The 121,896-nt window shown below is 44.3% G+C and overlaps 2 protein-coding genes across 2 annotated transcripts; one reads left to right on the forward strand and one right to left on the reverse strand.

Moving 5' to 3' along the window:
* The first annotated feature begins 26,185 nt into the window (after positions 1–26,185).
* Positions 26,186–32,450, forward strand: RFXAP (regulatory factor X associated protein). The gene is made up of 3 exons (XM_077810337.1): positions 26,186–26,827; positions 28,649–28,756; positions 30,532–32,450. The coding sequence occupies exons 1-3, from the start codon at positions 26,372–26,374 to the stop codon at positions 30,640–30,642; spliced, it is 675 nt and encodes a 224-aa protein (XP_077666463.1). The 5' UTR covers positions 26,186–26,371; the 3' UTR covers positions 30,643–32,450.
* A 14,671-nt stretch (positions 32,451–47,121) lies between these two features.
* On the reverse strand, positions 47,122–109,858 carry SMAD9 (SMAD family member 9). Its single transcript, XM_077810322.1, has 7 exons — positions 109,828–109,858; positions 88,445–89,074; positions 77,355–77,612; positions 71,392–71,499; positions 62,785–63,006; positions 53,120–53,376; positions 47,122–48,370 (listed from the first exon to the last, which is right to left on the reverse strand). Exons 2-7 carry the CDS (start codon positions 88,854–88,856, stop codon positions 48,227–48,229), a joined length of 1,401 nt encoding a protein of 466 aa, XP_077666448.1. The 5' UTR covers positions 88,857–89,074; positions 109,828–109,858; the 3' UTR covers positions 47,122–48,226.
* Positions 109,859–121,896: the final 12,038 nt, after the last annotated feature.

The raw sequence follows: 121,896 nt of genomic DNA on the forward strand, positions 1-121,896 counted from the left end.
GAGATGCACAGAGAATTGCAAAGTAGTGGGGAAATAAATATCGTGTGATTTTCCCCAACCTCCCCCTCTTCTTTCTGATTAGTGTAATATGGAATTAAAAACTTTAGTTTTAGAAATGATTAATGCCAGGTAAGTGAAATGAACCAACATCTCAAGCTGTCTCGATGCTATGTAAATAAAGATCCAGAATGAAACCCATTTGTCATAATGAAACGTGGTTTGGTGACTCACTGTGGAGATTAGAAACAGAAGAGAAGCATCCAGTTTAGGTTCTGAATGAACTTTCTCGCTGATTAATAACTGTTAAATTGTTGTCTGAGGTATTTGTACTGTGCCTTGAATGAAAATAAGATTAGGCTATTGCAGGGTGCGTGCGTGTGTGTGTGTGTGCACAAGCACTGCAACACAATCACAACCTCATTATTTTATTAATGCCTTAACATAAGGCTATGGACATCCAGAGTGAGTCAGTTAGACAGCTCGATTCTCCACTGAATGTAGACCAAATGTGACAGATAATTTTGTTGGATCAAACAGCAAGAGGTATATGAATGTCTGATCTTCAGTATCTGACCTTTTCTACCAATTTATAATGTGTGCACTGCTTTCCACACAGAAGATCGCTCAGGAAAAAATACTTGGTATACTTCTGTCTCTCTCTAATACTACAGCATGTGCCCCTACTTTGGAGCTCATCTCAAATTGCTGTGCCGTGTGAACAAACTACCTCAGTGCACAGGGTCTGAAATGTCCACTGTGACAGTTGTACAGCGAAACTTTTAAAACATGCTGACTTTTTAAGGCTGTGCATAAAGGGAACTGGAAGGTTTAGGGGACTGGTTATGGGTCATGTTCCTCTGCTGCCTTGTGTAGTTATTGATACTTGTGCAAAGTGGGTGTAAAGCACTGTAGGCCCAGTTCTCATTTCCACTAAGGCCACTTTACATCCCTCTGGCAAGGTAAAGTGGCTTTAGAACATAGGAATGGCCTTACTGGGTCAGACCAATGGTCCATCTAGCCCAGTATCCTGTCTTCCAACAGTAGCCAATGCCAGGTGCGTCAGAGGGAATAAACAGAACATGTAATCATCAAGTGATCCATCCCCAGTTGTCCACTCCCAACTTCTGGCAGTCAGAGACTAGGAACACGCAAAGCATGGGGTTGCATCCATCACTATCTTGGCTAATAGCCATTGATGGACCTATTCTCCAGCAATTTACCTAATTCTGTTTTGAACCCAGTTATACTTTTGGCCTTCACAATATCCCTTGGCAACAAGTTCTATAGGTTGACTGTGTGTTGTGTGAAGAAGCACTTCCTTTTGTTTGTTTTAAACCTGCTGCCTATTAATTTCGTTGGGTGACCCCTGGTTCTTATGTCATGGGAAGGGGGAAATAACACTTCCTTATTCACTTTCTCCACACCATTCATGATTATGTAGGCATCTATCATATCCTCTCTTAGTCATCTCTTTTCCAAGCTGAAAAGTCCCAGTTTTATTAATCTCTCCTCATATTGAAGCTGTTCCATATTCTTAATCATTTTTGTGGCCCTTCCCTGTAGCTTTTCCAACCCTAATGTATCTTTTTTGAGATTTAGTGATCAGAACTATATATAGTATTCAAGGTGTGGGTGTATCACAGATTTAGACAGTGGCATTATGATAGTTTCTGTTTTATTATCTATCCCTTTCCTAATGGTTGCTAACATTCTGTTCGCTTTTTTTGACTGCTGCTGCACATTGAGCTGACATTTTCAAAGAAGTATCCACAATAACGCCAAGACCTTTTTCTTGAGAGGTAACAGCTAATTTGACCCCATCATTTTATATGTATAGCTGGGATTATGTTTTCCAATGTACATTACTTTGCATTTATAAACATTGAATTTCATCTGCAATTTTGTTGACCAGTCACCAGTTTTGTTCAATCCCTTTGTAACTCTTTGCGGTCTGCTTTGGACTTAACTATCTTGACAAATTTTGTAATCTGCAAATTTTGTCACCTCTCTGCTTACTCCTTTTTCCAAGATCATTTATGAATATGTTGAACAGCACTGGACCCAGAACAGATACCTGAGGGACACCACTATTTACCTCTCTCTATTCTGAAAACTGACCATTTATTCCTATCCTTTGTTTCCTGTCTTTTAACCAGTTACTGCTCCATGAGAGGACCTTCCCTCTTATCCCATGACTAAGGCTACGATTTAATCACATTTTTAGTAAAAGTCATGGGCAGGTCAAGGGCAAGAAACAAAAAATCATGGCCCATGTCCTGTCCATGACTTATATCATAAATAGCCCTGATTGAATCCTGGGGGGGGGGAGGGGGGCTGTTGCAGGGGTAGGAGCTCTGGGGGGCCTGCGGTACCAGCTGCTGGGGATGGGGAGAGTCCCGTGGGCCCACTGCCAGGAGGTAGCCCCACGGGACCTGCTGCTGCGGGGGGAAAGCCCTGGGGGGCCAGCAGCTACTCCGGCTGCCACCATGGGAGGAGCCTTGCGGGGGCCAGAGGTGGCTCCGGCCACCCAGGGACCACTGCCGGGAGCCACCAAACTGCAGCAGCGGCCGCTGCTCGGGCGGTCCCCGAGCCAGCTTCCCGGGGCCACCAGAGGAGCGGCTGCTGTGGCTGGTCCCGGGTCCAAGGCCACTCCAGCAGCCGCTGGTGTGGCTGGCTGCGGGGCTGCTCCAGCAGTGGCTGGTGTGGCTATCACCAGGGCCAGCTGATCAGGTGGCCCTGGGGTCAGCCACACCGGCAGCTGCAGAAGTCACGGAGGTCACAGGAAGTCATGCAATCCGGGATTTCCGCACTCTCCGTGACAAACATGGAGCCCTACCCATGACTGCTTACTTTGCTTTACAGTTCCAATAAGTGGATTTATAAATCCTGGGACAAAGTCAAGTTGGTGATGCCTGCATCTGAGACCAAGCTAACTTCAAGGTTCAGATGAAGACATGCAGCATAGCAACACACCAGCCAGCTCTCTTACTTTTCATTTTCTGTAGCTAATACTGTAAATTTAATACTGTAAAAAGTTTTTGATTGTCTACTTTTGAATACGAAATAGCCTTATTTAGAGCAAATCTCTGACAGGAGTTCTTTCATTACTAAGCTGATTAGAAATCCAGGAGCAACACAGCTGCGCTCTATTATAAGCTATCAGTAACAATCACTACTGGGAATTACTATGTACTCCTGAAAGAGCAAACCCCATTTGAAGTCAGAATGAGAGATGTGGGAGAGTCAAAGAAGCTAGGGAGATGACTGTGTAACGTTATCGGTTAATAGATTTTAAAAACATTGATTTCTCAAAGCTGTACTTACTAATGTACTGTAAAACCAGGCCCTCTGGAACTCTCCATCTCCTCAGGGCCAACCTGGGTAGCAAAGGAAGAAAATTATGATGTAAATCGGTTCCAGTTGGTGTCCTGATTGACTTGACTTTTTGAAATTCCATAACCATCAAATCTACCTGAACTTTTCAGAGCACTTAATCACACAAAAGACATCCCCAAAAAGAGTTCTTGTAAGATGGCATGGACATGCATTAGAGTTCATCATGAAAAACTGCTGAACTACAAAACCCTCAACGTGAATGAAAGCCTCAGAGGCTGTATTCAGTTGACAAAGATGTCATTGAAGTTGAAGGATAGCTTGCTCTCTCTTCCCACTAATGTCTGACATCACCATTGTAATTCATGTCCAATGCAGGCTAATTATGCACCACTGCATCAGCATGCAAGCTAACAGCATGCATGCTACTGTCACACACCGAAGTGTAGGCAGTGTGGTCTAGTGGTTGGAGCAGAATCAGAGAGCAGAGCCTGAGGTATGGTCAGGAGGTAAGCCAGTGGTTGGAGCCAGGACCCAGAACAGAGCCAAAGGGCAGAGCAGGAGTCATAGTTAGGAGACAAGCCAGTGGGCAGAGCCAGGAATCAGGGGGGTTCAAAGGAAGCCAGGGACTAGGGCTGGAGCAGAGCAGGGGCTGGACAGGAAGTAGGTTTGGCACAGTTGCAGGCATGAAACACATTGAGCAGACTCTGTGCTGCTCTCGCTACCAGGTTTAAACAGGGATCTGTTGGCCCTTCTGTCCAATCAGGGAGCGCAGTTCCTTAGTGAGGGTTTATTGGGCCCAGCCAAGCTTATTGGGTTGCTAGGAGACCATGCCCAGAGCCATCTTGAGTTCCTGACAGCTGCCAGTCTCGGTACAGAAGAAATCACAAGAGTCTTGGCTGATTTCTGTCTTTTCTGGATATGACGTGGTTATGCACAACAGTACTCCAGAACACTGTGACGCAATGGCCCATGTGGTGATGTAAGCCTTACACAGCGTTTGCACTGATTTCACAACACAGTCATATTGATGTATAGAAGACTACGCAGAAATAACAAAAATACCAATCTGTAATAGCCTCTGCGGGCAAACAGGGTGGGTTTGAGCAGGATAAGGATATTCCTTGTATATAAGAACAGCAATAAGGGAATGCAATGCTCCTGAAAGCAGGCAGTAGAATGAGTGGCCTGCAATGACACAAGCAGAGGCAGTGCAAGCTTGTCCAAGTTCCCCCTCTGATGTACTTCACCATGAACTTGGAGAGGTCACTTACATTAGCAGGTCTATATCCACAGTCAGTTCTCAGTATTTCTGTTGACATGGCCAACAAGCTTGACAATTAGAACAGAGCAGCGTTTCTTCAGCGTTTCCTGGGGGTCCACGAGGATACTCCAGGGGGTCCACAAGTCATATCTGGGGCCGCCGGCCCCACTGATCAACTCCTCCCCCTCCCTCCCAGTGCCTCCTGCATGCCACAGAACAGCTGTTCAGTGGCATGCAGGAGGCTCTGGGAGGGAGGAGATGTGGGGACGGGACACACTTAGGGGAGGGGCAGAAAGAGGTTGGGAAGAAGAGGGGCAGGGGTGGAGTGGGGTGAGGGTGGGGCCTTGGATGGAGTGGGGGCGGGCCCTGGGGCTGAGCGGGGAACTTGGGGGTCCATGAAAAATTTTAAATCAAAATGGGGGTCCTTGGGTTGCTAAAGTTTGAGAACCGCGGGTATTGCGCTCAGAATATTTATATAGTAGAAACAGGGCTGAGACAATTCACTCATTTCACATAGACCATCAAAGAGCCTTCACACTGTAACAACTTTTAGTTACTCACAACCTGGGCTAGATTTAACCTGGTGACCTAGTGTGTGATTTTCAAAAGTATCTAAGTGACTTAGGAACAACAATCCCATTGGCTAACACTAGGCCAGCTATATAGGAAAGTACTCGCATACACAGCCCTCTGGCTGCATGGTGTGGATGAGATCTGCTCACCTGAACCAGTGTGGGCAATAGTGGAAAATCTTTTGAAAATGTCCCTTACAGTAGATGATTCATGTCAGATTCTGCATAAAACTTCCCAGCCTTAAATTATCCCACCCTCAACTTGTGGCTTTTTTGTTGTTATTATTCCAAATATTGAGTATGCTTTGGTCTGTTAAATTGGGTTGTCCACCTTTTTTCTGACTGCACTGAGAGTCATAAAAACCTCCCTTTCAAACGGTGTTTACACTAGGGATATTAGAAAGAAATCTGTACCAGTGTTACTACTTGTGCAGTTAAACCACTGTTAAGGGTGGGAGGGATGTCTCCCCTCGAAAAAGTCCCTAATGTAGACATGGCATTCAACATAAGGGTGCAAATGTTGGCTGCTAACTGCCTACTTTTACTGTTCTTATTTAAGGCCTTTCAAGCACTGGAGTGTTAACCTGTCAGTGAGCTGATGTATCTGCAGTGGCTCTTTGCAAAAAGAGACAGGCAAGGTATGAGAGTGTTGAAAGGCAGTGAGTATGTATCCAGTGCAACTGTATGACCTTTATCAGCTAGAGGTTACCAATCAGTCTTCTATGCATTCATATACTAGCCCCCACAACTAGATATTTATTACATGGACAAAACAATAGTAAGGGAGACAAAAGGATGACCCAACAGACTACACAAATACAGTACTGTTATTTGCATTCATCTCATGTTGGTTTTCACTAAACCATTCCGACTCAATCCTTCAGAGAGAGGACCAAATTCTCTGATTTCTGTGGAGTTATGCCAGCAGCATATTTGGCCCAGAGATTTATTTTCGTGTTGTCAGTTGTCAGCCTTATATTTGGAACCAAAAGGAGCAGATGGCAGCAATTCTAGTAACAACTGGGTCCTTGTAGTGTGCTTCAATGGAACAAAAAATTACAAATAAGTCTTTTCCATCTGTAATTGTATGTCAGCTATGATCTTCAGAAGAGCAGTAGTACTGGTTGGCAATAAGCCAGTTGATTTTTAATTCTCATTCATTTAGGGCTCTGTAAGCAACCGCAATACAATTTTACAGTACCAGTTTCAGGATGATTAGAGCATAAACTATTTATTCCTCCAGCTTCTGAGGTGTAGATATGTAGCGTCAGATATCCCATGATTTTTGGTGGCAATATCAATGAAATATTGCTATTATAACTGTTAGGACCAATAATTATTTTAATATTTATGCAGAATCATTGGTGTGATTGAGATATTTGCCTCAGAGACCTCACCTGCACTACGAAAATTACCTCCTGCTGACATTGGGTCTCCCTGAACTAGTGCTGGAAGAGTTTAACCACAAGTGAGAATGGGACATGATCATTTTCAGTGCTGTTACAGGTACTGTTCTTGAGACTTAGTTGGGGCAGCTCAAAGGGACATATGCTGACAACAACTGTCAGCAATGGGTCAATTTCCTAATGTTGATGAAGTCTCTGAGGCAAAGCAAGTCTCATGACATTAATATCAGTAAAGAGCCAGTCACACCAATGGTGCTATATAAATAACAACATAACCATTGGCAGTAATAATTAATGCTAATATTTCACTGAAATAACAAGAAGAGATCATGGACTATCCCATGGCACCAGTTGTGCATGAACAGAAGCGTATTCTACTCAATCTTCATACACAGCACAGTAGTAACAAAGCAGTTAAATGTATAAGGATAAGGCAGTCACTCACTGCACTTTTATAGTTCAGATTGCAAGAACCATGGAAAGGTAATTTCCTTCTAGTAAACTCTAAGGAATTGGGTTTTTTAACAAAAGTGATCATGCTTTTATTAACCTTGTTTTTTTTTCTTCTTATATGTAGGCAGTGCTCAGTGCTCTGAAAAAGCTTTGCAACATTTCAAAGGTCATGATTTGAAGGGCATTTCATAATTTACTGAGCCAGAAGGAGAGCAAGATCCAGACTTTATGGTTCTCAGCTTGGGACAGCTTTCTAAGGAGCTTTAATTACCTGGCACAAAAGCTGGGCCATGTGTTGGGACCACATTCTGCCATTGTTAGTCAGAGGAATGCTCCTCCAGCAATTACAATTTTTCATCTGTGAGAAAGTACTTTGATGAATCAGTCAGGTGGTAGTTTAATTACAGAGCTCAAGCATGATCTCATTTTGATTCAGGAAAAGGCTTTTGAATACTAAAATCATTCCATTAGCTCAATGTTTTCCATACAGATTTGGTGGGAGTCAATAAAGACACATGGTACTATTAGGCAGGATGAGGGGCAATGAGGAGGGAGACTTTTTTTGTGAGATTCCTCAGACTGGGTGTGTGATTAGGCTTTGTGTTTTGAGTCCTGACCAGCAGAATTTTAATCAGGAAAAACAAGAGAATGCAAGTGTCTTAGGAAAATCACAGGGAAATATATTAATATCAAATGAATCAGATGGCAAAAATAGGACTGCACTATTAGTGTTCTACACTTATTTGAGGGGACATAGGTGGCGACTCTGTGGGTGCTCCGGGGCTGGAGCTATCAATATACATAGCTCATGGAGCTCATCGCCTTAATAGATGGCTGCATGCTGTACTTGTGGATGATCCTCAGTGGGTAGACAATCACAGGGAACTACTCTGGGGTCTTGTACGTGACCACAGAATAGTGAGGCAGAGTTGTATTCATGACATGGAATAAGCAGCAATAGCTGCAAAACTTTAGAATGGGGAAGCAGACTTTCCTGAGTGTCGTGGGGTGAGCCAGCCCCAACATTACAGTACCAGACCGAAAGGATGAGAACTCCCTTCCTCATGAGACAGAGTGGTGTGAACACCCCGTGGATAATCACTGGTCAGTTGGCACCAGTTTGGAGGTGGGAGCTGGGGTGCTGGAACAATTTTTATAGTGGGGGTTCTGAGAGCCATTGAACCAAACTGTAAATCCAGTATATAATGGAACCACTTCAAGCCAAGGAGTGCAGCAGCACCCTGAGCAGCCCTAGTTCCAGCACCTATGGTGTATGATGGGGGAGGCTTCAGTGGGGGAGATTTTCAGGGCAATCCATAGTGTGCTGCAGGGGAGGAGATCTAGGTGGCCAACATTCCAGAGATGACTGAGAGAATTAAGAAGTTGGGGTACTTGAACTGTGCAGATTTCACTGAGATAACCCACGTGCCACAAAATCCCAGGAGTACAGTAACAGAAAGAGGCACGGTCAACAGTGATTCAGGCTTTGAGGTTCATTGTGGAAGATTCATGGATGTGTCAATAGGATGCCAGGCAGACTGCATCATGCTAGAATTTTCACAAATCTAGACTTTTGAAGATTGGACAAAGAGGAACTCTACACCTGCTGAACAACACTGACATTAATGGTGTTTCTGTCCCAACTGTGATTCTGGGTGACCTGCTTACTCACTTTCACCATAGCTCATTTCCTGACTCCACAAACTCTGCAGGAGCAGGATGTTATGGTCCCTTCATATTCTCCATTTTATTTTTTAGTGATTCTTTTATTCTGTCTTCTCCAATGTTGGTCTTCCCTCAGAAGCATTTAAAGAAACATTTCGTAACACCTCTAAAATATTTTGGCTTATTTTTCTTATCATGATGGCACCTAGGAATGCCAGTCCAAGATCAGGGCCTCTTTTTTGCAAGATGCTATGCAGACAAATAACAAAGAAAACAGACCCTGCACCAGAGGGATTACAGTCTAGGTGTCAAATAGGATGCTACAGGTGGACAAAACACACAGAAGGTATATGGGAAGACCAGGCAGCAAAGATAACAGAGTTTAGCAAAAACCCTAAAACCTTTTCTCAAGATATTTTTTTCTCATTGTTTTCCTTTCTCCTCTTCTCTGTCTAACTTCAGGGTATTTTCTTTTCTTCCACTCTCTTCTCCCATTCTCTCCCTCCATTCTTTCCCCATAACTACTCTATCCACTCTTGGTCCTCTCACTCTGTTACTCTCTCCTCACTCTTCTCCTTGAGCCTGTTATTATGGAGGGTATAGAGTATGTCCTACTCATATTTCAGATATGGCTGGATAAGCATTTTGAGGACGAGTGGGCAAGAGGAATTTGCAGGCATTTCCCTCTAGCAGCCTTATCCAGAGATTCCCAATTGACATCAGTGGACTTTGGATCAGGCCCCAAATATAGGTGAGTTGATAGGTTTGCTCTGCAGTCTCCTGTCCAGTCTTCCTCAGCTAGAATATTGGGGGCTGCAACGCAGGGCATCAAGAGTAAAAGTGAAGTGCAAAATAAAGGAAAATGGAGAAGGTTTAGAGTTCTGATGGGGACGTGGAAAAACTCTCCAGAAACAAACACAGTGAACATTAGGCCAAGTGATTCAAGGCCTAAACGATTTTACAGTGGTATTGCTCTTTATTAAGCCCTAACATTGTTACAGGAAAAAGCCTATAGCCGTCCAGGCTGCACTTAGGTTTAATCGCCAGTATAGCACATTAGCTGGAATTACATTTACTCCATGTGCTAGCTAGACTCAAAGTTAAATTAACCCTTGGGAAATATATAAAACCATTTGAAGGGTGGTTGGCAAGGTAGGAGTTTTTATTGCTATTCTAGAGGCTGGATTATGCAGTGTAACTCCCATGCTGCTTCAATAAATATATATTAAATTGAAAAATGCCCCTTTAAAAATTCTCTTTTGGAAATTTGAAGGCTAGCTGTATAATATGTTCTGCAGTAACTGCTGAACTTCTGCAAAAGGACACATTACATTCCTCTTGTAGTAGATAAGAGCTTTGGCCCAAGGAGAGGCTAATTCCTAAAGACTCTTTTTTTGATGCTGTCACATATGACATTCTCAAAAGTGAACTTGGGAAATACAGTCTGATGAAATTACAAGTGACCAAATAGTTGAAAAAACCATTCTGAAAGAGCAATTATCAATGGTTCACTGTCAAACTGGAAGGATGTATGTAGTGGGAGGTGGGGTCTGTCCTGGGGTCAGGTGCTATTTAATATTTTAATTAATGACTTGGATAATGCAGTGGAGAGTGTGCTTATAAAATTTGTAGATGACACCAAACTGGGAAGGTTTGCAAGCACTTTGGAGGATAAGTTTAGAATTCAAAACAACCTTGACAAATTGGAGAACTGGTCTGAAATCAACAAGATTAAATTTATTAAAGACAAGTACAAATATATTTAAGAAGCAAAAATCAAATGCAGAACTACAAAATGGGGAATAACTGGCTAGGTGGTAAGACCACTGAAAAGCATCGGGAGGTTATAATGGATCACAAATTGAATATGAGCCAACAATGTGATGCAGTTTCAAAAAAAGCGAATGTCATTCTGGGATATATTAACAAGTATATTATGTAAGACACGGGAGGTAATTGTCCTGTTCTATTGGTACTAATAAGACCTCAGTTGAAATACTATGTCTAGCTTTGGGCACCACACTTTAAGAAAGGTGTGGACAAATTGGAGAGAATCCATAAGAGAGCAACAAAAATGATAAAAGGTTTAGAAAATCTGACCTATGAGAAAAGGTTAAAAAAACCCTGAGCATGTTTAGTCTTGAGAAAAGGGAGGACCTGATAACAGTCTTCAAACATGTTAAAGGCTGCAGACATTATTTTATCATCCAACTTCAACCCAGAAGACACCTGGCAATGGGCAGGCTCTGATGTAAACAACAAGCACCTCATAGATGATTCCCACCATCTGGTCTCTTGCTCTGCTGAAGACAGTGGCCAACCATCAACGATATTAGGATGTTGCACACACCTGATGCACAAATGGGGGATCAAGGATTTGCCACAGCGTTAATGTGGAGATCTCCAAACCATCAAACACATTGTGAACAAGTGCTCCCATCTTTTCATTTCCAGGAGGTATACCAAAGGCGCACTTGGCATCTCCTGAAGCCTCAAATGGATTACAACCTTTCTGTTAACTTGTAAATGTTGCTATTTCCATACAAAAGAAGAGCTGTGATAAAGAGGACAGTGATCAATTGTTCTCCATGTCCACTGAAGGTAAGGCAAGAAGTAATCTGTAGGTTAGATATTTGGAAACATGTTCTAACTATAAAGATAGCTAAGCACTGGAATAGGTTATCTAGGGAGGCTGTGGAATTCCCATCATTGTAGGTTTTTAAGAACAGGTTAGACAAACACTTGTCAGGGATAGTCTCGATATACTTGGTCCTGCCTCAGTGGAGGGATGGACTAGATGACCTCTTGGGGTCCCTTCCAGCCCTACGTTTATTTGATTCTATGATTCTGTATAATCTGCTGGTGACACAAACTACAGCATTTGAAAGTAGCCTCAGCTGGTTTTATTTTAATAGGTGAGAGCTCTTGGAAGACTTCTCTATGACAAATTATAAGGAATTTACAAATAAAGATGTATGAGCAAGTCAAATCAGTAGGAATTTTTAAAATGATGATGATGATGATTGCATAGCACCAAGAATGTACATGGAGCCATACAGTGGAAAATCTGTGTCAAACAGGTTGCTACTCCCTTAGCCCAGAAAACCTTTGAATCTAATGGCCCCAGCAAAGACAAACCTTGCAAACAAGACAGAAAGAGTGGGATTACAAGCAGACTTTAAGATGAGAGGTGCAGAGCCTAACTTTTAAGCACACTGCCACCAAGTGCAATTCACAGCCCCAAGTTGGGTGGCTAGGCTCCCTGTACAATTCCTGGTACTAGACACATTCTTGGTTTTCATCTAAAGACTCAATGGATTTAAACATGACTGTTGAAACACAAATTAACAGTATGCTTTACCACTGCAGAATTAAAACATACATGCTCAGAAAGAGCTAGTCTCTTTAGCTGGGAGCTATGCACTAGAAAATTAAGAGCAAGAGATAAAAGGGATGGAGCAAAGAGAGAACTGGGAGTTATAAAGCAAAACGTACATATTTTCTTATAGCATGGAATACTGACATTACAAGTGAGATTAATGCATGCAGCAGCTTACAAGCATTTCACAGAGTCTAAACACTAAATACATTCTTATCAGACTAACAGCTATTTTGAGCAAAACTAACATACAGATGAATTGGTCTGGACTCCTTTAGTAAGTCTTTTGATACTGCCTCACATGACCGTCTCATAAACAAACTAGGGAACTACAGCCTAGATGGAGCTACTATAAGGTAGGTGCAAAACTGTTTGGAAAATCATTCCCAGAGAGTAGTTATCAGTGGTTCACTGTCATCCTGGAAGGGCATAATGAGTGGGGTCCAGCAGGGATCGATTCTGGGTCTGGTTCTGTTCAATATCTTCATCAATGATTTAGATAATGGCATAGAGAGTACACTTATAAAGTTTACGCATGATACCAAGCTGGGAGGGGTTGCAAGTGCTTTGGAGGATAGGATTAAAATTCAAAATGATCTGGACAAACTGGAGAAATGATCTGAAGTAAATAGGATGAAATTCAATAAAGACAAATGCAAAGTACTCCACTTAGGAAGGAACAGTCAGTTGCACACATACAAAATGGAAAATGACTGGGAAATGTCTAGGAAGAAGTACTGAGGAAATGGATCTGGGGGTCATAGTGGATCATAAGCTAAATATGAGTCAACAGTGTAACACTGTTGCAAAAAATGCAAACATCATTCTGGGAGTAGTAGGAGTACAGTAAGCAAACATGAGAAGTAATTCTTCTGCTCTACTCCACACTGATTAGGCCTCAACTGGAGTATTGTGTCCAGTTCTGGGCGCCACATTTCAGGAAAGATGTGGACAAATTGGAGAAAGTCCAGAGAAAAGCAACAAAAATGATTAAAGATCTAGAAAACATGACCTATAAAGGAAGATAGAAAAAATTTGTTTGTTTAGTCTGGAGAAGAGAAGACTGAGAGGGGACATGATAACAGTTTTCAAGTACATAAAAGGTTGTTACAAGGAGGAGGGAGAAAAATTGTTCTTCTTAACCTCTGAGGATAGGACAAGAAGCAATGGACTTAAATTGCAGCAAGGGCGGTTTAGGTTGGACATTAGGAAAAAGTTCCTAACTGTCAGAGTGGTTAAGCACTGCAATAAATTGCCTAGGGAGGCTGTGGAATCTCCATCATTGGGGATTTTTAAGAGCAGGTTAGACAAACACCTGTCAGGGATGGTCTAGGTAATACTTAGTCCTGCCTTGAGTGCAGGGGACTGGACTAGATGATCTTCCGAGGTCCCTTCCAGTTCTATGATTCTACGATTTACGAACAAGGAAAAGAGCATAGGGTTTAGATAGCAGTAAGAGCAAGGAGCCTGGGGGGTCAGGGAGCAAGGTGGCTCCTGGATATGGACAGCCAAGTAGGGAGCGTGAGGTTCAGATTATCTCTGTCTCTTCTGTGGGAGCACAGCTGCCTTTTCCACAAGCATCTCACACATTCACAGCCAGAACTGTAGCAGTCATCACTCTAGAAATTTATACAGCTAATTTTTAATTTCTTAGATTAATTTCTCATATGAAACCTTATCAGTGGGACAAATGCAATACTGGTGACAGAGTAGACTAGAAAGGAATTTGCATTTATATAACACCTTTAATAGACAAGTTAACACAAAGTGTTTTTCGAAGTGATGACTCCAACCCTTCTGTTGCCTTCCCTTGGCACAGAGGGGAGGAGAAAGTTCTCAAAGTCATAGAAGATGGCCGTCAGGGACTGAGAAATGTGGTGTGCTCCTCTCACATTACTTAGCTGGTGGCAGTCCTTCTGTGAACTACTCAGAACCCTTTTTGGGTTAGGACCCCTACAGTTACAATACTGTGAAATTTCAGATTTAACTAGCTGAAATCATGAAATTTACAATTTTTTAAATCCTATGACCATGAAATTTACCAAAATGGATGTGAATTTGGTAGGGCCCTAATTATAAACCTTCATGGATATGAAAGGGGTAAAAATTAGCTTAGCCTTTCTGCTGCTGGGCTTTTTCCAAAAGCAAGATGGATCAGCCAGTTACTGTAGGGATAACTAAACGTATCATGATCTTCTTGATGTAAGGACTTGATTTATAAAACAAAACATTGCCTCTTTCCCCCAATTCATCAAGTAAATGATGCTTAGTGTCAAATTCTGCCCTGACATAATGTAATTGTACAGGATGTAAGTCAGGGCAGAATTTGTCCCTTAGCATTTATATATATAAAGAGGAAGTATACATATATATATATAATAGAAAACAGGCATATTTGTACATAATATCACTATCTGAGATCTTTATATACATTGTTTTCAAAAGTGAAAACAGAAAACAGCACAGGAAAACTTTGTAACAACACACAAGCAGATTAATATGGCTTAAGACTGGCATTTATGAAAATAATGTCTGCCCACAGTAGATGAGGTAGCTGATCAGAACTACTAGGTACTTTCCTCCAAAAGACCTTTTGTGACAAAAGCTGAAGCATACTGAGCTAAACTTCAACTTGTCATTATTTTTACTTTCCAGAGCTCAGCCTTTGCACTACTCCTTCCCCACCAATAGAATCACAAATCCACACCATCTCCGCTTCCTACATTCACCCAGTTCAAATCCCATTGACCAGCACTCCAGCAGTGGCTTTATCCTCTGAGTACTGCACTGTTGTTTTCAACCCTTAACTACGCGTACACTAAATGTCTTTTACCAAATGTTTACAGCCAGATGCTACCTTCCTTACAATGACTCCTTACAGAGGAAGTTATTAAGCAGAGTGAGTAATGGCAGGAGAATTTGGCCCACAATAAGTGACAGTGACAGAAGAAGCAAAAGACTAACATGGTTTGAATCATGTGCTTTCAGATTTTTAGAAAATACCCCGATACCTTATAATAACTGCAGAAAAGCAGAATGAGATAAAGTTTATGACCTGACTATTAATTAGCTCCTTAGTCAAATTTGTAATATTACTTGGCGTACAATATGCTTGGTTTCAGCTCATGTAATAGAAATGACTTATAAATGGGAAAAGAATCAATGCTACAGTAACTAAGTTCTTTTTTGTACAGTTGTAATATGTGCAATTGTAATGTGACAAGGCACTTTGAAGCTGGTGATGCCTTCAAGGGGAGAGGAAGTATGCTACCATCCCCACCTTACTGTCATTTCTGTGAGGAGAAAAGCAGACTTGTTGATGTTCTGAGCATTTGCAAGATGCGTTTTTAAAGTATTCCCAACTCCAAGATTTTAGTGTGCAACAATTTAGAGCCAAATGCTTCCCTCTATTGGGCACTTGCAGAAAACTGGTTTGAAAATTGAGGTTGGAGGGGAAAGCAGCCTAAGCAGTGTGTTTTTCCCTCCCTCCCAGTTGCCTCTCTACACAAACACAGCACATTTGAAGATCAACAGGGTCTGATGAGATATGATTGCCAAGATAGAAGGCACAGTCAGAGAGCAGCTGCAGGGACATAGTACATACATATATTAGTCTGTTTCTCCTTCCATCAGCCATTTCTGCGTGTTTTGACAGAAAACTCATCATGTAGCATCAACCAGAGACAAAACCAGGGGAGAAGCACACAGCTGCTTCAGCACTGATGTGTTACATTCTCAGGATCATTCAGTGATTCAGTCCTTTGAATAGTGTGAACCTTTCTCTCCCCTGGGGGAGCTCTTTCCTTCTGAGATGCTCTGAATCTGATCTAACTGAAGTCAATAGAAGCTTTTGCTATTCATGACAGCAGGCTCTTGACCAGCTAATGGCAAAGAGAGTTAAAGCCCAGAGAGCAGCTGGCAGGCAAAACACATTAATGAAGAACTTATAAATCTTAATTAGTGAGAGGAATATGGTCTTAATCAGTGACTGCATAAGCCAACAACTCTCAATCTTTTCCATATCAGGACCACCCTTCCTCCCTATACCCCCTTTCATCTATTTGGTGTCAAGCTGAGACAATCTCCATCCCGACTAGCAGTCTGTGATCCCCTGATATCCATCATGACAATCAATTTAATAATAATAAAAAAGCAGTTTCCTAAGGACAAACTAGTAACTGAAACATCTGTACCTGCAGATAAGAATTTGCAGAATTGCTATTTCACAGCTTGAACGAGGCAGTAGGAAGAGGTGAAGAAATATAATTGCAGTCCAAGAAAAGAACTTTCTGTACATAACATGAAACAATTCTCACTCATGGAGGTGACTCATGAGTGCTACCAAAAAAAAAATCATGAAAATCAGAAAAATTGGATGATTTTTAAAACACCTATATGTGAGAAATTCTTTGCATAAGACCAGGAAGACAAAATAAAATATAGATGCTGAGCTAAATATGCAAGCAGAAAGAAGTTTTAAAACTTTGCAAGAAGTAGCTGCATGGTTGAACTGTCACAGAATGTCCATGTATGTACTGTGCAAGTCTCACAGACAACATCTTGCTGGTTGACTAAAGTGAAGGTGATAGGTCTATGTAGGGCGAAACTTGTTTGTAGCTGGCTTGAGACTCTAATGAAATATGAATGGCTCCATAATCAGTGCATGAAGGAAGTTAAGTAGTAGAGCCAAAAAAGGTGACTCCCTGGCCCAACTATTATTACGAGTTAGAGAACGTAAACAACTGAAATTCCCCAAGGCCATAGATGTTAGAAGTGGAAAGACTTGCTGGACTTCATAGATCATCTGGTCCATGTCCCTGACAACACAGGATTGCTTCTTTGCTAACACTTTCTAGTGCTTTGTTCAGTCTAGTTTTAAATGTCCAAAGCAACTGGGCTTTTATCACTTCTACTGGAAGAATGTTTTACATCCTAATGGACCTCACCGATTTTCCTGATATTCAACCTCATTTTTTTTCATTTCTTCATTTCATTGCATTACTTAGCCTTACCACTTCATCAAGCACAGTAGTTATGCCTACTTTTACTATACATGATCATTTTTCTCTCTATTTGGTGCTCACACGCTTTGGGCTGCAAACATTGAAATCTTCTGCATTGTCAGTGTAAAGTGGAAATGGATTAAATGTTTTAGAAAAATTACAGTCAACCAATGTAACAATAGTCATTAGAATCAGGGATATTGACCCTTGCCAAAGTAACCGCTATGTTATCTACATCAAAGTCATATGCTATACCCACTCTAAAGGAACAGAAGACATCTAATCACAATCAAGAAGGACACTAGCTCTGCATTTGTTGAGGACATCCAAAATGCTACTGATAGTGTACCTGTGCTAAAAGAAGTAACATATGCCCACCCAGTCACAGACAATGAAAAATGCAATAGCAGCAAACATGGGATCCAGATATCAAATCCACTCCAGCTGCTGAAAAGGCTATCACAGAAGGCTTTGTGTTGAGAACACGAAGTGGCCAAGTAACCAAAAAGCAGCTGAGGTTCAGCGATAGTAGTTCAGGACAGGTGTCTGCTAAGAGGCGAAATAATCCCCTTTTCTCTCCAGGAGATTGAGATCATCTTCCCTGACCTCCTTCCCTGGCCTGCACATTTCTATTTATGTTTTTTTAATTAATTTTAATCAGATATCATTTTATTTTCATTTAATATAAAATAAATAAATGAAGGGGAGGAGGCAGATATAACAGTAACCATTAGAATCAGTGGATGTGCCCTGCCATGGGACAGAAATACCCCTGAGAAATGTCATGTGCCTGAGACCAAGAAATAAAAACTAGCCTTTTACCAGCACTCTGACATGTCACGCTTTTAGTACAACCTGAACCTTTTTCCACAACTCAGACCAAACTGATCCCAAACTTTTTTCTGAGTTTGACATACCAGGGCACAATCTAGACTAGTCCTGTAACCTGGGGTGCCCTTTACACTGCTTTGCTGATGTAGCGTCCAGTCTGGACTGGTCATAAACAGCCTCCAAGTTACTCCCAGCTATGTCTGTGCATGTGCTGCAGCCAGCCAGCCATCCACACCTTGGCTTTTACCAGTCTGGTTTATGCTGTTGGGTGACCCCAACACACCCCCAGTCCCAGATTTTCCCACAGAAATGTATGTCCTGTACTGCCTGGCCCGCTCCTGGACAGTTTAACATATTAAATTTGTTATTCCTTTAGGGGAATAATATGCCAGCTTATTATCTTAAATAGTTATCCAGACAATTCAATTTAAACACATTGGATTAGATAAAATAGTAAAGCAATTTTATTAACTACAAAGAGAGAGATTTTAAGTAAGTGCAAGTAATGGCATACAAGTAAAGGCATACAAGTCATAAAAATAAAGATATAACATTTACTAGTGCCTAACTTAACAAAGTATATTAGATTCAAGCAAAATTTCTCACCACATGCTTTCAGCAAGGTTACTGACCAAACTCTTCAGGTGAGGATCCCTCCCACAAAGTCCAGCGGCAGTTCCTTCTGTCTTCTGAGGTGCAGAGAATATGCTGGGCAGGGAGAGAAAGGGAAGGGTGTCTTGGGATGTCTGTCACTTTTTTAATAGTCTCTTCCCCGCTTTCAGAAGCATTTCCAGCTGGGAGCAAGGCAGCAGGCAATCTAGTGAAGAAAGAAAACTCCATGCTGTTTCTTTGCTAAAATGTAGATTTTTGTCCCTGCCCAGTTCCTTGCCAAAGAATGGCCACTTAGCAGGTAATGGTCCATCAGCCTTGGTCACACCCGGCTGAGGCACCAGAGCTTGCCTTTGTCTCTGAGAAACTGCTTTAGCCACACCCCAGACTTATCTAGGAAACACAGTTCAGTCATGATTTCAGCTTATGTTCATAACTTTACATATAATGTTGCTCTGTGCATTTTGTCATGATATTCTTGATGAGCAAGTTATTTAAATAATACCTCACAAGGCAGACCTTGTACAAACATTATTACAGTAATGTGTAGGGTGAACACAGGTGTATACTCTGTCACACTGAGGTTTGCAAAAATGTAGTCAATTTTTATTTTTGAAAGGCTATGTCCTTCTGCATGTTGTCTGGAAAACCGAAACACTTCAGTACTGTGAGAAAGGCTGTTTATAGTATTTGATAATATAAGCATCAAAACTTTGGTTATCAAAACCAAAACTTAAGAAGTTCACCACTGGCAGTCTAATGCAGTTTGCATTGTCATTAATGATGAGGGTTCAACATTCATTGCTTTCAAGGAATTAATATTCATAAGGCACATTTCACCATTTTGTTTGTTTTGTCTTTTTTGATTGTATGAGGTTTTCCTATTACCAGGCTTTAGAATCTCCTCATGGTTTTCTGACTGGGTTTTATGACTCAATATGGATGGTGTTAAGCGGTAATATGAGCAACAGAACTAAAGAACAAGAAGCCATTTTTTCTGCTACCAACTTTTGAATCCTTTTCAAAAAGAAATGTCTTTGTTAAGAGATGGGCTTTAAATGAGATTAATTCTCAGTTTAGGATTGGCAACCCTCCAGGAATTAAAGATTAATCTTTAATTAAAGATTATGTTATATGTGATGAAATCTTCAGGAATACGTCCAACCAAAAGTGGCAACCCTATCACAGCTTTACTCAGAAGGCTCTATTTCCTTGTATTATTCATGTATCTTTCAAAGCTGTGTTTTAAAATCTCAGGCACTCTCCTTAGCTTGACGTTTTCATTTTATAATGGTGTAATAAGGTTACAAGATAATTTGCATTTATTTTATGGTTTCTCTGTAGGGCTACCTTAACATTGGATATATGAATTTCATCATTTCATTTTCCACTGAAGTTCTTAATATTTCATGAGATACACACATTAAAAAATAACAGCAAAAGCACTTTGTGTGCAAAACACTCTTAAACAACAATAAGCAAACAGACCTCATACCCTCTGTCCTCATAAAAGGGAAAATTTTGCTGCAGCTGCAAGTATACACATCAGTGCCATCTTATGCCAGAACTAGGGCAGCTCAAGTGGCCTAATCACTTCATATGGATAGTGAAAGACAGGTTGATGTGCTAATACTGAGTTCACACCCTTATATTAATATTTGGAAAAAAAATCACTGCCTGTCAATATATTCTTAGTGTATTCCAATCGATAATGGCTTCCCCAGTTCCTCAATTATGACCTAATAACTCTAATTTATCACCAGTCTGTACATATGTACAAAATGAAAAGTGGTGGTAGTAATGCTAACAATATACTTTGGGAATTTTACCTCTGCTGGGAAATTATAGTATATGAAGCCATGGAGGATACAAGCCCCTCAAATCTTACATCAAAGAGAAAAAGATTCTCCAGAAACTTTGAAAAATGTGTTATTTGTCAAGAAAATCAAAACAATGCAAAACTGTCAAAAGCCACCAGTGGTGGGTGGTATTCTGTGCTGCTGGCAGCAGAAGCCAGGAGAGATTAATTGTATTGGTGGCTACTGGATGAGTTTACTAGTTTAGATGATGTGCCATCAATACTCTCACCATCATCAATATTCTCACAATCTTCTTGAGTTCTGTCCCCAATGACTGCTTTTCTAATGAGTACTTCTCACCAGGATAGTTACTGAGGACTAGGTACTAAAAAATTGGCACAAAAGCTCTGGCACATCAAAATGAACCACTTTATGAGCGCTAATGTAGATCAGAAATGTACAGACTCTATTCAAACCACGAGTAGGCAGCCTGCACACAGATGAATATCTATGATTTAAGCATGCAGTTTTTGGCATCCGATGTTAGACAAACCTGGGAAGGCCAAAGACTGTGTATCTGTTCCCAGCTGGGCAGCTGGGACATGGAGATTAAGGACCACATTGTCAAAACATGGCCTTAATTCCCCAAAATCAAGGCTGGTACAAACGGTATATGGCATATAGCATTTGTTTTTTGCATTTGAACGTTTCTTTCTCAACATTTTCTACAGTCTCTCCTAGGCACATCAGGAACAAAACAATATTTTATTGCAATTTTTAACCCATAATATTCCATGAGTTCAAAGTTAGGCTAAATTGATTAGCTATCCATTCCTTTTCCACTTCTGTTTCTTCTTACGCACAAACGTTCCAAATCATTCAAAAAGCAACCTTCTGGTTAACACAAAGTAGAAACATCATAATATTATAATATTTTGCTTTGCATTCTAAAGTGCCTTTCACCAAAGGATATCAAAGTATTTTGCAAACTAATTAAACCTTACAACATCCCTGTGAGATCCATCAATGGCGATTAGCCAAGATAGTTAGGGACACAATCCCATGCTCTGGGTATCCCTAAATCTCCAACTGCCAGAAGTTGGGACTGGATCACAAGGGATTGATCACTGAAAAATTGCCCTGTTCTGTTCATCACCTCATAAACATCTGGCACCGGCCACTGTCAGAAGAAAGGATACTGGGTTGGATGGACCATTGGTCTGACCCACGGCAAGCCTACACTCAAAACACTACATGGGTGCAACTGCATAACTGTGGCACTTTAATGAAGATGCTCTAAACTGATGGGAAAGAGCTCTCCTGTCGGTGTTGTTAATCCACCTTCCCAAGAGCTATGTAGATATGTCAGTGGGAGAAGGTCTCCTGCTGATATCCCACTGTCTACACGGTGGGTTAGGTCGGTATGACTATGAATTTTTCACACCCCTGAGCAACGCAGGCATACCAATATAGATCTATACTGTAGACCAAACCTCAATATGCCCATTCTTGTTATCTTCATTTTTTTCAGGTGTAGAAATTGAGGAACAATTATACTAACTAAGGGCCAAATTGTGCCTTTAAAGCACAGCCCTCCAGTAAGAACTCCAGTGCTGCAACTGAGATCAGAGAAAGTGCCTGAGATACCGTCTCCTCAGGTGAAAAGAGAGGGAGCTGCCAACAGGGTGGTCTTTGCAAAGACCTCTCAATTTTGGACATAATCCTCCACTTTGGTCTGAAATAGCCCATGCCTGTTGGCTTTCCTGGCATGTTGCAAAACCCATCTGTCAGACAGGACTCTTAGGGAGGGCTGGGGTATTTTGTAAGGAGTTTTGTCTTTGCTTGTTGGGCATTGTTAGGGGGCTTATTCCTTCACCCACTTACTTCCCTGGTCCTTCTCGCATGAACAGAGAGCAACAATACCCGAAGTCCAAAGGTGCAAACAATTCGATGTTTATTGGGGTGAACTTCCAGCAAGCATGATTCCAGTTTCCTTCCTTAGTATCCTCCTTCCCAGCTCTGACACCACAGAGCCTTACACCTGTGTCCCTGTTCCCATTCCTACCCTTAGCCAAACATGATTCCAACTTCCTTACTCCCATTCCTTGTTCCCATTTCCCCCTTTAGCAAAACATGATTCCAATTTTCTTACCCCCATTCCCTGTTCCCATTTCCCCCTTTAGCAAAACATGATTCCAATTTTCTTACCCCCATTCCCTGTTCCCATCTCCCTTACCCACATGCCCATGCCCACACCCACCCACACCCACACCCCCTCACTTCCTCATTGACTACAGATTATATAGTAAAACTTGAGTTCCGCTTAGCTATACCTTAACCAATCATTTTCCTGAAATTTAACTAACCAATCCTAACATATTGTAACATGATTATGTAACCAATTATATCCCACCACCTTAATTAGTTTACACCCAGCAAAATTAATTATACAGCAGACAGGAACAATCACAGAACCAGACAGAGATTATACAGACAAACAATAGCAAAGTGGGAACTATAATGACAAGACAATACAGAAGTGAGGATTTCACATCCCAGCTATTGATAAGTGAGTTCTTGCCAGACAGGATGCTATCAAACTAAGTTTCCTTGTACATTTTCTAGGCACTTCCCTTTCTCTGGAGGTGATAGGAACTATCAGGACAGGATTGTATTCCTAACAGCCGAATAGCACCTTATTTCAGTGTGACTAGTTTGGAATGTGAGGATGTGACTGTTCACTTCCCAGCTTATGGCTGCCTCTGCTGCTTAGCCAAAGGCCTTAGCCTAAGAACAGGGCCTCAGACTGTCACAGTAAGAGAAGGCCCTTACACCAGCAGACAGTGATTTTGATTCTTTCTTTTATACCTCTATAATTAGCCAAGTGATAAGAATACACCTAAATTCTTAGAGTATAGGCCTTTACAGACAGGGCTGAATATCTATATCCTAACAGGCATGTGAAGGGGTCTGATGTATAAAACATGTTCCAACTAATTATTATATGGTTTTGTGGAGAAGGGGGGAGCAATGTGGTAGTATTCAGGTTTTGTCATTATTTTTGTACTGTGTTTTTAATTAATCAGAAGGACATCTATAGTTTCAGACAGGCATTCTGTCTAGTTGCATTTAAATCAAAACAAATAAAATTAATTGACTTCAGCAGAACTACTCAAGTTCACCATTGAGTAAAAGGGTTCTGAGAATAACCCTAATTGTCTGAGGTGTATATTATTATTCTCATTACTATTGCTACATATTTGCAGTAGTGCCCGCTATGTGCTAGGCACTTTCCAAAAACCTATGAACAATCCCTGCACCACAAAGATCACAATCGAAAGACAGAGATCAGGGGATGGGGAAAAAATAATATGCAACTTCTATACAATTTATATATACATCAACACGATTCACTCTAGGTACCAGTTCAGAGCTGGTTCTTTCAGAGGGCTACAAATTTGGCGAGATTCTTGTTGCATGCATGCAAGAAGGCACATCAGTGCTTTTCAAAAATGGAAGGTGTTGGTGCTGTTGATACGTGTTGTGGTTCTTTCCACTGCATCCTAGATAGAGCTGGGTAACAATGGGGCAGGGAACAGGCAAGACTCTGCCCAGCCCTAGATGCGGGGCTACATACAGGCTGATTCGTGGGGCAGATGAGCAGCACAGTTCCCTGGATCACCATGTGGCTTGGTTTTTTTGCTGGGCTGCGTGGGAGAGTGGGAGCCTAGAGGGGCTGTCCGTAAGTTACATAGCACATTTCTGGTCATTTTCACCCCCTCCTCCTTGTCACTCTTTGCAACAGTGTAACAAACACGCAGTATTAAGGGCCTGTGCCAGACTGTACTCCTTTAGTCACCCCTTGCATACTAATTGTAATAATCTTTGTACAAAGTAAACCTCATGAGGTATCATTTGAAAATTCATAATTTCACTTGTCCTGGTAACATATGTGGCAACAATGTATGTAAAACTATAACAATCCACTGTATGGTGTTACTAAAACATGTTTCAAGCCTGGGGAGTGACCAAACCAGTTCCTCAAAGATATAGGGCAAGCTGACATCTCAGCCAGGTGTAAACAAGGTCATTGGGTCATTACCTGCTAACTGGCTATTCACTGGCAAGAAAAAGGGCATGGGCAAAAATAATAATTTTATTAAGATGATGTTGAAGTAAAAAGAAAACGGTACAGAGTTTAAGCATAGAAGTTTCTTGTTATCAGGGAATAAGGTACAGATTATCAAGGGGTGCAAAATTCGGTTTAGGAGCAGGTGGCGTAAGGAATACATAATCTGCAATCTCCCTGATTGGGGGTAAAAGTTTAATGGGTCTAAGTACAGACATTGAGATATGGGGGTATATCTACATTTTAGCAAAGAAACAGAATGGGGTTCCTGTCCACAGAGTCTGCCTGTCACCATACTCCCAGCTGGAAATGCTTCTCAAAGGGAAGACAGGACTATAAAAAGAAAGGGAAAACACCCCAAGGCACCCCTTTTCCTTGCTCTCTCTCTGTTGATTCACTGCACCAGAAGGAACAAAGGAAGCAGCCAGTAAAACAGAAGGAGGGGTCCTGCCCTAAAAAGTTTGGCCAGGAAGTTTGTGGAGAGCATGTGGTGAGAAAACTTTGAGTTTAACACAGTTTAAGTTAGGCACTAGTTGCATTTTATCTTAATTTTTATTGTAAGCATTTCTGATTTTTACGTCTCATTACCTGTATTCACTTAAAATCTTCCTCTCTGTAGTTAATATCCTTGTTTTATTGTTTGATCTAATCCAATGTATTTGAATGTAAGTGCTTGGCAAACTCCATTTGCAACAACACAATCTGTGCATATAATTTATATTAATAAAATGAGGGCCTTCATATAAGCTTGCATTGCCCAGGAGTGGGCTGGGCAATACACTATGCACACTTGTGCATGCGGGAAATCCAGGACTGGTGAGGGAGGAGCTGCTCTGGGGGTCACCGCACAGTAAGACGGAGGCTGGAGAGAGCCAGAGTGTAAGCTAAGTGTGGGTGGCAGCTGCACAGACACTCAAGGGGTGGCCTGCATGCTGGGAACTCCTTTAGCAGGGCACTGCGAGGCATCCGAGGTTGCAGGGCAGGTGTGACATACTCATCAGCGTGGGTTGTACCCGAAGTCCGGGTAGCCCCAGCAGGGCCTGGCGCCCCGTGCCACAGCTCTCTGGCACAACAACGCATGTGGGAGTGGGGCTGCCCTGCTTGGCACGCGGCACACGCACGGACCTCCGCAGACAAGGCGTCTCCGTTGTCAAATGACCACCCCAGCTACCCTGGGTGCTTAAGGGCGCCGCAGGCCCCCACTCCTCATCTCATCTTGGGGGGGAGGGATAGCTCAGTAGTTTGAGCATTGGCCTGCTAAACCCAGGGTTGTGAGTTCAATCCTTGAGGGGGCCATTTAAGAATCTGGGGCAAAAATTGGGGATTGGTCCTGCTTTGAGCAGGGGGTTGGAGCAGGTGATCTCCTGCCGTCCCTTCCAACCCTGCTATACTATGATTCACGCCTCGCCTCTTCGCCCATGTAAGGTTTGCGCACGCGCAGTAAATTGCGTCTTGGGGTCGCGACAGAACGACCGCCCCGCACGCCGACTTGACGCCCTGGTGTGGCACTTCCCTAAGTGCCAAGTTAGTTTTCCACAATGCGCATGCGTGCTCACTCCACACTCCCCTCAACAGTTGCCGCCGTAAAGCGGGCCCAGTCGCGCGCCTGCCACTGCCCCCAAGGCGCATGAGTTCCCGGGCCCACACGCATGCGCAGTAGGCACCCGGGAGGTGGCTGGTGTACCCCCGCACGCGCGCTAGGTCTCAGTGCTGGCAGGTAGCGTGTTCGTTTGGTCGCCGGTCAGGGCCGCCGCGCCTGCGCAGTCACTGCTCTGTGGCGGCCGGTCCAGAGCCGCCCGGAGCGCCTGTCAGAGGCGCTGGCTGGGTGGGAGAGCGGGACGGAGGGTCTGGGCGGCGGCAGCAGCAGGGCCCTGCGGGCCGGTCCCGCCGCCGCTTCCTCCTCGTCCCCGCAGCTGACGCTGCTGGTGATGCAGCCGTGCAGCGGCGACGAGGAGGCGGCGGGGGGCATCGTGCGGCCTCAAGGCCCCGCGCAGGCCCCGGGGACCTCCGGCGGCCTCGTGTTCCTGTGCGAGCTGGGCCCCAGCGAGGGCGAAGGGGACGCGGCCGAGGAGGGCGAGCCGGCGGGCGGCGAGAGCACGGCCAGCCCGGAGGAGCTGGAGGACGAGGAGGCGGCGGCGGCCTCGGGCGGGGAGGCCCCCCCGGGGGGCGGGGGCTGCAAGAGCTGCACGTACCAGGGCTGCAGCGAGACCACCACGCAGGTGGCCAAGCAGCGCAAGCCCTGGATGTGCAAGCGCCACCGCAATAAGATGTACAAGGACAAGTACAAGCGCAAGAAGAGCGACCAGGCCCTGGGCGGCGGCGGGGCTGGGGCGCCCCCAGCGCAAGGCGGGGCTGCCGCCCCGGGGGCCAGCGCGCGGGCCGAGGTGAGGGGTTTGTGCCCGGCTCACCGCTGTGCCACGCTGCCGCGGTATCAGGGCAGAGATGTGCGGAGGTGGGGGGCAGCCGAGGCTACACATCAGCACCCCCCCCCCCACCCCCACCGCTGTGTGCAAGGGTGGCTTGCTGTGCAGCGACCAGTTAGCAACACACCGAATCACTTGAGCGAAGGGAGAGTTGCAGGTAATCAAGTTTTCGGCGGGCTCCCCCATTGGAGGGGGGAAACCTAGCCTGCCACTATGTGCTGCTGTTACAGGTGTCTGGGAACGGCACCTCCCCCACTGTAGAGCCACATAACTCTCCTAGTTCTCTTCTCCACTAAGGTACAGATTCAGTGCAGAATGGCACTAGTTATTTACATCACCTGCCTAGCTTTTTGGCTGCCCCTACTCCCCACACAAAGTGAGTTCTTTCTAACGAGCCTGTCAGCCTGGTATGATTTCCTGTCCTGTCGAGTTCCAATGATCTAAGCATGTTTGTGGTGGCCCAGGTGGTTCCAATAATAGCAATTCTCCTGTACCAGAAGGAAATCCACACCCCTCTTATAGACTGAGGCCACCGTGCCAGGGAAAGCCTTGCAGAGAATAACTTTTTGGCCATCCGCTTTCCTGCTCCCCCCTCCCTGCCCCTTGTCTGTTACACTTATGAAACCCTGTAAGCATGCTTAGTCCTTGTATAATACTTTAAACATTCAGAGCTATATGGAGTCTCACAACATCTTCATAAACTGAAAAACAGAGGCACAGGGATCACACAGTAAATCAGTGGTGAAACTGGTATTAGCAGTTTTGGCTCTCAATCCCAAACTCTATACAATGTAGTCTCTGATAGTTGCCATAATTTTTATAAAGAGTTTTCAAGCATATTTTGCGTTTTGTGCATGTATTGTATCTTGGAATAGTATTTGGAAGGGGGAAACCACATTTCTTCTACTGAGTTTAAAAAAATGGTGATGGAGGCGGTTTGTACTGAGGGGATGGTTTTGGAAGGGGCCGGATTTTCCTTTTCCACAACTATGTAGTGTCTACACTAGGCTTTGAAGATTAGTGAGACTCAAGATTGAATATCCATATATGCATCTAATAAAGGCTGAGTCTTTTGACATTTAAAAAGAGATTATATGCTTTCAAGCACTGTAGACAATCTTGTTCATCTAATAGGTCTCTTTCATTTTTTTTCTTTTTCTTCAACAGTGTTGAAGTAGCAGATGCTAGGATAGGTATTTGCCTGACCCCTTTCAGTTGGAAGAATAGTTAACAAACTTTACAGGGTGGGATGCCTCAGGCCAGAGAGAAACCAGTGTGAGGAATCTGCAGGATATTGTGAAGTTAGCATCTTATCTGTGATAAAATGTGGATAGAACTGCTGCAGCTGTGAGTATAGCCTGACCTGGCCTCCAACCTCAGATTCTCTAGACACACATTACTTTCACGGAAATATGGTTAAAAAGTGTGGAGGGAACAATTGGACTGTTTCAAATTACTTAATTTTTGATCAAATAGATTAAAATTTTATTAGCTAGCTATGGTAACTTGGTTAGGAGTCTAATTTAGAAGTCTAATTCACCAGTTTTTGGAGTCGTGCTCACTGTGGCGAGTGGAGACTAGAAGCTGTATGGAGGGAAAGGAGAAAAACAGAACATTGTGTGGATTCTTTTCCTCTCTGGCACACCTTATTTCCTTCCACAGGTTAGGAAAGGGAAGCAGGCCCTTTTATTCTGAAATCTTTCCCCTGTAGAAATGAAAATGCGTTGTAATGACTGAACGTATAACATGTCTTTCCTCTTGTATTTTGTGTCTCATGTCCAGGATTGCGTTGAAGGTTCAGTTTCTGTAACAAAACAAAGAACAGGGTCTATTGGAGATCGCCCAGCAAGACCTACTCTTTTAGAACAAGTATTGAATCAGAAAAGGCTGGTAAGTACCATGGCTTCACAAGGCTGAAGATAGTAGGGTTGCATTTTGAGAACCAATTTTTGAAAAATTCTGTTGCTCACTCCTTTTCATATAGAATATGTATTGAAAGTTATTGGTGCCCCTCTGGAAACTTGGAAGTCAGTAGATTGCTGTTGTGCATTACATAGTTATACAAACACGTTTTAAAAACTGAAATATCAGAGTAGACATGAAAGATGCACATTTCAACATCTGCTCAGAACACAAATATGAATAATCATGAGTATATGAATCACAATTACATTAGCTGCACGTGGACATTTCTGTACTATTAGAGAAATGTGCAGTTCTTTCTTTGGGCAGATATCATTCGTAATGTATATAGGATGTTTTAATCTGTTAACCTAACTTTGCTGTAAAGTCTCCAGTAAAACAGTAAGATGTGCACTTTAAATGGTTCCAGTGCAAGCTTTAGTCATGGCAGTGTAAGAAATAAAGTTAGTAGAATTCTTAGACTCACTACCTCACTTACTATGATATTGTATACACCAGTGGTTCTCAACCTGGGGCCCAATCAGCACTGAGCTGCAGCCCATGTGACATCCTCAGGGCCGTACAGGTAATATTGGATGTGGCCCACAATGGTAAGTAGTTTGAGAACCACTAACACTAACATCTGTTTTACATTCTAGTCAACACAAGATCATTTTTGTGGCTCCTTTAACTGCCTTCCCTGAAGGTCACTTACATGGAGGAGAGAACGTAATATATTTGGTGGTTTTGGCTTTTATTGTGACTGTTTAAAAGCAATGGTGAAGGTACAGTAGAATCTCCTTCCATCAAAAGAGAAAACTGCTCTTCTACTACCTTCATTAACAATGAAAAGCAGCATAACCTGCCCTGATTATTGTGCTGGAGGTCTCTTTCGCCACCTACGTGCATGATTAAAATGGAGGACTCCAGGTCCCAGATATTGTGAAGATGAAAGTCTTTAAAGAAAAGACCTCAGAATCCTAGGTTTACAGCAAAATAACCTTATTTTTGTCTCTCCTCTCCCAGTGATATACAATATATAGAAGAAGCACCTATTTAAAGTCTAGAAATAAACTTTGGAATAGTGTTCAGGAAGAGGAAGTTATTTTCTCTAATTCTTTAAAGTATCCTGCAGAAAAATTGGAGTCACAAAGCAACCCTTTGGCTGCTCTGAGTCTTGCTATTGTATTGCAGTTCTTTGGCTCCCTTGCCTGACTGACAGTACCTTCACAGCTCTTAGCTGCACTTGACAAGGTCCTTTTAGTAATGGAAACTGAAAACACTTTTATGATTTCCCTAGAAATATAGCAACCAGATGATCTTGGGAAAAGTAAATATTTCTTTGAAAGGCCTTTGCGCAAGATTGAAGCTCTTTCATTCATGGTTCTGCCCACCAAACAGAAAAAGCAAGGCACAGGTCCTCCTTGAACTGTGTTGCTGTCTTCTTCAGTGCTTTGCCCCTTTTTCTCATTCAGCAATATTTCTTTAGGAAAGATCCCTTTGTTTTTAATATAGCCCACCTGGGGCAAAGTATGTGGGAAGGAGGAGGACATGATCTCATAAACCATAAGGGTATTTTTAAATGGAATGTTATTGTATACATCTTGAAGTTTTCCAGAAAGCCAGTTCTTTTTCCAAGTGGCACAAGGATGAAAACATTTCCTGATACAGTAGATAATGTTTAGCACTTTTATGGCACCTTTTATTCAAGGATCTTAAATATTTTGGTGTCAATTTAAAATATCCTCTTTTCTTTCTTTAAGTCATTATTAAGAAGTCCGGAGGTGGTACAGTTTCTGCAGAAACAGCAGCAACTGCTAAGTCAACAGGCTTTGGAACAAAGGCAGCAACAGTTTCCAGGAGCACCCGTGTAATGGGGACAAAGATCTGCAGCAGAATCTCTTGCTGAAGTGGTGGAGGGATATGTATCTGACATAAGTGAAAAAAGTCGTGTTAAATATTAAGATGGAAGACTAAAATTGTTGCTGCTGCATTATACCTGTATTGTTTTGTGGTTGCACTTTTGGGGTTCTGAGCTGCGTGGATGTCCACAAATTTGTGAGCAAATCAGGAGGAATCTGGTTCCCCATTCTGTTTCAGAAATGTAACTTATTCATAATTTTTTTATATAAACGTCATTGTATCAGTAATCCTTACATAAGTCCCCACCCCTAGCAAAGTCTTCCATTATAAACTAAACACTTTGCTATGAGAAAGATTTCATAGCTTCAGTGTAGTCACTCTTTGATGATAATCATTGAAGAAATAGAGGCAATTACTTTCTGTGGAAGTTGTGAAATAAAAAAAGTACTGACTTTGAGCCAGCCCAGTAAGATGACATAGTAGCATATTGCTCAGGGATCTAAGAGACTTGGAGGCATTAGATGCTGTTGCACTAACAGTTATAGGCAAAATAATGCCATGCAGTAGCTGCACTAATGGCTAAGAGTGTAAGTCATTGGTTGATCCTGTTGGTCTGTGTCCATAATTCACAAGTCTAGCTGGATTGGAGTGTTTAACTGTTCTCTCTAAAAGAAGTGCTACAGGGCTGTAACCAGCGTAATGGGTAGTTTTGAAGGAATTGATGTGGAAAATAGTCCCAGAATGAATAGAAAGGAGAAATTGCCATTTAAAGGAAGAACTAAAGTGCAAAAAAGAAAATAACCTAAGGTTTTTCCATTGTTTACATGACCTTCCACTATCCAGTGTTCATGAACTTTACAAAAAGTAATATTCAAAGAATTGGCGGTCAGTAGTGGTGGACCGTAGCTTGCTGAGTGATAAAGTGACCTCATGGATGAACCAGTTTAAGAATGATATTAATTATTATTAATTTGTCTTGGATTTGAAAACCGTGAGTGACTTTCATTCCTCTCTGTAAGTGAATAAAATGAAATATTTAGAGTTAAAGTTGTTGAATTTAGTTATAACATCTGTGTGAAAAGAGTAAAACTAAATCCATATCACTTGTTCCTTATCCGTAATCTTCCTCCTACAAAAACAAACCTTTTAAAAGAGCTAATACAAAAGAAATATAATCTAATCCACTCAGGATTCTAGTTAATTAAAATTGTTCATTGTAACAACTGGTTTACCTGTTTAAGAATTGAAACGTTATATCACAAAATAATGAATCCTGAGTTTTTCTTAGTATTAAAACTAATTTTCTAGCAGAGGGTTTTTAAGTAATAGTATAAGTACTTATTAAGCTGTGACTTTGGTACAAACTCTTAAGGTCCACTAATAAGTATCAATTCAATAATATTTGTTACTCTTGTATGGGTGTTGTGTAAGATGTATTTATTTACAGAAATTGTTCAGATAGGAATCTATTAAACAGCAATTGTGTGTCTGGAATTGTGCAGGTGGTTCTCATTTCAAACATGTTTTAAGAAATTTTGTATAAAAAATTTTGGACCAATAAGTGTTCTTTGAGCAACTTTTTTGTAAAAACTTGTGTTCCTTATATTTCTTATTTGAACGTATTGTACATTCATTTTTATATTCTGTGTCTGTATTCAAATGGCTAGCTCTGGTTAGGTAGCCTTACACTGTGCTGCATTTCCAAACTGCTTGTGTTCAGAGAGAGACCACACATTTAAAAAGATAAAATCAGATAAAGTGTTTTCAGGGTGTAAATGGTTGTTATATGAAAAGAAAAAATAAATACTAATTTTATAGATTTTTATTCTGATATTTATATATAGAAGAAAGTAGTGGGAGTTTTTGGGGGTGGGGGTTGTGAAAACATTTTGGGCGAGACAACTTGCAATTCAGTTACTTTAAAAAAAAAAAAAAAGTTACAGTATTCTTTGCTACTATAGGTTTCAGAGTAGCAGCCGTGTTAGTCTCTAAGGTGCCACAAGTACTCCTGTTCATTTTGCGGATACAGACTAACAAATTTATTTGAGCATAAGCTTTTGTGGGCTACAGCCCACTTCATCATATGCAGAGAATGGAACATATAGTAAGAGGATATATATACATAAGAAAATATGAAAAGGTGGAAGTTGCCAAACTAACTCTAAGAGGCTAATTAATTAAGATGAACTATTATCAGCAGGAGAAAAAAACTTTAGGTACTATACTTGCCCCAGAGCTCCCATGCCAATTATTGTGGGGTTTTGTTTTTTTTTACAATCTCATTTTCTTATTTTTAAAGTTTTCTGGCCTGTTAACAATTTGCTGAGCCCATACATAAGAACATCTATACTGCGTCAGACCAGTGGTCCATCCAGCCCAGTATCCTGTCTTCTGACAGTGGCCAATGCCAGAAGCTTCAGAGGGGATGAACCGAACCCGACAATTATCAAGTGCTCCATCTCTGTTGTGCACTCCCAGTTTCTTGTAGTGAGAGGGTTAGGACGCCCAGAACATGGGGTTGCATCACTGGTCATCTTGGCTAATTGTCATTGACGAACTTATCTGAATCTTTTTGAACCATTAGTTTTGGTCTTCACAACATCCCCTGGCAATGAGTTGCACAAGTTGACTGCATTGTGTGAAGTACTTTTTTTGTTTTAAACCTGCTTCCTGTTAATTTCATTAGGTGACCCCTGGTTCTTGTGTGATATGAAGGGGTAAAGAATGTTTTTTCTCCACACCATTCATGATTTTATAGGCCTCTATTATATCCCTCCACACCCTCATAGTCAGTTTTTCAAGCTGAAAAGTCCCAATCTGTTAAATCGCTCCTCACATGGAAGCTGTTCCATACCCCTAATCATTTTTGTTGCCCTTCTCTGTACCTTTTCCAATTCTAATATCTTTTTTTGAGATGGGGCAACCAGAAGAAACTGGTCTACAAAGAGTAGATCTGGAAATGGACTATACAAAGTGCTGTCAAATGCAAAAGTAAATTAGAAATTTTTCTTTTAATCTTTTAATAATAGTTAACATGACTGCTAATTGTTACAATAATACATAATTATCAGAATTTGATTTGTTAATGGTGGGTCTTTCTGAAATGTCACTCAAAATACTCATTCTGTCTAAATTATGTTTGTGAATGTTTAAATTGAAGGTCTGATTCAGCAAATCCTCCATTTACGCAGCTACTAATAACTTTCAGCATTTGGATATTGTGAAGCAGGAATATATCACACTTGTCTAATGATTTCAATCTATTAAAAACAATCTGACATTAATTTACTAAGTGATAACTCAGGAAGTAGTTTGCTGTTTGTGATTTACTGAGCTTGTAAAGCATGTTAGGAGCCGTACAATTTAAAGATGTGACATAAAATGACTTAAGTTAGAAGAACTATGCTTCAAGAACTAGGCTGATCTCACTCAGAACATAAAGAATAAAATGTATGGGATGAAAATAAAATATAAAAAAAGGAAAGCAGAATCAAGTCATGTTGGGACTAGCAACTTCTTTGTGAGGCTTATCATCCTTATATTGATAACTTGTTATTCTGTTGTCCTAGTACATAGACATAACAGCTGGTGATTAGATTTCACTCTGATTGCCCTTGACAGTCTAACAAGGAAGCTAAATTTTTCATATGCCTTCCTTAAACTGTGAGATATTGGCATCTGAAAATTAGAATTTTGCATGCAGTGGCTGAACAGGCTACTTCCTTGCATAATAATTTATACAAGTCCATTTTACAAGCACATCATATAACTCAAATATCTACCATATTGCAAGCTGACTGAACTCAGAAATACATGATCTGTGCTATTTTAGTATCTGTTAGCTTAATTTTCTCAAGTATGATATCTATTTGGGGCAGAGTGTCTTTCTTGAGTGTTTCATAAATCCTTCTCAGAGTTTAACATATTAAATAAGTATATTTGATATATCTAGCTTACCTAAAGGCACAAATTTTTGACAGTGAGGGTGATGAATCATTGGAACAAGCTACAAAAGGACATGGTGTATTCTCCATCTCTTGAAGTCTTCAGACCAGACTGGATGCCTTGCTGGAAGATTTGGTCAAACAAGTTAGTGGGCTTTTATTCCCAGTAACTGAGTGGTTAGAACACTCGCCTGGGATGTTGGAGACAGAGATTCAAATCCCTATTTTGCCTGATTTGGAACAGAAACTTCAAGTCTATATTCAAGTCCCATCTATATGCCCTAGCCACTGGGCTATGGGATATTCTATTGTGGTTTTATCTCAGTATCTTCTGTTGAAGCTCTTCCATTTTGAATAAAATAATTAAATAGTCATTGGAACCCAGGTCTCCAGTGTTTGTGCCAACCATGGGGCTAGAGTCATTCTCTCTCAATATTTAAGTTTTTTTTTTTTTAATATACAAAGCTGCTATGGTAGAGATAGAGAGGGCCCCACCCCAGAATATGATTTAGCTCAGTAGCCAGGGCTCTTGTCTGAGAGGGAAGATCTGGGTACAAGTGCGTGCCCCAAAACAGGCAGAGTGGGGATTAGAACCCTAGTGTTCTACATTCTGGCTGACTTCTCTAACCATGAGATGATATACAGAATGGGGGGGAATGTGACATGCCAAGCATTCAAATGTATACACCACTTCCCCAATGTATGCAGGAGTCTTCGCTACCCCTCCAAGTCAGGGACCAGATTGGGAAAAACTGGCACTCCTGCTCCACCAACAATTTACTCATGCTGTTAAAATGAAAACAGATTCACAATGGGTCATGTTGATCTATGTCCAACTCCCACTTCTTTTCTACAATGTTTGCATGTTGTGACACTGGCTGATCATCATCCACACAGAAGCCATTATTTGATGCAATTTCGTAGATCAAATGTTCTGCCAGATAGCCTATCAAGGCTCACAAACATCTGTTCAGGCTTTATAGTTATTGAGTGAATGGAGTGACCTGGATACAGAGTATTGTTTATGGTACAGAAGCTGTCACATTCATCCGTGAGAGAAGATGATCAGGTTACTATTGCAGTTTTCAGTCTTCTCATGCCAGGCACTACACTGCCTCCATAGTCCTTGAAAGGGGATGAGCTCTTGTAGTGATCTATTCAATTTATGTTAAACTTTCTACAGAGGCTTCCTATTCCTCTATCACTTTAGTTTGTTTGTCCACATTAGCAGGCTAGGTATTTGCCTGGTCACAGCAGTAGTAAATGCAGGCAGTGATCTAAGAAGAAATTCTTTGAGCAGACACCGGATGACCTTTTATTCTGTTGGCCAGTGCGACGACCAGCTGCATAGATTTGCAGAATGGCCTGGGCCATTCAATGTAGAAGGCAAGCGCTCTTCTGACATCTAGGAAATGCAGCTGATGCTCCTCCGACTTATGGGGCTTTGGAAAAAAGATGGGCAGATAAATCTCCTGGCCCTATGAAACTGGGCAGGAAGGCTGGGTGTGGACACAGTTGGACCTTGTCCTTGTAAAAGACTGTATAGGGCGGTTCTGTGATAAGTGCCCTAATTTTAGAGACACTGCAGGCCAAAGTTATTACAACCAAGAATGTGACCTTCCAAGAAAGGAGGAGAGACTAGGAAGCCAGCGGCTCAAAGGATGCGTATGTGCCATGAGCCTGGATAACATGAGATTTAGGTCCCACGGAGGGACTGGGTCCATGACGTGTGGATAGAGGTGCTCAAGGCCATTGAGGAACCTAGCAGTCATGCTGTGGGCGAAAGCCGACTTGCCCTCTAGTGGCGGATGGAAAGCCGAAATAGCAGCCAGATGGACCTTAATGGATGACAAGGCCTTGGAGCCTGAGGTGCAGAAGTATTAGGATTAATGCAGCAAAGCCTGCTCGGGCCAAATGCCTTTATTGGAGAACCAGTACATAAAACGTGTCCACTTGGCTGTGTAGGTTGCTCTAATGGAGGGCTTTCGGTTGTCCAGCAAGACTTGATGGACTCTGGTTGAGCACTCCTACTCTTCTGTATTTAGCCATGCAGCAGCCAAGCAGTTAGGTGCAATGCTGCAAGGTTCGGGTGCAGAAGGGCATCGTGGCTTTGTGAGAGAAAATCTGACCAGAGCGGTAGCTTAAATGGAGCCACCATCAAGAGGTCCAGCAGCGTGCCGAACCAGTGCTGGTGTGGCCAAGCTGGCACTAGGAGGATCACTTTTATTTTGTCCTGCTTAATCTTCATGGGGACTCTGTGGATCAATGGAACTGGGGGAAAGGTGTACATTAGAGTCTCTAATCAGGGGAGCAGAAAAGTATCCAACAGAGAGCCTCTGTCGGACCCTCGAAAGGAGCAGAAGACGTGGCATTTCTTGCTGTGTCTGGACGCAAACAGTTTCACTCAGAGAGTACACCACCTATGGAAGATGATGCTGACCATCTCCAGATGGAGAGACCACTCACGGTGAGATGAGAAAGTCTTGCTGAAGCAATCCGCCAAAGAGTTTCTGGTACTGGGGAGGTGCATGGCTATGAGATGGAAGTCGTACTGCACACGGAAGTCCCATAGCCTGAGAGCTTCCTGGCAAAGGGCAGATGACCTGGCTCCGCCTTGCTTGTTGATATAGAACACAGTCACTGTATTGTCTATCAGGACCTGAACCATTCAGTTTTATCAGGTGAGGTAGGAAGGTATGGCAGGCCAAGTGGACCACTTTGAGCTTCCTGATATTGATTTGTAGTGAACAATCGAGGCGGGACCAAATGGGGTCAAGCACCCAATGGTACGAGATCAGCCACAACCAGGGTGAACGAAGGGGGGTAGACGGTCGAGGAAAAAGCAGGGGGGTGGATCCTGGGAAATGGCTGGGGCGCCATTCTTGGGTGCATCCTCAAAATGCCTGCTTCTGGCTGCCCTGATCTCGAAAGGGGCCAAGCTGGGCAAAGGAGCGGGAAGACAAAGGTTGCTGTCGCTTAAACCCCTTGTCTTTCTCCTTTTGTGTAGGAGTTGGACCGGCACACACCCCACAATCTTGATGGAGGTGGGAGAGGCGGCGGCTGGAATGGCTTTCTAGCCTGTTGAGGGGTGTGCAGGCCCAAGGACTGGAGGGTGGCATAGGAGTCTTTAAGGCCGTGGAGCCATATATTGGTCATCTCCGAGAAGAGCCCTGCTCCTCAAATGGGAGATCTTGGAGGGTAGTTTGTATCTCCTGGGACTGCTTGGAGGACTGTAGCCAGGAGCTGTGCCTCATGACCACTGCGGAGGCAACCACCCTGGCTACCGAGTCTGTATTGTCCCAGGCCATCTTGAGGGCGCCTCTTGCCACTGCTTTGCCCTCAGCCACTAAAGTGGAAAACTCCTGGGCTTGGTCCTGTGGAAGGCCCTCCTTGAATGTGCTGATGGAGTCCCACAAGTTGAAATTGTATCTGCCAAGGAGGGCCTGATGGTTAGGCACCTGAAATTGTGGGAGTCAAAGATGGATCCCTGGCTGGGCTAAGGGGTCTGACCACAGCGGTACCCCTGTGTAGCTCCAGGGGAGGCACACGTGATAACACAGGTCCTTTGCCCAAAACCCCCTTGTCTTGCAGTGCCGATGGGCCCTTGGGCTTCAGCTTCTTGGGGAACGGTGCCGGGCGGGTTTTGGTGCCAGTGGTGCGCTGCACACCGACGCCGAAGTACTAGGCATGCAGTTTGACTGGGAGGGCTCTGAGGCAAGACCAAGCACAGGCTCCATGAGGAGGGCCCTCAGCTACCCTGCTCCTTCTGGGTTCTAGGGCGAAAGTTCTTGCAGATTGTTCTTGCACTTGTCTTTTCAATGTGATTCCCCCAGACACCTCAAACAGCTGTTGTGGGGATCACTAATGGCCATTTGCTGAGTACATGATGAACATGGCTTAAAGGCTGGGGGCATGCCGCGCTCCGCAGCGAAGTCCCAGCTGGGACTCTTAACTACTAAGACTAAGTACCTAATAACTAACTACAAAGGAGACAGAACAATGGGCTGAAAGACCCGATAACGTTATTGCAATGCAAGACAAGGCACACCGACTAACCGTCACGGATGGTAAGAAGGAACTGAGAGGGTGCAGGGCTGGTGATGCCTGATATACCAATGCATGAGCACAGCACTCAAGGGGACGGAAGAATCCCATGCACCGCTACAGACTAGGGACCGAATGGCTCGGCAGCAGTTCTGCAGAAAAGGACCTAGGGGTTACAGTGGACGAGAAGCTGGATATGAGTTAACAGCGTGCCCTTGTTGCCAAGAAGGCCAATGGCATTTTGGGATGTATTAAGTAGGGGCATTGCCAGCAGATCGAGGGACGTGATCGTTCCCCTCTATTCGACATTGGTGAGGCCTCATCTGGAGTACTGTGTCCAGTTTTGGGCCCCACACTTCAAGAAGGATGTGGAAAAATTGGAAAGAGTCCAGCGGAGGGCAACAAAAATGATTAGGGGACTGGAACACATGACTTATGAGGAGAAGTTGAGGGAACTGGGATTGTTTAGTCTGCGGAAGAGAAGACTGAGGGTGGATTTGATAGCTGCTCTCAACTACCTGAAAGGGGGTTCCGAAGAGGATGGATCTAGACTGTTCTCAGTGGTAGCAGATGACAGAACGAGGAGTAATGGTCTCAAGTTGCAGTGGGGGAGGTTTAGGTTGGATATTAGGAAAAACTTTTTCACTAGGAGGGTGGTGAAGCACTGGAATGCGTTACCTAGGGAGGTGGTGGAATCTCCTTCCTTAGAAGTTTTTAAGGTCAGGCTTGACAAAGCCCTGGCTGGGATGATTTAGTTGGGGATTGGTCCTGCTTTGAGCAGGGGGTTGGACTAGATGACCTCCTGAGGTCCCTTCCAACCCTGATATTCTATGACGTCGCAGCCAACCCTACAGATACTGCTATGGCAGAAGTCGCCATCGACACTGCACATGGGCGTGCACATACCTAGAATGGAATCGACTTGAGCAAGCACTTGAAGAATCAGATTTCAGTGGTTCTTCATTTGTGTAGTTTACTCATCTGATTGAGTATTTTCTAAGGGGCATGCTCCTGCGCCTGTAGTGAATGGGAGCAGGACTGGGCCCTAGACCCTTATCAAGGTTTAATTTGTAAATCTCAGCCACACAGAAAAATGCAAGCCGAAAAACTGCTCTCAGTTTGGAAGTAACTTTATTAACAGTAAGCACAAGACATGTATTACACTAGGATAATTCTAGCCAAAAGAAATGTAAGTTTGATTTAAGAAGTGTGTTATTCAAACATCAGACTAAGTACATTGTTTTCAGGCAGCCCCAGTGCTGCTATGGGTTTATTTTTGCATTGTAGATGTACCCTAAATCCCTTTTTTCTGGACGATGAAGAAGTTTTGCTCAGGCTGTGACAGTGGGAGGAAGAAATGGCAGAAATCAACCAGAGAGAGAACTCATGTAGTTTACTCTTGTATATTTAGGCTGGGCAGAAATTTGTTGTTTGAAATAATTTTGACAGATAATGTTTAATTTTAAGCATTTTTTTCAATTTTTATTTATTTAAACTTTCACAATTGCACAAAATTATGGGTTTTAAGCATTTTTTTATTTCTATCCATTTAAATTTTCACAGTTGAAGGAAATTATGGGGTGAGGTGTCAGACAATAATTATTTAATGACAGCAGACATTGAGATCCAAAAAATTAAAGCTTTCTAACCATTAGAACACACATTTTCAGCATCACATATGAAAATATACAAAGTAAATATTCTCTCATAGGTTCTCAAGCTGCATTTTTCTTACTTCACCTATTTGTAAATTATTACAGATGGATACTTTCCCCACTGGTTTATGTGTACAGTGAAATTGATGTTTACTGACATTCAACAATAAAAATCTAATCCTTCCAAGCCTTTGTACATTTATATATTCCATTTGTACTGGGTTTTTCCCTCAAGTAGAGTGTGATAACTAATACATACCAATAAACAGCAGAGAACCTCTCAAATCCATAGTTTGGCCCCTCACATGCATACATTTTTGGAGGATTAGAGCCTTCATTACTATACACACTTTATAATCCACACACAAAGGGGTTAATCTTCCCATTTATCAGTAAAATTTAAATAGCAGAGGCAGTGCTGTAATGAGATCTTGAATTACTAATGAGTTATCTTTACAAAATATGCTATGGTAAATTTATTTGTATTTTAGAAAGAATTATAAATAATTAAAACAGAACTAAAAGTGCCAAAATAAGTGAAGAAAATGTAGCGATGAGTTATCCCTGCTCTTTGTTAAATTTGCTCCCGTGCTCGTTAATCTGCAGTGTCTCACAGGCATGAGTGTGAATTAATGAGATTCTACCACACATTGTAATATCAGAAACATTTTGATACAGATGACATGATAATGTATTTGAAAGTGCAAGAGGTTAGGATTAACCAAACTTCCAAGGATTTCAATTTATGATGAATTATGTATTTGAAATTAACTGGTTGGTCTAGTTTTCCTGTGCTATTATTATGCACGACCATTTTAGGATTAACTCAGAATACAAAATAGCAGTATACATGTGTAACAAAAAGACTGCACATCAGAAAACAGTTCACAATTTGCCAGTGTGAATATTTCCAGCTATAATGGAAGTGCAACTGACTCTAAAGGACTCACTGTGTAATTTAAAACAGAATTAAACCAGCCAAACCCAAAATGGTTATTAACCAAGACGGCAACCCCATGCTCTGGCTGTCCCTAAGTCTCTCTGACTGCCAGAAGCTGGGACTGGATGGCAGGGCATGGATCACTCAATAATTGCCCTCTTCTGTTGATTCCCCCTGAAGCACCTGGCATTGACCACTGTCGGAAGAAAGGATACTGGGTTAGATGGACCATTAGTCTGATCCAGTATGGCTGTTCTTATGTTCTAACCCAGGGAATCAATTTAAGGAGGAAGTATTTGATCTACTTTGCACAAGCAGTTGATTGTAAAATAAAAGCTGTATGTTGTCTTGTCTTGTGCAGGTGCTCTGGGGCAAAGTGGGTGTTTGACAGGAGTATAAGCTGACCCCCTTCTAAACCAAGGTTTAACTACCACTCAGCCTCTCTTCACCTGGCAGAGGTGCTCAAAGGAAAGGGCTCTGAGAGTGGTTGTTCTGGGAGGAGGATGCCATTAAGAAGGTAGCGCTCGCTCTACACCAGGAGTCATGGCATTATGCTGAAGCCCCCAAGCTGCGGAGATTTTTTGTTCATGTGAACTTATTTTGATTTCTTGTTATAAAGGTTATTCCTTAAGAAACAGGCCTTGCTGACTGTGACTCTCCTTTTTTTCCCTGTCGAGTCATTCCAGCAGCTTACTGGGTGAAAGAGGGTACAGGGATTCTCTCCTCTATCCAGGAGCCAGGCAGAACACTGCCTGACAACTCCCTAACAGCGTGGGGGCAGCCAGCCCCAGTCCATAGTTCCTGATATGTAGTGCCCAGCCAGACTGGGACTATGGCTAGGCACTTTTGCCCCATGCACAGACTCAGAAGGAAGGATAGGGAAGAATGCATAGCTGCACATTTCTGCTGCACACATAAGTACACTGTCCAGCATGCTCCCTACCATCACACCTTTCCTGGGGGCATTCTGCTCATAAGCTCATCTCCACTCTCCCTGGTCCCTCAGTGAAGCAGAATTTAGTCCTAAAATCTTTAGAAACCTGCAGCCCTGCATGGACCCTTCTCAGCTCTTTCACTAAAGCTCCCCATTGTACCTGCTGATTATTCTGACTAGCTGCCTGTCCCAACTCAAAAGCAGGAGACACCCAGGATAAAACCAGCTTTCCTGGCAATGGCATAATCTGTATTATGAGCAACATGTCTCGGCTTTGAAAATGACACTTTAATGAGTGTTCTATTCTGAGTTTACTCCATTGTTCCCCAACCTTTATTTACCGCATCTGCTTCTAGTTTTCCTGGAATCAATAATGAAAGAGAGAGATTAATAGGAAGATGGATGAAATGCTTGTCCATGGTTTTGACTTCCATCACAAAATGCCTTGCACTGCTAGGGATGATATCACACATTACATTTCAAATGGTCTATAGATCTCCCCCCCGATTTATCAGATAGAATTTAAGTATTCTTAAAGTTGCACATGAAAGAAAAAGTCCCTAATGAGCCAAGAACACTGGCTTTCCCTTTGAGATCCATTCCAAGAACAAGTAAATTCAGCCACGCTTCTTTATTAATGATTCTATTCAACCGAAAGAAACAGATGCAGTTTCTCCCATAGTAGTCACTATAAATCTAAGGGACTGTACAGCTCTCTAAGCAGCAAGTGGTGAGTGATGCTTCCTGATTCTCATAGCTTTGCAAGCAGATAATAAATGCTGTCAGCCATGAAAGAGCAGGGTCAAATCAGACAAAGCTAGACACAGATGCCTCTCCCTCAATCCTGAAGCTGAGGGGGCCCACTGATGTTCATGCTTCAGTGCCACAAGGTGTGGAGTACGAGTTGCCCCTCCTTAGCAGAGCTCTCCTGTGATAATGTTGCAACCACCATCTTGGTCACTACCAGGAATGAACCTGCAGAGCTAATGTATGGGCCACTTCACTACAGTTTGACTTAGACTATAATCCTGACTGAACACCCATTGGACAGACGTACTGATTTCTGTGGGTGTTGGATTGGGCTCTAGATTCCCTAGCTGGCAGCTGTGTCACAATCATATCCTCTGTGGAGCAGGGACAACAGGACCTTGGGCCCTAAGGGGAATGAGGATGTCTTCCCCTTTATTGCAGTCATAACTACTGCACTGCAAGGCCTTCTGTGCTCCTGTTTAACAGGAAACCTCTTAACTCTCTCCACAAACACATGCACTCACCAGGTCTGGACACTCTATATACCTGCCCATCTGGTGTGGGGTAAATGGGGGATTAAGGATGGGAAAAAGAAGAAGGGGCCAACTGATGGCTTCATGGGAGATGCCAAGTTTGCTTGAACGGGCTCTGAAAAAAGGCGATATATTAATACTGCTATTTCTGAAATACTGGCAGAAATTAATCAACCCACAACAATTTTCTCACACAGATTTCTTAATAGGAAAATAAGCAGTCTGAGCACCATGATGAATGTTCTTTGTGCCACCAGCAGCTCAAACCTCATAACTCTCTTGATACATTGGCCTTCTCTGTAAGAACCTTAAACATGGTTTGAATTGTTGATACCCAGAAGCTTTAAAAAAAAAAAAACATTAAAAAACTTGTCTTTGCTAAGTAGTTTTCCTCTAAGTGGCTTTTAAATCTCTCTGGCAGCCTCTCTAAAAAGCTGGAGTATTTACGAGTTCATTTAAAGGTTTTTAATTGAATACTAGCTGACAGCTTCATGAAGACCTTTGAGCAGAAAATATCACTGTTTACAATGGGGAAACATTGCAGTGAAATACAGAATTACCTTGCCATCAGTTATGGGAAATTTATGCCAAGTTTCAGACAACGTGGACCTGTCATTCAGAAGAGGCTGAGCACCCAGCTAAAATCAATCAGGGCTGCAGACACTGAGGACCTTTGAAATTCAGGCCCAAGGGCCCAGATCCCCAAAGATGTTTAGTCCCTTAGGTGCTTACTGCCACTGATGGGAACTAAGTATCTTTAAGGATCTGGTATAAGGTGGCTGAAGCTGGGCACTGCAAACCAATCGCTGCTTTTGTAAAATTTGGACTGACTGTAATTTAGGGTTTTGCCAAGTCTGCTGTGAGCGCTTTAAAACCTGATGACATACCTTAACAAGGCAAGTGGGGTTTACACACTAGGAACTTGGTACTGCAGCCCTTACTCAGGGGTGTAGTCTTACTTAAGTTAATGGGGCTATTTTTATAAGGATTACTCCCAGGATGGTGGAATGCAGGAGGGAAAAAGCCAATCTGAGGTGACTGGTGTTTTAAACACACAAATCACATGGGTTATTACTGTGCAAATGCCATTGCTTTCCAGCAGTAAAACCCCCTACGAACCGCAAATATTTTAGAAAAGAGACTGGTGCAGCTGGTTCTGCTGCACTATCAGCAGGAGACAACTGGATTCTAAAGCTGACAAAGACCAGGTGCACCTTGGAAGGGACATGTTCACTCTCCGAGTAGAAGAGGAAGGTGCTGAGAATGTCTATATTCAAGTCCATTCTATACAGGCATTAACAGGGGATTGAGGAGGAGGAGGAGAAGGAGGTTGCACCTTCTGCCCTCTGGGCTGGAGGGAGTCAATTGTCTTTTACTGAAAAGGGCAGCGCAAACGTAGGATACAGAATGGGGGAAAGTAACTAGCTGCTGGAATGGAGCAAGTGGGTTTTCTCCATTCTCAATTGCTAAAAATGGAGGGGGAGCTGCAGTCAGAAAAGCACAGAAAAATTGGTGGAGAAACTGAGCAATGAGTATTTTGAAAACACAGTTCAAAGACCCCAGTAGGGTGACATTGCTGATGCAGAGGATGCTGTGTAGAGAAGATTAGAGGGCTGATGAAAAAGTCTTTTCCGACTAATTTTCGTCAACTCTGCTAAGCAGTAAATGGCATGCCTAGAGTTGCTCTGTATCGATATTACTTGATTTCATTGCTGTGGGAGATTATAAAGGAAGCTTCTCCTGTCAGATAATGATGCTGCTGATATCAAGTGGTGACAGAATGGGGCTTTTCACCAATATACATTTCCCATGAAAACTTGCTATCTTGCACAGAATTTAACGATAACTTATTATTCTGTGCAATAACACTGTTGGAAATGCTTGAAGCTGTATTCAAAGAAAGTAACCCTGTTGGTTTATTAAAAATTCTTGTGCTATATTCATAATTATCACCTTATAATAGATATTACACAACTTCTAGAAGTTGTGAGAAATCTTTTCAACAGATGTTGTTTGACTTTCATACAACATATACCTAAAGGTTTCAGAAATCCTCTTCTTACAATTGGACAGTGCAATGCTTAGTTCTAGATATTGTGCAAGGAGAAAAGAAAAATCATTCTGTTCAATAAAAGTTTCAGGGTAACTCTTCTGTTTAGTAAAAAGCGGGATCTATGAAGTTACTGGAGTTTCTGTCCCTTACAGCAACCTGGTTCCTGGCAGCTAGCTAAGCTGGCCTGCCTAGGCATAATCAAATATTCACCCACCCCTTTCACATGTTGTTGGTGATCATGAAAAAGGATTGGTGCCCTTCAGAAAAGGTTACGTGCCCTGGGCGAGTGGAGTTTTGCCAGTCTGGTTCCATTCACCAGAGTGTAGACAACAGCTTGTCCAACTTGCAGAGGGAATGTGGACTGGAAGCTTATAAAACACTTTTGCCCACTGCTTTGCTCTGGACTTTCTGTTCCCCCTGCAGCCCTGGCCATTCCCTGCAACATGGCCAAAACCACTGTGCAAATGCCAAGGCCTATGGCTAAGATGGTAAACAGCCTATTCCAGCAACTGTAGGGATGAGTACTGTATCCTTTGCCCCCTGAGACTGCCTGAGAGCATCACCTGCTGAGTCCCTGAATAATCAGGGGCCCAGAGTCAGTCCCCAAAGCAAGGCACCATCAATACAGTAAACGTATCCGACTCAATCCCACTCCCACCTCCCACTCTTGTATGTTTGCTGCTCCCAACTCTGCCATGTACCCAGTACACAGGCTCTCCCACAGGGAATAAGCTAGTTATGTAATTTCACAATTTACACTTTACTTCCCTTTTGTGACTCAGATTCCAAGTCCCTTTCAGACGTACCATGGATAGCACCACAATAGTCTAACTACAGATAGTTCTAATTTAAAAACAAAATACATCAATACTGCTCAGTGGAATTACATGCCAGATAAGTATTTAATTTATTTATTTATCTATCTATCTTGCAAAAAGCAGTAGAAGTTAACTCAATTTATATATATATATATATGCATAGATTTTGGTTTTGTTTAAATGAAATTGTTCTTGTTTTTCAGTGCAACAGTACCATACACTACTGTGTCAACAGTATCTGACTACTGCGGTTAGGCCAGGATGCTCTGACAAGGAAGAGCTGAACGCCTCCTGTGAGCCAGCAGCTCCCACTGAAATCAACGGTACATGTGGAAAACTAAGCTTCTCATAGGACTTGGCCCGTAATGCTTTGCCATAGTGTGACAGACTGTACTTTATGAAACTATGATAAATCTTGTACAAAGTATGCCTTGTGAGATATTGTTTGAAAACTCTTAACTCGCTGATCATTATTGTCCTGGCATAATATGTCTGGCAACATTGTATGTAAAGTTAGTAACATCATAGAATCTTATAAGGCATATTCCAATTCTGGGGAAGCAGCCCAAACCAGTTCCTCAGAGACAAAAGGAAAATGGATGTCTCTGCCAGGTGTCAACAAAATCAATTGGACAATCACCTGAGTAAGCGGCCATTCTTTGGCAGGAAGAAAGGTGTGAGCGATAAATTTGTATCTTGGCAGACAGACTTGCTGTCACCTGAATCCCAGTTGGAGATGATTCTCTAAGAGGAGGAAAAGATATAAAAATGAGGAACAGAGGACCCAAATCACCTCTCTCCTCCCTTTCCAGCTGCTCACAGCATTAACAACCCCTAAAGAAACACCGAACTGGGGGAGGGGGCCTGCCTGAAGGAGTTCAGCCAGTAAAAGCATGTGGTGAGAAAAACCTTTGCTTTGAATTCACTTCGTTTGATAAGTTATTACTTTGCATTTTACCTTTTATTTCTTTGTAACCAATTCTGACTTTTATACCTCATTACTTGTAATCACTTAAAATCTATCTTTCTGTAGTTAATAAACTTGTTTTATCTAAACTAGTGTGTTTGGACTGAAGTGTTTGGGAACCTCCATTTGAGATAACAAGGCATGTGCATATCATTTTCTATTAATGAAGTGACGGACTTTCTATGAACTTGTATTGTCCAGGAAGGTGCTGGGCAGTACAAGACGCACATTTCTGGGGACAAGTTTGAGACTGAGAATTTGCTGGTGTCACTCTGTAATATAATTCAGGAGAGACTGGCTAGAACACTCAGATCTTTCAGCTGGGAGTGATTTTGCATGCTAGAGGCTGTGTTTGAACAGGCCAGGAGTGGTTATTCTCACAACAAAGCAGTGTAAAAGGCAACCCCAGGTTGCGAAAAGAAGGGACACAGCTGTTCAACAGTCCATATTGTTCCCTGCAGAATGTCACAAATAGGGAGACAGACTGGAACTGCTGTTTATTCCTTTAACTCACCAGCTGAAATTCACCCTATGAACAAATCCTGCGGGCCACTTTGGTCCTGCTTAAGTCCTCAGAATTTAAAATGGATTTATGTGGTGCACAGCTGTGGTGTTGGTTCTCTACAGCCAGGGGTTCTTAATCCATATGGCATGCTGAGAATTCTCACCTCTCAAAGACTTGGGTGGGAAGTGAAGATGCTCACAGGAAATGTTTAGCTCTTTGCAGGGATCTGGTTTATTTCATATAAGAGAACAGATGTGCTAACCCTGAATTTATCACCTTGTCATACTAGCATCATGTTAACGAGAAACAACAAAACATATCATGAAAAAAATAGGGATAGTAGACTATGTATATATATTTACATCTACATATAGAAACTTCTTTTAATTGGAGATTCTATAAGCCACTGCCTGCAATAGCATCCATCCTATAGGTAATATTAGAGATGATTCTTAAGAGACTGAGGAGATGGGGTTATGAGGTGAGCCCATCTGTGTGAGCACCTTATCCAGCCATTGCAATGGTCCATGCAGATGAATCTCAATCCAGCAGGGAGTGCTTGTCACGTCCTGGCGATGATACTCTGCTCCCCAGCCCTACAGAAATATCAAAGGATCAAAAGGTGAGGTTTTTTCATTGTAATTCCACCACTAAAGGCCCAGCTTCATTGCAGCCAGTGGGAAAGTGGCCAGCGACGTCAACTAAGTTGCCAGCATTTAATACATTTTCCTAGGACCAACTTCTCCAGTAAGTGGGGAGTCTCAAGGGCCAGAGCTGTCTATCCATTTCAGTGAATTTAAGATTGTTGGTGACATGATTATCTAAAAGTCTGTGGTTCACACAGATGTTTGAATACTAAAGACTCCTACAAGGCCCCATGAGCCTCTTCTAATTTACACTTAGTTTATTTATAGGTTTTTCCATCCTCCATCAACCCTCTTCCTCTTCTGGAGATTCTGACCCGCAACTGTCCCTTGTGGGGAGGCTTCAGAGCTTTCTCATTCTGGGTTCTTGAGTACATGGGTTTCTCTCCCACTGCCTTTCTTCTAATGGAGGAGGAGGGGGTTCTTCCTCTCTTGAATTCTCCTCTAGGGTGGGGAACATTTTGGGCTTCACCCATTTGTGTATGTTCCCTTTCCCTATATCATCATTCCCTCATCTCCTGCTCTGCCATTCTCACTTTGGGTCTCCAATCTTCCCATGTCCCTCACTTCCTATTTCCCTCTGTCTCCTCCAACAACTACACCCTCACCTTAAGATAAGGTAAATGGGGCATACACACACTTGCTCTCTGTTCCTCTCTGTGCCTGGCTCTCACAGACCCCACCACAGGGAGATGGGATATACAAGAAGCCTTCGGCTTCTCAACAGTTCTCTATAGTGGATCCTTGTAGCAGGAGGCCACTCTGCCAGCTGCCCAGGACTCTTACTGGGGTTTGAGAGACCCCAGGAGAGTATGATGGGGTTAATAATGCATTGGAGTCCTGGAGCACCAGGACAACCAACAAGTCTGTTTCAATGGGTGCAGAACTGAATTCTTACTGTGCAACTAACTGCATAAAATAAACCACAACATTCAGTATGAAACCTAGTGGAGCGACTATGCCCAATTTCAGCCCAAACACAGAAGGCCCAATTCTACCACACCTAATGGGGCTACGTAGTACCTTACTCAGTGAAATCAGCATGGTAAAGTGGCTTAAGAGATTACAAGACTAGCTCAAAGTTACACTTCTGGGCAATGTCAGAGCCCGGAACAGAACTCCGAAGTCAACAGGACGAAGCACAAAGACAGACACTAGTCAGCATGAGTGGAGTTGGCAGGAGCAGGCACTTTTAATGGGTCGCTAAGCAAAGATGCTGAGGGTTATCTATCTTGCTCCTGATCTGGAGGGCTAATAGGTTTGCCATCACCAAAGAGACATTTACTTTAATACGGTGTAATTTTTACAGGGAGAAGAGTAAGCTTTGGGACCTGTCGAACAGGCTCCTTTTAATCAATTAGTGTCATTCTGGGCTGCAGTGAAGTCAGTTTACATTAAAGTTCTGGAAAAGTTTTCATAAAAACTCTTTTCTTTACATTGGCCCCAGTTTATGTACCAGACCTCCTGGATCTGTAATACTGGTGTGTTCTGTACTCTTTTTTCATCAGAAAGTGCATAGAGAGTAGGACAAATGTCAGAAGTGCCTAAGCCCCTCACTTTATTGGCGGTACTGCCAATCTGAGGGGAAAAAAAATCAAAGTTTGTGCACACCTGACTAGTTTGGTGCATGGAACAATGACTTACATTGCGGCAAGCCAAATGTCCAATCCATCTTGTTTAGGTGGCTGGACAGCTCCCTCTTGTGGCTGCTTGAACACGTTCTCAGGCTCTTTAATGCTCAAATAAATTGGTTAGTCTCCAATGTGCCACAAGTCCTCCTTTTCTTTTTGCGAATACAGACTAACACGGCTGCTACTCTGAAACCTGTCTTTAATGGGTTTGTTACGCTGCATGCTGCACACTCAAACCCACCGGGACTAAAATGGCAAGGAACTGTGACTTCTGCTTGTGTCTCTATCAAAGAAAATTACTCCAACTCCACTGCTGCTTATGAACAGCCTGCCCTGGGCTGCAGCTGGAGTTCTTGGCTCCCAGTACTAAAATGAAGCTGGAAGCTTAAGCAGATGGAGGAGCTCTCTGAAGTGATTAGAAAGGGAGTGCAATCAAAACTACGGGCAAAATCCTAACCTTGTTGTCTTGTGCCATATGATTGCGATGGGGATGGCAGTGACTAAGTGGAGGGTCCAAGAGCCTGCTTGCCAGCATAGAGCAAATGGCTCAGAGGTTTGGAGGCAATGAACTCAGCAGAAGTCCACACTGGCGGTTCCAAGTAGGAGAAGCACAGGCCCCTCCTGGCAGGTTCTGTCAACAGCAGCCTACATGCAGGGAGCCTGGGGGTTGGCCATGCCCTAGATGAACAAGCTATGCAGTCCCTTCAAGCTGCGGAGCACCACGGTAAGTGTTTTCCAGGTCCTCTCTTTAGCACTGCGACCTCAGGCAGTGTAGTCCAAGAGGAAGTGAACCAAACTGGGAGTCAGAAGACTGGGTTCTGTTCCTGATACTGACAAGCTGTGTGATTGTGGATGTCTCATTTAACCTCTCCGTGCCTCAGTTTCCCCATCTGCAACAGGGAAAATGATACCCATCTTTGTAAAGAACATCACAATCTATAGATGAAAAGCGTTCTATATGTTCTTAGTATTATTACAGTTAACAGCACTCAAGGATGCACAACGTTGTAATCCTAACCAGCTGCTGCATGGGTGCACTGGGGGAAGAAGGGACAGAAAGCAGTTGCTTGCACCCTCTGTCCCCAGTGGAGGAGAGGACAAGGTTTTGCGACAAAAATGACCATACGAGGACTCCCAAAGCAGTTTTCCAAGGAACAAATAAAAAGGAGCAATGAAGTTTGAAAAGATTAGAAATGGACTTCTCACACATTGAGGATAGGGAGCCAAAAGAGTGATAATGTTTACAATTGTTTCAACAAAGCAAGATGATAACATGGGAGCAGTCTGGTTCAGCATGAAAACACAACAGCATTCCCTGCCACTCGGGTTTGATTCCAGATAACACATCAAAGAGAGAGCCAGTGAGTTACTGAGATAATGAAGGTGTTGCATGCACTTCCTGAACAAACATGCCCATTCATGTCTTCCAACAAAGAGCACTGTTTTCGCTACTAATGCTTGAGTTGTACAAGACTTCAATTCCTTCCGAAACTGGAACACAGCATAACAGTGCAGATCATGGCTTGGGAGACTTTGGCTTGCACGCTTAGGAAAAAAGTGCCAGGGGATTTTTAATGTCCACAAAATGCAGACAGGACTTTGGTCCTTAAGGTTTTGTAGGAAAGGTCTGCACTTAGGAAGCTCTTCAGACACTTTTCGGGGGGGGAGAGGGGGGGTTTGAGCCTGCTGATATTCATTCTAAGCAGATCAGTCCTGATTCTTGGCCCAAAAGCCCTGTCCCCTCTGACATAAATACACTCAGCTTACTGCAGTCATTTGGACAGCATCACTTCTTTATAAAGCTGCAAAGACCTGTCAGTTATTACAAACAAGATCAACTAGACTGAGGGAGTCTTCCAGAGCTGAAGAAGTGAAGAGAAAAAACTTTCAGTCCTCTGTGGTTAGCTTTTTCCCAGAACTGCAATCATAAGCTCTAGAAGCACTGGGAGAGGTTTGTTCAACCACCTGAAAGTTACCAGGCTCCTCTTACGCTATGTCTACACTAGCAATTAAAAGACAAAACTTTTGTCGTTCAGCAATGTTAAACTTTAACAGAGATGTTAAAGATTTTGTTGGCAAAAGAGCTGACAAACAGCAGCTACACTGCCAAACTTTTAGAGATACGGCTGCGTCAACATAGCCGTGTCGTTAAATCCTGCATAATGTAGACATGGCCTTCGTCAGGACAAACTAATGGGAGATGGATGGGCCTGTGAGGTTATAAACTGTAATTGTAAATGAGAGGACAAGCTGCCGGCAGAGCTCAAAAGGTTCTGTATTCTATCCCTTGCTCCTAAGCTTTTCCATTTTTCACTTAGGTCGATATTTCCAAACCTGGGTGCCTAAAGTCAGGCTTCCAACTCTGTACCTTAACAGCAATGGGCTGGCTTTCAGAGATGCTGAGCAACCCCAACTTCAAATGATTTTGAATGGGAATGACGGGCACTCTGAAAATCATCCCATCTTTATCTAGGCGCCTAAATGCGGATTATGGAGTCTGACTTTGGGGACCTAGATGTGAAAATCTGGCCCTAGTCTCCTCTTGCTGGGAAAGGGCATTGAGAAGATAGTAGAAAAAAGTCAACTCTAGCAGAATCTGATACATTCCAAGTTTCTGGAGAGCAGTTAGTCTGGCTTTAGACCAGACCATGGCCCAAAAAAGCAATAGTTTCAGTGGTCAACAGTCTCAAGTCAGTGGGCAATGGGCAGTTATCTTCAATACTATTGATCATAAGGAGATACTAACTCACTAGCTGAACACGGCTGGGATGGATGAACAGCTTTGAAGAGATTCTCTTCATTCCTTGCAGTGAGAGATCAGAAATGTGTGGACCACCATCAATTCCTATCAAGTTCAATGAAAACTGAAGGTGTTCAGCACCTCACAGCTAGGCCCCATCACTTTCATTCTACAGCAACTACAGACTGTGAATTGTTTAGGAGCATTAATACATTTTTTTATGTTAGTGGCTAGACAAAAAACTCTATTGTAAAATATCAACACAGTTAACTGATCCCAGGGATTTCCCTTTTCTTTCCAGAAAGGCAACAGAAGAAAAGGAATCCTTACTTTAACAAAGCTCATTCGGATAGTGCACATCTTGGTCAGCTCATACACCACCTCAAAGCCATGGTTGACTGACTGGGCGAGCAACTGGGCAAAGAGCTGGTTGTTGAAAATCTTGAGGCTGCAGCCGCTGGGAATCTTGCAGACAGTGGCTGGGTGGAAGCCATGCTGATAGTTACAGTTGCGGCTCTGTACAAAAATGCTGCTGTCACTCACGCATTCTGCATACACCTCGCCACCAACATAATACAGATGGACACCTTGAAAGAACAAAACCCACGAGTTATTTCTCTGTAATCCTTGACATATATTATATCAGGGCTTTACACTTTGGCTACTTTACTTCTGTACAGTGTAGCCAGGGGGCGTGGTCTCCCTCAGAGACTGATTGGAAGGAACCCCCGTCCACACCTTGGTGGGCGGAGCCAGGACACCCACGCCCACCCTGCCAAAAGCAGAGGGGTAGGACAGGAAGTATAAAGGGCAGGCCAGGAAGTATGAAGCTCAGTTCGGCTAGAGCCACCAAAGGAGACAGATGCGTCCCACCTGCTGCTCGAATGGGAGCCTGAAGAGGACCTCAACCGCGCTAACTCGGCAGGATTGCCAGAGCTGCCAGCCAACCAGGATGAACCGAGGAGGAGCTGCTGCTGGTGACATATTCTGGGGGTATGGAGGACAACCCCAAGACACAGGTACACAGCAAAGGGAGCATAGGAAGTAGCCCAGGGACAGCTGACTACAGTCCAGTTGTGTTGTTACCTGAACCCAGGTCAGCGTATTTCAGCTGGATCACCGCTGACCCATTGGCGGAACCATCTGCCAATGTTAAGGCCCTTGGCTGGAACCCAGTGGAGTAGGGTGGGCCTGGGTCCCCCCTACTGCTAACCCCACCCTAGGGTGGCAGCCTCCCCACTTTAGGCCAAGAGGCCTGCATTTGTCTGCCATTTGCCAGAGCTAGGATGTCAGACTCTTTGGTGCTCCACCCTGCTTGAAGGCCTGAGCCCCTAGACTGGTGCTCTGCCCTGTTTGCAGGCCTGAGCCCTAGACTGCTAGCTACTCTGCCCTGTCTGAGCGCCGAGCTTGTTAGATCACTCATTTCTCTGCCCTGCCTGAGGCCAGAGCCCTGGACTTCTTGCTGCCTAGCCCTACTTAGAGGTCCAGGGCCTCAGACTGCTAATCCCCCAGCAACCCTGGTCTTGCCAGGGGCCTGGGAGTAAAGGGGCATGGCCTCCCTTGGAGACTGATGGGGAGGGACAGACATGCAGTCCTACATACAGGAACCAGCCCATTATTATTCCATCCATGTAATTCCTGTATCTCACCCTAATGATAGTTACTGTAAAGTCACAGATTTCCTATACAAAATAATAAAATATTGCTACTGATACATATAAACACCTACATACATACACATTAAATGTAACATATCATGCACAGAACAAACCTTTCAGTGAATTATGTCACAATTCTATTCCATACCAAAAAACTACACCAAAAGCCCATTATTAAGGTTGCAAAATCAAGCATACTACAAAGTTAGGAAATGACAGAATTAAGGTTGCCTGCGCAGTCTTAATTTCTTCCCCTGCACACTGGATATACCTCATTCAGTACACGGAGTGGAGGGTACTTTCTTACTGAGCAGCCATTCAACCGTTTGTTTTATCCTCACTGTTCAATGGGTGGTCCCTGCCCTATTTACACTACTCAAACCCTGCTACAAAGACAACAGTATTAATTTCCTCATGTGTTTTTCCTGCAGCATCTGAGTGTTTAAAAATATTAAATTAATTAATTTTCCAAACACTCTGAGAGAGGAGGGGGTAGAATTTCCACCTTACAGACGGGGAACCGAGGGACAGATAGATTAACACCAAATGTATTCACTAATTTTGAGTGCCCCATTTGAGACATTAGCACCTGATTTTTCAGAGTACTTAGTATTAGGGCTGTCGATCAATTGCCGTTCACTCACGCGATTAATTAAAAAAAATTAATTGCGGTTAATCTCCCTTTTATACGCACTATTAAACAATAGAATACCAACTGATTAAATACATTTGGATGTTTTTCTACATTTTCAAATATATTGATTTTCAATTACAGCACAGAATACAAAGTGTACAGTGCTCATTTTAAATTTTTTGATCATTTTTACAGTGCAAATATTTGTAATCGAGAGTATTTCAGTTTACCTCATACAAGTACTGTACTAAAATCTCTATCGTGAAAGTGCAACTTACAAATGAAGATTTTTTTGTTATGTAACTGCACTCAAAAACAAAACAATGCAAAACTTTAGAGCCTACAAGTCCACTCAGTCCTACTTCTTGTTCAGCCAATCGCTCAAACAAGTTTGTTTACATTTACAAGAGATAATGCTGCCCGCTTATTAGTTACAATGTCACCTGAAAGTGAGAACAGGTGTTCTCATGGGACTTTTGTAGCCGGCACTGCAAGGCATTTACGTGCCAGATATGCTAAACATTCGTATGCCCCTTCATGCTTCGGCCACCATTCTCCAGAGGACATGCTTCCATGCTGATGATGCTTGTTTAAAAAAAAAAAAAAAGTGTTAATTAAATTTGTGACTGAACTCCTTGGGGAAGAATTGCATGTCTCCTGCTCTGTTTTACCCACATTCTGCCATATATTTCATGTTATAGCAGTCTCGGATGATGACCCAGCACATGTTGCTCGTTTTAAGAACACTTTCACTGCAGATTTGACAAAACACAAAGAAGGTACCAATGTGAGATTGCTAAAGATAGCTACAACACTCGACCCCAAGGTTTAAGAATCTGAAGTGCCTTCCAAAATCTGAGAGGGACGAGGTGTGGAGCATCCTTTCAGAAGAATTAAAAGAGCAACTCTCCCATGCAGAAACTTCAGAACCCGAACCACCAAAAAAGAAAATCAACCTTTTACTGGTGGCATCTGATTCAGATAATGAAAATGAATGTGCATCGGTCCACACCGCTTTGGATTGTTATCAAGCAGAACCCCTCACCGGCATGGACATGTGTCCCCTGGAATGGTGGTTAAAACATGAAGGGACATATGGATTTTTAAGGCATCTGGCACATAAATATCTTGTGACGCTGGCTACCACAGTGCCATGCGAACGCCTGTCCTTACTTTCAGGTGACACTGTAAACAAGAAGAGGGCAGCATTATCTCCTGCAAATGTAAACAAAGTTGTTTGAGCGATTGACTAAACAAGAAGTAGGACTGAGTGGACTTGTAGGCTCTAAAGTTTTACATTGTTTTATTTTTGAGTGCAGTTATTTTTGTACATAATTCTAAATTTGTAAGTTGCATTTTCATGATAAAGAGATTTTACTACAGTACTTGTATTAGGTGAATTGAAAAATACTATTTTTGTTTTTTTTACAGTACAAATATTTGTAATAAAAATAATATAAAGTGAGCACTGTACACTTTGTATTATGTGTTGTAATTGAAATCAATATGTCTGAAAATGTAGAAAGTATCCAAAAATATTTAAATAAATATTTTTTTAATCACACAATCAATCATGATTAAAAAAATTAATTGCTTGACAGCCCTACTAAGTATTATATAGTACTTTCTTCTCCTGTAGTCCCCTGCCTCATTCACCACACACTTTCCAACTTTGGCAATAAATGAAGCAGGAGTCATACAAACGGTTGCCTTCACTACACAGCCCTGATTCATTTCCAGAGCAGGTCCAGTCTGGGCATTGAATGAGATGGGTTCTGTGGAAAACACACTATATGATCATGTAATTAAAGACTGTATCATAATGCACATGCACAAGGAAGCCAAATTAATGTTGCACAGGCACTAGCTAGAGTTAATCTCTAGATCACAGTGTTGCTGCTCTCACTCAAGCTAAGCTAGCTCAAGTGTAGTAACAGTGGAGCTATCTGTTGCAATGAAGACAAGCCTCTCTGCCTCTTTTTTTGGTCCATCTGTAAAGTGGGAACAACAGGGGTGTTGTGTGGATAAACACATGTACTGACAGTGAGCTGCTCAGACACTACAGTGATGGGACAATAGAAGTATGTGATATAGGCAGACACAGCGAGAACACTGCCACTGACTAGCCTCAGGGCAGGAAGAGAAAACCAGAAATAAAAATATTCACTGTGGCTTAAATTTTCAGCAGATACTAGTAATTTTGGGTGCCCAACTTGAGACAACTTAAAGGACCTGATTTCAGAAAATGCAGAGCACCCACCCTCTGAAAATCAAATCCCTTTAAAAGGTATCTCAAACTGAATATCCAAAATGAAAGACAACCAAACTCGTAAGTCACTTCTGAAAATTTAGGTGACACTATTTTATTTTTGTGGATTTTTCAAAAAAATATGCATATGATGAAACTAAAATGCCAAAAGTATTTCCATTTCTCCAGTGTGCATTCACCGGAGACAAGCACCTTCAATGACAACCAGTCAGCTGCACTCACTTCCAGAATCCCCAAATCAGGAGTTCCCATGCTTTTATGGGATTTCGTTCATCTCTTCAGATCCCAGAGATCCAGCACCCTAGAATCCTCCAGATCTTTTCGGTACTACAAAGTAAATAGATCAGAAGCCTCACGTCTGTCTTTGAAGTTTGACTGATGAAATTGGACCAATTTCTAGCAGATAATTGCACTATGCTCTGGATTATTACTTGCTTTGATGTGGTATTTCCAGGAAACAGTTTCAGGCTGGTACACTGGATGACAGTTCTATTACATACACTTATCCTAATGATCTAATCTTGTTTACTCACTGTTTTTTCTGTTAACAGAAGAGATAGTTGTATCCATTTCAACAGCTTTCATCTGTCTATCTGACATGCTTTAGGAACTATGAATCGTTAGTCCTGTCCTACAGTCCTGTGCTTAGGGCATTTCCACTCCTTCTGGGCATTTTCCTTTCAAGTTGGATGAATAGGGAAATGCAGAGAAATAAAGAGAGTCTCAGCTGGACCAGGATCTTCCATGGACAATTAGGAATCTACTCAAAGGAAGAAAGCTAATGTAAGGTTGTAGGATTTTTAATCAACACAGACAGATCTTCAAATCTGAACAGATGAGAACCACTAGTGTTTACCACATTTTCTTCTTGCTCTGGAGATCATTCCCGTTCTTCCCCTTTGGGCAGAAACTCATAGGAATTAGCGGCCTCAAATGAGAATTTTAACCGTGAGAGGCCTAGCAAAATTGCTGCTTATGGATCTACAACACACTACTATATTAGAGTATGTTTATATACAGTCTTTGTCTTTATTTTCAAATAAACTGGAACTGGATGACTATCTCATTTCCACTGTTCAAAAAGAAATAACAACTATTTGGGGTTTCATGAAGCAACACAACATCTTAACTGTTCCAAAGGACAATACGTAGAAAGCCGGGAGGCCGAGGAATGGCATCCCTGCATTTGGCCTTCAGATATGCTGTTTTTTGTACCAAGCATATCAGATTTGTTACTTGGTTTAGGCCTTCACCATTTCAATCAGTTTAAGACTGAATTAGAGATAATTAAAATATTGTTTTGAGACTGGGAACTGGTTAGGGCCACTGAGAGTTGTATTCTGTTGGACCCTCATTTAAAAAAAAAATAAATGTAGTTTAGCTGATCATTGCTTAATGTAAGCTTCTGACCAACACTTACTACTGCAACTAAATAAATTACAACCTCAAAAATCTTGAGTGTATCTTCAGCAGGGAACAGTCCAGTTCAATTTGGCTGTTTTATGTCCTCCAGCAGAAGCTATTCCAATGGAAGGGGGAAATCCATAACTGAACACTTCAGAGTTTGTTTATTTCTTCAAATGCACACTGCAATAGAGGCAGTTGGGATTATACGAACAGGGGCATGTACATTTATTGATTATTCTGGATCCCAGTCAGGAAAGGAGACACTATTTAAAAGGCTAGAATTCTCCTGGAAACACTTATAGTAGAGGTTGGGTTGCTTATTTTTCTGTGGCTGAGCCAAGTTTCCTGTTTCTTCCCTGTTTCTGCCATTGGCCTGCCAATGCATCAGTGACCTATATCAAAACTTTTATAAGACTAAGTGTCAACATCATTGCTCATACTTTGTTTTAGATCTTCTAAGTGCCAATCAGACTCTAAATACAGACGCTCCCCGGGTTACGCAAGACCCAACTTACGCAAATCCGCACTTATGGAAAAAGTTCCGTAAGCAATAGGAAATAGGAGGGGGTTTTTTTTTGCGCATGAGGTGTACATTTCCAACTTATGCAAAATTCAAGTTACTCATGGTGTTCCGGAATGGAACAACTGCGTAAGTCGGGGGGCATCTGTACTTAATCCTCAGACAACTAATGTCAGTTAGATAAGGGTTATTATTTCAGTTTATGGAGGGGAAACCCAGACACAGAGTTTCAGCAACTCATCCAAGTGACTTTGTGGCAAAGACAGAAACAGAATTGTGCTGACTCACGGTTCTGCGAACAAGGAAGAGGACCAGTCACAGAACAGAAGATCATTAGGCTCAAATCCACAAAGGCATTTAGGCTTCTAACTTTTGTTGATTTCAGTAGATGCTAGGAGCCTGTTTTAACTGAGCCTTAGGCCATGTCTCCACTAGCAAGCTTACACCGGCACAGCTGTATCGATTCAGCTGCGACGCTGTAAAATCACTTGTGTAGCTGCTCTATGCCTGTGGGAGAGAGCTCTCCCATCAACATAATAAAACCACCTCCACGAGTGGCAGTAGCTGGGTCAAAAGTGGTAGTGTAGATGTAGCCTTGGTGCCTACGGGACCAGATCAGAGCTGGCATTAGGCATTAAAATGTCCCTATTACTCAGATCCCCTCAGAGAGAGAAGTAACAAAAAAGAAAGCAGTGGTCTATGAAGAGGGAGAAGGAAATCCAAAACTCCATGCTTTGTTTTATTTTGAGAAGATTAAAACTGCTGATCCATTTGCTGGTCACAGAAGTGGCAGGAAGATATTATGAGCTGGGGGAAACCTTATTGTGGGTTGAGTTAAACCCCCATTGAGATTGATAGGTGTGAACTCACCCTTCAATTAACATGCCTATGAGCATAAACCCTCACCTAAAATACAAGGAGTGTGTGAACCCACCCAAAAGCTTTTGGCGGAGTATTGTTTTGGGTAGGTGTATATGGGGGAGGGACGGGAATAGCAGAAGCGATATACAACTGAAAAAGACAAGAACAGAGAGCGAGAGAGAGAGAGGCAAAAAAGCAAGGCGGCCAAGCAGTAGCCCGGGGTGGCCAACCTGAGCCTGAGAAGGAGCCAGAATTTACCAAAGAGCCACAGTAATACGTCAGCAGCCCCCATCCGCTCCCCAGCCCCCAGTGCCTCTCACAGGCTGACAGCCCTCACCGATCAGTGCCTACTCCCCACTTCCCCCACCCACCGCAATCAGCTATTTCACATGTGCAGGAGGCTATGGGGGGGAGGGGGAAGGAGTGAGGGCATGGCAGGCTCAGGGAAAGGGGCAGTAGCCTTCGGAGAAGGGGTGGAGTGGGGGCAGGGCTTGGGGCAGAGCAGGGGGTTGAGCAGTGAGCACCCTCCAGCACATGAAGTTAGCATCTGGAGCTTCAGCCCCAGAATCAGTGCCTAGGTAAGGAGCCACATATTAACCTCTGAAGAGCCGCATGCGACTCTGGAGCCACAGATTGGCCATCCCTGCAGTAGCCTATGAACACCATGTGACCCTGGAAAAAGCTAGAGAGAGATTTTTTTGGGCTGTAGGCTGAAGAGGCTTGGAGCTGTAAACTAAGAAACTGTTCCTTTTGTTCTGGTTTCCTCCTGCATTCGGAGAAGGGGGGCTTTGTACATTCCTAATAAATAAACAAGACTGCATCAAAGAGAATATCAGAATCCATCAACTTCTACTTCCAGCTGGAACATCCCCCGGGCCCCATAATGTGACTAGCCGCTCAGGCTGAAAAAGGGCCACACTGATGCCAAGTGCGGGATCCAGTTTCCAAGGAGAGAGAGACTGTGAGCTGGACTTCTGTTGAACCAAGACGGAACAAATAAAGGAGGTATTTGCTCAATCAAAAATGTCCAGTGGGATTTTAAACAAGACCTACAACCAGAGCTGGAGGTTTCACAAAGGAATTTAAAACAAGACCTGGAAACTTCACAAAACGAATTACAGCAGCATCTGGAGGATTCCCAGAAAGGGCTGAGAGCTGTCAAATCTCCGTTGGAGCAACAACTGCAAAAACTCCAGGCAAACTGGGATGTCCAGATGCCAAGCTCCCAGGGAGGAAAAGTAAGACAGATCAAAGAGGTGACCAGCAACCTGGCTGCCACAGACCAGAGGTTTCCACTAAATACTGGCGACTGGACAACTTTTACCCAATTTGGAACTTGCTAACAGAGATGAGCTGCAGCAAGTAGCAGCCTTCTGTGTCTTCTTGGAGAAGGGGAGGGCAGATTGAGAATCTGATGGGGATGTGCCACTCTCCAGTAGGAGGGTGGTAAAGCACTGGAATAGGTTACCTAGGGAGGTGGTGGAATCTCCACCTTGACAAAGCCTTGGCTGGGATGATTTAGTTGCGGATTGGTCCTGCTTTGAGTAGGGGGTTGGACTAGATGACCTCCTGAGGTCTCTTCCAAACCTAATATTCTATGATTCCAAGGCAAAAAGACATCTAAAATGCTCATCATTGAGCAGAATAGTTGCATCACAGGAGGGGCAAGTTTTGAACTCCAGGGATTTTGTTTCAGCTACAGCAGCTAAATCTTGGTACCAGAGAAGCCTCTAAGGACGCTAAAAAAATAATAAAAAAAAAGTGATTGTTTTAAAGCTAGCAGGTGTAAGAGAAAAACAACAACTATACTAATGACATTATCTACAATGAATTTATATACACAAGTAGAAAAAAAGTCACACAATGTACAGTGAAGTGGACACTACAGGGGTTCTGTCTTACTGCCACAGGCGATCACAAGGAACTGAAGGACGGCTGGACCTGCTCTGCTCTTTCTGGCCTCAGGTGGGGGAGACGAGGGCATACAGAGTCTAGGCATGGACCCAATGGACGCTGCTGGCCAAAAGAATTCAGTTTTGTGTGTATGGAGCACATGTGCACTTCACCAGAAGTGGAATAATGTGGGCAACTACTTGAAAAAGAACCTTAGATTTCTCTTAGATTTAATTAGTAAAAGTTCCCAGAAACACAGAATCAGACTGGACTGGTTTCCTTAACCTGCCAGAGAAAAAAAGCAACAGAGGAAACTTTAGCAGTGCTATCTAAATTTATGGCTCAGCTAGTTAGTGTGTTGTCTGTCTCCACCTGCTTTTTGGTGATAGAAAAACCAGCAGCAAGGCATCAATAATTGTTTTCTTAGTGACATTTCAATGGCAATATTCGCAGTTGCCAGAAGTTCTGATAAATACAAATGAAAACACATACTTCCAAGTTAGAGCAAAGTTTTGTTTTTAACTATGGGCTTCATATAGGCCAAGTAAATAGCCTGTGTAAAAAGCTACCCTCTTCCCAGTAAAGAACCAGTGCCTCATCTACTGCTTCAGAAAGAAGCCAAGCAGGTGGCTTTACATTCATGTTGGTTAGGTAGACAGATAAAATGGACAGACAGACAGACTTTTCTAGTTCTAGACAATGGACGTTCTTCCAAGCTCTGTTCCTCACCAATAAGAGGGAATTTGCTCTTACCTTTTCCTATGTGTCGCCTGGTGTTTTCTATAGTTGAATTCCTGTTGACATTAGAGAGCAGTCCAAGACAGAATCGGTTCCTATTATTTGAAGGATCCGTGAATCCATCTATAAGAATACTCCGAGAGGAAGCCTGGAAAGTCTCCCCTACTCGGTTGTTGAGTTCATAGTAGGCAACTGAGCACCAGTGCTGGGGTTCCTCATAGCAAACAGGTCGAAAGTCTGTAGGAAATAAAATAAATCAGGTGCCTAGGTTACAGTAATGCTTGTTTTTCTATCCAAACACTCTCAGACCTGATCTCCATCTAATCAGTCACTTTTCGTCAGGGGCAGTCTCAACAGCAGGTTCCATTTCTTCTTAGTTTGCTGACTAGCGCTTCCAAAGGGAGAACATTAGAGAACTTGAGCATGTGCTTAACTGGAAGCATCTGAGTAGTCCCACTGAAACTCCAGTGGGACAACTCGTATGCTTAAAATAGAGCATGTGCTTAAATTCTTTACTGCACTGTGCCCAATCACTCCCTTGGAAGCTTTCCAGGTTGAGTTAGATTTGCAGTGCCCGGGCAGTTATGTGCACTGTATCTCTGACAAACAGGAGCCAGGAGTGAGCAAACTGGTTCAGTTTCACAATAAAAAGTGAGCTGAGCCTTCATGCAACGTGCGATTAAACCTAACGCCAAGCAAGGAGGTTTTGCATGTATCAACCCTTTGTTTTATTTCTTATTTTTAATTTTTACACACCTCAGGATGGCCTGCCAAAATGCCACACAAAAGGCCGTTCTTGCTGGAACCCCAAGTTTTGCAAAATCAAAGTCTGGATAAGGATCCATCTCGGTGCTTATTAGAACTGAATCTTATTTGTCCCATGAGCATTAATTAACCTGTCCCCCTGCCGTGGGCATTTGAGACCCAAAAAGCAGTGAAACCCACTCCTGCTGTGAAATGTACAAAATGTTTCCAACTGAGAGTAGCTAGGCAGGTGGCTAGCAGGGATCAGTGATCTTCTTAATGTTTCTGGGAGTATTTATTTGTGATGGGGGAGGGGAGAGGAAAGATGACTGGAAACGTGGTGGCTGTCACATGGGTGTGATATGTACCCACACGTTCCTAGCTTGATTACCCTCATCCTCCCTCCCCTCCAGTTGTCGGCTACATGCACTTGTGATTTCCTGTCTTAATTGAGATTGTAAGGTTTTGAGGGCAGGGACTGTCCTTTAATATATGTGTTGCACAGTGCTCAGCACAGCGAAGCCCTGAAACTGGCGTCTGTGCACTACTTCAGGAGCAATCATAACAACTGCACTCAGGAGAAGGCCCATAGGAAACCAGAGCAGAGGAACTTCTCATACCACAGATTCCATGGGGCACTGCTCCTCGGTGGTTGTCTCTGAGACGGGTGAAGGGGTGGGCTAAGGGAGGAACAAGTCAGTAGGTCTGCAAGCTGAGGTCTGTAGTCACTACTGTAGCCCAGAGGCCGTAGAGGGAGGAAGTTACTCACCTTCTGCAGTAATGCTGGTTCTTCAAGATGTGTCCCCCTAAGGGTGCTCCACTGCGACTCTAATTGGAGATTTTAGGTCTGTTCAGCCCGCACATGCGCTCTCCCTCCCTCATGGTCTGCCTCAAGGCTTTCTAGCGCAGCGTAGGTGAACCCTCCCTCAGTTCCTTCTCTACCACACAGCCCTATATTGAGAACTCCGAAGTAGAGGGGAGAAGGGCAGGTTGTGGATCACCCTTACGTACACAAGGTGAGTAACTTTTTATTGTTTGAATAGCGTCCCTATGGGTGCTCCACTGTAGGTGACTTCACAGCAGTATCCCCCATGGTGGGCTGGGGCTTCGGAGTGGAGTTTGTTACTACAGAGAGTACTGAGGAGCCTAAGATGACGTCGGAGGCCCAATCTCCAGTGATCACAATGTTCTGTGAAAGTGTGGTCAGAGGCCTAAGTTGCTGCTCTGCAGATTTCCAAGATAGGGACATCTTTAAAGAGTGCAACCAAGGTAGAAATTGACCTTGTGGAGTGCGTACAGACTCCGGACAGAGGCAACAAGTTGAGTCCTTGATAACAGAGATTAATGCAACTGAAGACCCTTTCAGATAGACACTGAGCCAATATCACAGAGCCTTTGTGTCTTTCTGTGAATAAAAGAAAGTCCTTAGTCCTGTCCAAGTAGAATGCTAGTGCTCTTCTAACATCTATCATATGCAGAACAGCTTTTCTGTTGTCACAATGTAGTTTTGTGGGGAAAAAAACAGGGGAATGGATCTGTTGATTCATATGGAAGGAGGAGGCAACGTTAGGGAGAAATTTGGGATGCAGCTTCAGGGTTACTTTATCTTTAAAAAAGACCATGAATAGGGGGTGTACTATCAGGGCTGCAATTTCTCCTATGCACCTACGTGAGGAGATGGCAATTAGAAATGCTGTCTTCATGGACAGGTGAAAGAGAGAGCAAGTTGCCATGGGCTCAAAGGGAGGTTTAAGTCTAGGTTAAGATCCCAGGTCAGAGAGGGTGGTCTCATACGCGGGAAGAGATTAGCAATGCCTTAAGGAATCAATGCATCAGCAGGTGAGCGAACACCAAGTATCCATCTACTTGATGGTGGAAGGCCATTACGGCTGCAAGATGTACCTGAAGGGAGTGGAGCAAGAGTTTTGACCTCTTGAGGTCTAAAACCAGAGGGAGAGAGGACAAAGCCTGGTGATTAGAATGACACCAAATTTAGAATTGTTTCCATTTTTGTAGGTAAGTACATTGAGTGGTCAACTTTTGGCTGTGTAGCAACACATATTTCGCCTTGTCGGAACACTCTACCTCTAAGTCTTGGAACCACGAAGGAGCCAAACACTGAGATGGAAGATCCACAGATTGAGGTGAAGGATCATCCTGTTGTTTTGAGAGAGCAAGTGAGGAATGGGCCAAAGAGCAACCAGAGGGCATACTGTCATGTGTGTCCAGTAAGGGAACCAGACTTGTCTTGTGCAGAAGGGGACAATCAGAATAACTCACACTTTGTCCCGTCGGATTTTCAAGAGGATTTTGGATATGAGAGGGAATGGAGGAAAGGCATATTAAGGTCCCTGTCCCATAGAAGGATGAGTACAGCTCCCAGTGAATGTGTCCCCAGGCCAGCCCTGGAGCAGCAGCGAGGACGTTTCCTGTTTCAGTAAATAGTGAAAAGATCTGTAGTCAGGGTTCCCCAAAGGGTGAATATGTTGTGAAGCACCTGAGTTCAGTTCCTATTTGTGGTTGTGAGTTCCGACAGACTGTCAGCTGTTGCAGTCTGCAGATACATAGCTGAGATGAGCACATTGTGATGGATGCACCAATTTCAAAGTTTGAGTGCTTCCATGCAGAGGGAGGGAGATCTGGCGACCTCTTGGTGATTTATGTAAAACATACAGGTCATATTGTCCATCATGACCTTTGTGTGGGTATTTTTGATGAATGGCAGAAAGTGTGCACAGACGTTCCCGACTGCTATTACCTTCAAAGAATCAATATGGAGGGCCACTCTTGTGGAAGACCACTTGCCTTGAACCTTTCGGTCACATAGGTTGGCTCCAAAGCCTATTAGGGAAGCAGCTGTTGTTAGAGTCAGCGTCGATGGTGGCTGCACAAATGGAACACCTGCTTGAAACCTATCCAGAAAGTACGTTAACCAAACTGCTATCAGCGCCCTGCATAGTAGTCTGTCCCTGTTCAGGGAATTGACTTAACTGAGCCACATCTGAACACACCTCATGAACATCTGGGTGTTTGAAGTGACAAAGGTTCATGCTGCTATATGACCTAGCAGCTGCAGAAAGCTCCTGGCCGATGTTTGGGGGATGGCCTGGACTGTCCCTACGAGACTCGTGAGGTTGGAGATGTGGAAGTCAGTATCTTGTAGGCTGAGGGCTGCAACCCAATCTCCTTGCTCCAGAGCTGGAATAATGGCTGCTAGAGTGATCATCTGGAACTTCTGTGCCTTTACGTATTTGTTTAGTGCCCTTACATCTAGAATGGGCCTCTACCCTCCCTTCGCCTTGGGGAATCAGGAAATAACTGGAGTATAACTCCTTGCCTCTGAGTTGCATCGTGATTGGTTCTATGGCCCCTAAGTGTAATACGTCTATTTTCGTGGTGAAGTAGGTTCTCATGAAAAGGGTCCCTGAAGAGGGAAAGGGAATTAAATGGCATAACCCTTCGAAATAATCTGTCAAGACCCATCTGTCAGAGGTGATATTGTCCCAACTGCTGTGAAAGAGGACCAGGCAACTTCCAACGGGACATGACAGGTAGAAGGCAGCTGATGTTGCAAGAAATAGCTATTTGGACTCTCAACCAACCCATTAAAAGTGTTCAGCGGAGGCGGGAAGAGAGGATGCAGATTGGGGTTCTGACTGCTTCCACTTTTGTACTGTGGGCTTTTTGCGCTGCGGTTTGTAATCATGCTGTGACGATGGGTACTGAGGAGGTCATGACCTCTGCTGTGGTTGAGAGCTGTATCTTCTCTTTTGTCCTGTAGTGTAGATTCCCAGAGAGCGTAATGTGGCCCGGGAATCCTTCAGGGTGTAGAGAGAAGAGTACATCTTATTCACAAAGAGCTTGGGCCCTTCAACGCGAGATCTTCCACTGGCGTCTACAGTTCTTTGGGCAACACTGAAAAGGTGTAACAAGGAAGCCCGCCTCATTACCACTGCCATGGACACCGAGCAGATCGCTGTATCAGCTGTGTCCAGTGCCATCTGTGGCACAGTTCTAGTTACTAACTGGCCCTCTCCGACAATGGCCTGAAACTGCGCCTTCTGCACCTCTGGTAAATGTTCCACAAATGCACTGAGTTTCACATAATTAATCAAATCACATTTGGCCATGACAGCTTGGAGGTTCGCGATGCTAAACTGCAATGCTGCCGATGAATATGCCTTCCTCCAAAAGAGATCTAGTCTCTTCCAGTGTCGATTGTATGGGGTTGACTTTACATGATGTTGTCTGCCGCATGCATTAATCACATCTGCTACAATTGAGTCAGGTTGCAGATTTAAAACAAAAAGTCTGCCTCTTTGGGAGGGATGTAGTACTTCTTGTCAGCTTTCTTGCAGGTTGGTGCAATGGAGGCTGGTGTCTGCCGGATGACTTTGGCAGGATCTAGAATCACCTCATTAATTGGGAGGGCAATTCTGGATGATGAGGCAGTGTGCAGAATATTCACCAGTTTACGATGTGTCTTTCACCTCCTGCAGGTGACTTTGCAGCTCATCTGCCACCCTCTTGGTCTTAAAATCATCACCGAGTGATTGGGGGGGGGGGGCATTATAGCCTTGTCTGGTGAAGATGAGGAGGAGATTTCAGGAGGGGTAGCTTCTCCTTCAAGTCCTTCTTCCTGTTCTTCCAAAGCTTCCTCCTCCACTGGCTCAGGGGCTCTGGACAGAGAGGTCGGAGGGGACCATTTGGTGGATTCTCTCTGAGAGACAATGGACACCCTTGACATGTGGGATGTGTACGTCGCCCAAGGATCCCAATACAGCCATAGGCGAGGGAAAGCATGGATGGCAGACACCCCCAAGGGGCCCATAGCACGATAGTGGGTCGGCTCAGTGGAATTGAGGACCCTTGTATTGTAACAGTGGGCCATGGTAAGAAGCCAGGAAAATGACATTCTTCTGGTCACTGTCAGACTCATCACTGGGTAAGGGTGGCATTGACCAAGATGTTGGTGGCATACAGCCTGGTGCTGAGGATGATTCCGGGCACCGGGATGCACTCAGTACCGGGGCCCCGATACCGAGTAATGGTGATTGTGTTTCTTCACCAACCGTCAGGTCGCTAGGATACCAGAACTCTTGCGGTATCATCGGCTTACTCGGTACCACAGAGAGGGTCTGTGATACGTTGCTGGTACCGATGGTTGTGAAGGTGCAGAGCACTCCCTAAATGGGAGTTTTGTCAAATTTGGTAACAAAGGTTTACTCGGTGCCACTCCTTTAGAGGCAATACGGTATTTGTCTCTCCCCTCAGGGGGCAGGACCACTGCCCCGGAGCCTGAGCCCCCGCTTCTCTAGACAGTGCGGCTGAGCTCACAGCGGAGGAACCCTGATGCTTCTGGGTACCGCATTTCGGAGCTGCCAGTACTGAGGCGGCCAATCACACTGGGGAAGCCCTTTGACAGGCCAACGGTGCTTGGAGCCCTTTCTCCTTGAGCCTTTATGGGGGGAATCTGCTGTTTTTTCTGCGTCTCTACCCCCTTTGAAGTTGAAAGCTCCGGGGAGGATCCGGGGTTGGCACCGGAGTCCCCTGGCAGCTGAAGTGCCTTCTCCATAAGGAGGACTTTTAACTTCAGCTCCCAGTTCTTGCGAGACCTCAGCTTTAGCTGGTGGCAGAGGGAGCACTTCTGAGGGATATGGGACTCTCCCAGGTACTGGACACTGTGAGAGTGTCTGGCTATTACAGGAATCGACTCCTTGCAGGAGAGGCACCTCTTGAAGCTAGGAGAGCCAGACATGCCCAGGGAGGTAGGAGCTATCACTCTCTAGCAGTGAGGAATGCAGAAAAAAGATGTTCTGTCCTCTTTTTTTTTTTAAACCAAGAGAAGTTAGAATAACCTCTCAACACCCCTGCGGTGGGGGGGAGGGACAAGGGGGATCCTCCCACAAGGGAAGGAAAGGTAAACTAAAGTTCTTTTTCTTCTTTTAGCCCAGGGGGGTAAACAGAAACATTAACTATTAAGAACCAAAAGAACCAAAAACAACAACTACTTAAGCTAAAGATGTAGAGAGAAAAAAAACAAAAAACTGCTCGCTCAGCTGGAGGCCAAAGGTGGTCGATAAGGAACTGAGGGGGGGGTTCACCCACGCAGTGCTAGATAGCCTTGAGGCAGACCACATTTGAAGCACTGGAAAGGGTGACCTAGGGAAGTGGTGGAATCTCCTTCCTTAGAGGTTTTTAAGGTCAGGCTTGACAAAGCCCTGGCTGGGATGCTTTAGTTGGGGATTGGTCCTGCTTGGAGCAGGGGGTTGGCCTAGATGACCTCCTGAGGTCCCTTCCAACCCTGATATTCTATGATTCTATGACATGGCTACCTAAAATCTCCAATTAGAGGCACAGGGACGCAGATACACCTACAGTGGAGAACCCACAGGGACACTACTCGAAGAAGAATAGTTGCAAAGTGACTCTAAAGCTGTTCCATGCCCTAGCCTTTAGCATAGGGATGGGGGCTTCCAACCCTCCCAGCTTTCACTAGGTCTCACAGAGCATGGGGATGAAGAGCTGACCTTCTCTACAGCTCTTTCTGTGCACCAGTGACACTACTTATTATTCAGAAAATATAAGTATGTATTACAGCAATGTGACATTAAAAAAAAAAAAAGATGGAAATACTAAAGCCTCTGAACAGAGTGCTTTATGATGGGTAAGTAACTCACCCCAAATTGAGTCAATAAATCAGTCCTGATTTTGACTTAGATCTTGCTGTGTTACACATTCCTCCCTCCCCTCATTCCTTATTTGATCTTCGTCACTACAACCTGGATAATGGTGTTTGTTTTCATTAATACTTCTAACTTTTGTGACCCCACAGATGCAAATAAAATCAGAATCTTTTGTCCTGGTACCTGAGTCACTGAATGCTTAAATCCCTCTCTTGCTACTGAATGACAAGCCTGGGCTGCCTCCTTAACCTCAGATCTGGCAAAGCCTACTGTTACAGATGTGCCTTGTCCTCCAATCTGGGAGTCGTCAACAGAGGTTCCGTAGGCAACTTCTCACCTCACCTGGACAGGCTCAGGGAGGAGGGGCGTTTCTTGTGGACAGTCCTCGGTGGGAATCTGTCGTTGTGCCCATGAGGAGTGCCTTCTACTCTCATGGGCAGCCCTACAAGAAGAGTCCTTGGACTTAGATGTTGAAGGCTCCACTCCAAAGCATGTGCTTGGAGAGGCACAGATGAGAGCCACCTAGCCTTCTCCCTCACGTGCTTTCGTAGGCGAAGCTCACAGGCTTCTCAAGTTCTGGGTGGGAAGAAGCGATTGATCCTGCACTTTGCAGAGATATGTGCCTCACCCAGACAATACAGGCAACGCTGATGTTCCATCTGATGGAAAAGGAGCAAGGGCAGGAGATGCAATTCTTGAATCCTGGGAATCTGAGCATAGTCCCAGAGCAGAGGAGCAGGTTCCCCAACCAGGGAAAAGAAATATTCTATGCTAACTATAAATTTAACTACTAATTACTAAGCTAAAATATATAACTATTTACAAATATTTTCTTTCTTTGCAGGTTATACAACTGAGCGACGGAGGACATGAGTCGGACTCAGACCATATGGCAGCAAGAAGGAACTGGAGAGGCGTAACCCTCACTCCCTCTTATACCCTAGGCCAGGAGCACAAGGAGATCTACTGTGCATGTGCGGGCCAACGGACACTGCTTTGAAGAATTTCCAGACTCGGGTGCATGGTGCAAATGCATACCCACATGTGGAATACACATAGGGACAAGCACTCGAAAAAGAACAATAGGCCTTCCTGCTCTGAAGAATATATAATAATTCTTTGGCTAAGAATTATTCCCTGGGGAGCAGTACAAATACTTGTATATTTTCAGTTTCTCCAGCAGCAGATTTACCTCCATTGGGCAATGATAGCACTAACTGATTGTCAGCTGTTGCATCCACTGATCGTCCATTTTGGTTTCCTGGTGTTTCTCTTGCATTGTAAGGTGGGGGCGTTTCAACTAAAAAACAGAAAGACACTGAGATCAGCAAGTTGGTAAATTTTACCCAGGTCTGCCTGGTAACTATTCAACACTACTTCAGCATAGTTTAACTGGAGAAGGGTCCAAAACAGAACCTGAGTCTGAACCCCGCCCTCCTCAAACTCCAGGTCAAGACTGTTTCAGATTCAAATCCCTGGAGATGAACCTGTCCCTATGGTTTAGGCTCTGTGTCAGGTCCAAAGGCAGAAGGGTCCTAATTTCCAAATACAGTTTGGATGTGGCCCAAGATGACAGAAATTTCAGCTTTGATTTTGGCACTGGTTAGTCTGCACCCAGTCCCAGTTTAGCCTCAAACCCAAACTCCATGGAAAGAGTGGAGTTCCATAAATGGGCTCCCTGAACCCAGCCCGCTTCACATGGAATCCTGGTGAGGTTGGAGAGCAAAGACACACTAGCTGATCTCAACTGCCTTGACGGGGGAGAGAGAGCCGCACACAGGCCTAGACTAATACACAGTCAGCAAGACCTGAAAATGAATCAGATGGATTACAGGCAGAATGTGGAAGGCAGGCATTGCTAACTGTCTTGCCCTATGCCATGAAGCAAATGAGAGCCACTGCATTCTGCAGCCATTGCAGCCTCCGGCTCAGATTCAAGCAAAGACCAATCAGGACTGAATTACAATAGCGGTGAGGAACGTGGGTATAACTGTAATGAGTTCTGCATTAGACAGAACCGGGCACTTTCCAGGTCGAGTGATAGCCACTGTGAAGTAGTGTTGTACTAGGAGTTTCCATTCTGGAAAGCAATTCAGAATGACCCCTATTCTCCTGACCTGCCTAGCAAGTGGTGGCCTTGCCCTGGGAATAACGGAGGTGCAAAAAGCATCCACAACCACTTCAAAAGAAGAGGTGCCAGAAACATTATGTAAGCTTTATCTGGATTGAGTTTCAGCCAACTGTCCCCCATCCAAACAAATCTGTCTGTAAGACAACCAAGAAATAGTTACAGCAGGACAACAGGAAAGGAGGCACACAGTTAGAAGTCACTAGTTTCACTCTGTATCCCAGTCCGTATCCCTATCTCCCATCCGGCTCATACACGTTCAACAAGATAAGGAATAGAACAGAGCAAGCAGGGAAACTGGACAATGATGAGCACCCCTAGCTTTTGGGAACTCCCTTCTACAAGGCAGCTCAGTCACAGAAGAGTCGTGGCAACACCCACACCTACCATGGACCACAGCTAGGCTAACAACACCTGGTGATAGATCTAACATAATTAGCAGGGAGAAGACATTCTTGTCCCTTACCGGCAGATCTTCCACCATGTTAATCAGAACTCTCTGGGTCATGAAATGGTCTGGACCTAGATGTGCAAAGCTGTATTTAAACAAAAATGATCTAATCCAGGTGGGATTAACCCAATCCCCACTATCTCAAGAACCGCTCTCACAAATGGAGGAGCAGAGGCTGGCCAGTAATTTGCAGAACAAATATTTTAGAACAGAGGCTGCAGTTCCACACATGTATGTGCAGAGGGAGACTGGCCTCTCAAACGTTTGATCATTTCCACTAGCACCTTCCCTCTAGCCTTAACCAGCCAAGATAATCTATGGCACTGGCTGCTGGCTACCAACGACAGCCTGCCTCTCAGAAAGAGACACAAGATGACGCTCACGCAGGACAGAGCGGGCATTCATCCCCTCACACTTTGGGGAGGGCCAACTCTCTTTTAATCTGACCGATCTTCTTGTCAAAGAACCAAACGCACTAATGAAAAATAAACAAATGAACTACAAAAACAGAGCTCCTAATTCCTGAATTTTTTCATTTACAGAACAGCAGCCTAGGAACAGGAAAACACATCCTCCATTCTAATATATGCCAAGAAGGAACAGAGTGCGTTAGAAAGCGGAAATAAAGACCTTGTTTTCATATTTGAAAACACAGATGTAGACCTCGATCCCGCAAACATTTAAGCATGGGAGTCAATTTACTCTTGGGAGTAGCAATTTAATGGGACTACAAACAAAGAGTTGCACTGGTGTTTACATGTTTGCAGGACAAATAAGAGTATCTAGGTTGATATTCACCTGTGTGCAGAGAGACAGCAAAAGACATCTGTGTTGACCTGGCTTGACGTGAGTAATTGGACATGGGTGAGAGACAGGATTAGAGAAGTAAATGGATCAGCAGGCTGGAAACAGCAAGTCTTCACCGGCTAAGATAAGGGGGAAAACACCCAGGGAACCATTTACAATGGACAAGTTAAGTCCGAAACATAAAGATGGGGTAAAGAATAAGTTGTGCATGGACAGAGCATGCTGTACAGGGGTTGGTTCCTACAAAATGACCAAGCCAATCCCAAAACATGGGATGCAATGTATAGTAAATGCAATGTAATTTGTAAATGTACATAAAGGAAAGTTTGCAACGTAATTTTGGACAAGTTGTATGCCCTATACCAGGGGTCGGCAACCTTCAGCATGTGGCCCACCAGGGCAATCTGCTGGCGGGCTGCAAGATATATTGTTTATGTTGACCATCCGCAGGCACGGCCCCCGGCAAATGCTGAAGGTTTCCGACCCCTGCCCTATGCCAACCCCTTACACTTGAATCTGATCAATTGAGCATAGCTTTGCTGCATGACTAAAAAAAAGAACCCAAGAGACAAGAGTTGGAGTTCTAGGGGAACCCCAACACTGTGCACCCTTAAACCCTATTTTGAGGGCTTAAGTGGGAATTAAGTGGTACACAGGCATTGGGTGGCCCTCCATGTATAGCGGATAAATACACACTAACTTGTAAAATGACCACGGAACCAGCAAAAAGGCAAGAACTGCAGTATACAGATTGATGTTATTATTACGTATATTTCAGCAGTGCCCAGGACCAGGGCTCCAATGTGCTAAGTCAGGGTTTCCCAAATGGTGGGCCCCAACTCACTGCGGGTGGCAGAAGGGTCAAGGTAGGTGGGTCATGCATACCCCAGAAGCGCTCTCCCCCACACACACTGACTTCCCCTGGGCAGCAGGCAATGGCATGGGAAGTGGGATCCAGGCATTAGAGAGGAGGAAGCACCTACGGGATACATCTGGGATGGATACAGGATGCTGACTGTCTGCTTGCTGGCTCTGGTTGTTTTTCCTGTGTTGTTGCCTGGATCCTGCTCCCATGTCTCTTGGGCAACAGCATGGAGAGAGGGATGTGGGCAGCAGCAGTGTTGAGGAAAGGTCTGGAGCCAGCAAGTGGACAGTTAGCACATTGGTGGCGATCACAAACCAGCCACAAGGAAAGATGGACTATCTGGGGCTGCAGGAGGGGAGGCCAGGATAATGGTGGGTCCTGTGACAGGGTTGGGGGAAACCCCATCCTGTGCGGGGCAACTGTGCCTACCTCTCTTAGGAAATGGCGGGGGGGAGGGGGCGGGACATATGTATCTTATGCCTACATCCATCTCAGCCTGAGTCCATACGCTCGCCATTATCCGCAGGGCGGTGCAGCCTACTGGCCAGAGTCCATAAATTCGCCCTTGCAACTGGGTAGTAAGGCCTAGGGCCCAATGTCAGTCAATCCGCCCCTTTTCGCAGGGCAGTAAGGCCTAGTGGCCAGAGTCAGGAAATCCGATCCTTCTCACAGGGCAGTAAGGTCTAATGGCCCAAATTTCTACATTCGCCCCGTCCGCAGGGCCATAAGGGTTAGTGGCCAGAGTCAATAAATTCGCCATTGTCAGCATGGCAGTAAGGCCTAGTGACCACTGCCAGAAACAGAGGGAGGGGTTGCACCCCCAGCAGGGGGTCCAGGACCTCCCTCTCCACCAGATCCCAGCCCAAGGCCCTGGTAGTGGCCGTAGCACAGGCCACTGAGTCAGCGGGGCAAGGCTCCGACTCAAGGCTTTGGCTCATTCACCAGTCCACCGTTTGATTCCCCTGGGCTGCTTCCTGCCGTCGTCCCTGCTGCTATGGTCAGGTGTCTGTTACCTCTAGGTTCTCCAGTCTGCCCTTTCTCCAGCGCCTCCGAACCCTGCAAGGCCTCCGGGGTTGCCTTGGCATCTGCCTGGGATGCGGCATCCCCGGGCTCCTAGGGTCCCAGGCTTCCGCTAAGCCTTGGATGGGGTGGGCGGCACACGTCCTTCCTCCATGGCAGTCAGCCCCAACCGAGCCGAGCTGCTCCCTTTTATATCAGTGCACCTGGAGCATGCCTAGTAGAGTGAAGTGAGTGTGCCTTCCTCAACCCACAATGTAGGGTTAACCCTTCCCCGTCCAGTGCAAGGTTCACAGTCCACAAAAGAGATGAATGTGCTAAGCACTGTACAAACACATGAATAAGCTAGCCCATCTTGAGTAACTTACAATCTAATTTGTGGGAAGATGTAACAAGTGAGAGTGACAAAGAAAAGGAAGGAAGGGGGAAGGGAAGATGAAGGTTATGAAAAAAGAGTCATGCGGTTACCCAGATAGCTATTGCACATCTTGAAGGTTCCTGAAATTACCACAGCCTTTTTAAAATTAAATAAACTCAGCTGTCCCTGACTGTTTCACAATCAAATAATTTTGTCTCCAATTCAGAATCACGTATGCTCCGATTTGCTAAAACGCAGATTAAGCCACTTACATTTTCAAGTGGTTTTACAAGCTTTCAGGATCAGCTGAATTCACAAGACATCCATACTGTGTAATTTACAATGGGCCTCATCTTCCAAGGACACAAGTATAAATCAGGAGCAGTTCCACTGAAGTAACAGTTACCCAGGTGTAGAACCACAGTGAGTGAAAAGAGAGGCCCTACTTATACCCTGTCATTCTGGGAGTACATCAGTGAGGTTGCAGAATATGAGCTAAAATAATTAAAGATGCAAAAAAGAAACGATAGAACAGGTAGGAAAACAAAATCTTCCTATGTCCATAGTGTCGGATTATAAATAAATAAAGGACAAATGAGAACATTAAGGACAGGAATTTAGATGCTCAAAAGTCAAGTGCAAGATTCAGCTCTGAATTACATCCATGTAAACTCAAAATTGAAACTAATAGATTTACACTGGTGTAACAGGAGCAGAATCTGAGCCAAGATTTCTGTAGTAATGTTAATTTGGAGTTGTTTCACATGGCATATGTTGAACACCACGAGTATCAATATATTCCTTGAAACTTTAAAAAGTAAGAGGTTCACAATATGTGCAACATGAATGAGTGAACTTTACAAAGAAGCAAACAGAAAAGGAGTACTTGTGGCACCTTAGAGACTAACCAATTTATTTGAGCATGAGCTTTCGTGAGCTACAGCTCACTTCCGATGAAGTGAGCTGTAGCTCACGAAAGCTCATGCTCAAATAAATTGGTTAGTCTCTAAGGTGCCACAAGTCCTCCTTTTCTTTTTGCGAATACAGACTAACATGGCTGTTACTCTGAAACCTTTACAAAGAAGGGAACCTTGGACCTGACTTAGCATCCTCTGAAGTCTATGGGAGTCCCTCCACCATCTGCAGTGGGCGCTAAATCAGTTACCTTTTTCATTTCCTGAATTAAGTCTTTCTGTTCATGAACTTCAAGTGACATCAACAAATGTCTTCGTATTTTACTTTCCCTGTCCCCCTTACCAGGAAAAGTCCAAACCTATTGAACCTGGGGAGTTCACAAGCTCCACTGACTTTCCCGCTGGAGTTTCTAAGCTCCTTGAGAGCTACTGGGTCTGCCCAGAGCTCACAGGCTGTATTAAAGGAGAGTCTCATTCAATTTCTTTTCATCTATTTAGCCTCCTAACAGAGCATGTCCATCTTTTGCTTCAGCCTCGAAACACCATGCAAGATCTCCTCCTGCATTCACATTCACTGTCACAGGTGGACATCTGGAGACCATAGTTACTGCTTACCTGTTAGCTGATATGGACTTCCTGGTCCAGAAGAACTTCCTGGAGAGTTAGGGTAGCTGATGCTGCTGGGTGACTGAGAGAACATGTTACTGGGTGATGATGGAAAAGGGGTGCAGGGAGTGTGCTGGAAAGAATCAGGATAGGTGGCATTATGTGGCATCAGAGGCTCACTGTGGAGGGAAGCACTCCGGAACTTGGCAAGGAGGCTGAGATGCGGGTTAAATTCACTGTGTCTTGGAACCAGCACTGGAGGCAACACTGAAAACAAACAAACAGAGTACAAGTTTTAGTCAACCACTCACTCTAGCGTGCTGTATCTGTTTCTACGTCTGAGCGACCCACCACACTACCAAAACGTCACTTCAGACACACTATCCTCTGAATGCTGCTATAAATGTGTTACAAACGTATTTTAAATACCCTTTACCAGCATCCTCATGGTTTGTTGTTGTTACAACCCAGTTCATCCAGCACCCCTCACTGAGACTAGAGCAGTGGTTCTCAAAGCCGGTCCACCGCTTGTTCAGGGAAAGCCCCTGGTACGCTGGACCGGTCTGTTTACCTGCCACGTCCGCAGGTTCACCGTTCCAGGCCAATGGGGGCTGAAGGAAGCAGTGCGGGCCAAGGGACGTGCTGACTGCCCTTCCCGCAGCCCCCATTGGCCCGGAGCAGCGAATCGCGGCCACTGGGAGCCGCGATCGGCTGAACTTGCGGACGTGGCAGGTAAACAAACCGGTCCAGCGCACCAGGGGCTTTCCCTGAACAAGCGGCGGACCAGCTTTGAGAACCACTGAACTAGTGGATAATAAATCTGCTCAGCAACTTTCTTCTTTCTTCAGTGGCAACAGGGTACCGTTCCTTACACAGTATGACTAACGCTTTCAGATAGCCGGCCCAGTTCTCCAGCTGCTACATGAACAAAACTCCAGCTGTCTTCAACAAGGAGAGAGAGAGTATGCATGCACGTCCCCGTCCCCCCCCAAATAATAGAAGTGGCACATTTATACCCATTAAAATTACAGCTCCCACAATCTCTTTTCTGGGATGCTGAAGAAGTCAGAGATTTGCTCAATACTCTTGATATTTGTCAAATTCAGAGCCCACTTTAATAGTAAAAAAATAATATTTGGCATTTTTCAGGGATGGGGTAGTATAATTATCTGAATTTTACAGATGAGGAAACTGAAGGATGAAGAGATTAGAGACCAGATTTTAAAAGGTATTTAGGTACCTGAAAATGCAGACAGGTGTCGACTAGGATTTTCCTATAGTATTCCTTTCAGAATATCAATTAATTTATTTGTTCTGGTATTTCAACTCAGGTCCAGAGAAACAGGAGAGTCAAGATGCTCATGATGGAATCCATGTAAGTACAGCAGCAAGATAGACTTGGGCCTGGTCTGCACTTCAGGGTTAGCAAAAAGAAAAGGAGTACTTGTGGCACCTTAGAGACTAACCAATTTATTTGGGCATAAGCTTTCGTGAGCTACAGCTCACTTCATCGGATGCATACTGTGGAAAGTGTAGAAGATCTTTTATACACATGCTTTGTGTACATAAAAGATCTTCTACACTTTCCACAGTATGCACCCGATGAAGTGAGCTGTAGCTCTCGAAAGCTTATGCTCAAATAAATTGGTTAGTCTCTAAGGTGCCACAAGTACTCCTTTTCTTTTTGCGAATACAGACTAACATGGCTGTTACTCTGAAACCTGTCATTATTCGGGGTTAGGTTGAATTTAGCAGTGTTAGGTCAATTTTAAAATGAAAGCGACCACACAACCAGCCACGTTCCGTCGACTTAAAGGGCTCTTAAAATCGACGTCTGTACTCCTCCCTGGTGAGGGGAGTAGTGCTAAAATCGACCTTGCTGGGTTGAATTTGGGGTAGTGCGGACGCAAATAGACGGTATTGGCCTCTGGGAGCTATCCCAGAGTGCTCCATTGTGACCGCTCTGGACAGCGCTTTGAACTCCGATGCACTAGCCAGGTACACAGGAAAAGCCCTGGGAACTTTTGAATTTTATTTCCTGTTTGGTCTGCATGGCGAGCTCAGCAGCACAGGTGACCATGAAGTCCCCCCAGAATCGCAAATGAGCTCCAGTATGGAATGAATGGGAGACACTGGATCTGATTGCCGTATGGGGAGAAGCATCTGTGTAGGCAGAACACCGATCAAAAAGAAGAAATGCAAATATATTTGCCAAAAATCTCACAGAGCATGTTGGAAAGAGGCTATAACAGGGACACACAGCAGTGCTGCGTGAAAGTTAAGGAACTCAGGCAAGCCTACCAAAAGACAAAGAAGGCAAACGGTCACTCTGAGTCAGAGCCCCATACATGCTGCTTCTATGATCAGTTGCATGGCATTCTAGGGGGTGACCCTACCAGTACCCCACCACTGTCCGTGGACACCTGCAAGGGGGGAGTCTCATGCAACAGGGAGGAGGATTTTGTGGATGAGGAAAAGGAGGAGGAGGAGAATGCGCAGCAGGCAAGCGGCGAATCTGTTCTCCCTGGTAGGCAGGACCTTTTCATCACCCTGGAGCCAATACCCTCCGAAGGCAGGATCCCTGACCCTGAAGCTGGAGAAGGCACCTTCGTGAGTGCACATTTGTAACTACAGTACAGGGTTTAAAAGCAATAGTGTTTAAGGTTTGATTTGCCCTGAAGAATTGGGATACATTCTCGGCCAGTACAGCTACTGGAAAAGTCTGTTCACATGTCTGGGGATGGAGCGGGGATCCTCCAGGGACATCTCCATGAAGCTCTCCTGGAAGTACTCTGAAAGTATTCTGGAATAATTGCAGCACAAAGCATGGCAGCAAATGGTCCTTGGTTTTGGTCGCATTCAAGCAACATTCGGTCTTTACCTTTCTGTGTTAGCCTCAGGAGAGTGATATCATTCATGGTCACCTGGTTGAAATAGGGGAATTTTTGTAAGGGAAGAGTAAAAGGACCCCGTTCCTGCTGGGCTGTTTGCGCTTGGCTAAAAGGGATCATCCCAGAGAATAACCATGGGGTGGATACAGTGTGCTGCACATCCACCCACAAACCGCAGCCCCTCCTTTTAAAAGTGAAACCCAACCCATTGCTTGCTCTGGGAAAGGAGGGCGCTGCAGTTTGAAAACATTCCCACATGTTATGCATAAGAAGCCAACCCTATGTACCCTTTACCTTACCATGGCTGCATGGGAACCCGAATTCTGCTGCCCAGCCATGTGTGATGTGTCACCATACTGGCAGCCGCTCAATATAAAAGGCAAAATGCGACCTTGTACCTAAAGCACATATGCTGTCTGCTGTGAATTGCTTGATTCACTGTGAAAGAGTTTCCCTTTTATTCTCAGAAATGTATCATCTTAAATTTTACTCTCCCTTTTTATCTCCCCCCAGGTGCGAATGTTTCCATGCTCCCCCTATCATCTACGTCCCTGAGGTTATCGCAGATTAGAAGGCAAAAAAAAAAAAAAAGCACTCACGATGACATGTTTTCTGAGCTCATGCAGTCCTCCCGCACTGATAGGGCACAGCTGAATGCATGGAGGCATTCAGTGTTAGAGGCTAGGAAAGCATTAAGTGAGCGCAAAGAGCAGAGGCAGGAGGGCGAAGAGCGGAGGCGATGCTCAGGCTAATGCGGGAGCAAACAGACATGACGAAGCATCTGGTGCAGGTGCAGGAAAGCCAACAAGAGCACAGAACCCCGCTGTATCCATTGTACAACGCCTGACCTCCTCCCCAAGTTCCATATCCTTCTCACCCAGATGCCCAAGAACACGGGGGAGGAGGCTCCGGGCACCCAGCCACTCCACTCCAGAGGATGGCCCAAGCAACAGAAGGTTGTCATTAAAACAGTTTGATTTGTAGTGTGGCTACAATAAGCAATGTGGCCTTGTCCTTCCCTCCTCCCCCATTCCACCCTACCCAAGCTACCTTGTCAGTTATCTCCCTTTTTTTTTTTTTAATTAATAAAGAAAGAAGGCATGGTTTCAAAAAATAGTTACTTTATTTCCAAGGGGGGGAGTGTGGTTGGCTTACAGGGAATTAAAATCAACAAAGGGGGTGGGTTTGCAGCAAGGAGAAATACACACAACTGTCACACCAAAGCCTGGCCAGTCATGAAACTGGTTTTCAAAGCGTCTCTGATGCGCAGCGCGCCTTGTTGTGCTCTTCTAATTGCCTTGGTGTCTCGCTACTCAAAATTGGACGCCAGGCGATTTGCCTCAACCTCCCACCCCGCCATAAATGTCTCCCCCTTACTCTCACAGATATTATGGAGCACACAGCAAGTAGCAATACAATGGGAATGTTGGCTGCGCTGAGGTCTAACGTAGTCAGCAAACAGCGCCAGCGAGCTTTTAAATGTCCAAAGGCACATTCTACCACCATTCTGCACTTGCTCAGCCTATAGTAGAACTACTCCTTACTACTGTCCAGGCTGCCTGTGTACGGCTTCATGAGCCATGGGAGCAAGGGGTAGGCTGGGTTCCCAAGGATAACCACTGGCATTTCAACATCCCCAGCGGTTATTTTCTGGTCTGGGAAGTAAGTCCCTTCTTGCAGCTGCTTGAACAGCCTGGAGTTCCTAAAGATGCGAGCGTCATGCACCTTTCCCAGCCATCCCACGTTGATGTCGGTGAAACGTCCCTTGTGATCCACCAGCGCTTGCACCACCATTGAGAAGTACCCCTCGCGGTTTATATACTGGTTGGCAAAGTGGTCCAGTGCCAAGATAGGGATATGCATTCCATCTATCGCCCCACCACTGTTAGGGAAACCCATTGCAGCAAAGCCATCCACTATGTCCTGCACGTTTCCCAGAGTCACTACCCTTGACAACAGAATGTCAATGATTGCACTGGCTACTTGGATCACAGCAGCCCCCACAGTAGATTTGCTCACTCCAAATTGATTCCCGACTGACCGGTAGCAGTCAGGCGTAGCAAGCTTCCACGTGGCTACTGCCCCTCGCTTCTCAGCTGTCAGGGCAGCTCTCATCTTGGTATTCCTGCACTTCAGGGCAGGGGAAAGTTCAAGAGTTCACAGAGTTCAAGGAAAGTGGCCTTACGCATGCGAAAGTTTTGCAGCCACTGTGAATCATCCCCTACCTGTAACACTATGCGGTCCCACCAGTCTGTTCTTGTTTTCTGGGCCCAGAATCGGCGTTCCACTGTATCAACCAGCCCCACTGCCACCGTGATATCCCAACTGTCACAGTTTATGTTTTCAGGAACATCTGTGTCCATGTCCTCATCAAAATCGTCCTTGTGCTAGCGTCTCTTAGCCCAGTTCTGCACATACTCCAGGATAACATGTGAGGTGTTTATAATGCTCACAACAGTAGCGATGAGCTGAGCGGGCTCCATGCTTGCCGTGGTATGGCGTCTGCAGGAGAGCAGAGTTGCAGTGGAAGCGATGGATGACAACGGATGCCACAAGAATAGATATTTATACAGAATGACGAGAGGACCTGCGAGGTGGATTCATGGCACCAGGAGAGCAGATTTGCAGCGGAAGCGGTGGAGGATGATGGTTAGCAGTCGTATTGCACAATCTGCTGACAGCAGCACCCAGGACACAACAGCAGCAGTGACGGTGCGCTGAGCGGGCTCCATGCTTGCCGTGGTATGGCGTCTACACGGAAAAAAAGGCGCAAAACGATTGTCTGCCATTGCTTTCCCGGAGGAAGGGGCGACTGACAACATGTACCCAAAACCACCTGCGACAATGTTTTTCCCCCATCAGACACTGGGAGCTTAATCCAGAATTCCAATGGGCAGCCACTACCCACAGTGCACCGCTCCGTAAGTCGATGCTAGTCACAGTAGTGAGGACGCACTCCACTGACTTAACAAGCTTAGTGTGGACATACGCAGTCAACCGTATAAAACTGATTTCTAAAAATCGACTTCTATAGAAATCGACCTAATTTTGTAGTGTAGACATACCCTTGGATAGATATGGTTGCTAACTGCATAGCAAAGCCAGTGAATGCACCTTAAATGCCTGGAATAATGTTTTGTGCCCTCTAGTCCAAGGGTGAAAATTAACTTGTACTGCTGTGTTGCTCCAAAGGTCATGCTCCCAGCAATGGAAAGGGACAGAGCTGTGTGTTGTATTTAATCATAGCATATTGTCAATTAATTTTCCATTTAATAAATTTTTATGAACAAAACTTATGGTCACCTTTTTTGTTAGACTTCCTTTCACTTCCTAGTTTCACTTCGTTCTCTCTTTTCTGTGAAAAATGGGGGTGCAACTTTTCCTGTCTGTAGCATCTGTTGTTTTTAAGTTTTCCTTCTCTATCCCTTCATGTGTTCTCTTTTTCTTGCTCAACATTGTCTCCACTAGATCCCCCCAAGTTATTCTGTTTCTCCTGTCTTCCGCATTTGCCACCTCTCCAATCTCTTTCAATATCATATTGCTCTTTCATAACTTAACCCATCAACCTTTTCCTATCTCCTGCCTCCCCGAACACTCCCACCCGCCCTCTGGCGCATAACACCTAATAGCCTGACGACTGAGTATTAAAAACCAGTACAAATGGTTGGGATGGAGTGGGGAGGGGATTCACTGTCCAGAGGCAATGCCCAAGAGAAAAGCCATCACCTCAACTACTGGGAAACTGGGAAGGCACTGGGATTCCTACCAGGGTGCTGTCCATGAGTCCTACTCTAGGACTCCATCTGTCTAATCTGCCTCTTGCCTGAATGTGTCCGATAAATTGGAACCCTCCAACCTGACACCAATCCCTTCTGGCTGCCGGAAAGAAGGAATATTTTTTCCTGTTCCTCTCTCCTGGTTGCGATGAGTTCAGGTTGGTGGTCCCCCACCTCCCACCAATCTCCTGACTGTGATGCGTCTTTGCTGCTCAACCTCTCCCTTAGCTGCTGGGGTTTAAAAGTCTTCTCTCTCCAGTGAACAGCTCCAGTGCTTGATGCTCCTGCTCTTCAGAATTTCCCCAAGCAGAACCATGAAACTGACCAGACTTTTGTCAGTTTCCTTGTGGCCCACAGGGTTTATAGCAGCCACAAAGGGGATGGCCATGGTCAGTTTCACTCTACTGTAGTTTGTGGAAGCCCTGAGCAGCACTCACACTACAGTAGCCTGTCTATAGACTTAGGAAGCTAGCACTGCATCACTTGTGCTCTCTTTGTATTTGGAAAGTTTTCTTTGCCACCGTGAGGACTAGAAACAATTTTTTTCCTAAATGAACCCTGACAGTCTGCAGGTGCTGATGGCACTTGCCAGGGAAGGCTTCCTACTTGCCCAGGATAAGTGGGCAAGGGGAGTTTCCAAGCCTTGCAGCTTCGTAAGCTCAATAAACTGTTATATCCAGCTCCGACTGGCACACTTCTCCAGTGTACTGCTTCTGTCACATCACTCCATCTTTCCACTGCCTGCGCCATACTGTGCCTAGAGGGGTGAAGCTACTGGGTGGCAAGGAGAGTGGCGGGTTTTTTTCGTTTGTGGCTAGTAAATCTCCAGAGGTTCCTTATTCTCCCTGCTCCTTTGCCCGCAGATGCCGTTCTCTGAATCGTAAGAGGTTGCCATGCTGGAGACAGGATAACCACAGGTATGACACTGAAACCCTGTATGACCCCCTCACACCCAGTCTGCACGAGGGATTTACCTAGTTCACCTCTACTCACCGCTTTGCCCCACCTTTTGTCTAATATCTGTAGCTGGCCCTGTGGGGGTACATTATTCCTCCTGCTCATTACAGGAGTATGACAATGTGCCCCTAGCACAGCTGGCTACCAATGAGCTGATCCCCTGAGTCCTGCCATTGCTGCTCCTGGACTAGGTTCTTTATTGGCTATTGCCTTCCACCCTCATCTATTGCAGTAGCTCTTGCTGAAAACCTGGCCAGGCACCAGATGAAGACAGTTGTGTGGCACTCTGAGAGCTTACACGTGCACCTGCCTGTTGTGCCTGTGGCTGCAGTTGCTAATAAACACAACAAAATTTTCACACATTTTTATCCCTCATATAGTTGTTTAATGAAGGGTACATAGTTGCTAAACCGCCACTGATTGCCAACAGGGCCCATGGTGGGCCCTGCCACATTGGGGCATCCATGCACACCCCGGCACTCCTGCCAGGGAACAGGGGAAGCCCCTGTCCCCCAACCCCACTCCCCAGCAGCTGTGCCGGACGGGCAGGGCATAGCAAGCTCCCATGCCCTGCCAGGAGCTGCAGGCGGAGGAAGCCCCCGCGCCCCAGCCCCATTTCCCCGGCCGGAGCACCAGGAGGGGGGTGAGGGGGACTGCAGGTGGAAGGGGTGGGGAGGGGCACCCACTTGCTCTAGACCAGGGCACCACAAACCCCTAATCCGCTTCTGGGTACAATAGCACATTTTCAGGGTCTGACCCTTGTGCACGGCCGCAGAGTTTTGCACTTTTGAGAAAGCAGTCCTAGATGAGATTCCCCCCTTCCCTGAACTTTCCCTGTGTTCTTGATCATGGGCAACCCTACAGTAACAACAATGACATGTAGCATGTGAAGGGGGAAAATGGTCAGTTTTAAGCTTCACAAGGATTCAAATAGTTTCCCAGGGTCCTTTTCACTCTTGGACCATGGCCACTTTTCCATGCTAACAACTATACAAATATTGTAGAGTAGATTTTTAGGCAGCCCACTGGCTGGGGAGTTACCACATCTTCCTTTCTGGACAATGAAACACATTTACAGCAAGTCAAAAGTTCACCTGTGCTTCTGCTGTCTGCAGCAGCACTGCATATAAGAAGCTCCATTGTCTGTCACCCAGTACACAGAGCGATCTCATTTAAAAATAACAGAGCAGGCAGTTTTCACATTATTTTAAAATTGCACTTTTGGTTGGCAGTAATCCATTTGTAACTCAGACTTCTGACCTGGAGAATGGGGAAATGACTCTAGCCTTCCAATCCACCTCCTCTGAATTGGAAGGATTATTCTCTTTCTCCAACCCTCAATCCTGAGAATAAAGGGGATGTTTCAAAACCGGGGAAGTGACAGTGGTGCTTTCTAACAGCACCTACTGTGCACTGTGATTCCACCAGCAGTTGTGGGCTTGGGGAAGTTTCACTGGAGGGAGGCTGGCAGTGGCAGAAGCCACACGCAACCTACGTTCTGTTGTTCAGCATCTGTCACAAAGCCGACGAGGTGGCCTGAGGAGAGAGGGAGGGGTCAGAGCATCTCGAGTTCCAGGCTGGAGCTTAGAGTTGGTCTCCCTGGTGGATATCTTCTGCCCCTTCTTTCCCCTTCCGTCCTCTTCCATGGTGAGTCCCGTCCGTCTTTGGGATAGGAGGAACTCACTGAATAAATCAAAACCACTGGTTTTGAATTTAAATTATGGATCTGACTACAGAATGGGTCACTCAGGAGAAGGGACAATAGAATGGGAACAATGGAATTTATGGAAAGAGTGAGTTGAAAAAAAAAAAGGACATTTGTGGAGATCGATACAGCATAGCAGTTTTGAGACTATCACTGGGTTTATTATTGAACAATTCAAGATTTAGTTTCTTTAGCTCCTAAGACACAAAGAAACTCACACAAGCCTACAGGAACCACAGTTAGATATGAAGAGTGTTGTATTTTTCTGTAGCCAACCAGAATTGTTATTTAAATGGATTGCAGCCTAGACAATTGGGAGCTGTCACATTTTGTTCAAAGGAGAGGAATGCCAGGCACCAGGACCAAATACTGACAGAGTCTGACCCTTAACCCTCTGGGCTTAAGGGCAAAGACAACAAACTTCAGAGCTCCTGCAGCAGCATCCAAAACTGTCGCAGAACAACAGCTGTTGGCAGACATTGACTAGATCATAAGATCTGTGCTGTTTGTGGTTAATATACTGATATAAATGGAATTACTCCTGATTTACACCAGTGTAAGAGGACAATAAAGTCAACATCCTTTCAAAGGCAAAGATACACAAAATGGATATTATCTTAGTGTCTTTTTGGAGATAATTTGAATAGCTTATTTTAGTAAATCATTAAATCAACCATTTCCACCCAAATTAGACAACTATCAATTCACCTGTAAGATTTTAGACAAAACAATGTTTTTAGCAGTTCAGATCCATTTCAGAGTGAGCTCAGTTTTAAAGTAAGGAACACCAGGAAGGGGTGCAGCCATTGTTGCATATATGTTAACAAATGCCTTTTTCTCTCTTAAATTATATGAAACAGTAATAAAAGAAAAATTCCACAGTTCATTTTATCTGATCTTAATGTCACTTCAAAGTTTATGACTGACAGAGGATCATCAATGGCAGTACCTGGTTTAGTTACTAACTACAAATCCTATTCACTAGTAAATTGCCACAAGACCAGTATTGGACTCAACAATTTTACAATCATTGTTCAGCAGTTTCTTTGCCACACAAACCCAATGGATTGATCCTGTGATAAGGGCAGGGATTTACAAACCTGGTTGAAGTCTACCCTGAAGATGACCCTCAACAGAAAAATTTAAAGTTGCATGAAAACTTGGAGGTGGGGGGTGCAGGGGGGAAGGTATAAATGTCCACCCAGCTCTGAAAAACTCACAACGGCAGGACAGCAGGTATTTTAAGAGGAACTGATCTAAGGTCTAGGATCTCTGGTGTACCTTCATGACAATTAATCCATTGCTGTGGATCCACTCTAATCTTTAAAACGGCCATTTACTGTGGATTAGCAAGTCAGCTTTTGTCCTTTTAGAGTTGGGCAAAGATCCAATCAGGATGGAGAGACTAGTTTGTGCCTACATTTCATGCTAATGGACACAACAGTGCCAGCACATTATCTAGTGAGGTTCTCAGGGCAGCTAGCACCCAATACATCAAAGGAAAAAGCTTTCAGCACCCTGGACAAGTTCCTGATGTCCTTCTCCTCTCACACGTCAATGGGATTTCCTTCTATCTTACCACAGGAGAGGCGAGCCCCTAGTAAATCACAATTATTGGCAAAAGCTAGATCTGGGATCCCTTTCTGCAGAAAAGACAGCTGATCTTTCCAGCTGAACAGAGCCTTCTTTGTTGTTATGATGCAGCAAGTACAGACATTTCACCCAAAGAGCTGATATATATATTTATATCATTTTCAGTTGATATATTACCTGGGGTCTCCACGCGCCGGTAATGGTAGGGATTGATGCAAACTTCTTTCTGCTTCGAGCCAAATGGAAACTCGCAACATTCCAGTGGTTTCAATTCATGGTGAGACTGTAAATCGGGCCAACGCCACACTCGGCAATAGATGACGTGGGGCAGCCCCTTGCGATGAGACACCTGCAGCCTCCCGTCCAAGGAGCGTGGGATTGTGACGCACTTACTAGGCTGACCAGGACAGCTCAGAGCCCTCTCAAGTTCTTCCATAGCACCTTTCTTCTTCTTCAGTTTCTTCACCAGGGAATCTACAGCCTTCTCTGCCCACTTCTCCTCTTCATCTCCTTGTTTCCAGCCCAGCAGTCTCTTCACTGCTGGGCTGGTGAAGGAGAACAATGAGCTAATAGGGGTGCTGGAGTGCATAAGAAGCAAAGATGGTGTGTAAGTGTAAACAGAAGCACAAATCTCTCTGCTGCTTACAAAGCCTGGGTGAAGTCTTCACAATATTCAGATGGGCAGGTGCCTTCACAGAAAGTCTCTTCTCCACATAACAGTCTTCCTAATCTTAGACACAGTTTGAGAACATTCCAACTGGGTGGGACTCAGACCTCTCCCCAATACCAAGAAAATGTTGATCAAGCCTGAAACAAACACACAATCCATAGTTAGGTTTAATACATTTCCTGACTTATGTTTTTAATAAAATTAGATAAAAAGAGAAATAAGTGTGTTTTTTTTCCACTCTGTTTGCTATTTTGGGCCCAATGCTATCCCTGGAAGCTGGACCCTTGGTTTTTATATTTCTTGGACGTTAGACTGAGCAAAGAGCCTAGTCACTTTAACTAGTGTTTACAGTCAGCTTCTAGTGAATTCACTTCCTGTTCTCCTGTGGTGGTCAGCTTCTTGAGGGCCTTCCTTAAAGCATGGGAGGTGGTGGACCTCAAGAAGCTGACCACCACAATGCCTGTGCCCAAGAGAGTCTGTACACCCGGCACCTCACAGGGCTCTGTACTTGAGTGCTTTCCTCTGTGGACAAGGAGGAAAGGACATTTGTCATGCAGCCCCAAATCACAGTGGTCTTTGTTGTTGCCCATATGACCCTATTTGCCCAGCAGATGTACATGACAAGCACTGGGAGAAAAGATTTATCATGAAAACATGAACAGCATGAGTGAATTGAAAACAGGGAGGAAGAAACACATTTGTGTACACAAAATACACACACACTTATTTCAATGCCATAGTGCCAGTCTCTGTGCTACGTTATAAATGAATTCAACAAGCCAGAATGATTTATCAAAAGAAAATCAAGTAGCTGATAAAGCAGTGAATTGTAGTTGGTCTAGGTCAGCAATTCCCAAACTTGTGTAACAACTGGATCAGTTTACCAAACAAATGGCCTGGTCCTTCCAGGAAGTGTTGAGTGCCCTCAACTCCAACTGACTGATGCTCTGCACCTCCTAGAAGCAGGCCCTAAGGCCTGTCTAAAATCACCTAGGCAAGGCTACGAGCTTCTTAATGAGGCTTTGATCCTTAATCTGTTTAGGATCCATTAACCAGGGGATGGGGCTACTTAGGGAAAACTGGGGTTTAAAAAGCCTGTACCTAAGGGACCAGAGGAGCAAGCAAACAGGAGCAGTAAACAGGGGAGTTCTGAGAGGGAGCCAGAGAGCCAGATCCACCAAACATTCTCTAAACTTAGGCCAATAAACCACTCCCCACCCAAACCACCACAATCCACACACACACAACCAAAAAAAAAGCTGCAGGAATAAAAAGAATGCAGGCAAAAGTCCAGCAGCAGAGTGGGAGCTATCCAGTTTATTGCACTGAATGTAGCAAGTACTATTACCTGCTTTGTGGGCAGATACCATATGTGTGCATTCGGTACAACGTGCTCATGGCCCTCAGAAACCGTGTACGGGCTCGAGACCAAAGTGGTTGAACTAGAGAAGCTAAGGGAGACAGAGAGGCACAACACAGATGAGAGTTTCCGGGACACAACAGAGTAGTCCTACCCCCAGTCTGACAGCCTCTGTGCTGTTGAGAATGAAAATCTCGGGAAAGGAGAACAGCAAAGTGGAGTGGAGGGAAACGATTCCATAGTTGGGACCTTCCTTCCAGATAATGTCGTGGTATCCTTTTGTGCTGAGGATACCTCTCCGGGGATGGAATACCAGTTATTGGGAAGAGACTGATATTAGTAATGGGGAATTTGATCTTTAGAAATATAGATAGCTGGGTTTGTGGTGACCAAAACAAACACATGGTGACTTGCCTGCGGGGTACAAAGATTGTGGATCTCGAGACACCTAGAAATAAGGAAGCTAGTTGAAACAGAAATTAAAAGGTACAGTCACAAGAGTGAAATGCCTGCAAGCTGCATGGATTTTTTTTTTAAAAAAACACCATAATATACGTTCAAACTAAATATACCCCACAAATTAAAAAAAAAAAAAAAACAGTACGAAAGACCCAAAAGAAAATGCCACCATAGCTAAAAAAAAAAAAAAAAAAAAAAGAGTAAAAGTGGCAGTTAAAGGCAACAAACCTCCTTTAAAAACTGGAAGTCAAATATTACTGGAGGAAAACAGAAAGGAGCATAAACTCTGTCAAGTGTAAAAGTATAATTAGGCAGGCCAAATAAGAATTTGAAGAAGAATTAGAAAAAGACACAAAAACTAATAGTAAATTTTTTAAGTACACCAGAAGTAGGAAGCCTGCCAAACAATCAGTGGGGCCGCTGGACGATTGAGGTGCTAAAGGAGCACTCAAGAAAGACAAGGCCATTGCAGAGAAACTAAATGAAAACTTTGCATCAGTCTTCACTGCAGAGGATGAGAGGGAGATTCCCACACCTGAGCCATTTGTTTTAGGTGACAAATCTGAGGAACTGTCCCAGACTGAGATGTCAATAAAGGAGGTTTTGGAACAAATTGGTAAATTAAACACCAATAAGTCTCCAGGACCAGATGGTATTCACCCAAGAGTTCTGAAGGAACTCAAGTATAAAATTGCAGAACTACTTAGTGCGGTATGTAACCTATCACTTAAATCAGCTTCGTGTGATTCTGATGCTTTAAAAAAGGCTCTAGGGGCAATACTGGCAATTACAGCCCGGTAAGCCTGAAATCAGTACCAGGCAAATTGGTTGAAACGATAATGAAGCACAGAATTATCCAAAACATAGATGAATATAATTTATTGGAGAAGAGTCAAGACAGCTTTTGTAAAGAGAAATCATGCCTTACCAATCTATTAGAATTCTTTGAGGGGAGTCAACAAACATAGGAACTAGAGTGATCCAGTGGTGATAGTGTATTTGGACTTTCAGAAAGCTTTTGACAAAGTCCCTCACGAAAGGCTCTTAAACAAACAACGCAGTCATGAAATAAGAGGGAATGTCCACTCATGGATCAGTAACTGGTGAAAGATAGGAAACAAAGGGTAAGATAGGAATATATAGTCAGTTTTCAGAATGGAGAGAGGAACCAGCAGTATCCTCCAAGGATCTATACTGGGACCAGTGTTGTTCAACATATTCATAAATGATTTGGAAAAAGGGGTAAACAGTGAGGTGGCAAAGTTTGCACATAATACAAAATTAGTCAAGATAGTTAAGTTCAAAGTAGTCTGCGAAGAGTTACAAAGGAATCTCACAAAAGTGGGCAACAAATTGGCAGATAAAATTCAGTTCTGATAAGTGCAAAGTAATGCATATTGGAAAACACAATCTCAACTATACATACAAAATGAAGCAGTCTAAATTAGCTGTTTCCACAATAACTCCAAGATCTCTTTCTTGAGTGATTAGTTCCTGAAAACATCCATTCAATGTGCAGCAGCAGTCAAAAAAAGCAAACAATGTTAGGAACCATTAGTTGTATGCAGTGTTGTAGCGGTGTCAGTCCTAGGATATTAGAGAGACAAGATGAGTGAGTTAATATCAGAAGAGTTCTGTGTAGCGCAAAAGCTTGTCTCTCTCACCAACAGAGGTTGGTCCAATAAAAGATATTAACTCAACTACCTTGTCTCTCTAGGAACCATTAGGAAAGGGATAGATAAGTCAGTAATCATAATGCCACTGTATAAATCAGTGGTACCTCCACACCTTGAATACTGCATGCAGTTCTGGTCACCCCACATAGGTGCTGGAACTAGGAGTGCTGGGGATGCAGCAGCTTGAAGTGGTTCCCATCATAAACAGGGTTTACAGTTTGGTTCAATGGCTCTCAGCAGCCCCACTATACAAATTGTTCTAGCACCCCGTCACCTTATCTCAAAAAAGCTAATATTAGAAATGGAAAAGGTACAGAGAAAGGCAACAAAAATTATTATGGGTACGGAAGAGTTTCCCTATGAGGAGAGATTAAAAAGTGTTTAACTGTTCCGCGTGGAAAAGAGACAACTAAAGGGGGGGAAATAATAGAGGTCTATAAAATCATGAATGATGTGGAGAAAAAAAAAAAAAGTGTTATTTACCTCTTCACATAACACAAGAACTAGAGGTCACCCAATGAAATGAAGAGGCAGCAGGTTTAAAACAAACAAAAAGTATTTCTTCACACAATGCACAGTCAACCTGTTGCCAGGGAATGTTGTGAAGGCCAAAACTATAACTGGTTTCAGAAAAGAATTAGATAAGTTCATGGAGGATAGGTCTATCAGTGGGTATTAGTCAAGATGGTCAGGGATGCATGCAATCCCATGCTCTGGATATCCCTAGGCCTTTGACTGCCAGATGCTGGGTCTTCTAGACAACAGGGGACGGATTACTTGATAATTGCCCTGTTCCGTTCATTCCCTTTGAAGCATCTGGCGTTATCTACTGTCAGAAGACAGGATACTGGGCTAGACAGACCTTTGGTCTGACCCAGCAGTCAGATATCCAGACTCTACTCTATACACAGCTATTGAGTTTGGGCTGCTCCAAATTCCAGCCTCATGAGAGAAAGCAAAAACCTGAGCAAGGAGTAATGGTCTCAAGTTGCAGTGTGGGAGGTTAAGGTTGGATATTAGGAAAAACGTTTTCACTAAGAGCATGGTGAAGCATTGGAATGCGTTACCTAGGGAGGAATCTCCTTCCTTTGAGGTTTTTAAGGTCAGGCTTGACAAAGCCCTGGCTGGGATGATTTAGTTGGGGATTGGTCCTGCTTCAAGCAGGGGGTTGGACTAGATGACCTCCTGAGGTCCCTTCCAACCCTGATATTCTATGATTCTATGAATGGGAAGGAGCACTGATGATGACTAGTGGATCAGGCCCTACGGCAGGAATGGGGAACCTAGAGAGCCAATGACTAAATCCTGCTGTATCAGTACGGTTGTAAGTACCTGCTATAGGCTGATGGGGAAAATGGGGCACATTTCTTATCTGAGGGGTGTCCCCAGGCATTAATGTATGTAAACAACTGTTCTTGATAAGGTAATGTAATTTTACAATTAGCAGATCTGAAGCATACGTGGAATACAAACTCACATACGTAAGAATATTGTTCTGAGATTTTTTTCCATTTTGAACAAGGTTTTAAATAAACACATTAATCTCTTCCAGTCAAATTAAATAATTCAACAGTGACCTCAGCATGAGTCTGAACACTATTGTTGTTAGTGGGAAAGAAGCCAAGGGTACATGTATAAAAGCAAAAGCCGTGCTCTGCAAACCATGTGATGAAGTCTAAGATAAGGCTATATTGTACGATTTCCTTTCGTGCTCCTTCCTTTCTCTCTTAAAACAAGAATAAAAAAAAAATCTAAATGATCATGCAAAGCATAAATGGTATTAAATGCTGCTTTTAGATATACATACCCCATACTGCTATTGACTAATATTATCATCAGAGCATCCTACCTCAGTGCTATTAGATTACAGAATACTGCAGGCTGCTCGGCAGACTAAACCATTTGTTCCTGTGCCTGGATGTTCCATTAGGAAATACTTAGGCAGCCTCTCTGCTATAGTGCTGTAAAGACAGAAATATGGTAATTCACAACTTAATTTAATTTAGACAATCTTTTAGGACCACATTTGTTTCAGACCTAAGCATCTTGTATCGAGCAACTTATACTGGCAGTGGGTACCTGCAGCACTGCCAGGTTAAAGTTCTAACATGCTTTAAGCAATGCTTGAGTCTGACATGTTTCCAGCGTTGATAGTCTGACATGTTTTCCTATGCGGATGACCTGAGTCCATGGGCAAAGCGTGCCGCAACTCTGATCAAACTCTACAGTTTTACAAAGTCACGAGCTTTGCCATTTGAGATCCAGTGTTGCCACTAGTTCTGGTCTTACTGTCTTTGAATTTCAAGCTTTGTGGTGATAGCACATGCAACACTCGTGTGAATACCTTGCATCATTCAGTCGATAATTACTTCTCTGGCATACCTCACTTTCCATAGAGCCCAGGGTGGAAGGGTAAGACAGCATGAAGCCATATTACTTTTCCACAGACTCCTTCTGTGATAGGAAAACCCTTTAAGAAGGACCCAAAGGCTGTTGCAGGCCACAGAATACCCCGGCAGTGTGGCTCTATTGAAGCCATGCTGCTAGGGACCCTGACACTAAGAGGAGAGGACTGCAAAGGACACAGAACCATCACACACTTGCTGTTTTGTGACCTGATCCAACTCCCAATGAAGTCAGTGAAAAGGCATCTAGTAATGTAATGAAAGCTGCATCAGTTTGTCCAGTAGCAGCACACAGCCCTGGCATGGTAGAGCCCTGTAGTCAGGAATTAATCTTGGGAGTCTCAGACTCTGGGACAATTCAAGTAGAGCCCACCGAAGAAATGGTGCAGCCATTGGAACTTACTCCGGCACAGAGGACTAGCACAAGGCTTATGCATCACTTATGACCCATTTAAATCCAATTTTGAGGAGTTTAGCGGTGCATAGCCCTTGTGCTGATCTTCTACACAGCGGTGGATTTCACCCAGCAGGTATCATCTGCTCTTGTTGAGGTCAATGGGAAAAGTTCCACTGGTCTTATCGGAAACAGGACATGGCTACAAGCTACTGTGTAGAGAGCAAATCCAGTTTTGCCTAATGCTGTGTACATACGTATCTACAGTAAGAACTGCGCCCAACTGCACATCCATCCAGGACACAACGTACAATGCTCTTGCTCTCACTGTACACCCAACCGACTGACTCACAAGCAGCATGGGTACCCGTCTAGAAAAAGACTGCTGTCATCAGCCTCGGTGTCACTGAAACCGCTAAATATGTGCCCAGAGAAGATATTCTCAGAGGGCTGTCTAGACATACACTGTGCAGTGCTTTGGGATCACATATTCCTAGACACTGGGAAACAGTGAATCTATAAGACAGCAACTAAACCTCCACAAAAATCAAAGGGAAAAGAAACCATCTGCAGAAAAAATGTCTCAAATATAAAGGACTGTGTGTTTAAAGCGATACTATCTGTACGTTTCCTACATACTACTGTTACAGCTAACACCTCAGATTACTGTAACTAAAAGAGATCATAGGGAAAGAGTGTTTTTCCCCCCAGGGTTTTTCTAAATGTGTGCATTTGACACCACTCTGTGTATATTCTGTTTCATTGCAGTTAGTTCCCCCTGTTCTTTGTGCAGGTCTTTCACACAGCAGCAAAGGACAAAAAAAAACAATTTTTAAAATATGAAAATGTGGTAAAGTCACATTTGGGTCTAAAATTAGTACAATGCTTTATCATAATTAGCTTTTATATAGTGTTTTTCATCAGTAGATCTCACAGAAAGCAGGAAATCAGTATCATTAACTCCATTGTACAGATGGAAAATTGAGGCAGAGAGGTGAACTGAGATCACTGGGAGAACTGGGAACAGAATCCAGGTCCCAGAGTGTGAGTCCAGAGATGTATCCACTAGGCTACACTAACTCCCATAACAAGGTACAGTTGAGAGGCATGGAAATAAAGCTGAGGGGGTGAGTAAGACAGAAAAAACATTTTGAAAGGGAAGAAAGGGAAACTAGGAAAGCAGACAAGACAGGAGGAAAAAAGCTGAAGGGAAGGAAAAAATACGAGGTAAGATGGAAGAATCCTATTGCAGCTTCAGATTAAACATAAAGATGAAAGGAGGCCTGCAGCTGAAGGGAATTCAGTGACCCACACATTAAGTTTATTTTTAAGTGGCCTGTATTTTGAAGCCTGTGAATTTCAGTTTCAGACTATCTACACAGTTGAACACTAGGCCCCACCCTCCTTTGTCATTTACAATTTCTAAGCCCTGCCTAACATGTCTGAACATGGATACCCTTTAATCTAGCTTTAGTTGTTTATACTAACTATGACTTGAGAGAAGGATTTTTGATAATAGTAATTCTAAACCTTATCTTTTTGTCACATGTACATGCAAATACTAGCAAAGCAGCTGGGGTGAAATCCTCACCCTATTGAAAGCAGTGCGGGTTCTGCTACTGAATTCAATACAGTGAGGATTTCACCCCAGAAATTTTACCCTTAAAGAATTCTCTCACTCACTCACCTTTGAATGACACGTAGTGTGATGAGAGAGCTCTTCACTCCTTTCTCCCTGAGCACTGTAATCAGTCCTGGATCTCTACCTGTGACTCTCAAACTACTTCAGCTGTATGGTACTGCTAGTGACTCCCCATGCCTGATGGAAAGGAAGTCAGCCGCTTCTATAGCACCAGACCTCTTAGCTTGGAACCTGCAGGGCCTTCTCAGGGTACATCTATACTGCAATAAAAGACTTGCGGCGTGGCTATGGCTGGCCCAAGTCAACTGACTCGGGCTCACGGGGTTTGGGCCCTGCGGTTAAAAACCTGCAATGGAGATGTTTGGGCTTGGGCTGGAGTGCAAGCTCTGAAAATGCATGAAGGGGGTGGATCTCAGAACCTGGGCTCCAACCTGAGCCTGAACAATAGAGTCGTGGGGTTTTTATTGCAACATAAACATACCTTTTAGGGGCTGGTGTCTGGGACTGAGGAGCGGACAGGTTCTCCCAATCTAGCAAAGAATCCAGATAATAAGGCTAACTTAACTTTCTTACACAACTCCTTTCACCATGGAAACTTAAAAGGGGTGAGAGTCTCAGGGCAGCTTCAGGCTGGAGCAGCAGTGAGCTCTTGAGCCAGTATGGAAGCACTCGGCATTCATGAAGACATCTCTGTGCCTCCAATGACATCTGTGTAGGAGTCACACCACCCATAGGAGCTTCCGGACTCAACCCTCTGGTATGTTCACTGGGGTCAAATCTCCTCTCTCTGCACGAAGACTCTGGAGGAATTCTGGGCCTTTCAGATTTCTTTACATGGCATTCTGCCAAACCCTGTCATTATTTAAAGTCTTTCCATCCACTTACTGCTGATTCACACAAACAGGGCCCAATCCTGCAGCCCTTCCAAAACCCACTGTAATCAATGGTAGCTCCAGATACAGAGCTTGCAGGATCAGGCCCAAAGTAAGTATCCGTTGTCTTCATCAGAGCAATATCCGTCTCAGATCTTACAGTTTACTGCTGTGATGGGAGGAGCAAAGCAAGAGAATCACGATGGACCCATGGTGAGGCAGAGTGGCCCCCCTTCACTACAGAGGGGGTTAACTCCCCATGGTGGGAGTAGTTAATATCACCCTGCCCCCCCTTGCAGGAACTGCACAGGCAGGACAGGAAGTATAAGAGTAGGGCTCTGCAGCTCAGTTGGGGCCAGACCAGGGAAGGAGGCAGACGATCCCTCCCAGAGAGCCAAGCCCTCAGCAGAATCTAGGACCAGCCGTCAGGAAGAAAGTCTGCTCGCTGTCCCAGGAGACAAAAGACCCTGAGAAGACACCAGAGTAAGGGTCGCCTGACTGTAAATCCGAGCGCCAGAGCCCAGTGGCGACGGAGCAGTGACGGAGCAGAGCCAGCCAGAACCAGTAGGAAGTAGCCCTGAGAAACAAGAGGTTGGCCCAGTTGCGCTGCCGCGATGTGAGGCAGCAACCACACGTTTCCCTGTGGAGGGATTAGCCTGGCCAGATAGCAAGTGTGAAAAATCAGGACAAGGGTGAGGGGGTAATAGGAGCCTATATAAGAAAAAGCCCCAAATATCGGGACTGTCCCTATAAAATCCCGCCTACGGTGACAGTCACCCTAGGCGGTATTGCCCACTCCTGCCCGGGCCCTGGGCTGGGACCTGGTAGAGCAGTCCCCTTAGCCTCTGACCCCAGTCCTGTATGCAGGGCTGGACGCACACTAACCTTTAGGCTAGAAGGCTGAAGTAGACCATTGCTGTTTGCCCCCATTAGGAGGCTAAGGGCCATAGACTGTTTAAGTGCATAGCCCACGCCTAGAAGGCCCGGCCCATAGACTTCTGTTCACTCTGGCCAGGAGAACAGGACTACTGGCTCATCGGGGTGTGCTGAACCCTCCTTCTGGAGACCTGAACTGCTATTCAGCCAATTTGCATGGTCGCACGTCAGACCCGGTAGGCATGCTCACTTCCTGATGCCATCAGAAGGAGTGCCCCTGACCCCAAGAGGGAAGAACGCTACAAGGTGGTGGAGAACTCAGGCATCATCCCAACCCTGAGTCAAGGGGATGAGCCAAGGGCTAACCAGAGACCACCCCACAGAAGGGGGACAGAAAGAGATCCCACCGTGGTGGATATAGAGAAGCTGATAAAGTGACTTGCGGAAAGCCAGCAGCAGCTCCTTCAACAGCTGGGCAGTCAGAAGCAACAAGAGAGTTGGGGGCCCAGCACCAGGACCAGCAGCAAATGCCTGCAGCAGCTCGCTACCCTACTATCAACACCAGTTGCCCCTAACCCTGGTGGAAAAGCAACTCAGACTGGCCCTGCCATGCCTGGATGCTTGGCTAAGATGGGCCCCAACAACAATCCGGAGGCCTTTCTTGTCATGTTTGAGTGGGCCACCTCAGGAGCCAACTGGCCCCCTGAGCAGTGGGCCACCCTTTTGGCTCCATACCTAATGGGTCCAGTCCAAGCTGCGTACCACGGACTCCTGGTGGTTGACGCCCAAGACTATGGGTGCCTGAAAAGTGATGCCCTCGACATCACGCCAAGACATATCAGTGACGACTGTGCGGAAAGCCATACCCACCCAGGGCCAGGCTGAGGATGGCTGCACAACGCCTCAAGGATGCATGCTGGCAGTGGTTACAATCTGAGGGCTTGTCTACACTTACCGGATGATCGATGCTATTGCTCGATGATCGATGCATAAGCTATTGCATCGCTTAATTCGACTTTTCCCTTTGGTGTAAACAAGGCGTGACTGGCATACTAGGGCCAAGGTCACCGAACAGGTATGCACATCCTCCCGGCACAAGGAAGCATACGGATCCTTCGCCACCGGCCAGTGACCCTGAATGTGGCAGTCACGCTCAGGGAGAATTTTTTGGCCATGAGATCCCTGTCAACCCCAGAGTTCATGCTTCCACCCTGATGACTTTGCTACCAAGAGAAGAGAGGACCCGAAGCCAGTGAACAGCCCCAGGCCCGGCCCAAAATGCCACGACAGACAGGACTTCACCAACCCCCAATGATCACCCAACATCTAGGGCAGGGGTCTCAAACTCAAATGACCACGAGGGCCACATGAGGACTAGTACATTGGCCCGAGGGCCGCATCACTGACACCCCGCCCCCGGCTGCCCCCAGCCTCGCCCCCACTCTACCCCTGCCATGAGGCCCTACCCCTGCCCCGACTCTTCCAACCCCTTCCCTGCCCCCATTCCAACCCCTTCCCCGAAATCCCCACCCCAACTCTGCCCCCTCCCTGCCCCCAGTGCAGGAGGGTTGCGGGGTGTGGGGGGGGCTCAGGGCAGGGAGTTGAGGTGCAGAAGGTGTGCAGCATGTGGCAGGGGGCTCAGGGCAGGGGGTTGGGGTGCAGGAAGGGTGCGGGGTGTGGCAGGGGGCTCAGGCAGGGGGTTCAGTGGGCGGGTGCACAGGGCAGCTCCCTGCCTGCCTGCCCTGCCCCCGCGCCACTCCGGGAAGTGGCCGGAACCTGGGGGAGGGAGGGCAGAGGACTCTGTGTGTTGCCCTGGCTGCACCTCCCGGTACCTCCCCCGAAGCTCCCATTGGCTGCGGTTCCCCATTCCTAAGCGCCAGGCCAGAGCTGCTCTAGATAAACGCTGGGCGGGGGGTGGGGGAGTGGGAGGGAAAGGGAGCTGGTGGGCCGCAGAAAATAACCCTGCAGGTCGCATGCAGCCCGCGTGTTTGAGACCCCTGATCTAGGGGAACCACCATGGTCCCGGACATCATGGGGAAATCCCAAAACCTGGGCGAGTAGACCTGCTCAACAAAACCCAAGGACAGGCCCAGGTGCCCTGAAATCAGCCCATGTTTCACTTGTGGCCATTTCAGCCACCTCTGCCAGGAACGTCCAATGATGGGCTGTAACTTCTAACAGGGCTGTAACTTCCCCCAAGTCCATAAACAACCCTCCGACAAGTGGACGATCCTGATGGAGGTTAGCAGGGTGCAGGTCTCTGCACTCAGACTTGAGGTCTGGGCAAACCCTCATCTGCCAAGACCTCATTAGGACCACGAGAAGGGATCATCTGCCTCCAGTGCATTCATGGGGATGTGAAGCCCTAGCCCACTGCTCGAGTCACCAGGATGGTAAACAGTGAAACTAGGACCATGACAGGCTGTGGCCTTGAAGCTGGCATATCCAGTCATCCTCGGCTGCGACTGGGGATGATTCATGGAGGTCCCATGTACTGCAAATCCCAAATCCAATCATCCACAGTTGGCGTTTGAGGGAGACCTCCTTGAAGGGATGAGGGAGATGCCCAGTGACCCAACCCGAGTGTCCGGGAATGTCAAGATAGCGAGCTCGACACTGCTGACAAGGGGAAAAACCCTGTGCAACCCTGTGATGAAGAGTTGCCGAATTTGGGACAGGTTTCAGCCAAGATCAACAGGAAAACCCTCATGCTTAGTTGAGCGTATGAGCAGTTAGCACAGATTCATAGATATTAAGGTCAGAAGGGACCATTATGATCATCTAGTCTGACCTCCTGCACAATGCAGCCCACAGAATCTCACCCACCCACTCCTGCGATAAACCTCTCACCGATGTCTGAGCTACTGAAGTCCTCAAATCATGGTTTAAAGACTTCAAGGAGCAGTGAATCCCCCAGCAAGTGACCTGTGCCCCATGCTGCAGAGGAAGGCGAAAAACCTCCAGGGCCTCTGCCAATCTGACCTGGAGGAAAATTCCTTCCCGACCCCAAATATGGCAATCAGCTGAACTCCGAGCAGATGGGCAAGATTCACCAGGCAGACACCCAGGAAAGAATTCTCTGTAGTAACTCAGATTCCACCCCATCTAACATCCCATCACAGGCTATTGGGCCTATTTACCATGAATATTTAAAGATTAATTAATTGCTAAAATTCTATTATCCCATCATACCATCTCCTCAATAAACTTACCGAGTCTAATCTTAAAGCCAGATAGGAAAATCACGGAATCCTGCCGGGCAGCACTCCAATTCGAGTTAACAGGCGATGCCTATACCACATTGACCGCAACCCCCAGATGCAAGAAACCGGAATCAGCTGGTAGTGCCCCAGTGCCACTAACAAGCCATTCTGCAACTTGACCATGACGTCCACACCATGCAATGCTTGGCCACGAGTAGGGCACTACCAAATTCATGGCTGTGAAAAACGCATCACAGACCGTGAAATCTGGTCTTTTGTGTACTTTTACCTATACTATAGGGTGAAAGTATACAAAAGTACACAGTGTTTCTCAAACTGGGGATCCTAACCCAAAAGGGACTGCAAAGCTATTGTAGGGGGGTTGCAGTATTATCACCCTTAACTCTGCACTGCCTTCAGAGCTGAGCATCCTGACAGCTGCTCTCCGGCCACCCAGCTCTGAAGGCAGTGCAGAAGCAAGGGTGACAATACTGCGACACCCTCTTGGGCCGGGACCTGTAGTTTGAGAAATGCTCACTTAAGGGCTATATTTTGCTGTTTTTAAATATATATTCATCCTTTGTTACAACACAATGAAAATTAAGATTTAAATATTTGAAACCACTACATTCAAGATTTTTAGAATTCTAGGACCGTGAAATTTACAAGAACAGACCACGAATTTGGTAGGGCTGTAGGTATGCTGCCAAAGTTTCCCCCAAAAGTCCTCCAACATTGGGACCAATTCATCCCACCCCTACTACTGGCCATCTGGAAGGTCCCACAATCATCAATGCAGGTCCCCCACTTTGAACTGTTGTATGCCTGGCAGCCACAGATGTGGGAGAGCTGGGAACAGGAACTGTCCCCATCACAGGGCCTCCTGCAACGTCTTGCAGCCACAAGAGCAGCTGGTGAAAGTAGTGGGTCTTAGCAAGAGAAATATCTCCCCAGTACGCAGAAGGCTCAAGAGCAGACCTACAACAAGGGAGCCCGGGAGAGAACCTTCCAGCCCGGTGAGAGGGTTGTCCTCCTGCTCCCCTCAGATGAATCAAAACTGTTAACCTCACAGGGCCCTTGCCACCAGGCTATCTGCCGGCTGGGGCTGGTCACCTATGAGATCTGGCAACCAGACAAGAAAGAGAAACAGTAAGTCTACGATATAAATCTTCTAAAGCCATGGCAGAATCGAGAGGGGCTGCTAGATTGCCCCGTATGTCCCAAAGTCAGACTTAGGACCCCTGGCCCCCTCCTGACTGACACCGGAGAGCCACAGATTGGGGACAACCTGACCCAAGAACAACAAAGGCAGGTCAGGAGTCTACTAAAGGTGTTCATAGCCTGACCAGGATAGACCACCTTCACGCAGCATACGATATTGATGATGGCAGGGATGATCATCCAAGAGACCACTCGGCCCCTGCTACAAGGAACACGGAGATAGTGGAAAAGGAGGTACAGGCAATGTTGGACGTGGGGGCACTTGAAAGGTCCCAAAGCAAATGGTGCAGCCCCATCGTCCTCATCCCAAAACCTGACAGGACTCTTAGGTTTTGTATAGATTTTAGGAAGGGTAAATGCCATATCCAAGTTTGAGTAAGTCAGCCGAATAGCAGTTCAGGTCTCCAGCAGGAGGGTTTAGTGAACCCCCATGAGCTGGTAGTCCTGGTTGGCGGGAACAACAATAGTCTATGGGCCTGGTTCTCTGGGCAGGGCTAAGCACTTAAACAGTCTACGGCCCTCAGCCTCCTGACTGGGGCAAACAGCAAGTCTATGACTTCAGCCTTCTGGCTTAAAGGTTAGTGTACATCCAGCCCCTCATACGGAGCCAGGGTTAGGGGAACCCAGGCCCACCCTATTCCACCAGGTCCCAGCTTAGTGTACATATAAGTAGCACAATTACTCAGAATCATCTCCCTTTGATTGTACTGGCCTTCTGGTATTAAAGTATTAACTTCTTAGGGAAACTGGTGTCCATGTCTATACATAATGAGCCACGCTTGGCTTCAGCAAGGGCTGATCTATAAGAAAACTTACATTGGCACAGCTATGTCTCTCAGATGTGTGAAAAATCCATGCCTCTGTGAGAGATAGCTATGCCAATTTAACCCTCCTGTAAACAGCACGAGGTTGATGGAAAGACTCTCCCATTGACCTAGCTACTGCCTCTCGGGGAGGTGAATTAACTACAGTGACAGGAGAACCTCTCCCATTGGCATAGGTAGTGTCTACACTGAAGTGCTACAGCATCTCAGCTGCGCCACTGTAACACTTCAAAGTAGACACTACCGACGCCAACAGAAGGAGTTCGCTGGTTGCTGTAGTTAATCCTCCTCCTCCAGCAGCAGTAGCTTGGTGGATGGAAAAATTCTTCCATTGTCCTAGCGTTGTCTACCTGGGGACTTAGGCCAGCCTAACGACCCGACTGACATAGTTAAACTGATCTAGTTTTCTAGTGTAGACCGGGCCTTTGGTGCATAGCTGGGGCTTAATTCTCCAGCTGAACCTCACATGTTGATTTCAATCAATGATCTAGACCTTTACCAGAATAAAGAACAAGGGCCCAATCATGCAGTCCTTGCTCAGGTAAAACTTCCATTTGAAGCCAATAAGGAGTTTTGTTTGATTAAGGACTGTTGGAAGGGGCTTCCCGAGACAATGAAAGAGGAGGCTTAACCAATTATTGCTATTATTTATTAGTGTTTAGACTCCCTAAATGATAGCAGGACCCCTTAGTGAATGGCACTAATAGATACACAATAAGACAAAGTCTCTTCCCTGAAGAGTTTACAACCTAAATAAACAAGACAAAGACTAGGAGAAAGGAAATATTATCCCCATTTTACAGGCAGGAAGAGTCCCAAATTCCTTGCATACCAAGCATTCCCATCTAAGTTGTAGCAATGTCCAACATTGTTCCTAAAAATGAAACAGTTGGAAAAATTAGAAAAATAGAGTTAATGATTTTTAAAATAAATGCTGGCCCTTCTCAAATGAAGTGCACATCCAAATGCCATAATGACAAACACTTACAGGAAGAAGGGTACTGCAGAAGTATTTCAGTGTCAGGGCTGAGCTAGAATGTATTTCCATAGTAATCAGATCCTGTAATCCTTCTGATCAATTACTGGGATTCCTGGAGATTTTCCCGCACAACCATTTTAGGAAAAGGAATAGCTCAGAATTAGATGTTCAACCTATTGTAATGGAGATATACGTAAAGAGCTGTTACCTAACCTGTACTTAATGCGGACTTTTCATTTGTAGGATATTTTATGTGGAAAATTTAGTATCTCAGGTCCCTAGAACACAATGTACCATTTGATCTATACTGTGCCATACAAACAAAGGTACTAGATGAAGCCAATATTAGATCTTCATAGGTGTAAAATTTTCCAGCTTATTACAGAAGAGATTTTGGGCCCAATTCGGTGAGGTTCTACTAGGTGCTGAGAGCCTTCAATTTTCCCTGAAATCAGGGGAAACCAAAGGTGTTTAGAAATCCTTCAGCATCTGACTATTAATGTTATGTTAACACTGTTGTGATGTGTTTTACAAAGACATAGCTTGGTGTAGTTGAATGCAAAACAAATACAGACGAGGTTTCAAAATAAAAATTCCAGAAGAGAGAACTTTCAGAATTGATTCCAATCCGATTGACAGCAGGTACTAATAAAGTAGCTGTAATTCCATCATGCTCCATTTTCTCCTAAGCACACAAAGTATAAAATGGGTATAAGGGGACACAGAATTTTTTCTTCTTTATATGGGATTTGAGTATTTCACTATAACATGGCTAAGGACCAACAGAGCTGGGTACCCATCCATCCAGGTATATATACAGTTCCCATCCGTGGCACAACTGCACTTGCTTATGACTTCAACTGGAGTTGTGGGGTGCTCACTCCCTCTAAAAATCAGGGTGTTTTATAAGAGACAATGTGTGGCATTAGGTGCTTAAATTTAAGCATCTGAAGTGTGGAAGTGTTGGCCAATGTCTTATTTTCTATTTCAGGCAGCTTTACACCATTTTAAGGATTTCACACTTAAGTAAAACAACCTAGAAAATTAAACGCAAAAAAAAAAAACCCACAGAATAAAGAACAAAACCAAAAAGCATTTCAACTTTGTTGAATGTTGGTGACTGCCTAGCACAACCATTTGCAGTTAAGTATTATTTACACACTACAGTAAAGTTAGCAAACACTCTATTGCAGAAGTGTAAACCAAGTCACGTAACAGCTGCATACCTCAAACTGCTTACAGAATAGAAGCATAACCAAGTACAGTGCAATAGAGAACAAACAACAGAGTACCAGCTAATGGTGATGGACCTACTCCTGCGGCCAGTGAAACCTGGGAAGGAGCGGGGGGGGGGGAAGGAGGCCTAACACTGAACAAACATCCTGATTTGTTTTTAAATGGAGCTTATGAGAAACTCCCATATGAGATCTGAAAGTACGAAGCTTAAAATTTAATGTGAAAGAAAGAAGGAAAGCTGGTGTATAGAGATTCCAGAGGGTGTATTTATATGGAGAAATGACTGAAGCATAGAGGAAAAGGAACAGGATTTTGGCAGTGGTGTTTCTGATGGGGAGCAGAGCTGCAGAGCTTGAGGCTGCAGTATCAAAGATGGAAAGTTGCCACAGTGTGGACTAATGTTGTGGCAGCAGTGAAAGAAAGGAAGGGAGGAATTTGGAAAGTACAGTCAAGAAAAAAAAAGAGAGAAGATTTGGCTAAGGATTTGAGGAATCAGAGAGAAGCCAAAGTTGTCACCAAGAGTTCGGATGAGGGGAGGATAGTGAAGTTATTGACAATGACAGAGAAAGTGGGAAGAGATACAGAAATTGCATTCCTGCTCTAAGAACAGTGAGGATACACAAAGGTGTTCCTAATCAATGGGGGGGGGGGGTATAGGGTGAATTTTGCAACCCTAACCTTAAAGTCAACCACCAGAATGATGGGGATTAGCTCTGTGAAGAAGTATTGAATATGAAAGTAGGTTTGGAAAGAAAAAGCCATAGAAATTTTCTACATCTGTGCACCATCCCAAAAATATATCTGCCTGGAGGAGTTACATCTTTGCCTTATTTGCTGCAATCCTGATTCTGAACTAAAGAAACAGTCTATATCTTGTTTGTATAAGGTGTTGCAACAATTCTTGCAGAAACCTTTAATGGTCAAAGCCACATCTGTCTAAAGCCACATGCATCTGCAACACAAATCTGGTGTGTCTTAATTCTAATTCAAATGCATTTACTAGAATGGATTTTAGTAGTCTTGGTTCCAATCCTGTAACCCTTTGGCACTGCTCTCTTGAGTAGAGGCTGCAAGATTTTCAGTTAACTAAAAATAAACTATAGATTTCCCACTGCATTCTCAGGAGCAGTCCCAGATTCTTTGTTATAAGCACCTTTTCATAAATATTAATCTTATTATTTGAACATGATGCAAAAAAACTGCCAATGAAAATGAGTTAGGTTATTTTTTTTGAATGGCCATTTTATGAAACTGAATTCTGTTTCTGATTTTTTCTTATGGCAAATGCTCTCGGACAGTACTAAACCAGCATAAAGCTCTCATATTGTTACTTATTCATTATTTTGTGCTGCTAATGTACAAATAAACATCCATATTATTGTTTATACCAACCAGCAGCAGGAAATCAGACAGTAGGGAACAACCACCAATTGCAGACATGGTTTTTTTGGTATTTTGTTTTTACTTAAAATATTTACCATGCTTTCTTCCCCCCCCCCCACTTATTTCCAAAGAATATTCGGAGCAAATAGAATCTATAGAAATGCTCATTAGTAACGTCACATTATATTATTTGCAATGGACAAATTACTCAAAAGCACATTTTCTTCTTCTTGGCCAGCTTTAGTCTATTAATTTCATTTAAAACAGAAGGCACAGTCCAGCTGATCCTGGAATTGCAGCTAGCCACTATCGTTAGTAATACTCTACTTAGTGCTCTGGTTAGAGGTCACTAATAATTAACAGCTATCAACCTCTGAATTAAACAAGGGGAAAATAAAACTTTATCAAGATGGATTAGGCTGGCCACTAGAATTACAACAGTTTAGTATTCAAGAGAGAGGATTGTGGGACACACTATCTCCCTGACTGATAACAGCAGATAGTTAAGATGAAGAAAGTTTGTAAAGAAAAGAAGGGGGGTGGGGGAATTAACTATCCAATGTTTTGTGACATCTTTTATTGTGTATCTAGTCTTATTCTAGGGGGTTAGCCCCAGTTATGTTCCCACTGAACTCAATGTGAGTGCTACCACTGATTTCCAATGGGAGCAGCATCCAGACCTTCGTGATATTTGATTCCTCTAAACACATTTCTATCCTCAACATATGTTTTGGGCATATATGTATGTGTCTCTTGGGTTTGGACAAATGTGTTGAAATAAGATACTTACCTACCTCAAAAGCACATTGTGAAAATGAGTGTTGTAAGGTACTGGGGATGTACGCCATTGTATTTTATTTCAGTTTTTACATATACAGAAGTGTCTATCCCAGACTCTGGGTGCCTTTAATAATTTTACAACCTTAATTACCACAGTGAGTGGTAATAAAATACACTAGATCCATATTTTAGTCACTTTTGCAAAACTGCTGGTGTTTCTAAATGCCAGGAATAAAGTGAAGAAGAAAACATTTACCTCTCCCTCTCCTAGAAAAGCCAGACAGAGATGAGAATCTGAAACCACTGTAGAGCTCAGTAAATATATAGCTATATATTTCTTAACAAATTTCACTTACCAAAAACTTTGTTGATATATACTTATTTGAACTGGTATAACAAAGGAAACATAAAAATTACTTCCCAGTTTTAAAAGCGAATAGGAAACAAACACAAACCAGCCAACAAATGTTAGCGCAGATCAGCAATAGCGTTGGTACCTATCAAATCTAAAAGAAGGTAGCTGTCTGGCTGAATAAAAGGATGAAGTTTGAGTGATGACAGTTGTCCAAGCCATCGCTGTGAGGATTCATTGCTCAAAGACGAATTTTACAGTACTTCCTTTAGATTACATCACAGAAGGTTAGAAAATAATGTGCTCCTAACTTCTATAAGCACGTTCCTACGTGCATCTCATTTATAAAGTAATGACTTTGTCTTATCTGCACTGTCCTTCCTGCACAACCCCAAACCTGAACACAGTCCAAGAACTTGTACCTTATTTCTTGCTTCTATGAGTTTAAGAGAAAACTCATTCATTGAGAGGTTGATTATTTTTTGTCAAGAATTTATTTTTTCCTTATATCTATTTAGAATAAACATTTAACTATACATGTATTCTTCATTTTTATTCACATTAATGAGAATCCTTTAAAGCAAGTACAACTGGTAACAGTTCATATACATTTAGACTGAAAGTACAAATATCTGGAAGTCTCCCCACTATATTATATAACAATTTAGAAACTGAACCAACTATGAATTTCCTCCATTTGCAGCTGTCCAGGCTTGCTTTAAAAAAAATAAATCAGGCGACTTCCCATAGCTGAGAAGATTGTTTTGGAAATCCTGCTCACTGGTAGTAACTGCTTGTCCAAGAGACACTGATCTGGTTCAGATTGGCATGCCCAAATGTCCTAACAAAAACTGACAAATACTGATGTTTCATTGGCAGGTATTTCCAGTAGCAAGATTTCTAGACTACAAAATGAAATATGAAGGGAAAAGTGTTTCAAAACGTGCCATGTGGGTTTTTTTCCCGCTAAATTAGAAGGAAAGAAATCATAATAGCGGGAAGACGTGTCAGCGTTTAGCCATCCATAAAAGTGTTTTTCCTTGTGCTCCTCCTTTCGATCACAATACTGGCGTCAGTTTGTCTCCTGTATCTGTTTCCCCCCTCCCTCCCTCCCTCTTGCAAATATCTGGCAAAGGAACCAGCCAGCAAAGCGGGGGGAATCAACTATTTTAGCACAGGGAAACAATCCGCACAGCAGCCTGAAAACACTTGAGAAGCACATTCTTACCTCTGTTTTTAAATGCCTGCAAGGTAAGTACAATACAGAGCAATTAAACGGAAGGGATCCACGCCACCACCCCATGGCAGAAGCCATTTCTGTCATTGCCTCCACTGGACTGTAATTATGAAGCCCTGGATGGAGGTGCGTTTTCGTCTGGGTCAGCACGGGCAAGCGTGCCCGGAGTCCGTGCCCGGCCCGCTAGCGACGCCCGCGCAGAAGCGGCAGCCTCCACCCCAGGCGCCCGCGCCCCGCCGCCGCCGCCGCCGCTGCTCTGTCTCGGGACGGGCAGAGAGGCGGGGAGCGCGTTCCCGCTTGTGCGCGCGGACAAGGGGACCCTGAGAAAGGTCCGGTCCGGTCCCGCCGCCTCCCCCCAGCTCTCCGGCCATGCAAACGTGCCCGTCTCGGCACCTTCCGCCCAAGGTGCGGGGCGGGCACGTGCCGCAGGCTCCCGCCGAGCGAGAAGTTTGCAGAGCCGCGGGAGGTTGGCAGGCAGCAGCCTCCGCCGCCCCTGGCCGGCCGAGGGGCTCCGCGGGGCGCAGCCCTGGCCGCGGGGAAGCTCCACGCCTCGCGTGGGGAGGGGAAAGGAGGCTCTTACCTGCCGCCCGCGCGCCTCTCTGCGGCTCGCCCAGCCGCTCGCTGCCGCGGCGGGGACGGGGACGGGGACGGGGCTGCGGCAGGGGCCGGCGGCGGCAGCAGCAGCAGCAGTCCCGGCCGGCGTCAGTCAGGCTGGAGCCGCCGAGCCCGAGCCTGCCTTAGTGCGCCGAGCTGGAGCGCGGCCAGGGAGCGCGTCTGCCTCGGTGCCGCCCCTGGGCGCTGCCCACGCCCACCCCAGCCGCGCGGGGGGGTCAGGGCCGCGCCGAACCCCTGGGGGAGGGGGGCCCTGCTCCGCTCCGCCCCGCTCCCGCCACCTGCAAGGCCGGCTCCTCGCGGGGGGGTGTTTGGTATTCAGTGAGGGGAGCCCAGGGTGCTAGGGGCTGTACGAACAGGCACCTGTGCCCCAGCCCCCAGCGTGCTAGGGGCTGTACAAACAGGCACCTGTGCCCCAGCCCCCAGCGTGCTAGGGTCTGTACAAACAGGCAAGTCTGCTCCAGACCCGAGCGTGCTAGGCGCTGTACAAACAGGCAAGTCTGCCCCAGGCCCCAGCGTGCTAGGCCTTGTACAAACCCTAAACAAAAAGGCTCCTGGGGCCCCCTTCACTGGTGTGTTTCACTCTCTTAGAGGGGCTAGGACTTAACCTGGGTGCTTGGAGAATCCAGATGGCTAGTGTGCTTCAGCCCCCAGCATCCATGGAGGTTGGAAATGCAGGGAAGTTAGCTGTGGACGATAACCAGTGGGTCACCCCCTTGCATCCCTCTACCCAAAGCAGGATTGTTCCCTGCACAGGGTTTACCTACTCACTCACCTGTCGAAAGCAATGGCATGTCCCTTGTGACTCTCGTTCCCACCCAAGGATGTGGCGCTGCCAGGTAATCAATGCTGAGGGTACGTTTGTAATGAGTTTATTCCTAATGCATCCAACTGACAGCCGTGTTTGTCCGTACGTTGCAACAGAACGTGTTATAACAGTGTTTATAAAAGGTGTTAAACCATTTCATCTTTACCCCGCCGTAGACAATGTTCTACTGCTCTATATCCTGCACTAATATATAATGGGACAGATCACTGCTGGGGTGACAGCGGTGTGTTGGAAGGTGAGAGAGGTACTGAAGGGCCCCATTAGCCCAGCCATTTAGGAGTCAAAAGTGCAAGGGGTGGGAGCCAGCTAACACTGACAGCAATACTGCTCCTCTTCACCCCAGGAGCCCTGGAGGCACTATGCTTAGTATAAGCATAAGGCTTTTCTTCTCCACAGCTGGAGCACTGGAGATCCTACCTCTACTCCTGTGTGCATGAGGCTCTCAGGGCCTTCCTTTTGCCCTTTTAATACAAAATATGTTGTAAATAACATCAAACCACATTTGTAAGGGAGTTTTGGATTGTTACATCAATTTAAGAGATTAGATTGTCCAGAGGATCATAATTTGTAAACAGGTTTCAGAGTAACAGCCATGTTAGTCTCTATTCGCAAAAAGAAAAGGAGTACTTGTGGCACCCTAGAGACTAACCAATTTATTTGAGCATGAGCTTTCGTGAGCTACAGCTCACTTCATCGGGTATGCATCCGATGAAGTGAGCTGTAGCTCACGAAAGCTCATGCTCAAATAAATTGGTTAGTCTTTAAGGTGCCACAAGTACTCCTTTTCTTTTTGCGAATTTGTAAACAGTTAATCATAGCTAGTATATTACCTATCTGTAATACTTAGGGTGACCAGATGTTCGGATTTTATAGGGACAGTCCCGATATTTGGGGCTTTGTCTTATATAGGCACCTATTACCCCCCACCTCCTGCCCCAATTTTTCACACTTGCTATGTGGTCACCCTAGTAATACTAGATATTAGCTATTAAATATTTAAATAATCATTTGCACCCTGTGTAACAGCTTGTAACAAAGCATATTATAGAAGTAGTGATACATAGAGTTTAAGAGAAATGACAGCCACCAGTGATCTCTAGGGCTACAGCCACTGGCAACTGAAGTCCCTAGAAATAACTGGTACTTGTGAATTTAGGGCTCTAGGCACTGATAATTAGGGCTCTGTGTCTGTCATGGAGGTCGCGGAAGTCACGGATTCTGTGACTTCTGCAGCAGTCAGTGTGGTTGACCCCAGGGGCCAGCTGCTCAGATGGCCCCAGGGACAGCCACACCGGTTGCTGCTGGACCAGCTCCGCAGCCAACTGCTCGGGCGGCCCCACAGGCAGCTGGCCCTGGGGACCGCCCAAGCAGCAGCTGGTGTGGCTAGCCCTGGGAACCGCCTGAGGAACTGTCCCCGCCTGAGGACCTGGCCCCTTGGGTGGCAGGAGCAGCAGTGTGTTGGCGGGCCGGGGGCGGCAGGAGAATTGGTGTGGGGGAGGCCTCTTCCCCGCTGCCAGCAGTGGTCCCCTGCTTCTCCCGCCCCTCTCCCCAGAGCAGCACCCCTGCCCCCAGCTAAGATTTAGTCAGGGATATTAGTACAAGTCATGGACAGGTCACGGGCTGTGAATTTTTGTTTATTGCCCATGACTTTTACTAAAAATACCCATGACTAAATCGTAGCCTCACTGATAGTACATAACAAACACTGGCTAAATCTAGAGCTGAAGTTGCACCGAGGGGTTCCAGTTGAATTGAATTAGGGCCCAAACCTCTGAAACCTGTCTGCATGGATGGTTAAAGATGCTGCCAAATGTTGGTCAGTTAATTCCACCCTGCCAACTTTTTCATTACAAACTGTCTCCATGGTAAAACATAGCAGCTAAGCTAGGTGGTTTGGGTAGGCATTAGAACACCCCCCACCACACACACACAAATGTAATTATAGCTCCATAATAAAAAGTTTGCAGTGGGGATTGGGGGGATAATAATAGAACTATCCAATTCTTGGACTGCTTCAGCTTCCCTGCCTGGTCCTACACATCTCAAGGCTTCTGCCAGTTCCCTACTATTGCTGTCTTCCATCACCTGCTTGGAGGCTTCTTGATAGATGAGTGGTCGAACAGATGCATTATTCAAAAATCTATTATAAACATTTATAAAGTGGCTGTCACCATAGTACCGAGATGCTACATGAGCCTTTACACCCATAATAATGTTTATCTGTAAGATTTATGTACTTGAAACATTACATCGCAGACGTAAAGAAAAGGTGCACAATACGCTGCAGTGTTCTGTTGCAGCAGGGTTGTTTACTGACTTTAAGTTAAATTGATATAAGCCAGTTAAAAACAAATTAAAATGTGCCCACACAAGCCTTGCACAGATTTAACTAAACTGACTTAAAAACAGCTTTAGTGAAATGGTGAAGCTAATGAGTGCACCTATTGTATCTTCCCTCCATGGTCCACTCCTGGAGTGCACAGTCAGGTGAGAGGCCTCCAGCTGTCATCTGCCTCAGGGCAGGGACCCAGGTCCTACTCCCTTCTGACTGGGGGATTTAAGGCTGCACAATCCCCTGCCCTTACACCGTGATATCTGCAGCAAGCCAGTCTGCCTAAACACCAGCACCTGGGCTGTGCTTTCTCTCCAAGCACAATGAGCAATATGTGCCAGCTGCGACAAGTTACCACACAGCTCTTCCAAAGCAAAGTATATTTATTTTTAGGGCAAAAGTATTGCAGAAAAAACTAAAGCAATAAAAGTGCCAACATGCTTATTAAACATACCAGTAATCACTCATCTTCTACATAAGGAGTCTGGGGGGCCAGTGTTCCTTTCAGTTCTTCAGCAAGGGTTTGGGGATGCTTTAGGACCAAAGCTCCAGTTAATTTGCTAAGCTAAATGGAAGACCCTGACTCTGTTTAAACTCAGCCTTTAAATCCATCTCTCTCTCTCGATCTCCAGAAAACTCATTTTGAACAAGTGTATGCAGACCATCCCAGGGGATGGTACCACCCCTCTGGAATTGTTTACAGTCTTATTGACTCACCTTACTCAGCCCCCACTGTTTTTAGTTTCTGCAGGAGTTGTGGCAACCCTCCCCCATGCTACAGAATGCAATCGTACACAAATCATTAATACAACAGTCCCCAAAGATACTGCATGGGATTGCAATATCTGTCACAGTGAGCATGTTTCTTGCATGCACAGTTACAGTTCAGATTATACAATGCACCTGATGTAGTCACTTTATCACAATGAGAGGATATGATATACATTGCCTCAATCCCCAGGAAAGCAACTGAATAGCACACCTCATGAATATAGTTAATATGTTATCACAGCCCTAGTCTGTATCACCCCTTCCTACTTTGAGTTCTTTTATTGGCTTCAGATCCCCTTCTGTGTCAATTTGAAAATCTTTGTTCTCACATTCAGGCTCTGCGCAGCTCTGCTCCAGCCTACAAGTCATCACTCATCACCTCTCACTCTCCTGTTCAAATCCTGAGTTCTCCTAATCCCACCTTTCTCCATGCCTCTTCCCTCCCACCCAAGTTCTTGGCTTCTCCCACGCTTCCCCCTATGTATAGAACATACTCCCTGATCCTACATGTCATGCAGCCTTCTCCTTCAAATCCTTCCTCAAGACCTAGCATTTCCCACAAGCCCTAAAACTATGTGACAATTCTTCCTTTACTCTTACGTCTGTATTTTGTCTTTTTAGATTGGAAGCTGTATAGGAGAAACAGAGAGTAAATATAGCAGGGTATCTTCTAGACAGAGGATGCTCTGTTTTCTTTACTTTTAGGATATAAGCTAAATACAACCCCCATACAATAATGTGAACTGAAGTGTTCTGGTTACAACAGATTGTAAACTCTTCGGAGCAGGCACTTTATCTCCCTCTGCATACCTAAAACCACAAGGCCCTGATCAGGTACGTACATCATATAACTTTTAACTAGCAGCAGTCTTCAAATACAGCCTTTCTAAAATTGTCACAATAAAACATTTGTTCCCAACAAACACATTCTGTCCTAGACACATCAATCTGTTCTTCCCACTTGTGACTTGAGAAGCCAGTTCCTAAAAGAAAGACAGGACGTTTTACAAATTGATGCAATTGCCAACTAGTGCAACATCTATCTCAACAGGCTCAGCACTACTGTGCTCGTAGTGAGTTGTTGGATTCTCTGTTCTCTCACAGCGAGGAGGTTGGAACCACTTTTGTTTTACAATTTCAGCTGCAGCTTTTGAAAGCTAAAATATAAAGCTAAAGAGACAGAAGAAGAAGGCACAACAAGGGAGGCAGTGAGACAGGTTGAGTAGTGCAGGAGTTAAGGAGCAAAGGAAAAAAGGGAAATAATCAGTGGTGGAACGATCTGAGAAGACTGTATAAGAATATTCTAGAGATGCAAAGAGACCAGGGGGCAAGGGGGGTAAGAGAAAGTTAGGGAAGCAGCAGCAAAAACAAGGCTCAAGCCAACAGGTTAGTAATTATCAGAGTAAATTGTATTAATGTAAATAGTGACCAGACTGAATGGCTCAAGATACCAATAACGGAACGTGGAGCCTGTCCCCTCTAGATCAGAAGCTGGTTCAAAACAGTATTGAACTAAAACTTGCCATGTTACTATTTTTTTGTGGCACTTTTCTTGTTAGACTCAGAGGAGATGGCAGGAATGTAAAGGGCACAGTATTTGGCGGGGAATGAAGATGAACCATCAACCACTTCAGGAAGTCAAGCTGACTTGAGTTATTGGGTTTCTTGAGGTTCCAGAACTTGATAGGGCACTTTTCTACACTGCACTAGTTCAGCTTTGGGTTAATGACGATTTTTGTTGTTCAGTTTATCTAAGTACCCTTCTCCATTAGTTGTCATTTACTGGCTATTCAAGAATGAAGTATTACTATTTGTGATTATAGTTTTTGAGCCAAATTCTACTCTCAGTTACAATGGCATACATCTGAATTAACTTCATCAAATTGATCATGATCAGATCTTACCAGTGCTCCACAGATTCTGTGTTTCTGACCTAATTCAAAATCCTGGTCCTAATCTACAAGGCCTGTAAGAGATTAAGTCCCAGCTACCTCTCTTTATTTGTTACCAACGAAGACAGCTGTTCCTCCACAGGGCAAATGCAGCTGAAGAAATCCAGGATAAGATTCTCAAGCAGTGAGTACAGCACATTATTGGTGGGACCTGAGCTGCAGAATCACTTGTCCAAAAAGATCTGACTGAGCCCAAGACTAACTGAGGTCAGACTGAAACGTAAGGGCCATGTTATTGATTAAGTCTTGCCTTCCCTGCTTCTCACTCAGAAAAACCCACAGCTCCAAACTAGAAACCATGGGGAGATAGAGAAAGAAGAATATCCTACTGTGGGATTTTTTTCAGCTTTTTACATGATGGTGTTCACAACTTAGTGACCTATGGTACTGGTGCTTTAAAAACCCCTTGGATAAGATAGATAATGGTAATGTTCTCCAGTTATTAGGTTTCCATTTCTTTTAGCCATCACTGGCTGAAGTATGTGTTATAAGAAATTACTTCTCCGCCGGTTGCCTGGCCTGGCTGAAATATTTATATGTTTCTCAGTTTCAGTCAGCATTGGTTCAAGAACCAATATAGTTCCCTGCCTTTACTACTTCCCGAACTTCATTCATAGTATTGGGAAAAAGGAATATGAACGCTCAGCTTGAAGATTCTCTGAACTATTTATCCCATTCACCTGAGCCATTTCCTTTACTTTAGGTTTTGTTAAATATTGCCATAGGGCAAAAAAACAATATTCATAAAATCATAGATTTTAAGGGCAGCAGGGGCCATTGTGATTATCTAGTCAGACTTCCTGCATAACGTAGGCCATGGGACTTTCCTGAACTCCTCATTCCAGTCCAATAGCTGTGGTTGAACTCAAGCAGATCTTTTACAAAAACATCCAGTTTTGATTTTAAAATTGCCACGGTTGGAGAATCCACTAGAAACCTTTGGTCAATTGTGCCTGTAGTTAATTACCCTCATTATTAAACATGCACCTTACTTCTAGTCTGAATTTGTTTAGCTTCAACTTCCAGCCACTGAATCTTATTATACCTTTGTCTGCTAGACTGAATCTATTATCAAATTTCTGTTCCCTTTGTAGGTACTTACAGACTACGATGAAGTCATGCCTTAATTTTCTCTTTGATAAGAGAATAGATTGAACTCCTTGAGTCTCTCATTTTAAGGGTTGTTTTCCAGTTCTTTAATTTTTCTCATGGCTCTTTTCTGAACCCATTCCAATTTTTCCCATATCCTTCTTGAATTGTGGACACCAGAACTGGACACAGTCTTCCAGTAACAGTCACACCAGTGCCAAATACAGAGGGAATATAACCTCCCTACTCCTACTTGATATTCCCCTCTTTATATATCCAAGGGTTGCATTAGTCTTTTCCCCCCTCACAGTGTCCCACTGGGAACTAGTGTTCAGCTGATTATCCTAACTGTCAAATCTTTGTCAGAGTCTCGGCTTACCAGGATGCAGTCCCCCATCCTGTAAGTATGGTGTTTATTCCTAGATGTATGACCTTATATTTGACTGTATTGAAACACATATTGTTTGCTTGTGCCCAGCTTGCCTAGAGATCCAAATTGCTCTGTTTCAGTGACCTGTCCTTCTCCTTATTTACGATTCCTCCAAACTTAGTCTCATCTGCAGATTTTATCAGTGAAGATTTTATGTTTTCTTCCAGGTCACTGATGAAAAATGTTAAATAGCATAGGGCCAAGAACTGATCCTTGTGGGACCCCACTAGACATCCCCTGCTCAGTGATGATTCCCCGTTTATAATGAAGTTTTGAGTCCTATCCATTAGCCAGTTTTAATCTATTCAATGTGTGCCATGTTAATTTTGTATCATTCTAGTGACTTAATCAAAATGTTGTGTGGTACCAACTCAAATGCCTTACAGAAGTCTAAGTATATTAAATCAACACTATTATTTTTATTGCCAAACTTGTAAGCTTCTTACAAAAGTTAATTTGACAAGATCTGTTTTCCATAAGACTGTATTTATTGGCATTATTCTATATCAGCCTGCCACAGGGTGACTGGCCCCATAAGAGGGAGCAGGGGTGAGTGGGGTCCAGTGCACCTGGGCTAAATACTTGCTGCCCAATAAGACTTCAGTGAAGGCATCTGGGCCTTATAAAGCAGAGGTGTGGAGGATGGGAGATCAAGAGCTGCGGATTGTGGGGAAGATGCTTGCAGACACTGCCAGGAGTAAGACGACTCCTGCAGGGTCTTGAGTCAGCGGGGGAAGGTCTGTGGAGAGGGAAAAACTCCAGGCAGGAGGTGTAGGGAGAGCAGGAAGACAGACCCCCAGGGAGGAAGTCTGTTCCCTCTAGGGAGTGTTGAAACTGAGGGGAAGACCCGTCCTCATGATGGAGGCACTGGGCCCAGCTGAAACTGGGATGAAGGCTCTACGTTTTAGTTTTCTTTAGAAAGACTCTGCAGGACTTAAAAAATTGGACCCCAAAAGGTTAATTGGACCCCAGAATATCTAGCCTGTGGGGAATTAAGGGGGAGGGGAGCACTGAGACAGGCCGCAGTAGAGCCATGCTAGCCAACAGGGGGTGCTACAGGCTATACTCTTTGACACAGCTGTTCCATTGTTTTACTTGGGAACAATGTCAGGCCGACAGGTCTGTTATTACTTGGATCATCCTGTGTACCCCTTTTCATTATTGACATCATTAGCTTTCTTCCAGTTTTCTGGAACATCTCCTGGGTAATCAGATTTATTGAAAATCATGGCCAGATGGCTCCTTGAGCAGATCTTAAATCTCTTAGATGGAAGATATCTGCACCTGCTGATTTAAAAATGTCTAACTTTAGTAGATGCTGTTTAACATCCTAGTTACTGTAGGAATGGAAAGTATTTTATCATCATCATATGATATAAATATGTCTTGCTTTTTCCCCAAATGTAGAACATGTTCATTGACTACTTCTTCCTTTTCTGCATTAATATTGGCAGTTCTACCATTTCTATCTAATAATGGATCAATACCATTGTTAAGATTCATTTTGTTCTTGATGTACCAAAACTCCTTATTGTCCTTAACTCTTCTGGCTATAGATTTATCCTATGTCCTTTTGCTTCCCTTACCAATTTTCCTAAAATTCTTGGCTTGTACTTTATATTCATTGCTATCAATTTTTTTAATAGCTGCTTTCACTTCCCTTCTAAGTCAGGCTGTTTTTTTTTTTTTTAAAAGAAAAAAAACAGCATAGTCTTCAATTTGTGGGAATGTGGCTTTTGGGTCATATAGTAAAATGTTCGTCAACAGTTCCTAGTTATCATTCACAATTTCTGTTTAAATTCTGTCACACAGTTCTTTGGCTCATAATTGTTTTCAGCTGTGTGAAATTGGCCTTTGAAAAGTACCAAGTAGAATCGGATTTAATTATGTTTACACATAACAAATGTAATCAAATCAGGATCAACTACGCCTAAGCAACCACTAGCTTTTAGTTTTGTGATCAATTCCTCTTTAATCTGTTAAAACTCTGTGTTGGATACAAACTTTTTTTGCATGAGGAAATCTAACTTTTAGAAATTTCAAGGATGGTTTGTAGTGGCAGCATGAAACATGTTCAAGTGTCCTCTTCTCAGAGGAATGTTTTCCCTCACAATTTTTGGGGGCCTTTGGAGGATGAAAGGTGAGCGGGACATGGTAAAAGACGACTAGTGTGTTTTGGAAGTAGTTAAATATATGGACAGGGCAACTTGTTAACCTCTGTTTCCTCCTGACTTGTTTCCTCTTAAGGCTCTGCAGAAGCATCTATTCTAGATGACTTTGCTTTTGCTGAGTTTATAGCTGTACTGTATAGGAATAGGTCAGTATCCCTTTAAATAGTTTGTGAGCCCTCTAATGGTGCTTACTACATTGTATGTTTAGAAATTATCCAGAGCAGCTCTGTGTGTGTATGTATGTATTTATGTATATATACACATACACATGTTGGCTTTGTTGTGTATATGGTTGTGTATATCCTGGGATTTTTTGGAGTCTACCATGCCCATGTGTTTTCTTTCCTATTGTGTATTTTGCCTTAAACATTAGAATGAAAAAAATAAGCAAGAAATTTTTTCCTTTTCATGGATCTGACACCAGCCTCTCTCAGAAGAAATAGGAGCATCACCAGGGATGTGAGCCTAGCCATTTGAGAAACATTCATCTAGTTTCACCCCCTCTATAAATGGTATAGTGACCTTCCTCCCTACATGCAAGCATGATCACAATTAATGATGAGGGCAGCCATCATTTTTTTATTTTAAAAGATGCAGATTTTCCAACAAGAACAGTACATATTTCCTCTGTAAAAGATATTTATAAAATAAATTCATTAAAACCCAAGACACAAAAGAAAAATCTTTGGGAACACAATATTCATTAGCATGGCTTGTCTGTTCAAAACTAGGATCAAAGCAGGATTCAACAAGTGGAGCGAGATATGCCATTTGTATTGAAAAACTATTTTTGAATTAAAAACTTGATGTGGAGCAAATTTATCTCTGTTTACACTATCTAGCAGAAGTAAAGAGAAAAAGAGCCTCAGTGAAAATGTAGTGCTTGAAACTGGCTGTGTCAAGTAATGCATCTTTTACTTAGTACTTAGCCCAGGGATTTCCAAAAAGCATGTCATAGAATATCAGGGTTGGAAGGGACCTCAGGAGGTCATCTAGTCCAACCCCCTGCTCAAAGCAGGACCAATCCCCAACTAAATCATCCCAGCCAGGGCTTTGTCAAGCCTGACCTTAAAAACTTCTAAGGAAAGAGATTCCACCACCTCCCTAGGTAACGCATTCCAGTGCTTCACCACCCTCCTAGTGAAAAAGTTTTTCCTAATATCCAACCTAAACCTCCCCCACTGCAACTTGAGACCATTACTCCTCATTCTGTCATCTGCTACCACTGAGAACAGTCTAGATCCATCCTCTTTGGAACCCCCTTTCAGGTAGTTGAAAGCAGCTATCAAATCCCCCCTCATTCTTCTCTTCTGCAGACTAAACAATCCCAGTTCCGTCAACCTATCCTCATAAGTCATGTGTTCCAGTCCCCTAATCATTTTTGTTGCCCTCCGCTGGACATTTTCCAATTTTTCCACATCCTTCTTGTAGTGTGGGGCCCAAAACTGGACACAGTACTCCAGATGAGGCCTCACCAATGTCAAATAGAGGGGAATGATCATGTCCCTCAATCTGCTGGCAATGCCCCTACCTATACATCCCAAAATGCCATTGGCGTTCTTGGCAACAATGGCACACTGTTGACTCATATCCAGCTTCTTGTCCACTGTAACCCCTAGGTCCTTTTCTGCAGAACTGCTGCCTAGCCATTCGGTCCCTAGTCTGTAGCGGTGCATGGGATTCTTCCGTCCAAAGTGCAGGACTCTGCACTTGTCCTTGTTGAATCTCATCAGATTTCTTTTGGCCCAATCCTCTAATTTGTCTAGGGCCCTCTGTATCCTATCTCTACCCTCTGACGTATCTACCTCTCCTCCCAGTTTAGTGTCATCTGCAAACTTGCTGAGGGTGCAATCCACACCATCCTCCAGATCATT

This window comes from Eretmochelys imbricata, chromosome 1 (assembly GCF_965152235.1).
Source record: "Eretmochelys imbricata isolate rEreImb1 chromosome 1, rEreImb1.hap1, whole genome shotgun sequence".
Lineage (NCBI taxonomy): Eukaryota > Metazoa > Chordata > Testudines > Cheloniidae > Eretmochelys > Eretmochelys imbricata.

Excerpts from the sequence above, each read along its gene's own strand:
- SMAD9 (XM_077810322.1), bottom strand. The coding sequence starts at position 88,856 with ATGCACTCCAGCACCCCTATTAGCTCATTGTTCTCCTTCACCAGCCCA. Across the intron at positions 53,377-62,784 it reads CAGGCGACACATAGGAAAAG|GTGTCCATCTGTATTATGTT; the intron begins GTAAGAGCAAAT and ends TGTTCTTTCAAG. Across the intron at positions 48,371-53,119 it reads TCCGAATGAGCTTTGTTAAA|GGCTGGGGAGCAGAGTATCA; the intron begins GTAAGGATTCCT and ends ATATTTCTGTAG.
- RFXAP (XM_077810337.1), top strand. The coding sequence starts at position 26,372 with ATGCAGCCGTGCAGCGGCGACGAGGAGGCGGCGGGGGGCATCGTGCGG. Across the intron at positions 26,828-28,648 it reads GGGCCAGCGCGCGGGCCGAG|GATTGCGTTGAAGGTTCAGT; the intron begins GTGAGGGGTTTG and ends TCTCATGTCCAG. Across the intron at positions 28,757-30,531 it reads TATTGAATCAGAAAAGGCTG|TCATTATTAAGAAGTCCGGA; the intron begins GTAAGTACCATG and ends TCTTTCTTTAAG.